At 45.7% G+C, this 144,179-nt stretch overlaps 1 protein-coding gene and 1 long non-coding RNA gene across 2 annotated transcripts; one reads left to right on the top strand and one right to left on the bottom strand.

Annotated features, from left to right (window-relative positions):
- Positions 1-42,014: 42,014 nt before the first annotated feature.
- Positions 42,015-94,045, bottom strand: LOC130890193 (uncharacterized). Its single transcript, XR_009058693.1, has 4 exons — positions 93,971-94,045; positions 84,054-84,154; positions 83,189-83,301; positions 42,015-42,216 (listed from the first exon to the last, which is right to left on the bottom strand). It is a non-coding gene; the product is annotated as an uncharacterized LOC130890193 (long non-coding RNA).
- On the top strand, positions 43,695-43,949 carry LOC130890192 (NADH dehydrogenase [ubiquinone] 1 alpha subcomplex subunit 3-like). Its single transcript, XM_057794212.1, has one exon. The coding sequence runs from the start codon at positions 43,695-43,697 to the stop codon at positions 43,947-43,949; it is 255 nt and encodes an 84-aa protein (XP_057650195.1).
- Positions 94,046-144,179: the final 50,134 nt, after the last annotated feature.

Here is a 144,179-nt window from a genome sequence, read left to right as displayed (position 1 = left end):
GAGATAGATAGATAGATAGATAGATAGATAGATAGATAGATAGATAGATAGATAGATAAGTAAATAGATATAGATATCACACACACACACACACACAATACACACAATGTAAGTGCTATACCAACAAGCTTTCCTCTTCAACTTCCTTTGTTGTATCTCCCTGGTTCTAATAAGTTGTGCTTCAGTTTTTATTTGATTCTAGGAGCTTTTACTTTTCTCCTTCATTTCTTCAATGGAAGACTGTTCATTCTAGAGTATCTGTTTCTCCAAGTATACATACACATGTAATTTCTCTTGCTGTTTTTAATTTTAACCACTGTAGTGTGATAAGATATATGAAATTGTCTTGATCGTTTTATATTTATTAAGGCTCACTATGCGGCCCAAATATCATCTATTTTAGAGAAGGTTCCATAGGCTGTTGAAAACAATGTATAATATTTATCTGTGGGGTAAAATATTCTGTAGATATCTGTTGTCTGACTGATTTATGATATAATTAGGAATAGGAGGAATATATCCAAAAGTATTTCCTTTAAAGTTAGGAATATGACAAGAAGGCCCAATCTTTTGTTCTTATTCAAGATAGTGCTAGTTCTAGCCATTTGCCTGCAAATTAAAAATTTTAAAAAGTAAATTAAAAAGATAGCAATTCTTAGCTAGAGCAATAAGACAAAAGAGGGGAAAGAAACACAAAAAGGAAGTAGAAAGGCCAAAATATTTCTATATGCAAATGAGGGGATCCTATGCTTGGTAGGATCTAAATGCTTCACCAGGAAACATTCAGACCTGATGAACACTTCCAGAAAAACAGAAGGATACAAAATTAACATACAAAAACTGGGCAATAGCTTCCCAGAGAAATAACTCCAAAATCGGAGTCCTCTTTTCAGGAGTCACAGAGCATGGATAGGACCATGTGGGTGGATAGGAGTGACAGTGGCCAACAATAGCAAATAATTCAGAATAGTGGCTGTGCCATCGGTCACTAGAAAATGCCAAGATTTGTAGGCAAGGCATTGCCTCAATAGTAAGGAGTACTTAACCCTTGGCAAAGCACTACTCTATCCCCAGAGCTAAGGTCTGAATAGGAAGGACCCCTCCAAAATGTTCATGCTCTAAAAGCTGGGCTGCAGAGAGTGGATTGACCATGACTAAACCTTTATCAGTACGTTAATCGTCAGGAGGTTCATAATTTGATGTTAGGAGGTTTTGAAGATTGTTGGACGTGGGGCCTAGTTGGAAGAAATAGTTCCTTGGCATGTTCTTGAAGGGCTGTATATTATCCTGGAACCCTTTGTATCTGTTATGCCTCCAAATCGTCATAAAGTAATCAGCTTACCAAGTCTTCCTGTCATGACATTTCTGCTTTGTCTCAAACCTTGGGAACTGAGCCAAAATAAACCTTTCCTGCTTTAACTTGCTGTTCTTAGCTATTTTGTCACAGTGGTAAAAATAAAATGCACCCACCTGACATCATATAGGCAAAGTTCTGAAAGGAGTAATTTCCAACTAACTTAGCAGCATCCTCAAACAAATCCTAAATATGTTTAATTAAATACAAAGTAAATGGACTTTGGAAGCCCAGCCCAACATTCCGCTGTGGTTCTCTGAATCTGCTTCCATCAGTTGCTGGATGTAGGTTCTATGATGACATTCAAGACAAATAGTCATCAATCTGACTACAGGGTAAGGCCAATTCAGGCACCCTCTCAGCTATTGCTTAGGGTCTTAGCTGGGGTCATCCTTGTGAATTTCTGGGAATTTCTGTAGTGCTAGGCTTCTTGATAGCCCCATAATGACTCCTTCAATCAAGATATCTCTTTTCTTGTTCTCCATCTCTGTCCTTCCCCCATCTCAACTATCTCTTTCCCTCTAGGTCTCCCCCTCTCCCATTCTCTCTTCATCTTCCCATTCGGCCTTCCCTCTTCCCCCTTCCCCAGGCTCCTAATTTTCTCAGGAGATCTTGTCTATTTTTCCTTCCCAAGGGAATCTATATATATATTTCTCTTAGTGTTCTTCTTGTTACTTAGCTTCCCTGGGGTCGTGGACTATAGGCTGGCTATCCTTTGCTTCACAGCTAGTATTCACCTATGAGTGGGCACATATCATGCTCATCATTCTGGGTCTGGGTTACCTCACTCAGGATGGTTTTTTCTAGTTCCATCCATTTGCATGCAAATTTTAAGATGTCATTGTTTTACTGTTGAGTAGTGCTCCACTGGGTAAATGTATCACATTTTCTTTATCCACTCTTCAGTTGAGGGGCATCTAGGTTCTTTCCAGGTTTTGGCTACTACAATAATGCTGCTATGGACATAGTTTAACAAATGTCCTTGTTGTATGGTTGAGCATCCTTTGGGTATATGCCCAAGAGTGGTATTGCTGGATCTTACCATTTCAGAGAAACTGCCATACTGATTTCCAAAGTGGTGGTACAAACTTACATTCCCACCAGCAATGGAGGAGTGTTCCCCTTACCCCACATCTTCTCCAGCATAAGCAATTATTGGTGTTTTTGATCTTAGCTGTCTGACAGGTGTGAGATGGTATCTCAGAGTCGTTTGATTTACATTTCCCTAATAGCTAAGGATGTTAAACATTTCCTAAGTGTCTTTCAACCATTTGAGATTCCTCTGCTGGGAAATCTCTGTTTCAATTTGTACGCTATTTTTTAACTGGATTGTTTGGAAATTTGATGTCTAATTTTTTGAGTTCTTTATATATTTTGGAGATCATTTCTCTGTCTGATGTGGGGTTGATGAAGATCTTTTTCTATCCAGTAGGCTGCCTTTTTGTCTTATTGATTGTGACCTTTGCTTTACAGAAGCCTCTAATTTCAGGAGGTCTATTTGTTTCTTGTTGCTCTCAGTGTCTGTGAGACGTGGTCTCCTTTGCTAATGCATTGAAGGCTACTTCCCACTTTCTCTTCTATCAGGTTCAGTGTGGTCGGATTTATATTGAGGTTTTTAATCCATTTGGACTTGAGTTTTGTGCATGGGGATAGATATGAATCTTTCTACATGCCGACATCCAATTACCCCAACACCATTTGTTGAAGATGCTTTCTTTTTTCAGTTTTATATTTTTAGCTTCTTTGTCAAAAATCAGGTGTTCACGGGTATGTGGATTAATATTCAGGTCTTTGATTTGATTCCATTGATCAACCTATCTGTTTTTATGCCAATACCAAGCTGTTTTCATTACTGCAGCACTATTATAGAGCTGATGTCAGGAATGGTGATGCCTCCGGAAGTTCCTTTATTATGCAGGATTATATTTGCTCTCCTGGGTTTTTGTTTTTTCATATGAAATTGACTATTATTCTGTCAAGGTCTTTGAAGAATTGTGTTGGGATTTTGATGAGGATTGCATTGAATCTATAGATTGCCGTTGGTAGGATTGCCATTTTTATTATGTTGATTTTACCTATCCAAGAGCATTGGAGATCTTTCCATTTTCTGTTGTCTTCTTCAGTTTCTTTCTTCAAAGACTTACAGTTCTTGTTGAATGGGTCTTTCACTAGTTTTGTTGGTGTTACCCCAAGATATTTTATGTTATTTGTAGCTACTGTGAATGGTGATGTTTCTCTGATTTCTTTCGCAGCTTATCATTTGTATATATGAGGGCTACTGATTTTTTTTTTTTTTTGAATGAAAGAGTGAACTAATGGAAGCCTTCTAACTCTGGCCTGACAATGGGAGAACCAGCATAGAACCAAACTAGGCCCTCTGAATGTGAGTGACAGTTGTAAGGCTGGGGCAGACTGTGGGGCCATGGGCAGTGAGACCAGGATTTATCCCTACTGCTTGTTCTGGCTTTTTGGAACCCATTCTTCCTGGAGGGATACCTTGCTCAGCCTAGATATAGTGGGGAGGGCCTTGGTCCTACCTCAAAGCAATGTGCTAGACTTTGTTGACTCCCCATGGGAAACCTTAACCTCTCTGAGAAGTGGGTGGGGGTGGCATGGGGATAGCAGAGGGGAAGGTGGAGGGAGCAGGAGAAGTGGGGAGTGGGAAATGGATTTGGCATGTAAAATGAGGAAAAATAATTTTTTAATAAATTAAAGTGGAAATACTAGTAGTATATGTGCAGTTTTGAATAGGAATGGTCACCATAGACTTATGTATTTGAAGACTCGACCCAAAGGCAGTGGTACTATTGGGGGGGTTGGCCTTGCTTGAGGAAGTATGTCACTGTTGGCAGCGGGCTTTGAGGTCTCAGAAGCTCAAGTCAGTCTCTTCTGCTGCTTAAGAATCGAGATGTAGAACTCTCAGGACCATGTCTGCTTGTATGTTGCCATGTCCCACCATGATGATAATAGACTAAACCTCTGAAACTGTAAGCCAGACCCTTCCTCTTTGCCGACAAATCAGGATGCAGCTCTCAGCTACTGCTCCAATGCCTGCCTGCCACCGTGCTCCCCACCACCATGATGATGAGAGACTAAATTCTTTATCTCCAGCTGTATACCCACTGTGAACCCAACAGGCTCCAATGGATACTTTCAAATCCATGGCCACACAGCTGCCCCTGGCTGAATTCAGTGGTGTCAGAAAAGACAGCAAACAAACAAACAAACAAAAATCCATGAAGGTGGGAAGGGAGACAGATGGAGTGGGAGCGAGAGAAGAGAGGAGAGTGTGGTGATAATCAGGCAGCATTATCCACCTGCATGAAAATTTCCAACAGGTTTCATGCAAACAAACAACAAAACGAAATGAAACAAAGCCTCAGACTCTGGAGCTGCAGGATGGCTCAAGCCTCTCCCAATTCCTCACTTTTAATCAATGTAGACATTCACAACTGGAAACTAAAGATGGAGCATATGAGACGAAGATAGGCTGAGCAAGATTAAGAGCAGGTCAGACATCAAACAAGAAAAAAAGCAATAAGCTTCAAGACAGTAACAGAAACTGTAAACCATAAATAGTGAGAAAAAGATAAATTTCAAATCTCAATTGTTGTGATTCTTCCGTCGGTGCATGTATGAAATATTTTGGTTCTCACTGTTTCTGGCGCTTTCAATTAGCGTGCTGATCAAGCATCACTGCGCTATTTTTTCCTCTTCTCTATACATCTAGAGCAGACAGTAGCAGCGTCTTAATGTTTTTGCAAACTATTTTAAATGTCACAGAAAATTATAATATTTCCATGAATTAAAATGCTTTGCATAATACCAGGCTTGGTGGCATATGTCTGTGATCCCATAACTTGGGAACCTGAGGCTATAGAATCTTGAGTTTCATATCATCCTGGAATATACAACTCCACAGTAATCTGGGAAACAGTGTGGGGCTCTGTCTCAAAAAGAATGAAAGGAAAGAAGGAAGGGAGGGAGGGAGGGAGGGAGGGAGGGAGGGAGGGAGGGAGGGAGGGAGGAGCAAGCTTTGGATTCCTTCAGCTCTTCAAAACCTTTGTAGGGTTCTCCATCACCCCATTTGTCTTTAGCAGTCATGACCAAGTTGTGTTTGTTTTGGGAATGTGAGGCTGGATTAACATTAGAACACAAATCTGTTATTTCACTAGACTAACTGGCTCTGGCTAATAGATTTGAAAGTCTGAGCAATAACTCTTTAAAAGAAACTAACAAATTCAGGATGGAAGTGAATACTTCTAGTCAATATCCTATATTCCCATTGGTGGATTTGGAGTTTTTAAAACATAGATGTTTTCACTGACTTACCACTTGAATTGTTCCTAGAGAACAATGCCTACAGGTAGCAATTTTTGAATAATTTAAATTTTTTAACACATTGGCTAAAATATTTAAATTTTTTACTCAAATAAATTTTAAAGCTCATGATAACCTTGCCAAAAGTTATCAAACCTGAATCTGATTAAGCTTCTCTGCCCATCTACCAGATTACCATCTACCAGATTTCCAGGAACATAGGGAAGAAAAATATTATATAATGGGGATAAAGTTATTAAAACCCAGACTATGGGGCTGGTGAGATGGTTTATTGGGTAAGGCACTTGATGCCAAGCCTAACCATTTAAATTTAATCCCCAGAACTAAGGCAGTTACACAAGAAAGGAGACTCCCACACATTGTCCTCTAACCTCCCGCGTGGGTACCACATGTGGGGCGTATGAGCCTATACAAACACACGGGCACTGAATAAACAAATGTTGTTCTAAAAGACAGTGATAAACCATATGGGGGGCAATCAGCTCAGCTTGCTAAGCACATCCGTCTTAGCGAGGAGAGGAGTGAAAAAGAGGAAATAAGAGGAAGTGGAAATGGAATGCCACCAGCTAGAAGCATTGTGTAATTCCATCTGCAAAGGCTGAGGTGGTGAGAAAGGGCCATTCAGAGAAAGGGACATATTCAAACACCCGCTGGATATTGAGTTAATAAGATGCTTGGGGCTCAATTCAAAGATCAAAAGGAATTAGTGGGAAATGTCTCCGTAAAACAGGATAGATTGCTATGAGCTGGTGGTCCCTGGCTGGTGAGAGCATGGGGCCACATGAAGTTATCCTGCTTGTGTGCATCTTAGAAGTTCTCACCGATAAAATCTTGTAAAGAAACTAACAGACTCCCCATGAAAACAAACATCCCTAGACAGTCTTCCTCATTCCTGTTCATGCCAGCTCGTCACTCATCATTTCAACCCACACCTTCCTTTAATACTATGATCTATATACTGGGGCTTGAAGTCTCAAAAAGCACTTTTCCCTTTATTTGCCAACTGAATTTCTTTTTCCTCGATTTTTGTTGTTGTTGTTGTCTATACTAACTGTACAAAATAATAAGCTTCACTGTGATATTTGTGAACACGGGTACAGGGAACTTCATTCGTGTCCATCTTCTCTGTTATCCATTCTTATAACCACATCCTCCCACCGGTCCTCTTCCTATTCCCTAAAGACCTCTAGCTTTCTTTCAGATCCCACTACAGTGGTGTGAAGTTAGCGTTAGAAAAACAGAGGTGGACAGAGAGCATTTGGTTCCATTGATGCAGCATTGCAGGTTGTCATGGTGCCAGGGAAGCTAGGGACATTACACACCCCTGAAGGCTGGGCCAAGGTATTCTTTCCTGTGAGTGCATCCTTGGACCAGACAGCATCTCTTCAATGAGTCCAGAGCAGACTTAGATCATTTCTACAACAGCTCAGCAGCAGCTGCCACTGACAGGGCCCAGCATAGGATATCGATAAGTAGCTTCTAACCTTTAGGGTTCACCTCTTCTTCCTCTCCACTCCCGAATTCCTTTCCTTCTCCATTTTGCTCTTTCAACCCTTCCAAAACATTTTAATTCATTCCTTTTATTGAATTCCTATTCTTTTTTCCCAAAACACCTGTTCTTTATTCCCAACTTGAGTCTGCTTTGGTATCAGGAGTGCTGGCAGAGGAAAGGTGCTGGAAAAGGGGACCTGAGAGTAGATAACCATGGCTGCCTGTTTGAACACGAGTGTGTGATTGTGTGTGTGGGGGGGGGGGGGTAAATGGATGCTCTAAATCTGTGCCTTTTTGTGTGCTTATTTCTCCATCCTACCTAAGACTATTGGGAAGGTGGTGCTTACTAACGGCCCGCTCTGGGAGGCCAAGCAACAGCTACAGCTGACTGCTGGGATAGCGAGTAGATGAGGAAGAGGAGCAGACACTTGCAAACTTCCATCAGCAACAAGAACCCATCTATATTTTTAAGTCCTAACTCAGAAAAACAAACTTTTCTTTGCCCTTCTAACTCTTTTTCATTTGGATATTGGCCCAAAACCTAAACGTACTTCCCCTGACATCCTGGCCTTTCTCACTCTTCCCCTGAAGCCTTCCCACACCCCCACCAACTGTCTGCTTGTGGACCTCTCTTGCCAAAGGCAAGGCTTTCTCTCTTTCACTTCACCGTGCCTGACTCTGAGCAGCTGACAAGGTTTACAAGGTTTATGCCCTGTTGACTGTTTCTATTAAACTTGAGCTTTAAAATCAGAAAAAAAAAATGAAGGGAACGAGATATTTCTGCCTTCTGCCACACAGAGAGAGTTTACACTCATGAAAAATGACAAATTCAAAGACTTAAATTTCCAGGATAAGGCATGGTCGGAGGACTAGGAGAGTCTTTGGCAGCACTGTAATAACCTCTTCATTCTAATTCTGGAGTTGCCAGTGGTCTTTGCATATGGCCCAATTCAACAGCACAATTTAATTCCAGGCAGCAGTTCTTTTACATGAAAATCCAGGTGCAGCTATGAGTAGGAACTCAACAGAGACATTCTGGGAGGTCTGGAACACTCTAAGAAACTAACTTCTATAAGTCTCCTGAGTTCCCTTGCTAAAAGACTTGTTACTTTTTTCCCCTACGCAAAGAGACTTCCCAAACTTTGGTCTAATGACCTCACTTGAGGCCACTTCCTTCAAGACATCTCTGTCCTCCTCAGGGCATACCCCACTCTACCTGTGGCTTCCAGAATCATAACTATAGGCAGGTCTCATTAAAGTGTCTTGTAGGAGGACCTAGGCTCTATCCCTAGAGGAAATGCGTGGCATGTTTCTGTTCATTCATATTATTAGAAATCCAAAAAGCAGATGTAAGACTTAGAAAGAGGACATTCTGTGTGTAATGCCTCAGCTTAGGCACGAGTCTGGAAGGCTTTCACAGCTTGCTTAAGTGACTAGGATTTAGTCGCAGTGATGATCTATAAAAAATGCAATCGAGATGCCAACATTTCTGGGTGTAAGAGAAAAGAATTGAGTTAGAAATCAGAGGACTCCAGCATCGTGAGAACTGCCCCCTGGGAGTCTTCCAGCAGTGCTAGCCTCTGTAAACTGACAGGCCCTGTGGACACAGTCATCCTGACCTTGTCCCAAGTCTGCTCCCGTAGCCTTCCTGTACCAGGCAACATGTATACAGACCTCTCTACAACCATCTTTTCCGAACTTCCCCTTAGAGTTGCCTACAAAAAAGAATCCTAACTTACCCATTAATTTTTTTCCTTCAGCAGATAGTCAAGGTGGTGGTTCCATTGTGTTTCATTGGTTATAATTCTACGTCATGAACAACACCTGTGAAAAACATTGAAAGAAGTGGTGGGGATAGTAAACCAGGAAAACATAACTTGAAACTGAAATGAGATATTAGTTCGGTAGGAGGATGAAGGATAAACTCTGAAAATGCAAAGTATTGTTTAGTCTGTAGACAGTGCTGGGCAGTGACTTAGTACAAGTAGTCTCTAGTCGAATGTGCAGCCCACAGCACTCCTGCGACGCAGAAATCTCTACTTTGAGACAGTGATGAGGAAAACACCGCTGAACACGGGAAGAAAAGTGCAAGAATGTTCATAGAAGTGTTAGAATTTTAAGAGAGGAAGGTGGAAGAAATGCTTGACGGGAAAATGGATACATAGCCTGTGATGTAGTCATGTGATAGAATATTAAACAGCTACGAAAATGATGCAACTATAGGACTTGTCAACATAGATGAATCCCATCCATATAATGTTTGGTAAGAGGGAAAGCAATTCACAAGACTACAAAAAGAAAAATTCTAAACTTATATAGCATTTAAAAGGCATTAAACTAAGCAATACATTGGGTTTGGATAACTAAAGGAGTGAAAAATTCATCCTGGAGTGATCTCTGCAGAAGAGAGAGATGACAGCTGGATGGGACGTGGCGTGATGTAAGGGGATTGATTGGCAACATCCTGTTTCATAAAGTATTCGTGGACTAATATTTGAGAGCCACTTATGTGCATTATAATGCCTTATAATTATGCAATGATCATTTTAAAGCCATCTTATGGCTCAACTAGCAGCCATTTAAGATGCTCATGAAGTTGAGAAAAAAATCATTTCTTAAAAATGTCTTCTGCCTAAACAGTCTCGCTTACATGTAAAGCAGGTATTGCTTTGTTTATAGTTGCAATGCTCAAGACCTTTAATACAGTAATGCGAATCATGAATGCCCAAGAGAGGTTTAGAATCCCATCATTCCCAAACTTAAAAGAAACATAATTGACGGGCGACAATGGTGCTTGCTTCTAAGGTTCAGTGTAGAACTTCAAGCCAGGAATCCAGCGTGTAATGCTCACACGCAGTAATTGGCATATCGTCATCGCAAACACTTATCATTTCTTTGTGTTGGGAACATTCAAACTCTTTGCTAGCTATTTCGAAACATACAATTAATTGTTATCAACCAAGTTATCTGACTGTGTCACAGAACACGAATAATTGCTCCTATTCAACTGCACCCCTGCCCCAAACTTTTAAAATCAGGTAATATTTAGACTCGAAGTGCCTAAAATACAGATATGATTAGAGAAAAGTACATTCCTACCGCTGTGTTCCAGTTCTGTGCCACACCGCCCACCTCAACACTTGGCAATTCATTTCTACACCTTGATCCTGAATCACAGCTGAGTATATAGAACATGGTTTCTCTGGCTGTCACTGAGACTCTCGTTCACCACCAGCTCCCTGGATTCCTAGAGGCAACATAAGACCTACTAGCTTGGCACAGCATGCTGTAGCTAAAGCAGGTTTTTCAGGACATGGTCAACACTGCACTCCCTGGTGTTGTGGGTTGTTTGGGAGGCCTTGGTGTTAGACACAATTGTCCTCACTTCCTAATAAGCATGCTGGAGGCTAAGATAGTCAATTTTGCAAAGTTGGGTAATGGTTTAGATAAAACGTAAAAAAAAAAAAAAAAATAGCCGATGCACTTAGCATAAACAGTGGTTTTATATTTCTGATTGCATTGTCTGTCCCCTGAACTCCTTATGGGCTGAGTTCATCAGGGAGGTACAGTCTTCCCAGTGTCTAGGATTGCTCTCCAGACTCCCCATCCTATTGGTTTAGAACACAGAGTCTTACCAACTTACTCAAGGCTCCCTCCCTCCATTTCTGTTAAATGGTCTCAGCCACATAGATGACTGCTTGTAACTTTTCTTTTTTTTCTTCTTCTTTTTTTTTATTAAGAATTTTATAATGCAATCATTTCTCATTTTACATAACTATCCCCGTTCCGACTCTCTCCCCTCCTCCCACTTCTTCCACCTTACCCCCACCCCACCTCCCCACCCACTTCTCAGAAAGGGTAAGGTTTCCCATGGGGAGTCAACAAAGTCTGACACTTCATTTTGAGGGAAGATCAAGGCCCTCCCACCTATGTATCTAGGCTAAGCAAGGTATCCCTCCAAAAAAACATCATGCTCCTAGATGCCAGTTCGAGCACCAGGGATAAATCCTGGTCCCACTGCCCGTGCCCCACAGACTGCCCCAGTCTCATCACTGTCCCCCACATTCATTGGGCCCTAATTTGGTCCTGTGCAGGTTCATCTGCCTTCTGTCCAGGGTCGGTGAGCTCTTACTAGCTCAGGTCAGCTGTTTCAGGGTATCACCATCATGGTCTTTTTTTTTTTGCTTTTTCTCATGTTATTGTTCCTCCCTCTCTTGGACTGGTCTCAGGTAGCTCAGCTTAGTGCATAGCCTTTACAGGAGAGGATATGGAGTAAGGGGAACACTCCTCCAATGTTTGTGGTAGTGCAAACCTGTACAGTCACTTTGGAAATCAGCATGGCGGTTTCTCAGAAAATTTGGAATCAATCTACCTCAGGACCCAGCTATACCACTCTTGGGCATATACCCAAGGATGCACATTCATACCACAAGGACATTTGATCAGCTGTGCTCATAGCAGTATTATTAATAATAACCAGAACCTGAAAACAACCTAGATGCCCCTCAACTGAAGAATGGGTAAAGAAAATGTGGTATATTTACACAATGGAGTACTACTCAGTGGTTAAGAAAAAAATGGCATCTTGAAATTTGCATGCAAATAGATGGAACCAGAAAAAAAAAATCCCAAGTGAAGTAACTTAGACCCAAATAGACAAAAAGGCATGTACTCGCTCATAAATGGATATTAGACATAGAGCAAAGGATAACCAGCCAATAGTCCACAATCCCAGAGAAGCTAGGTAACAAGGAGAACCCTAAAAGAGACATAAATGGATCCTTCTGGGAAGGGGAAACAGATAAGACCTCCTAAGAAAATTTGGAAGGAGGGAGGGTAAAAGGGGAGAAGAGAAGGGAGGAGGGAAGAAAGAAAGGAGGGAAAGGAGGAGGAGAACATGAGGGAATAGGATGCTCAAGAAGAAAGAAGAACAGTGAGGCAGAGAAAGGAAAGAGATATATTGATTGAGGGAGCCATTAAAGGGCTATCAAGAAACATGGCAGTAGGGAAAATCTCAGAAATCCTCAAGGATGACCCCAGCTAAGACTCTAAGCAACAGTGGAGAGGACGCCTAAATTGGCTTTTCCCTGTAATCAGATTGATAACTACCTTAACTGTCATCATAAACCTCAACCAGCAGCTGATGGAAGCAGATACAGAGATCAACAGCTTGGAACTTCTCAACCCTTCAATAAACCAGAAGTGCACAAGAGGAAGGCAGCAGCTTCCAGCTGGGGAAGACAGGGTCCTAGGGCCCCCTGCTCATCTGTGCTTCTCTGGTAAACTCTGAGTTCATCTCATACTGAAAATGGACCATAATGATTACTTACACTAGCCGCACCTCTGCGTATGTGATGGACCTGCTGGCTAGTCCCTTGCTCCCAAACAGCAGGCAAATGTAGTTCAGGTCATCACCGCCTCCCAGTTTCTTCCTTCCTTACCCTTAGTCACATCATACTGGATGTGACCCATCATGAGATCACGACACTTGAAACACCATTTCCATGGTGATGGGCAGGACTGGAAATGACATAAGAAATGCCTAGGCAGGCAAGCCCTGGCAAAGTGAGGTCACTACTGAGCACATGGTCATTTCTGAAACCAGATTATAGCTGAGTAATAGCAGCAATGGCTGCAATTTACCAATTTGCCTGAATGGTCGGTTAGTGGATATGATTCAAACAATCCAGCTAGCTCATGGACAGATGAGTCGTAGAAGAAAATACCTACAAGAGCAGATCCCCCAGAAGTTTCAGAAGTAGGCTGAATGGGGCTAAATGCCAAGCGGTTAAAAGCACAGAAATGGTACTAGGGAGGTCTCCGAAGCAAAGGCTTGAGTTCCCTCTATTGTAGGCAAGGGGGAGCCCAGGGATTGTGTTATGATTATTTTTTGTCTCTTTCATCCCTCTCCCACTCCCCATTCACATGACCGAGGGAAACAGGTTACAGATTACAACTGGAATTCAAATTATATGGTCTACTCTGCAGTGTTTGAATCTGGAAGACAAAAATCAAATCACATAAATTAGGTTTATTTCCTTAAGCAGTTCTGGCTAGCATGAAGAAAAAGGAGAGCCAGATGTGGCGGCACACACCTGTAATACCAGCAATCAGGAGGCTAAGGTAGAAATACTACAAACCCAAAGAAAATCTGGACTACATAGCAAGACCCTGTCTCGAATAACAATCCCCCATCGCTCACATACATATATGTATACATTTTTGAAGAATATCAAATAATTCATAAAATCAACCATACGTTGGAGAACTGCTCCAAGAAACAGGCCCAATACCCAGGATAGCCGACTGGAATGTCCAAGTTACTCCTGAGGGCCCATCTGGGTAGGACAGCATCTCTGCTGACTTACTCCACTGCAGCCTAGGGATGCCAAAAACAACATGGCTGAGAGCCAAATCTCAGAGGCTCTGAGTCTCCATAAGTAACATTGAAGCTGCTCTTGATTCTTAGTGAGGCTCCTTTGAGCTTCAGAGTGTGAGATGGTCAGACCTGATTGGCTGAACAAGATCACAGACCAGCTTCCTCCTGGGCTGGAAGAGAGAGGCTGCCTTTGGTTTTTACTGTGAGGGAAGAGTAGTCTGAATAGGGAAGTAGAGAATCCTAACCCTAGAGTGGGGGTGTTGCTTTCTAAACGCCCCTCAAAGGCCAACATCCACTATAGTGTAGTAATACTTATGGTGCAATATCTCAGTACCAGCTTTGAAATGGTGTACCAGTGCACCATTAAGGTGTGTTTGAAACAACTGTGTGCATAAATGAATGAATGTGTAAAAGGGCTGCAACACAGATTACAACAGAAAGTAGAATGACCCAACTCCAGGGACTCCAAACTGAAGCCGGTGAGTAGATCCAGCACGAAGCCCAGGCTCATAGGAACTGCCCTGACCTCCAGCAGACAGGGCCAGCGTTCCACATGTGTACAACACCTGCCACAAGACTCATGGAGACCAGAGTCATAGAGGTCTCAAATAAAAGCCTAAACTCAATAGAACCCTCCAGTGATTCCAGAAAATTACATCCATGGCTTGACAGAGGTCACTTCTGAATGATGAGGTTCACAGAAAGGATTTCCTTCTGCCTAGAATCTTCTTTCCCTGTCTTCTCCCCGGTAAGAATGTGTGGCTCTAGTAATCAGAGAAGAAAGGGTGAAAGAACAAGACACACTCTGGTGGGAGCCACCCCTCCTTCTCTCTTCCTGTCAGAGTAAATAAATCATCTTAGGATAACAATTAGGAGTTAAGTGTGCAAGAGGGAATATGTGTCTGGCGTGTGGTTCAAAGAGAGAATAGCACAGTGGAAAAATGTCTGTATGATCCCAGCACTCAGCCCGCACAGTTTGGTCTGGGTTCATTGTCAATTCAGTTGCTCCTAACTGAGCTCTCATGAATGAAAAAGAAAAGGAAAGAGCCAACGAAATGACTTACCGGGTGCAGACAATGAGTTGCTGCCATGTTTGACAATCTGCATTTGATCCCTGGAATCCATATGGTAGAAAGAGAGAACCGACTTGTGCAAGCTGTCCTCTGACCTCCATGTGTCAGGTCCACAAATGCAGAGAGAGGGGGGGGGGAGAGAGAGGAAGAAGAAGAAGAAGAAGAAGAAGAAGAAGAAGAGGAGGAGGAGGAGGAGGAGGAGGAGGAGGAGGAGGAGGAGGAGGAGGAGGAGGAGGAGGAGGAGGAGGAGGAGGAGGAGGAGAGAAGAGAAGAGAAGAGAAGAGAAGAGAAGAGAAGAGAAGAGAAGAGAAAGAGAAGAGAAGAGAAGAAGAGAGAAGAGAAGAGAAGAGAAGAGAAGAGAAGAGAGAGGGGAGACATAGAGAAAGAGGAGAGAAAAAGAGACAGATACAGAGACAGACAGAGAGATAAATGTAATTTTAAACATCAAAAAGGGAGGCTAAAGACTTGGCTAAGTGGTTAAGAGCAATGTCTACTCTTCCCGAGGGCCAGGATTCAATTTCTAGCACCCATATCAACTTACAATCATCTGTGGTATCATTTCAGGTCCAGGGGATCTGATGCCCTCTTCTAACCTCTGTGTGCTCTATGTATATAAAATTCTGTATAGACATACCTGCAGGCAAAACACCCATACACAGAATAAAGTAAACAATCTTTAAAACAAAGTAATATTTTTAAAAATGAAAAAGTAGGGGAGGCTAAGGGAGGGAGAAAGAAAGGTGAATGCCCAAGCCCTACAGAAAGGGGCTTTGACTTAACTCAACAGGACTGGGGTTTGTACCTTCCAGCCCCACCTCACCCCCACTTTCCCAGAGGGCCATTTGTTCTTCTTCAGAGCAGCTCATTCTGCCCCTCCAAAGAATAAGCAGGAACTGTTCTTCTATCAGGAAGTCCCTTCTTGGGGAGCACATAGACACTCTGCCTGCTGTAGGTAACCCCAGGCAGGTGTCCTGAGCACCAAAATGACTTAGCTTGTAATAAAAGGACCTCGATGAAGGGTTTGCATGCCCCCAAAAGATGCAGGCTCATGCTCTCCATACCATGTCCTGTCACAATTGACTCTATCCCCTCAACTTGAGCCAAATAAACCCTTTCTTAAGTTGCTTTCCTCAGAAATAAGAAAAGTAGCTAATACACCACCTTAAAGGGATCCCCTCCCCATGAAGTTAGAAAAGCCATGCATTAGAAGATAGCCCTGAAAAGAACAGGGGCATACAGAGAGCCAGTGTCCTTCATCAGGTGAGGGGAGTATCCACTTCAGGCATTGCTTAGACCTCTCAGTGCAAGGTGGTGATAAAAAGCAGGACTGTCCATGTTGTCATTCTGGTTTTAAAATTCTCTCTCCAGACAATACACCTCCTAAGTCCTTGCACTCAAGAAGGCTCCACACATGCCTCCCTCAGTGCCCACCAGCTCTCTGAATCTTGCTATCTTATAAACAAGCCTGTACCTTTTCTATCTTTCTCATCAATGGTCTTTGATTTCTCTAGCCACAAGAAAACATCCACAAACATCAGACTGTGGGGGTCAGGGGGACAGAGAGCATGCAGTCCAACCTCTGCCTGTCACTAGATGGAAGGGGGTGCACTGGATGCCATGCCTTTCACAAGTTAGTGACAGAGCTAGGTCATGACCTCAAGCCTATGGCACAGAGGACGGCAGAGCTAGTTCTGGATTTTGCAATTATTTATAGATCCCTTTGCCAATTTAAACAACAACTCTCTCTTAACTCTTGAAGGTGCTGAAAGAGTGATAGGTTAGAAGTAACTCAAAGAAATTCATGGGCCGTGACATCTTTCTCAGAGGAAAGAGCAAAAGCTCTCTCCTCACAGTCCCCCAAATTCAGCCTTGACAGCTCCCCTGGATTCTATTCACGGAATGTCCCTGCATTGCTGCAATAAAAAGTGAAGAAAATGATCGCCTCTTGCAGACATGTGGGCTTCAGGGTCAACACTTCCTGAGCTGTTCTGACTTTTATAGCCTTTTCAATTGGCTGTTCCGTGCTGCTTGCAGCATTAATCACTCTGTACCCTTCATCTGAGGCCAGAGCTTCACTAAAACCTCCAAGCTTCTCTCAGCTCCGGCCATCCTAGCAACTTCAGTCCCTGTGGGACAGAGAGCTCCCAGCCACCTTTCTTGGTATCATTGATAACTTAGCGATTCCATAGGTTAACTTTTTTTCCATCCTGCCATCCTTGGCCCTGCAATATAGACTGATGCCACTCAGGAACAGACCACAGGGGCTCAGTGAAAGTTCAAAGTGCTTTCCTTGCCATTGTGAGGTCCTGAATCCAATCCCCAGAACCAATTTTTGTTTTTTTAAAAAAAATCTATATATGCACTTGTAATACCAGTCCTGGAGAGGTAGAAACAGATGGATCATGGGAGCTCACTAGCCAGTCAGTCTAGCCTACTTGATAAGTTCCAAGCTGGAGGCTGGAGAGATGGCTCACAAGTTAAGAGCACTGGCTGCTCTTCAAGAGGACCCAAGTTCCAATCCCAGCACCCATGTGGCAACTAACAACTGTCTGCAACTACAGTTCCAGGGGATATGGCACCCACACAGAGACATATTTGCAGGTAAATACCAACACACATGAAATAAAATAAATAAATCTTAAAAAAAAAAAAGACAAGCTCCAAACCAATGGGAAATTTTGTCCCCAAAAAACTAAGGTAGATGGCACCTGAGGAATGACAACCGAAGTTGCTCTCTGGCCTCCACATACATGCACACACATGTGTAACTGCACATGCATGAACAAGAATTGGCCACAGGTGCACTCACAAAATGCAGCTATAACATGTGCTGAAGTTGAGCACTTAGAATTAACTAGGCAAATAAGCTTCCCCTACAGCAGAAAGCCAAGGCCAGCCACACTCCATGACTGGCCGCACTCCATGGCAGGCTGGCAATGTGTCCAACTGCCCCTTATTTTCAGATCATCAATACCGTTCTCTTCATTATCCCAAGTCACTGAGAGTTCACACTGGGCATGGCTGAGTCATTGCCCAAGTGACTCAGTCTCCTGATTAAAAACAGACCAGAAATGCTGGTGAGCTCATCACTGTTTACGGAACTTATTTTCTTCCCCATATGACCACTTTCCATGCCTAGCCTACTGGACTCCAGGACTCAGCTGATGTCGCCTTTTCCAAATACCTACCGTGACTGTCTCTGAGGCCCCACTTAGCCCCTCTCCCCCTGGGAACAATGCCACCCTGCATGGCCATCATTCTTATCAGACCACGGGCTCCAGGGTCTCCACTGCAGAACAAATACTCAACTGTAGCCAAGCATTCGAACCAAAGCTTATTTCAAGTATGGACAAGAATAAGAATGACGCCCTCTTGTGTGGTTGTTGGGAGGAATAACTGAGCTAATGTATACAGTTGGCATTCAATACAGATTTGCTCTTGCTACGCTCTGTGTGCATGGCAGGGAGAAGGCTCATAATTTTTATTGGGCTCAATATCTGCTACACAGTAATTTCTTGCTGAATAGATTAAGAAATTAATATAGTCCACCCAAAATAGAACCACTTACTGTTACCTAAATACCCCATAGCTCATATGGTTCCTGGTCTCCACAAACTCTGAAATACTGATTTCCCCACCACCACCCCCTTTTCTACCCGGCAAACTCTTATCTTCTTTCAAGACCAAGACCAATGTCAACTCCTCTTTTCACCTTCCCATGTTCCACTGGTGCAGATTTATATGAGCATGCCCAGGACGTCACCTGTGCCTTATTACCACACTCATGCCTTTGCCCTACACTCCTGCCATTGTCTGTGTATGTGCCAGTCTCTGCCACTCAGCAGTGAACGTCTCCGGGGCTGTGGGTGCTTTCCATGCTGTCTGCCCCAGCCCCAGCTCGGTAGCTAGTCTGCTGCTGGCATATGCCAGGTGCTTAATAATCAAATAAAGAGCCTCCTTAGTGAGTTCAGAGGATTCTCTTTAGGACATAGAGATGTTGGGAGGGGGTGTAAAATCCTCTCCTGGGGAGGCCAGGACCTGCCTGTCTGCTTAGTTCAACACTGTGTTTCTGCTACTTAGCAATGCATGAACACCCAAACAACAATTTTCAAAAGTCATTTAAAATGAGAAGTCCCCTGGTCTATCATCTAACATCAACAACTTTCATTTGTCTTTGTTCCTCCCTGGTCTTTTATTTATAGGAATACATAATTTTACATAGTTGCGCTCATGATGTAGATCTAATTTGGCATGCTAAGTATTCTTCTTTTCTTTATTTGAAAAAAAATCAAATCAATATCTCTATCTTCAGAAACAACATTTTTAGCCAGGCAGTGATGGTGCATGCCTTTAATTCCAGCAATTGAGAGACAGAAGCAGGCTGATCTCTGAGTTCGAGGCCAGCCTGGTCTACCAAGAGAGTTCCAGGACAGCCAGAGCTACATAGAAAAACCCAGTCTTGAAAAACCAATAGATAAAAAAATAACATTTTTGCAAGCTACAACACTGTGCACAAACCATTCATTTTGGCTGCATCGCATTCCATGTGGCCATGTCTAATTTACCACTGCTAAACAGAATGCCATGCCAAATTTTGCTTACAACTTTCCCCTTAATTAGTAAGGTTTTTGGTTTTTTTTTTCAAAAAGAGTTTCCTAAGACTTTAGACTCTAACAAAACAGACGGACCGAGAGCTGGTGAACTGCATGTGTTTAGCATACATGTGGAGAGCAGAGGACAACCTTGGACATTCCTTGGAATCTGTTCACCAGAATTTCTGAGCCAGGAGCACCACTGGCCTGGAACTCAACAAGCAGGCTAGGTCAGCCCCACCCCCACCCCACCCCTGACTCCATCTCTCAAGCAGGCGAGGCTCACCCACCAACAAGTCCCACCCGTCTCCAGGCTGAGATGTCAAGGATGCCTGTGCACAGCTTTTCCCACACGGTTCTGGGTCTCAAACTCATGTGCTCACACTTGTATAGCAAACCCTTCACTGCGTTATCTCCCCAGCCCCTCCCCTGCTCTTCCCCGTCCCTGCAAAGAGTGAAGCACAGGGTTAGTTAAGGCAAGAGTTTAGAGTAATAACTTAAACCTCTGGCTGGGCTTTAGGACCCAACGAATTCAAGATTTTCATTTAAAAATCATTTAGAACTGACAGCCTGCAAGCCCTGTCCCAGACTAGCTGAGTCAGAACCGGGAGAACTGAGAAATGCGTGGTTATTAGATGTCTCTGGAATTGCAATACCAGTATGATTCACAGGTCCAGACAGCAGGATTTGAGAATTAGCAAAGGCATCATGACAAAGATGCCTGTTCCTTGTTCTAGAGAAGTCCAACTCCTCTTCTAGGAATGGTCTCTTTAGGCCACAGGGATCAGGGCATGCAGAGGGCCCCGATCAGTCCTACAATTGCCTATTCAACAAGCAAACACAACTGTACCCCTGAATTCCAGTCAGACATATCCAACTCCCTGTTCAACATTTCTGTGGCTAATGGCTGGCAGATGCTCCCAGGACTCCTGGTCTGCCCCACATGCATGTCCTGGCAGCAAAGGAAAAGGAAACTCCCAGGTCTCTGAATTCTGAGTCATCTTTGAAACTATCTCCCTTGGGCAAGAGAGATGGCTCCGTGGTTAAAAAAGCTTGTTTCAGGAAGATGCTAAGAGAGACATGCATGGATTGTCCTACAAAGAAAAAATCGATAAGATTTCCTAGATATGGGGGGTATCGGGAGAGAAGGGAATGAGGAATGAGAACATGAAGGAATGGGATGGCGAGTTGGAGGAGGGACAGAGAAGGAGAGCAAGGGAAGAGATATTTTGATAGAGGGAGCCTTTATGGGGTTAGGGAGAAACCTGGTGCTAGGTAAATTCCCAGGAATCCACAAGGATGACCCCAGCTAAGACTCCTAGCAATAGTTGAGAGGATGCCTGAACTGACCTTCTTCTGTAATCAGATTGATGAGTACCTTAATTGTCATCACAGAACCTTCATCCAGTAACTGGTGGTAGCAGATGCAGAGATCCACAGCTAAGCACTGGGAGAGGGAGGAGGGATGATATGAGTAGGGGGTGGGGTCAAGATCATGATGGGGAAACCCACAGAGACAGCTGACCCAAGCTAGTGGGAGCTCATAGACTCTGGACTAACAGCTGGAGAGCCCATATGGGACCAAACTATGCCCTCTGAATGTGGGTGACAATTCTGTGGCTTGGTCTGTTAGCGGGGCCCTTGGCATTAGGACCAAGATTTAGCCCTGGTGCATAAACTAGCTTTTCGGAGCCCATTCCCTCTGGTGGGATACCTTGCCCAGCCTTGATGCAGGAGGGAGGGGCTTGGTCCTGCCTCAACTTGTTATGCCAGGCTTTGTTGACTCCCCATGGGAAGCCTTACCCTCTCTGAAGAGTTGAGGAGTGGATGAGGGGATGAAGGGTAGGGAAGCAAGAGGAGGGGAAGAAGGGAAACTGTGGCTGGTATGTAAAATGAATAATAATAATGATAACAATAATAATAATAATAAGAGTGCCTGTTGCACAGTCAGTGGGGACAAGAATTTGGATTACAGTCACCTTGTAGTACACTTGTAACTCCAGGCCTGAGCTGGGGCTGGGGTAGAGACAAAAATGTCACTGGCACTGCTACCAACCCTGAAAATGTGAGCCCCAGGTTTAGAGGGAGACCTTGCCTCATAGGAGGACATCTGGAGCTGAAGAGCTGGTTCAGTGGTAAAGACCACTTGTTGCTCCTGCAGAGTACCCAGGTTCAATTCCCACCACCCACATGGTGATTCACAACTGTCTTTAACTCTAGTCCCAGGGGATCCAGCACCCTCTTCTGACCTCCACAGGCACCAGGCATGCACATGGTACACAGGCATACATGAAGGCAAAACACTCATACATGTAAAAATAAGAAAATAAATTTTTAGAAAAGAACAGCAGATGCCTTCTTCTGGCCTCAGTGTCTGCACAGACACACATACACACTGTGCAAATACCATGGCTGCACATTTAAAGATATACACATATGTGTGAGTGTGTGTATGACTGTGTGAGAGTGTGTGTGTGTATGTGTATGAGAGAGAGAGAGAGAGAGAGAGAGAGAGAGAGAGAGAGAGAGAGAGAGAGAGGAGGGGGGGGGAGAGAAAGAGAGGGAGGAAGAGAGAGTGTGTATGTGTCCCAGAGTCCCCGGTGGGCCTGAACCATGTATCCATGTCTGTGTTGTCTTCTTCTCTTCCTCCTGAACTTCTAGGACTTCCAGACAAACATCCGTTGGCCTTACTTCCGCTGAAAGTCCCATTTTTGAATACAGCTTCCTACAGAAAGCTCAGCTGAAGCGCCGAGATACTTCTCAATCCTCACTTCCTATCTGTGAAAATAACACCAGCCTCTGCAGGGGAAGCAGTGTGCAGGGAGGGCTATGGTCACAGGCAGGAGACACTGCTCCTACCCAGGGGGACTGCTTCTGATCCATGCCTTTTATACTGGGCCCCCACAAAATAAAGTGTGATATTCAAATCAGGCTGAGAGGGCCTGGAGGGAGAGGCTGGCTGCACAGGCTTGGTGGTGAATTTACAGAACAGATTAAACCAATCTGCATACTTAAGAGAATGCAAATTATGTTATTTCAACCCATAAGTATAGGCATGTCCACAGGAATAAAGATTCATGCCAGTGGTAAGATGTATGGCTGGTGTGAATGCGCTAGCCCAAGCAAAACACGCTAAAGAGGCTGCAGAAAACTGTCCAAGGGAAGGCAACGGTGGCAGGCTCAGCTTTCAGCGGCATGGCAAGGACACCTGGTCCCAGCTCTTGGGGCAGCTCTCTGCTACCTCCAGTCCCTACAAAGAGGAGAATATAGCACTCGTGCTACAGTTCCTAGAGTGAGCACTGCACCTTTGGGGGTCTGCCCGAGAGGTGGAACAGAAATCACTATAAGGTCCAAAAGTCTTCACAGTCACAGAAGGAGCCAATACTTCTGAGAACTTAGTAGGTACCTAGCTTAGTCCTGAGACCTCTGTCTCCTCATTTGATCCTCCAACCACTCCCTGAGGAAGGGGCTGTTTATTCCGTGTCCCCCTTTAGGATGACAGAACTGAGGCTCAGTGGTTAGACACAACAGCAAGTAGTAGAACTGAATTCAGGTGACCGGCCCGGGGTCTGCACACGGAACCACACAATCCTGCGGCTTCCATTGAGCAGGGTACCGAAAGGAACTTCGAGAGTGATTTATCCCAGCCCCTTTGCAGGGGAGGACACAGTGAGCTGCCCAAGGTCAAGCAGCTGGTAAATGGCAGAGCCTGTGATTTCAGATACACTGTCAGAGATCTTTCAAAGGCCCAGGGATCCGGAAAGGCCCAAGAGGCTAGAACCAGGTGAGATTGCCAGGCCTACTTCTCTTTCTCATGATTCCCGACTCTCAGGTAGAGGTCTGCCTCAGTGGGTCTGCCACACAGGAAAGGGTGAGATGGGGAAACAGGCTCCTGTTCTCAGATCCTCTTAGCAGGAGGCTCTGCTGTGCCTTTCAGGGGTGAGAGTATGCAGCAAAAATGACATGGGGCTCAACTCTGTCCCTTGGCTGATTGATCATCATTCCCAAGAATCGGGTTTTCTCGCCCAGTGCTCATTCCGCTGCAAGCAGGCAACTCAAACTCAAACCAGCTAAGTTGAAGAGGTTTGGGAGGGCTAGGGAACCCAGAGCAGAGCAGGTGGGATCTAGAGATTCTGACGGTGTCTTTAGAACTGGCTGTGTCCTTCCACACGCGGTTCACATACCCAGAGAGCGACTCTGCACTGGTGGGAAAGGGAACGTTTAGCTTGCATTGAAAAGCCGACAGAGCAACCGGGAGAAAGACCACTCTCCCACCTGCTCCCTCCGAAAGGGTTTTAAAAGCATCTATTGTGGTCAGGCACCAGCAACACTGCCATATATGAAACGAGGTCGTGCAGCCGGTAAGTGGCAGAACACGCCACTGGAAACAGTGTGGGGAAGGAATAAAAAGCAAGATGAGTAGGTGAAGGGCATAGTATGCCGTGTCGCGATAATTGGAAGGCAAATAAAGGCAGAAGGCAGCAGGAGTGCCAAGTGGCATGTTATTAAGATGGAAGTGACGGGCAGAGAAGATGACAAGGCGTTTGAGCAGAGCTCAGGAAGCAGAGAGTAAGCCACGCTGAAGGAAGAACAACAGCTCATGCAGGCAGCAGGGAGCATGCGTGCATGGGGGGGGCACAGAAGGAACAGCTGGCTAGAGCAGAATGGGGAAAGGTAACCACAGGACCTCTTAGATCATAGCCTTAGTCTCCAGAACAAACCTCTGAGGTGGATAAACTTATCATCCCCTCTTTATAGACAGCCAAGCAGTTTGATCAAGGTCACGGGGTAAGAGGCAGAAGTGGGATTTGAACTTGCGTGGCCTGAATTCAAAGAGACAATAGGGTACAGAAAATCACAAGTAGACAGGCTGTTTTGTTTGTTTGTTTGTTTGTTTGTTTGTTTGTTTTAGTACAGCCCTGAAAAGAGAGAGCTCGGTTGTCACTGAGGTGTCTGGGAAGAAATGAATGACCCAGTGAGCGTTATCCTTAGCACCCTCAGCATGCTCAGCCCCTCCTTGAAGCCAACAGCTCTTTCCTCAGCCCTTATAGTCTGACACAATGCAATGGCCTCTCTGTTCCAAGCTTCCCTGGTCTTCAGTTTTCCTTGATTTCTGGATAAAGGCAGAGATGAATGAAAGGTAGGCAGAAAGGAGACCGGCTTAGTGCCCCTGTATGGCTTCCATAGCCCTCAACACTCAGCTGGCTCCAGCACCAAGTGAAAGGAGAGTACATTAACAAATGAGTTAGTGCCTCAAGAGCAGAGGTAGAGGAAGATGCGGAGTATATGCATGGGATTGATGAGTAGGCCCAGTAGGCGAAGCCACCAAGCCTGGCAACGTGAGCCCAAGCCCTGTACATGCTGTGGTATATGTACACACACACACACACACACTGAATAAATAAACAAGCAAACAAGCAAGACATTCCCTGATCTTTGCAAGGGAACATATCACACAGAGAAGGAAAAACCAAGGGCATAGCTCCATCACCAAGGTAACAGCTGTCCCCAGACAACAAACCATGACTTAACCAAGCAAGAGGCCTTGACTGAGGATGGCATCCAAGTAAGCATGCCACCAAAGAAGAGCAAAGGTGGGGCCGTGGGGAGCCTAGGAGAGCTTGGTTAAGAGCAGAGACTTCAGTTCTATGTTCAGATCCCATCTGCTTCCTATTTAGTCCAAGACCTTGCCCAAGCTGTTCCCTCTCCCCATCTATAAACTGGGAGAGATGGCAGTTCCTACCTCCGAAGCTTGTTGCAGAGACTGATGTTATGGGAAGCAGAAGAAGCCCTTAGGACAACATCCTCTGCCAAGCAGCAAGCGCCATGCTACCGTGAAAGACAAAAACAAATCCACATGGACAGGATGGCTGAGCGCCAGATGGGTGGGCACACTATTGGGAAGGTCCTCTGTCATGTGACACGCTAGCACCATTTCTCCTTCATATTTTCTAATTTACTCTCCCCACCAAATGTGATGTTTATTGGACCGCTTCAAAACAACCACAGCCCACTCTTGAGAGCCACAGAACCAATCCCATCTTCTTTTGGTACCACTCTGTAAAGTTTCTGATATGATTTTCTTCCTCTCCAGGAAGTTGAGGTCCATCCGCTACCTGCCCCGTGGGACTTGGTGTAAAAGTCCAGTCCAGAAAAGGGGGATGGCAATTCTGCCTGGGGCTGGACCCAGACAGAGACAGGATAGCAGGTGTCAACCAAGTCATAGACCAGGACAGAACATGGGTCAGAGTTCAAATCTCACAAGGGTACTGTGGGACCTTGGGAAAGTGGTAGCTGCCATAGCTTGAGTTTCCCCCTCTGCAGGTGAGGGAGAGGAGAACACGGCTCAATTAAGTGAAAGAACCTCGATCTACAGAGTGGCTAACTCCATCCAGCTCTGTGGCACAGCCTGCTGCACTGTGACCTTCCTGGTTCCCTGGAAAAACACCTTTACGTCACAATGGCTACCAGGTAACAGGAAACAACGGGGCAGGGTGGGAGGAGGCATGTGGTCCTTGACTCCCGGGGTGGTCTCCTGATAGGAAAACTCTTTCCTGGCAGAAGCTTCCAATCCTTTTCCAGTTGCTCCAGGGCTCCTTTGAGCTGGCCCTTTTTCCAGAATCATCCAAAGACTCCTCAAAGTACACCTGCCTTCAGGAGGATGAAAAGCAAGCTCAGCCATAGCTTTGAAGCTGCCACAACGCTGCCCAGCTCCTCCTCCCTGTTCAGGATGTCCCCTGAAGGGGAAGACACAAAGAGAATCTGTGATGAGCGAGCAGGAGACAGCCCGAGGGCCAGGATTGTATCAACAGTTTAATTCTCTGCTTTCTTGTCAGCACCGATGGCTGGCAACGAGGATAATTTGAAATGAAGAATGCTTTTTTATTCAAGGAGGAGCAAGAGTCCCTCGTCTGAAGCTAATTTGTTGTCCAAAATTGTACTGCAGAAGTTGTTAGAAAAGGCAGATTAAGTTGTGTGCACATCAACACAGCCAACTCTTCTGATTAGCCACACTCGTGGATAATCTAAAAACAACAGACACTTCAAAGCGATTTCTATTTGGTTTCATAATGCAGGATTATTTTTCCCCCCTCAACATTTTCTGTTTTTTGTATTTAATTGTCTTCAGGGTATAACTAGAGAACTAGGGGGCCTATAAACTTCTGTTTATTGCAAAACAGCCAAGGTTTGAGTGCCCTGCTATACCACGCATGAGCTTCCTGGATGGTACTGGTTGGGGGAAGGAAGAGGAAGAAGGGAAATCACTACTTCTGCTTTCCACACACTCACCCAGGAGCGCCAGCTACGAACACAGGTTTTACAAACTGATGCCCAAATTCGAATCCCAGCTCAGTCAGCTACAGTTTGGGACAAGTCAAACCTCATGCACCCTCGGTTTCACATCTGTATTTTGGGGGTAAGAAGCCATTATCAAAGTTACTAGGCCATTTTGGGGTGATGAGGTCATCCATGGTCACAAGGGAGGCTTCAGTGTTTGCAAACTCATTCTAGAATGTTTGTCACAGCCAGTTCTTAGCAAGCTGGGTGGCTGATCTCCTGCGGCCTGTGCTGGATTCCATCCTAGGGGATTCAGGAAAGGACCTTGGAGCCTGTTAACCATGAACCGTTCCCTCTAAGGCCCCAGGAAGGGGGATAATGCCAGGTTTCATGGGAAAACGTAACAGTAGCGAAAGACAAGAGCTACAGTTCACTGGACAGGGCAGATATCAGGTCCCGTGTGCTGAGCAAGCAGGCCCACCATCCAGTCTGAATGATCCCGGATAATGGAATAAGGTAATTATGAGCCACAGAAAATGGGCCATTAGCAGCTTGGCCAGAGAAAGCAAACAGCTGCCCCACTCAGCAGAAGTACTGAGTCAAGAGAGAGGTCGAGGTGAACTGAGAAGGAAGCTGATTCCAGGGGCTCCGGCTTCTGAGAGGCAAAGCCATGCATAAAGAGAGATGGGAGCCTCTTGGCCTACTCAGATGAGGCCTGAGAGGTGGGAAAGTAGAATAAGGAAGAAGCTAACAGCCAGAGTAGAGAGCACTTTGCAGGCACTGGTAGAACTATTCAGGGGCCCAAAGGTCCGGAGTGCATCTCAGCTGTCCATCCCCCTGCCTCTGAGAAACTCAAAGCAGCTCAGGACAGAATGGAATTGCATATTAACCCTAACCCTAGAGCAAGCAGACCTGGCTTCCAGATCTGCCTGGACCACACTAACAATCGCAGCTTTTTATTCCAAACCAGGTGCTGTGCTCATGGGTCCCCTTGAGCCCTCACGCCAGGCGGCTTTATGAGGGAAGTCCTATGTTGTCTGTTTCACAGGCTGTGAGATGAGTCTCCAGTTGTAAAGAAATGACCTCAAGTCATCCAAGGAAGTGGATGGATGATCCGATGTTCCAACCAAGGTCCCTCTGTGTGGTGATTAGTTCTAATCAACTTGACACTATCCAGGGTCTGCTGTGGAAATGACCTCAATGAAATATAGTCTAGATCAGATTAGGCTGTGGGTGTGTCTGCAGGAATTGTCTTGATTGTGTTGAGGTGTGAAGATCTTGCCCACTATGGGTGGTACAGTTCCCTAGACAGGAAATCCTAACCTGTGTAAGAGTAGAGAAAACGAACCTAATATAAAGCTGCATACATTTATTCTCTCTCTCTATTCTTGTCTGTGGATTTGACTAAGTTACTGCCACCTTGAATCCCCACTATGATGGACTAACCTTTCTCTGCTAAATTGTTTTTGCGCCATGGGAAACAAAAGTAATTCGCGAGGTGCTTGCCTTTACCTGTAAAGGGAGGAGTGTCCAGCTCAAAACTTGGTTGGAAAATGCAGAGACCTGCCAGAGGTGGAAGCTCTTGCATCCTGACTCCTGGGCGCGCAAATGAATGCGCCAACGGAGAGGTGGGGCTCTAAAGGCTGGACTTCGAGTGGCAGCCAGGCAAGAAGCTGGAGTGAGGCTCCTTCCCTTTGAAGTGTCTCCCGGTGCTTTTGCACACACCCTTTGGGACTTTCCTCCCTCTTTCCACTTCCCAGATCCACAGAGCCTTGAGGCAGATGCTCGCGCCCCTGACACTACTCAGCAGCTGCCTATGGCCCTGTTCCTTTCTCTGCCCAGGCTACCCCGCCACCGGCCATTTAAACATATACATTCAGAAGACTTCTGAACCAACTTGGGGTTGTGCTAGACCCCAGGGGGAAAAGGACAGAGGCAAACGCTTCTGAAAGAGTCTCTCCATCCCTCCTTTCTTCTCCACCCTGCTCCCCTCAGGACACCTTTATCCCCACAGGACCAGCTGGAGGCAGGTGGCACCTGACTCAGCTAAGCCAGTCTGAATGACACCAAGCCTGTCTGTCTAGTCTGGGGAGAAGCCTGGTGCTGGGCTGATCAGTATGCAAATAACAATAGTCATCATTATCATCCCCCACTGTCCTCTCAGCCCTCCAACATCTCAGCTGCTGAGCTAGCCCTACGTGGTCAGCAGACTGAGTGTTAAGTCTGTGCATAGCCCTCAGCTCTCATCCATCACCCCTCCTCCCCGCACCCAGTCCTTTCCCTTTCCCTGGACACAGTCTCTCCCTTTCTCTTTCCCTCACCCTGGCTCCCAACCAACCGACCCATCCTCCCACACAACAGGGAACTAGAAGGAAGTGGTGGCAAGGGCCACATAAGTTTCTTTACGCAACTCTCGGTCTGCAAGTGGGAGACTCGGGGTGGAAGGTCAGCTAATCCAAAGTCATACAGGTGGTTAAAGTCAAGAACTGTAAATGGCAGAAAGACAAGTGAATGGCATATTACCTATCTTTCCCCTAAACTGACCAATTGCTGGCATTCTCCTGCTTGTTTATATAGCTGAACCCTAGAACCCTTTATCCCTGTTCAGCGTTATCTTCTTCCAGAGGGGAAATTGGTCAAAAATCTTCCAATAAGGAGTATGTTCAGGCAGGACCAGGTTCAGGAGCTTTTAAACAAAGGTGGCTGACTAGCAAGCTTTTTGTTTTATGGTATTCTGAGACAGGATGTCACAATGTAGTCTAGGCTGATTTCAAACTTCCAGCCAGCCTCCTGCCTCGCTGTCCTGGGTTCTGGAATTCCAGGCATGGATCGCCACATGCAGCTGGTAAGCTATCTTATCATCTCTCTTGTTCTCTCTCTCGTTGGTGTTGCCAGGAAGACTGTAGATTAAACAATGCCAGATGGGTTAACGGAATTCTGCACCCAGTCCTCGTTCCTTCTCCCTGTCCCTTTGAGGTGGTGGGAAGCCCCTGAGGTTCAAATATAGGTCAGGAGGTGGACGTCATAGCCCATAGAAACCGTCAGACCAAAGAAACAGGTGATGTGTAATTACTCTCAGTCCCTAGGGGCTGCTTCATCACCCCACCCCAGACACCAGCCCTTCGAGCACTTGGACGAAGTTTCTCTCATCAGAGAGTAATTGCCCTTGGCTCCCCTCACTTCTAATCACTAAGCCATGGTATTAGTTCCTAGGAGCATGATTGATTTCCAGGGACTTGGAACTTAATTACATTTTAGTAAAGTCTGTTTGGAAACTATAGGGAAGAGAGACACCTCTTTTTACCATGTAAGAGGGCTTCCAGCATCTCAAATCTTCCATTCCTTCATGCTCCCAGAAGCCACAGGAGGGGCATCCCGTAGCCATCACCTTTACTACTTATTCAAGATCTCTAAGCCCTAGAGTTTGACCAGAAGAGCTTAGGTTTGCCATGCAGAACTTCCCACACCACCTTATAGTCCCCAAACAAGTTCTGCTGGGGTTCCAGGTCTGTGTGCTCCCCAACAGTTACAGCAGATTCAAGCTCCAGAATTATCTGCCATGCCTAGCTGGCCCAGGCTTCTGTTCTAACCTCAACCTCAACCACAACCTTTATCCAGACCACCACTTGGAACTTGTGAAACACTATTCTTTCCATTTAACTACCAGTTCGTTCCGTCCTCTGAATTAAGGCTGTAGTTCAGTGGCAGAACACTTGCTGCATGCACAAAGCTCTGGGTTCGATCCCCAATACTGCAAACAAATAAGGGAATAAAAGCATTCAGGTGCCAGGCTTGATGACTCACACCTTTGACCCCAGCATGTGGGAGGCTGAGGCAGGCAGATCTCTGTGAATTTGAGAATAGCTAGGGCTACACAGGGAAACCCTGTCTCAAAAACGAGCAAAAAAGAATAACCATCCAGGCACTGAACCCTGATCTAAACCTCAGAATGAAACCCTAGCTTACTCACCAGTCAGAAAATGAGAGGGTAGAGGGGGTCAGCTTACAGTCAGCTGTTCTACCAGCCTAGTCACACTCATCTCTTCAGGACCCTGTGATTGCAGACCGGCCTCACGGTTTGGGTACCATTGTCTTTAAGAATACCTGAGCATCACAGAACACATGGGACAAAATGACGGAGTAAATACTAGACTAGAGGTCACCTTGGAATTTCTTATAACTTCTGTAAATGTGGAAGTTATATCCAAATTTAAAACTTAGGAGAACAGGACCTGGAAAGATGGCTCGGCAGCTAAGAGCAGACTCTGCTCTTTTCAGAGGACGCAAGTATAGTTCTCAGCACCCATGTCAAGCAGCTCACAACCACCTTTAACTCTAGATCCAGGAATCTAACACCCTCTTCTAGCCTCCCAGGATACTTGCATGCACGCATACATGCATACACACACGTGTGCGTGCACGTGTGCACACACACACACACACAACTAAAATAAAACAAATTTTTTTTAACTTGGAAAAATCGAGTTCTGGTTCAGTTGACGTGGCTATTAATAGTTGTTTTCCAGCTGTAGTTTGTATCTTACATTGTATATTAATGACTAAAAACTCAAGGATGATTTTAGTAACATCCATATTACAAAGCCATGTGATGCGGCTGTAGAGATGATGGAGAGTTATAAATAAGCAAATGGAAGAAACAGTGTGGGGGACGTGTTTTTAATGGCAACCATATGTTTATTGACCTTCAAGAACCACAGAAGCTGGATTTATTGTCTCTCTGCAAGCCTGCCCGTCAGGATGTCTTCCACAAGACCTGCATCCTCCTCGGCCCCATAGTCTCATGCCTGCTGACCGCTCACCTGCACCGTTGCTCCTGAAAACCCAGTGCTTATTCACCATGGCTATTTACCCAGGTCTGCCCCATCCCAAGGATGAACCCAAGCTAGAGTTTGCCTCGGCCTACAAAATCACACTGCATTCTGCCTTACTTCATGAGCCCAGAGTTTCTTGCGTTATCAGAGAAGATGAGAGCTCATTGGAAGTCCATTCTCACAGACTCTCATAGTCCCAAGACGGACTTCAGTCATGTGTCAGCCCAAGAGCTTCCTACGAAACATGTGTCCCATTAAATCAGGACAGCTTTTGAGGGCACAGCAAGGATGAAGTCCAGTGGTTTTGGGAAGATTTATAACCAACTTTCTTTCTAAAAGGCTGGAGGTGAGCCCAAATCTAATTGCTGAATGTCAGGGTTGGTAAGAATAAGCTGCTTAATAAAAAGGTAGTAAGGACAGCCCTAAGATGCAGATGTATCTCAACAGTGAGGTGTGTAGAGAACCGTGGCCATCTCCATGACAATATCACCAGTCATGACCTCCACATTCTTCAGACAGTGTCAGTGTCGCACCGTGTCTAAAGCTTCTCTCCAACATGTCCAAAGGAACAGTACGCTGACTCCCTAGAGCATGATCAACCATTTTGCAAATGCATTGTTCTTCTCCAGTCATGCCTGAGACACGCTGCCATTTCCCCAAACTCTATCTAGGGCCCAGGCCTTCAAGGTGAAGGTCAGGGATTCTCACAGCTTACTGGTATCTGCAAGGCAACCTCAGAAGAACTCTAGGTCAGACTTCTTAAAAGTATTCCACTCACCCAAGAAGTTTTACACAACTCCAGGTGTACAAATACATAAATAATGTATAATATATAAAAATATATATAAATAAAATATTACCTGATAATAGATCATGAAAATTTTTATCTGTTAAAAAACTTCTTTGGTGGTCAGCAAGATTGTCCAGTGGGTAGAGGCACTTGCCATGATGCCTAATCTCTGAGTTCCATGCTTAGGACCCACAAAATGAAAGGGAATAGCTAAGTCCCAGAAGCTGTCCTCTGACCTCCATAAGCACGCTCCCACTGACAACACACAGACACACACACACACACACACTGACACTCACAGAGCTACCATCACATGGCACTGTGGAGCCTCCTGGTTTTCTGAGTTACTAAGAAAAGCATAACTTTTCTCTCCTTCAATTTCTTTTCTTTAAAATACTAGTCAAAGCCTGGGCACTGTCCCCTGAACACTCAAGGTTTTCTGGTTCTTTTTCTCTGAAGCTCCCAGCCCTGCTTCTACACGACTGCTTGCCCAGCATGCTGCTACTTACAAATGCCATGGCTTTCTCGCTTCCTCTCCTTCCTCTCCTTTCTCCTGGCAGTTGCTGAGACCTTGCCTGCCAGGGTTTTCTTTGAAACTCAAATAAATTTGTGCTTGAGGTTTAAAATAAATAAATAAATAAATAAATAAATAAATAAATAAATAATAAAAACAATTCTTTGGTTGCTTACAATTACACCATTTACTAAAGCCAAAAGAAGGAACTGGAGAGACAGCTCAGCAATTAAGAGTGAGCAGCGTTTTTACAAAGGACAGAAGTTTGGTACCCAGCACCCATGTCAGGTAACTCACAACTTATAACTCTAGTTCCAAGGGATCCAACACTTCTGCCTTCTGAAGGCACCTGCACCTACACACACCTACCCACATACATAAACATATTTTTTTAACTAAATCTTTTTTTAAAAGCCCAAAGCAAATTTGCATATTGCTAGCTGGTTTTATGTTAACTTGACACAAGTTAAAGTCATCTGAAAGAAATGCTTCTCAATTAAGAATATGCTTCCAGGGGCTGGAGAGATGGCTCAGAGGTTAAAGGCCTTGACTGCTCTTCCAGAGGTCTTGAGTTCAATTCCCAGCAACCATACAGTGACTTATAACCATCTATAATGACATATGATGCCCTCTTCTGGCATGCATGGAAACATACAGATAGAACACTGTATACATGATAAATGAATCTTAAAAGAAAGAAAAAGAGCATGCTTTCTTAAGTTCATGCTGCAGCCAAGCCTGCAGAACATTTTCTTAAATAGTAATTGTTGTGAGAGGGCTTGGTCCACTGTGGGAGGGCCAGCCCCTAGGCAGGTGATCCTGGGTTCTATAACAAATCAGGCTGAGCAAGGCATGGGAAGCAAGCCAGTAAGCAGACCCTCCATGGTCTCCGCATCAGTTCCTGCCTCCAGGTTTCTGCCCTGTCTGAGTTCCTGTCCTGACTTCCTTCAGTCATGGACAGTGATGGGGAAGTGTGAGCCAGATAAACCCTTTCCTCTCCAAGCTGCTTTTTGTCATACTGTCTCGTTACAGCAGTGGTAACCCTAACTGAAACAGCATACTAACGAGATGGATGTGCTTGTTAATTTTTACAGAAAATAGAATCTTGGCTGAATTTTTAATACTGCAGAATGTAGAACATCTCTAACATCTTTCAGAGTTGATCAATATTTTTATTTTATAATTGTCAGTGCTAAAAATACTGCTTTGCATAAGGCACACAGTACAAAATAGCAGAAGTTTGTGGAAGGGCATTCAGGATTTACTGAAAAATCCATTCCTAATCCCAGGCCAAAATTCACTTAATGACTTTTTATACAATCTGAAATCAACAACTCAAACTGAAAATTTTGAAATCAAACATTCTAGCATAACACAATCTAAGAATGTATTCATTTGATACTTGTGTGCTGAGGAATGATTTAAAGACAATATTGTCTTTATTTTGATGGGCTTGGTAGCACAAGCCTTTAATTCCAGCACTTGGGAAGCTGAGGCAGGTGGAACTCTATGAGCTGGAATCCAGCCTGGTCTACTTAGTGAGTTTCAGACTCACCAGGGCTACATAGCAAGACCCTGCGTCTAAACAAGTAAATAAATAAAGCCTTTGTTTTCTCATAATTATTCTATTGTTTATATTTTGGTTTAGCGTGGTTTTCCAAGACAGCATTTCTCTGCATAGCCCTGGCTGTCCTGTAATTATCTGTGTAGAATGAATACATTACATAGAGGTTGGCCTAGAACTCAAAGATACCAAGTTCTGGGATTAAAGGCACACACCTCCACACCTGTCTCGTTTCTTTAAGAGCAGTAAAGAAGTGCAGTAAAAAGTAGAGTTAAAACCCTGCAATTTATAATCTAAAATAATCTTAAACGTGAGCAAAGATGTTGCAGGCAGCACGTGTTACAACTAGCGGCATGCTGCATGCATATTTCGGGAGTGTGCACATTGTATTTTCAGAACCAAGGCTGCAGGGCAGCTGCCTGGTGCAACCAGGTGAGCGCTGCCACAAACACGTTGGATTTTGCTGTGTGGTTGGTTCTCTCCACCTTTATATGGGTTTGGTAACCAGACTGAAGCATGCAGGCCTCACTAGCAGGGCAAGCACCTTTATTTACTGAGTCAACTCATCAGCCCTAAACATTTGATTGTGAATTAATTCTCAGTTGCTGCACGCTCAGAAACCTTCTATAGGTGTCCACATTTTGTTTTCCAATGCCACGTTCACAAGGGCTCACAACCCACGGTTTAAGAAGCTGTGCTTTTGCCACAGCCATCCCAGATAATGGGTGAGGAAGGGAACCAACTCAAGGACTTGGTTAGAAAAAAGAAATCTATATCTACAGAAATTTCCAAACCTCTCATTGAAGTCAAGGAGCCCTCTAGCTCGGCTCACCCTCCCCTCCAGCCTACTTGCCACCCACATTTACAGGGACCCATTCATCACGCGGCCTGGAAATGTCGCAGCCAGATCCAATCTCACAAGATAACGGTGAAGGCCAGCCCTGCTCGGCGGCAAATCCCGGTTCTGACTGCCCCTGGAATAAAGGCAAAGAACAGAGGCAGCGCGTGGCACAAAGGATGTGGTTCAGAGAAATGGGCCTCCAAGCCTGAATGTGAGCAGCCGGCTGGGGGGGGGCGGGGGGAATGCATGGTGAGAGGAGAGCCAATCAGAGCCCGCTTGACACCATGCGAGGGGCGAGAACAGCCAAGCACAGGTGTGTGGGATTCTATCAGGAGTCACTCACACTGGGTAGGGGGACCTAGGGCAGTCTGGGAGACTGAGGTAGATCCTACCAGAAGTGAAAGCAGTTCCTGCTGTCACAAACAGACCTGGCTGAAAGGGACCCACATGGAGACCTCCTGCCTAGCTTTCTCACACGGTCAAGACTGAGTCTGCCAGTCTGTTCTCTCCGATCCTCATTCCCTGAGGGTTTTTATCTGAGGCTTCTTGTTGATTTTCTTCATTGCAGTGAAACAAGCTCTTATGTTTACATCTTCGCCGCTCCTACCCAGATGTGCCAGCATTCAGAAGAGTGATCCCTGGGTCTTTTGAATGAGTCAACCCTTAACCATCACTCACCCGGACCCCATAGCCAACAGTCCTGGGCCCCTCCTGAGACCTCCTTTTCCTCCTTGCACCTGGCCACGGGGCACTGAGGGAGAGGGTGGTGTGAGTAAGAGCAGCGGAAGCTCTTGGTTTTCAGGCAGTCCACCACAGTTTGGTCATGCTCCGAGGTTGAGGTCAGAGCCGAGGGCAAGGGCGAGGAGCTGGGATGGTGCAGTCAAAGTCATCCCCACTCCAAATACCCACTGAGTGTCGTGTGCCAGGCACCGGCTGCACACCTATCTCACTTAATACTTAAACAGCCTTCAGGAAGGAATCCAACTGCCATATATCCCGAGTAACTTGTCCATAGCCCCAAAACAGCAAGGCCAGTATTCAAGGAAATCCTGGCTGTTGGTCCAAGGACAATCTGAGTTTTGCTTCTCCTCTTTCATATCTGACCAGTAAACTTGAGAAAGTGGCTGTGAGGGGGGCTACACAGAAACCTCGGAGGGCCCCACCACTTGTTCCATTATTCACTGAGGGAGGAGAGGCTCACCACCCCATGGTTGAGTGCAGGCTCCCACCGCACAGCATCCAGTTTGGGCCCTCTGAACTCTCTGGGGGAAGCATTTAGAGATGGAAAAAGATAGAAATCCCGGCATTCTAAGAGGAAAACGTTACCGACATTAACACTTAACCTGTGCACAAGAGGTTCTTCTCCAGCCCCACTGCTGCCTGCCTTTCCACACTGACTGGATCAATAGAGTCAGAAGCCCATAAACTTGGAGAGAAAACGGATTCCCTGGAAAAGACAACCTGATAGTACTATTTCCCCTGGGCCAATCAGGACCCTAAAGATCTAGGCAAGACCAGGTGTGGGGGTACTCTTACTTGGCGGGGGCGGTGGGGGATAAATTTGGAGTGGTAAGGGAGAAAGGACTCTTTTTCTTTTTCCCCTGCATATAAAACCTCACCTAAATGATCAAGCTTGCCAAGCAGTCTGAGCTATTCCAGCATAAGGAAGCTCTTCCTGGTGGTGCTTGGCCAGGCTGGGCTGAGAAACCACATCTATAAAACATCAAAAGGAAGGCACCATTAGCTGCTCTCAGCTCTCAGTCCCGCTCTCCCAGGAATTTCTGCCTAGCGGGATAATTCTAGAGTCGAAGTGTGGGACAGACAGACTTGGCAATGACCTCAATGGCCCTTACTAGCTGGTAAACATCACCCCAGGGGAGAAGAGAAGACTGCAGTTCTCCAAAGCACCATCAGGACGTCAGCTCAAGGTCTGCTGATGACTGCGTGTTCATTGTGCCACACATCGTGATGAAGACGAGGCCCTGTGCCCCAGGAACTGCTGACGAATGAAGAAAAGCCATGGGTATACTAACATCTACCACACACATCATACCATGCACAGCACCGGAAACCCATGAAATGCCAAAGGACCAGAGGTGGAAGAACAAAGAAGTCTCCACAAAGATGGGACAATAAATCTGGTTGTCCAAAAGAAAAGTGAGGAATCTACACAGAGCAGAGAGGGGTGAGAATCCCTGGGACAGGGGGAGTATTTCCAGCCACTGAGAGGGTGGGGAAGAACATGGTTGACTCGTTTGGCTAGAGTGGGGAATACATGTGACCTGGAGCACTGGGCCAGTGCCCAAGCGTCAGGAACAATCATTTGCTATGTTTACAGTCAACTCAATCATCCCTGCACACAGTCAGATCTTGTATAACACGCCCATGTTGGGAAGAGCACTTAGTCTGTTAGTGGGTCTTAGAGAGTCATTAGGATATTCTACTGAGGTCCCGGTCTTCTTCTGGAGGTTATCCTTAAAACTCAGGCAGATTTAACTAGAGTCCAGGTGAAGGTGATGCTCTTTCTTTCATCCTCATCTAGAGCTGGACTGGAGCTAACTATCATCCTTCAAAGTCATCCTCACCCTTGCTGGGTTCCATTCTCTACTTTAGTATATAGACGAGGAGCCTGGTCCATGAGGCTTGCATCCCCCAGATTTCTGGCTGTATCCAGCCAGTTAGAGGTACTATCGGGAGGGCAGGAGAGACGATGAAGGTCAAGTCCCGTGCCTCCAAACTCCAGTTAAATGCATTTATTCTAGTTCAAATCCCTAGCAAACACAACCACCATGGTTCCCCCTGATGGCCTAGCTCTTGGACTCTGGTAGCATCTCACACCCCCTTTATCCTTCTCTAGCTTAGGGGTGACAGTTTCAGTGCCTTCCAAGTGTTCCCGACTTTTGAGCTGCTGTGCAGTTTCCTGTTTGGCTTCTAGCAGAAACCTTTCTATCGCCACCTCTTATACTAAATTTCCCCTGTTGTAAATACTTAATGTGATCTCTCTCTCTCTCTCTCTCTCTCTCGGCTGGCATTCTGACAAATGCAGAGACTGCGTCTGAGTCATCTTTGGGTCCCCTCATCACCTGATATAGCAACCAATTCTCAGAGTGGGTAAGTGCTAAGTAACCATTTAATAGATGGACAGATGGACAGATAGGTGATTAACTAGATGGAGGGCTAGATGGATCATCGTGATTTAATGAGAACGTTTTAATCTTGTGACAGTCAAGGGGGGAAATTCCAAGAGAAGCTGAAGAAAGCAATCCTGAGACAGGGCCAGGGTTTACAACTGCTGGGAAGCCGCAGTTCCGGCCAGGGAGAACCCAATAGTGTAAGGCAGAGAGGAGAGGAAGCTTATTCCAGCTTCTAAACTGACAGTCGTCCCCCTCCCCACCGGGTCTCTTCTGATCCTGAGGGCATAGGGAGAGCATGTTAGTGGCAATACTTCTTAATTTTCATCCGGCAGACATCTCCACGTTGTTTATTACACCCGAGCCTCTGAAAAGGCAGGAGATATAATGGAAAGAACCTCATCACCATTGATTCCCAGTCATATGTATTTGAAGAAGATGCCAAATGATTGTAGTCCTAGGCTGCAAGGATTGGCCAGACAAATGCCGTCTGCAAGGTTCCTGGGGGTTTTCCACAATTACATTCCCCGAAACTCACATCCTTTTTCTAAGTAGATTGTCTTAAATAATTAAGAACTCAGAGACCAAGACTTTCAGAAGCCTCTTTGCTCGTCCCCCTGGTAATGAGGGTGCTACTAAAAGATGCATAATAGAGATATTTCCACCTTAGCCACTGGTGTACAAGAGCTTTGAACATCCTAATCCTGGCTCTGCCACTTACTTGCTGAGTTCCATAGCTCCCTTCGATGAGTTTAACATTCCTCCAGTCACTGACGATTTTTGCAGAGCCCCAATGAGTGTGAAAGCAAATTGAACATGGGTGGAGCTCAACACCACAATGCCATTCGCTTTCTAAACAGTTTTCTGCATGTAACTAGCATAACACCCTCTAGCTGTTTACCCACAACCCAGGTCATCTTGCCCTGTGCTATAGAATTGATCTGCCTTCTGACAAGCCAGAAGGTACCAGGTCATGACAGAGTCTGAGAGAAGTAAGGTGCAGTAGCACATGTCTATAACCCCAGAACTTGGAAGGTGGGTGTAGGGGATCTGGAACTTAAGATCATCCTCAGCTGTATAACAAGTTTGAAGATGTATTGAGCTACAAGAGATTCTATCTTTAAAAATAAATAAATATAGATAGATAAATAGATAGAAATCAGAGAGAAACCTGGATAAATAGTAAGTCCAGTACCTATAAGACCGAGACGGAAGGATTGAAAGATCAAAGCCAGACTGAGCTCTACTGTAAATTCAAGATCAGTCTAGGTTACATAAGGAGACCTTATCTCAAAAAGAAAATATTCAAGATGTCTACCAAACCTGTATTAATAAAGACTTACTAAGGCAAATGGGGTTTGTCTTCCCCCCACCTTCCTGTATCCCTTTCTCCTTATTCCTTGAAAGAAAAACATAAAAGTCCTTCTGAGATTTTCTCCAAAGATCAGTACATGGAATTTACCAGACTGTGTCCATCTTTCGTCCTTCCCGTTTCCTTACAAAGACTTCTTCCTCTTCCTGTGCTGCCAATCTCCCTCCACATCCCCAACAAATAATGCTGGAAACAGTCACCCCAAGGCATAATAAAGCCTGGTATACCTATAGTCAAAACAGGATGCTATTTTTTCAAAGGTCAGGCATCAGCCGTGATGTCTTCAGCTAGCCTTTCAGACAGGGCAAAAGCGATCAGGGCAGCAAAAGCAGAAGACATCTTCCTAAAAGTCATCAAGATACATGTTGACTGGGGAAAAGCTAAACTCATAGTGAGCATAGTGCTGCCACTGAGAGTCTCCCCTTCAATCTGCTTCTCCTCCTGGCCCCATTCACAGCCGGAAGCCGGAGACAAGCTAGGAGTTTGAGCACCTCCATCTGTCTCTCAAGTTAGGTTTTTGTGTTGCTAGCTGTTGGGATGGGAGAGACTCTCCCAAGACCAGCCTTCAGCCATGAGAAGCGTTCTCATGAGGACTAATTGTTTCCTAAGATTTCTCTGGATTCCTGCCAGGCTGACCTCTCCCGCCACTCCGGTTGTGCCCCTTCCTTCTTCTCTGCACCCTGGGTTGGTAATTGTTCCCATCTCAAATCTACGTCTCAAGTTAGCCTCAACAAAGCCTAAAGAAATCGGGAAGTCTGAGGGCACTGGCTCCCACAATGCATTGCAGAATCAATTTAAAGGATCACGTCCATCAGCCCTCCTCTGTTGAGCATCAAAATCAGCAGCTCTGGCTACACCCGGCTACTCAGAAAGCCCTGTCCCCCCACCTCCACTACCCCTTCACAGCCCTCCCACTGGCCCCACCACCACGGCCATTACAAATTATCGATAATCCAATTGACAGATCCTAGGCGGCTGTCCAGACTGTCAGAATTGTCTGTCAAACCAGGGGGCGCGGGCGGTGGGGGATGGGATTAATCGGCTTCCTTTTCCTCTCTCTGCCAGAAGCAGATGGGGAAGGTGGGAGGAAAGCGATTATTTATTTTCTAGTCTTGCCCAAAGCCATCTCTATTTTGGGGTCAGTTCCCTCCACCCGCATCTCGAGCGAGCCGTTAGCTTGACTGACAGTAGTCCCCATCCAAGCACAGTTCCAAGAGGCCCCAGCCCAGCCTGCTCACACCGCCCGGAAGTGCCTCTGCACTGCAGAACTTTCAGTTTCAAGATTTTGCAAATTTTATGAGAATTTTTCAGGCAAACTGATTTTTTTTTCTTTTGCTCCCTCTTTCCCTTCCAGCTAAAATCAAGATCTTTCATGCAGCTCTGATCTCAGAAGGACTTTTTTTTCCCCTCAGCACTTGGGACATGATTAAATAGCAGGCACACGTGCGGGCACCATCCGCAAACCCTTTTATTTCCCAGTTCTTTCTTCAGTAATGAAGCCTGAAATGGAAAACTACTGTGCAGGGAAGCCATAGCGAAGAGAGGATGAGGAATAGAAGATGCCCCAGCCTGGCTCCTTCTGGGGAAGGAGGTTTGCTCAGAACATGGAACAAATTAAGTCTATGTATCAGATGGAAACCTGTCCGAAGAGAAGTTTCTGGAGTTCAGGGACTACCCGCTGGGGGTCCATTGGTTGTGAATAAAGAGAAGCTGGAAAACATGTATCTTTGTATCCTCTCCAGAGAGCCTTAGAGAGGAAGGGATTGGCTGTGGTGAGTGTTCTTTTCATAGTCCAGTTGACATGATCATTAACTCTACCAATTATGGCAATATAAAGAAATCATTAAAATGCAATTATTACAGCTGTATAAGTTTATAGCTGCATAACTACACCAAAAGCTTGCCTTTGTAGGTCTTTATGTGCTCCATAAACCTGAAAAAATTGCAGCAAAGAGAAAAAGATTGCTTCAATATGAATCAAGAACAAATGTGTGGTTTCTCTTTCTGTCTCTCTCTCTCTCTCTGTGTGTGTGTGTGTGTGTGTGTGTGTGTGTGTGTGTGTGTGTGTGTAGACAGCAGTAATGCAAGCTGGCTCCCTCCCTCCACCCCGTCCTGGGTGCCTGCCACAGTTTTCCCTTTGCTTTGGACCTACATGGACTTGTCACTCACCAGATTGGTCCAAACAAAGAATGATTAGCTAAGTCAACACGCAGGAAACAAAATCAACCTATAATGTTTTGCCAGCAGAGTAACCAAATGCAACCAGAAACTGTTAGAAATATTTTCTAACACCAGCTCTCTGTTGCCACAAAAATCCCAATCAAGCCAAATCAAAACAAGCTGAATTTAAAGATATCCAAGTTTAATAGGACTCCTGTGCTCTCAGGTGGTCCCTCGTTGGGTGGGGGCGGGGGGGGATGTCACATGTTGACTTTCCAGGGAGCGGTTTAAATAGACTGGGGGAATGGTCCTGACCTCCTCTGGGAGGAGTCAAGGTTTGGCAGGCACAGGAGATGGAGGCCAGAGACCAGGATTTACCTGGCAGAAACAACTTAAAGGGCAAATTGTTTATTTTAGCTCGTGTCTTTGGAGCTTTCCATCTGTGGTCCTTGGATCCATGGATTCTGGGCTGGCGAGGCAGGGCTGGTGATCACAGCAGTGAGACTGGAAGAATGTGGGAAAAAAAAAAGGCTGTACGCCTGACTCATGGCAGAGAGAAACAGAAAGAGGCCAGGGTCATGATACCCTGAGGCCCTACCCTCGGGACTATGCTTCCTCTCACTATGTTCTGATTACTAAGGTTTCCGGAGCCTCCCACCCGGTAGTAACACTACCTGGGTACCAAGATCCTGACGTTCATGCCCTTTGGACGCATACTTCATGTCCAAATCACAATACAAGCCCATACATTATGTCTTAAAGTTCTCACATTTAGTAGTCTGCAGTGGCTAGATTGCCACCTTGCCTTACGAAAGAAAAACTGAAAATCCTAAGAAACTTTTATTTAAAAGCACATGGTAGGCTGAGTGATCTTGGTTTGTATCCTTTCTCCAACTCCAGATTGGTGGTCCAAGCTTCTTCGTACTGTTCTATTCCTAGAGGGACTATGGCAGAAGTTCTTTGACCCTCTGACTTTTAGTCAGGTTGAGCTAACTTGAGGTTATAAGCAAGAAGATAGAAGGTAAAAGAAGAGAGAAATTGGGGTTCCCCTGGCCACTATTATCCAGTTATGACAGCATGGGTTTGTAATCCCAGCATCAGTAGGAGTGGGCAGAGACAGGCAGATCCCAGGGACTCAGTGGCCAGCCATTTTAGCCCAAAGATCAAGCTCCAGGTTCAGTAAGAGATTTTCTCAAACAATAAATGTGGAGGGTGATGAGGAAGACACCCACTGTAGACTCTGACTCTCGCATACATTCAATCAAGTAGCAAACATACCCATACACAATATGTATATTTGCATATAAACCAGAGAGAGAGAGAGAGAGAGATAGTCTCCTCTCAGGATCTAGACTGAGATGCACAGCTAATGAGTGCTGGGACCTGAACTAGAACCCAGATCATCATCAAAACCCTAGGAGTCCAGGCTTGAATGATTTAGAAAATTTAATTTGCTCCAGACACAGACATACTAATTGTCATCACTATCAAAGTTTCATGCCTCACTTGGCACTGTGCTGGGATGCCTCCCACATCAAGTACGCTGACATAAACCATGAGGTAGAGTGTGGGGGCTGGCAGGGACATCCCAAAACAACTCCTACATGGTCGGTGATGGGAGGGTGAGGGTCATCCTACAGAATGGAGGTGAATGCACTTAAGAGTTGAGAGCGGGCTGTCTAGAAATCACATGTTCTGGTAAAGAAACACACTGGATCTGATCACAGAAAATTGCAAATGATCTCCAAACGTTTCTGTTTGGCTTTGCCATGCATGATTAGACAATACATCATTGATTTGTTTGGGGATTTCTCCTGTAAATGTGCCTACCTAATTAATGTTCATTCGACTAATAGCGAAGAGGGTTGGAATTCTTGGAATTCACACATATGACTACCACCTGGAAGGTAGAAACGAGCAATCTGTCCTCCTACGTTTCTATGAGCAGGCTAAAAAGCAGATTGCTGGGCTCCAAGACCAAGATGGCCATGAGAATCACCACTTTCCTCAAGAATGTCTGGGCGAAGGAGCCGGTGCTGGTGGTGTCCTTCTCAGTCTGGGGCCTCGCTATAATTATGCCCATAATCAGACCCTACACCAAGTATGCTTCCATGATCAACCAGGCAACACCCTACAACTACCCAGTCCCTGTACGAGATAATGGGAACATGCCCGATGTGCCCAGCCACCCCCAGGACCCTCAGGGCCCAAGCCTGGAGTGGCTAAAGAACCTGTGAATACTCCTGCTGATGAAAGAGGCTCCTTCCCTGTTGCCCCCCAACTAAAAAAAAAAAAAAAGCAGATTGCTGAGACATGGCTCACCATAGTTCCCTGCCCATTTCTGCACCGAAAGAACTGATACTCTGCTTGTATAATGTAGTTCCTAAACAATATGGTGACTGGTTTTGTACAGTTTGATGACATTTATTCCACTGGGGAAGGGTCACTGAACTTCTTTAATCTTAATATTTATAAGCTTTATTTTAGAAAAAAAATATTGGGAAACTCTGAGCTTAAAAGAGAGGGCATTTAGCTTCTAAATGGTACAGCTGGGATTTAAAGTCTGAGTCTGACCTGTAGCACTGCTCCCTACCACCATACTCTCCTGCCTCAGAAAATGCTGGCACGGGGAGCTGTCATCAGCACGACCAATGTTTTCTGGCGAGAGTGACCAGAAGTCATGACCATTAGTGAGGTCCAGGAAGATCTGAAGAACCCGCATATGGACATCCGCTATAAACAGGACCAGGGTGGGAAGTTACGTGGTGCGTTAAAATGACAGCAAGCAGTCCTCAAAGACCATGAGCAATAAGGACAAAAGCTTAAAGATGGGCCAGAATGCTGCATCCAGAATACTAGGCAAAGCGTGCGATTCCTGGAGGGAATAGGGAGTCAGTCGCCAAATGGGTTTGAGCAGGAGTTCAACCGGATCAGGACGGTATCTGAGAGTTAATCAGGGGACAGTTGTGTGTAGGATGGTGTGAGGGGGGAAGACTGCAGACAGGGAGACCATGTGCCCCAGACGTCCAATAGCTGCTCTGCACCCGCTGAGATAAATAAAGACTTGTTGACCAACTGATAGACAAGCTGATTGCCCTCTACACCACAAGCCCCATCGATGTCAGAAGTCCCTTCCCCCATAATCTGCCCACAGCAGGAGCTCTGCCAGCAAAGGGGCCCAGAGCTGAGGCTAAGGCAGTTGTCAATAGAGAGGCATTTGTCAATAGAGAGGAACTGAAAATGAGGAGCCAGCCCACAGCCAAGACAAATCCCTTCTCCAAGGAAGGTGGCCAGCGACCAGAGCAAAAGCCCCAAAGAACTAAAGACAATCCCAACTCTTTCCAGTTCTCTCTTGGATTCCTCAGTAATGGAGGGAGATGCACAGCTGCTGTGTTAAAACAAAAATGATAGTTTTATTTCCACATGTGAGGCTGTCTAGGAATTTAGCTGTAATCTTTTATTAGACGTTAATAATTTAGAAGAGGGAGAAACATTCCCCAGTCAAATCTAATCTCACACAAATAAATACAGGAAATGATTGCGTCACATTCATCCTGGTTCAGTAGGCGACTGTCAGCACTGATGCTGCCAACATCTGTCACCTGAGCCGCTTGCTGTGGTTAATGACAGTTACACTGCCTGCCGTGGGTCTGTCTCAGCAGTTAGATTCATAGTCGTGCGTGTCTGCCTTCTAGACTGACTTCCCAAGGCTTCCCTCGATACCATCTAGAGACTGTTCTGGTGTGTTTCAGTGTGCACACTAACAGATATGGATGGGGAAGTATTCTGTAGTGTCTGATGTTCACCACTAAGCCGATGTCCAACCTTGTCCCCACACCCTGTGTTAAATGTTCAGTTAAAGCCACGGCATTCATCAGAGTGAGGAAGTGTCTTGCTTACCAGCAGGGGCATCCATGTCAAGGAAAAATCGACATTTGGTGATTAGCTTCCCAGGTTTTTGTTATCCTCACCTCAAATCGATACCTGGGTACAAGCTGGCCTTCTGCATCATGGTGCACACTACGAGCTGTTAAATGTGAGTCGAAACATGTTCCATCATATGTATGTTGCGGTTTGGGATTCACAAGCCACCTTTCCCCTCCACGAAAGAAGGAGCAGAAATAAAGCAAAGCTATAGAAGATAAAAATAACCTGAAGAGGGATCCAGGAAGATGGCTCCTGGGATAAGCTCTTGCCCTGTAAGCATGAAGACCAAAGTTCAGGTCCCCAGAACCAATGTGAATGGTACCATGTAATTCCAGTACTCAGAAAGCAAAGACACAGGATCCCTACAGCAAGCTGGCTAGCTAGACTAGCGTGTCTGTGAGCTCTGGGTTCAACTGAGACATCCTGCTGCTATAACTAGGTGGAGAGAAACCCTTAGGAAGCCCCCTGTCTTAGTTAGGGTTTCTTTTTTTTTCTTATTTTTATTATTTTCCCTCCTCCCGCTTCCCTCCCGCTCCCCCCCACACCCTCACCCCCTCCCCTTCCAGTCCTGAAAGAGAGCAATGTACCCTGCCCTGTGGGAAACCCAAGGCCCTCCCCCACACACACATCCAGGCTTAGGAAGGTGTGCATCCAAATAGATTAGGATCCCAAAAAGCCAGTACATGCAGTAGAGACAAATCCTAGTGCCATTATTATTGATCCCTCAGTCTGCCCCAATTGTCAGCCACATTCAGAGGGTCCAGTTTGATCCCATGCTTGTTCAGTCCCAGTCCAGCTGGAGTTGGTGAGCTCCCATTAGCTCGGAACGCTGTCTCAGTGGGTGAACCAACCCGTCATGGTCCTGACTTCCTTGTTCATATTCTCCCTCCTTCTGCTCTTCAACTGGACCTTGGGTGCTCCAATGTGGGTCTCTGTCTCTATCTCCATCCGTCACCGGACGAAGGTTCTATGGTGATATTCAAGATAGTCATCAATGGCCGGGCGGTGGTGGCGCACGCCTTTAATCCCAGCACTCGGGAGGCAGAGGCAAGCGGATCTCTGTGAGTTCGAGACCAGCCTGGTCTACAAGAGCTAGTTCCAGGACAGGCTCCAAAGCCACAGAGAAACCCTGTCTCGAAAAAAAAAAAAAAAAGATAGTCATCAATGTGACTATGGGACAAGGCCAGTTCAGGCACCTTCTCCTCCACTGCCCAGGGTCCTAGCTGGGATCATCGCCGTGGACTCCTGGGAACCCCTCCAGAGCCAAACCTCTTGCCAACCCCAAAATGGCTCCTTCAATTAAGATATCTCCTTCCCTGCTCCCATATCCGTTCTTCCTCCATCTCAACAATACCACTCCCCCAAGTTCTCCCCAACCCTCCCCTTCTCCCTTCTCTCTCCCTCTCTCCCCTTCTCCCCACCCCATCCCCACCCTCATGTTCCCAACTTTTGCCTGGTGATCTTGTCTGCTTCTAATTTCTAGGTGGATCTATATATGTTTTTCTTTGGGTTCACCTTATTACTTAGCTTCTCTAGGATCACGATCTATATATAGGCTCAATGTCCTTTGCTTATGGATAGAATGCACTAATGAGTGAGTACATACCATATTCATATTTTTGGGTCTGGATTATCTCACTCAGGATAGTGTTTTCTATTTCTGTCCATTTGCATGCAAAATTCAAGGTGTCATTGTTTTTTACTGCTGAGTAGCACTCTAATGTGTAGATTGCCACACTTTCTTCATCCATTCTTCCATTGAGGGGCATCTAGGTTGTTTCCAGGTTCTGGTTATTACAAACAATGCTGCTATGAACATAGTTGAGCATATACTTTTGTTGTATTATAGGGCATCTCTTGGATATATTCCCAAGAGTGGTATTGCTGGACCCTGAGGTAGGTTGACTCCCAATTTTCTGAGAAACCGCCACACTGATTTCCAAAGTGGTTACACAAGTTTGCATTCCCACCAGCAATGGATGAGTGTTCCCCTTGCTCCACATCCTCTCCAGCATAGGCTATCATTGGTGTTTTTGATTTTAGCCATTCTGACAGGTGTAAGATGGTATCTCAAAGTTGTTTTGAGGGCTGGAAAGATGGCTCAGCGGTTAAGAGCATTGCCTGCTCTTCCAAAGGTCCTGAGTTCAATTCTAGCAACCACGTGGTGGCTCACAACCATCTATAATGAGGTCTGGTGCCCTCTTCTGGCCTGCATGCTTATACACAAACAGAATATTGTATACGTAATAAATAAATCTTTTTTTAAAAAGTTGTTTTGATTTGCATTTCCATGATAGCTAAGGAAGTTGAACATGTCCTTAAGTATCTTTTGGCCATTTGAAATTATTCTGTTGAGAATTCTCTGTTCAGTTCAGTACCCCATTTTTTAATTGGGTTATTTAGAATTTTAATGTCTAGTTTCTTGAGTTCTTTATATATTTTGGAGATCAGACCTTTGTCTAATGTGGGGTTGGTGAAGATCTTTTCCCATTCAGTAGGTTGCCTTTTTGTCTTAATGAGGGTGTCCTTTGCTTTACAGAAGCTTCTCGGTTTCAGGAGGTCCCATTTATTCATTGTTGCTTATTGTCTGTGCTACTGGGGTTACACGTAGCAAGTGGTCTCCTGTGCCCGTGTATTCCAGGCTACTTCCCACTTTCTCTTCTATCAGGTTCAGTGTGTTAGATTTATATTGAGGTCTTTAATCCATTTGGACTTGAGTTTTGTGCATGGTGACAGATAATGGATCTATTTTCATTCTTCAACAGGTTGGCATCCAGTTATGCCAGCATTTGTTAAAAATGCTTTCTTTCTTCCATTGTATAATTTTAGCTTCTTTGTCAAAAATCAAGTGTTCATAAGTTTGTGGATTAATATCCAGGTCTTCGATTCGATTCCATTGGTCAACGTCTCTTTTTTAATGCAAATACCAAGCTGTTTTCATTACTGTAGCTCTGTAATCGAGTTTAATGTCAGGGATGGTAATGTCTCCAGAAGTTCCTTTATTGAATAGGATTGTTTTGGCTATCCTGGGTTTTTTTGTTTTTCCATATAAAGTTGATTATTAATCTCTCAAGGTTTGTGAAGAATTTTGTTGGGATTTTGATGGGGATTGCATTGAATCTATAGATTGCCTGTGGTAGAACTGCCATTTTTACTATGTTGATCCTACCAATTGAAGAGCCTGGGAGATTCTTCCATTTTCTGGTATCCTCTTCAATTTCTTTCTTCAAAGACTTGAAGTTCTTGTCAAATAGATCTTTCACTTCCTTGGTTAGTATTACCCCAAGATACTTTATGCTATTTGTGCCTATCGTGAAAGATGATGTTTCTCTGGTTTTCCTCTCAGCTTCTTTATCCATTTTAGTTAGGGTTTCTATTGTTGTGAAGAGAAACCATGACCATGGCAGCCCTCATAAAGGAAAATCTTTAATTGTGATGGCTTCCTTACAGTCCAGAGGTTTAGTCCATTACCATTCTGGTAGGACACAGTGGCATGCAGGCAGATGTGGTGCTAGAGTAGGAGCTGAGAGTTCTTACATTTTGATTCGAAGCAACAGGAAGTGACCTAAGACACTGGATATGTCTTAAGAACATTGGAGATCTCAAAACCTGCCTCCACAGCGACACACTTCCTCCAACAAGACCACACCTCCTAGTAGTGCCACTCCCTTTGGGGGCCATTTTCTTTCAAACCACCACAACCCCCAATATCAGCCTCAGTGTGGGAGACCAAGTAAGCAAGAGGGTTATAGAAGAAGTTCCCAAAATATTGGTCCCAGAGTTACATGGGAATCAGACAATGGATGTGTTTGTCTGCGGGTAAATTTGCTTTTAATCCTTGGTGTCTGCGATCAAATTCAAGCCATCACTTTTTAAGGTGTAACATTAATGTAACAGCTTGTAACATTCTTAAACATTTTACAGTCCCCCTGTGTGATCCAGCCTCAGCAGAGCCCTATCAGGTCCCCCTACCCCCACAGTCCCCAAAGGCCTCGTCTCAGAAGGCCTCTGGCTTAGGTGGGTGGTGGGAAACCCTCACCCATAGGCTGGGTCTTCACACTTACTGCGCAGCCTTTGGAGTCTGTGAAACAGAAAGAACTCAACGTGTCCTTAATCAACATCTTGTTCAGAATGTGTCACTTGCCATAAATACAGGCTTTTAACCTGTCTCTGGCAGCTACCTCTGGGAGTGGGGACAGGGAATTCATCATAAATTTCAAGGCTGGTAGATTTCAAGGGAGTAGGAGAGACTCTTTGTCCACAGAAACCACAGAGTGAACACATCTCCCAAGCACCGTCATAGAGCAGGCAGACAACCTCCCATCTCCCAAGCACCGTCATAGAGCAGGCAGACAACCTCCCATCTCTTCAACATCTGGTCCTGCCCTGAGTGTCCAGGCCAGAGCGAAAACCAGCATGGTCTCTGCCGTCATGAGGGTCAGGAGAGAGGCTAAGGGAACGTGGACCTCAGAGTGTACGATTGGGATTCAGAGCTGGAAACCCATCATCAGTTATTAAGAGACTTACAGGGAATGTTTTATAAGCATAGAAGCTGCTGCCAGGGACTGGAGAGAGAAAATAAATAGAGAACTGGAAACTAAGATCTAAGATGGGGTCAGAGGAAGAAATGGGGAGACAGGTGGAAAAAGATAGGGGGCACCAAACCACATCCTGCCAAACCTAAGATGGGGTCAGAGGCAGAAATGGGGGAAACAGGTATACAAAGATGAGGGGGCACCAAACCACATTCTGCTGAACCTAAAAGTTCCAAACAGGTGTATTTCTCCATTGAGTCCAAGCCCCCAGATGAAGTTCAAAACCTGTTCAGCTGCTGCTCTTCCATGCCCTCCTTTCTTTTATGGTTGATGCTCTCATTCTGGCTGACAGCCCAACCTCCATCTTGTTCACAGTCACACAGGCCTAACCACATGCTGTAATCTGACTGTGGCTTTCCTTGGGCTGTATCCCTTGTGGAAACATTCTCTTCCCCTTTAAATTTCTTTTTCCTTTCCTAGCCTCGTTTGAACCCTCACCTCACCCAAGAGACATCCTGACTTAGTTCTAAGCACCTTATTTCTCTGTTACTCCCTTAGTACTTAGATAAACAATTTGAACAAATCTTATTTGTGTGCAGGTATGTATGTGTGCGCATGCGCATATGCTGAGGTATATGCGTGGGGGGTAGGAATGCCTGCACCTGTGCATACATGTTTGGCGGCCACAGATCAGTGTCAGGAGTCTTCCTTCATATCTCTCCACTATACTTTTTGAGACAGGGTCTCTCACTGAACCTGGACCTCACTGTTTCATACAGATTGGTTGTCTAGCAATCCCCACGGATCCTCTTGTCTTTGCTCCCCATCACTGGGATCACAAACACAAGTCAGCATGCCCAGCTTTTACCCAGGTCCTCGTGCTTGCACAGAAAGCAATTTCACCTGGTGTCTTTGGTAAACTTCTACCACTGTGATAAAGCACCAGGACCAAAAGCAACTTGAGGTGTAAAGGATTAATTTCATCCTGCAACTGTCGAGTCACACTGTCACTGAGGGAAGTCAGGACAGGAACTCAAGGCAGAAACCCAGAGGAAGGAGGTGAAGCAGAAGTCAAAGAAGAATACTGCTTACTGGCTTACTCTCTATGACTGCTTTCTTTTGCATTCAGGACCACCTGTCAAGGGGATGACACCACACACAGTGGGCAGGACCCTCCAACATCGATCGTTAACCAAGAAAATGCCCTACACATTTGCCTATAGGCAATCCAATAGAGACAATTCTTTACCTGAGGTTCCTCTTCCCCAAATAACTCTAACTTGTGTCAAGATCACAACAAACAAAAAACCAAGCAGGATACCCACGAGGACATCTCCCTAGTCCCTGAACAAATCTTTATTACAGTGGCTCGTCCCACCACAATGCAGCAGCGTGACAGACCTCAGACAAGTCATGCCCAATCCTTGCAACTACTCAAGGAAAATGCCATACAGAACGTTTCATTCATCAGCTCCAAGCGGTGAGGGCCACCCAGAGAAAGATTAATGGGGGAGAACAAATAGATGGGGTGGCCAGAAGATGGCTGAGAGTGATGGATGGTAGCAGGGTGTCCTGACTTCTAAGTGCCCCAGTAGCCACTCTTCCCCCTTCCTGTGGTTACCACCCCACCCAGAAGAAAGGTTACACATCCCGACAGATGCTTCCAACTTGACTTGACTATATTCTGGCGTATCAGACTCAAGTGAGAGAGATGTGTAAGAAGACAGGGGAGCAGAACACACCTCATCAGCTGCTCCCTTTTCTTCTTTATCTCTTCCTTCACCCTGCCGCTTTGGGTGTGGATGTGATGGCTGGAACCCTGACCTCCCAGTTAGTCTTAGCAAGAAGACTACAGTGATCTGGAAAGAGGCCATCTTGTAAAAGACTTCCCCTCGGGACTTTTCCTGAGAAAGAAGGAAAGCCTCCCTTTAAGATATGGTTACTTTGGGTTCCTTAAAACTGAACTTAATCCTAAATGATTCAAAGAGGGTTCTGAGGTTGAGGGAGAATTACAAGAGGGGCAGACAAACGGGTGGCAGAGCCACTAGTGAAGAAGGGATAAAAGACACTGGGCAGGCGAAGGGAAAAGGGGAATTGGCAGGGGGAAGACAGAGCCACACCCTGGCCTGTCCTCTAGCAGGGGGTCTCAGGTCCATCCCTAACCCTGCTTCCTCCAGGAAACTGCCTCTCCTTTTGTCTAGCCCAACACCCCCAGGGTCTGTGGTCCTCCAGTCTCCTGTCCACTTATTTAGGGCTCCCTTTCCAGGTGATCCCCCTTTCCAGTTAGACCACTGCTGTGGAGCAGTTTCCTTCCCCTCGAAACATTCCATCCTAGAGGAAGGCTCACTAAGACTCAAGGAAGCTCCTAGGCCTGCGGAAGTCAGGGAGTAAAAAAAACTCCACAGCCTCCAAAGGACCTTCAAACTGGCCACATTCTCAAGGCTGCTCCCTCCGAGGTTATATACTGAGGAAGGATGGCTACACACAGGAGACCCTCCAACCTTTTTAGCTGCCGGCACGCTGTGTAGAGAGCTCCAGGGTTCTAGTCTCCATGAATCCTGAAAGCTGACAGTCATTCTGGGGACTCTCATTGATACAGCTGCCTTTGAGTCACCCATATTCCTGTATGACACCCTCAACCATAGTCCTGTGAGTGACCCCAATAAACTCACTGGTTTACCAAGTTGGACTTTGGTGGTATCCTAATTTTGACCTGCCATCAGCTCCCTGTCTGAGGTGAGTAGATGTTTGTCTCCTCAGGATAGAGTTACAGAACAGGATGCATGTCCTCTTACATTCCCCCAGGTACAAATGATGATGTCCCCCATTTTCTGGCAGAGACCAGATTTCAAGAATTCTGCTGGTACCCCTGAATTTAAAAAAAAAAATGCTAGCATTTAAACTGCACCAGCAGTTTAAATTTTGTTTACTGTACACCTCAGGAAGCTAGAAGAAATTATCTGAAATGTGTTCACCATAAAGAAATGGTAAGTGTTTGAAGATATAAATATGTTTACCCTGGCAAACATTATGCATGTATACATGTATCAAAACATCACATGGTAGCACATTACTATGCTAAATTTTATGTACCTGTTAAAAAAATAAATTTAACTTAAAATTTAAAATATTCTAATTGTTAAATCAGCAAAGTAATATTTTAAACATAAGAGCAAAACCTAAGTCCCCATTTAAATTCCAGAAAATCCAATTCCCATGCTCATCAACCTACCTAGGTAGTCGATGTTTTTTTTTCTTTTACTCTATTGATTCTCCTCTCCCCCCATAGCCCCGCCCCTTGATGGATTAAGAGTGTCTTGACAAGGCCCCACAGGCACCGAAGTGGAAAGGATGATGTACAGGTTTAGGAGTGGTGCTGAAGTAGGACAGACAGAGGCAGTGTGACTGACAGGGGTATCATCAGGACCAGGGAGAAGATGCTGGGCCTGGGACAATGACCCAGGCCACCTGGCAGGGACCATAGGGCTTTGCTGACGATGCATGGGAAGTGCCCAGGATCAGACCCTGGCTCAGAGGAAAGCGACAGATGAACGTAAACATCCAGACCTGCTGTAGAGACTGAGAGCAGAGAGTGGGCATGTCATCCCCTCCTCCCCACACCTCACTCAGAGTGCAGCGAAGGGATTGTTTAAAGAGAGACAAACTCACAAGGACAAGACGGAGTAGGAAAGGAGGAAGCAGGGATAAATCTTGAAAGCTGCAAAAGTATACAGGCAAAGGATAATGAACTTGACAGAATCAAGGAATCTTAAGTCAGGCCTGGTAGTCTGGAAAGCCAAAAAGTCAGCTCAGTAATACACCACAGAGCCCTCAGAGCTCCCTGGAGTTGGCAGCACTGGGTATTTCTAGAAGTAAAAGAATAAGGAAAGAGATAAATGCTATTCACACAGCGGTCTCTGCATGCCACCCCTATTTTGACCTGGATCAGGGTCCCTCCCCACTGCATGCATTTTGTCTATAGAGGGAAGATGAATGGAAGGTCCCAGTGCCCTCCTCAAGGTAGCTTACTTTACCTCAACAGGACAACCAATCCCATTTGAGCCCTTCTCCAGCATTACCAAATATCACACACGGGCCAGCTTGAGTAACCATGGCTCTCTCTAGCTATCGGACAGCCTTGTGTGCCCTGCCACTCATCCCACGTAAGCCCCGCCCCAGCTTCTTCCGTCGTCCTCTTGCTGCTGACTACCTAACGTCTCCATCATTTGGTATAAGAAACACTATCTTTTGTTCTATCGCGTTAGCCACTCACTGTCATCACCATGAGACAAAACACTAGAAAATGCCATGTTTTCAAAACATTTATTTAGCTTGTTTAAATTTAAAATCAAATAAGAAGAAAAAGAATGCAAAAAAGGGAAGAATCTGTTCAGACAATTCTCCACCACGAGGCATAGTGATGAGAGACTCGGGTTGCTCTCTGGACCACACAGATGTGTATGATTCACTTTGTGTGGCCTGAGGGGCTAGGAGAGGTTCCACAGGGTATGCGTCAGTGTAGCTGAAAGAAGAGATGCAGAGAGCTACCAGATCATTGCCTATGATAAAGAAGAAAAAATGGCAAGGGGAAGCCAGTGTCCCTTGCTAGTAACAGAGGTCACTATCTCTATATTCCTTCAGGTCCCCTGCAGGTCCCCAAGACCTTTCCGCCTTCTGCCTCACGCAGAATCTTCACAACACTCAGCCTCTTGGCCAACTAGCCAAGGGAACCAAGAATTTGTGGGGATGGTGACAGATTCCAGGGTAGAGGCCACATACGCGGAATCTGAAGATGATTTATGAGAAGGTCTTGGATTCTCTTGCTTCAGCTCCCTCTGAAACTCTCTGGAAGATTCTGGTCATTTTGTTTCATTTAAATCACCAGACTGTCCTTCACCCTAGCACCTGGCCCTGGGACTTAAAGAGAACTGGTCGGGTACAGTCATTAATCACAAACCTGTTGGGCTTTGGGGGAGCATGCTCTCCTCTCCTTCTCTGCCCCTCCAGAGCAAAATGTCCTCTCTCCAGTGCTCTGTGCGCTGACTTGGATTCCACATTGAGAGGTCCAGGCCTCGTGTGGGGAAGCCTCTCAGAAGGAGAAAACACGGCTTGGTCTATTCCTGCTGCTTTAACTAGATACCACTGGATGGGTTGTTCATAAATAATAAAAAAAAAAATGTGTTTTTAACATTTCTGGAAACTGCGAGGTCCAAGATCAAGATGTCAGCATATTTGATGTCTGGCGAAGAATTATTCCTTCTTGTTGCACCTTCACATGGCAGAGGGGTCAGAAAGGGATTACACAGGAGACCATCTTTCCCGAGAAGATGCAGTGATTCAGAAGTGGCCTGTGATCCTTTGCATCTCCCATCCCCTGTGGAGACAGCAGGTTGCCCTCCCCTTTCCCATCTGCCCCATTCTAAGGAAGAAGACTTCTCTAGTCTGTAAATATAAAAGGCCCCGGAAGGAGCCTCACCTTGCAGCTGGACAGCCAACACTCAGATCTCCAGTTATTATTTAGGCAGAGATGTGTTAAGAGTCATCAGCGAAATACACAGGACAGAGACCTCAGATGGAAAGAAATGTATGTAGATTAGAATGCGAAAGACCTCTGAGATAATCTGCCCCTCTTCGTGTTACCTCGCCACCTTTGGAGGATGCTGTACCTTCTTCCATCTATCTCTTCATATAGCCCACATTAACATCATACTTAGTTATCACTTAGAAAGAACATGACAAGGGCACCCTCCCTCACTGCACTTACTCAATACATCCCTGGAAGTACCAGCCAGGGCAAACCAGTCAAGAGAAAGAAATAAAGAACATCAGATATGAAACAAGGAAAACAAACCATCATTGTTTGCAGCTAATACGATCTTATACATAGAAAACTCCATCAAAATAATATATTAGAACTAATAAATGAACCCAGCAAAGCCACAAGATACAAAATCAACATTCCATTTGTAGCATTTCTGTGTTCCAACAGCAAGCTGCCTGAAAAGAAATCAACAAAGCAATCCTACTTATAATAGCTACCAAAAAAAATTTTAATGCCTAGGAATAAATTTAACCAGGGAAAGAGAATGGTTGTACATCGAGGACACACATTTCCTAAGGCCTGTTATGAGCCAGGTGTGAGGAAGAGCCCCTGCCCTCAGAAGGTCCACGGCGAAGGAGGGAGGAGCGTGCCTATAAAGCTCTAACTAAATGCAAGCACACAGCCAACACAGAAAGCTGCAGAGCACAGGGGAAAGACAGATGCATTTTTAATGAACACTCGGGGAACTTCACTGTGAAGATGACATTTGAGCCAAAACTGGGAGGAGGAGAAAGTTATCCAGGACACTAAGGGCTGAGGACAAGCATAGCAGAGGGGCATTCAAAACCCAGATTGGCTTCCTATACAGCTTCAGCACAAATTAGCCCAAGCTGGCGGCTTACCACACCAGAAACGGATTCTTCTGCATTCCAAGAGACCAGAAATCCAAGATCATGGTGTCTGGGGAACTGCGACTCTCTAGAAACTTGGAGGAAGAGCGACCCTGTGCACCTTCTGCCTCCTGCTGGTCACCTGATGGTCTGTGCTGCAGCCTGGTCTGCAGCTCCCTTTATCCCTGTTCATCTCCCCCAGCTCTCTCATCTTCTCACAGAGACACTTCCTGCTAGGTCGGCCCGAAATCCACAAAAATTTTCACCTGATATCTCATGTAGTTATACCTATGAAGGACCTCATTTCGAATAATACATCACATTCTGAGGGTCTCCGTGGGTATGGATTTCGGGGTAGGGATGCATTTAACCTATGGCTGTGGTTTGGCTTCTGAGGTGGTATGTCATAGTCAATATGCAAATATTTCCTCCATCCATTGACGCAAAATGCTAATGTTCCTGCATCCTGGCTGGATATGAGCTCAAAGGTGATAATGACTGAGACTCTGTATACCGATGCCTATCTCCTGGGAAAAGACTTGTGGATGCCACCTTCAGGTGAGGAAGGGACCAATATCAACACTCCCAACAAGCCAGAACTCCGATGACTCCTGTGTCCCTGGGCCTCTGCCCATTCAGAGTTCAGGCTTCCCTTTTAGCATTTCTCCGTTTGCTAAGAAAACAAGCGATGCTCTCTCAGGCCCCTTCCCTCCCTCCTTCTCTCCTTACAGCTGGGTACAGCGTGTTCTGAACAGAGAGGAGCTTCAGTGAGGTATGAAATGAAACAAATCCGCAGGCAAACAGCAAAGGAAGCTGCTGTATTTTTTAATATGCAGATACCACTTCGGGGGATTGTGGAGAAAGTTTTCCCTCTTCGTATTGAAAAAGCAGTGCTGTGGGAAGGGAGCCAGAGGTGGTGGGGGACGAGCACACAGCCCTCTCCTGGCAGCAAAGTGTTTCTTAAGGAAGCAATTGATTAAAGACAGAGGGTAGGGAACTGGCTGTTCACACTCGCCAAATATTTCTAAAGGTTTCAAAATCACTCAAGGTGGTGGATTTTTTCCCATAAAGTGTCTACGGAATCTGTCACCTTGTCACCCAGTGTTCAAACAGGGCAGTGTCTTGAGAAATGACTTTGTTCTCGGGAGCTTTCGCGGCACTGGCCTGACAGGGATTCTATTTTCTGCATCAGTGTGAAACTGCTGTTAAAAAAAAAAAAAAAAAGAAAAAGAAAAAGAAAAAAGAAAGGAAAACATTTGCAGCACACTTTTCAGTCCAACAGCTGACAACGGCCAGGAGAAACAGCCTCCGTCACTCCTGTCCCCAGACTCTTCTGCCATAAGCCTAGGAGCAGCCCAAGGGCTCATCACCTCTCACCCGAAACAAGGGACCAGAGCGGTTGACTCCGGAGTCCAAAGGGAATGGGCGGCCTCGGCACCACAGGCCTGGAAGAAACTTAACCTTCTCTCTAAAGATGAGGATACTCAGAAACAGAGAAGGCAGTGACTTGCCCAATGGGCTGATGGGTGCTTCTCATTTGCTTTGGTATTCTGAAGCTTGGGTCCACCTTTGTTTGGGAGTAGAGATATCTCCCTAATATTAGATAACTCCCAAATATTAGTTCCTTCCCTCAAATACCTGACGCAGGCAGCTTAAGGCAAAAGAGGTTTATTTTAGGTCAGGATTTCGAGGCAGTGTGGCAGGAACGTTACTACAGCAGTGCCAGCTCCTTTCTACGGTGGCAGGGTCATGAGGCACATGAGACAGCCAGTCACATCATGGCAGCAGTCCTGAAGCAAACAGATCTGCCACAAGCAGGAGGCAAGCTGGTATCCTCCAAGTCTTGCTTGCCCCTAGCAACCTCCCTCCATAAGCCATATCCAAATCACGAGAAAAATCAAGATCTTCACGAGAAAGCGTTTGCCTCTAGCGGCACTAAAGGGATCTTTACCTTTCATTAGAAATGAAAAAAACACCAATTCTTAAGTTCTCAACTCCAGGCCTCAAATGAAAATTAAGAATTTGTTTTCCTGCGTATTAGAAGAATGCTTTTTACCTGCTGCAAGAGACACAAATCAAGCTAACGTTTGTTCTTGAAGATGGCTGCATTACAAGACTGGTTTCATTTGCAGCCTCATGCTGCCGCTTAGGTGAAAATTAGGGCATTGATTAGCCGAGAGGTAGAACTAAAGATTGAAACTGTTTTATAGCACACATCGGATGACTCAGAGAACACCAAACTCTTAAACTGCACTGATCCTGATCCCTCTCATCGGCCAAATCAGTCCCTGCGCTCTGTGTTCAGCTGGACCACCTGGATAAAAACCCTGCCCCGATCTAACTTGAGGGCGTGTGTCAGTTAGACTTTGGGTTGCTATGGCAACATACCTGACCAAAGTAACTTAGAGGAGGAAGAATTGATTGTGCTCACATTTACATGTATGGAGGCTTTGGTTCTCCGCAGGGAGCAGTTGGGCAGAGTAAAAGCTTGTATCACTGAGGCCAGAAGAGAGGGAAGAAGGGAGGGGTGGAGCGAGGGAAGAAGAGAGAGTGTGTATACCTGCTGGGCCTAGTATTTCCCCTTTATTCCATCTAGGCCTCAGGCTATGGGATAGCCCCATGCACAGTTAGGCAAATCTTCCCCCCTTTTCCTTAATGCTCTCTGGAAAGGCTTTACTGCTCAGACAGTCTTTGTTCAAGCAGGTTGACAGTCAAGGATTCACCACATCTACCGTCGTCATCCTGACACACTCATCTTACCCGGGCCTCCCGAAGGCTTACGTCCATCGCCTAATGCAAAAAAAAAAAAAAAAAAAAAAAAAAAAAATGCATCCAGTCTACCCGCAAAAGATTCCAAAGTTTCAATAGCGCCTTCGTTGTTCCAAAATCCAAGTTCAAAATGTCCCCTGAGACTTACGGCAAACCCTTAGCTATGCATTTTTCAAACAGAAAATTATATACTTTCAACACACAGTGACACAGAGTAAATATTCCCATTGCAAATAAGAAGAATCAGAAAATAATAAGGAAAGACTCAACTAAAGCAAAACTGAAGCCTGAGAGAGCAAACATAAATCCTGTTGCCCTGGAAGCAGCCTCCAGGGCATGTGGTGTCGGGATGCAAGCGCCAATGCTCTTGCCTCACCGGTTACACACCACATGGACTCTCTCTAGCTAACTCTGTTTACTGACTGCTGCTTTTGATAAGGGCGCCAGGCGAGAAGCAGACCACTACCACAGTTTTCGAGCCAAATTTGAAGCAAGCTTGATTCAATACTGGACGATGGACACTAACCAGGTTCCTACCTGGGATTCCCAGAGAATGGCCCCAAATTACATTAGTATTTGTAATGGCAAAACCCACAAGGCTGCCTGCTTCTGCTCCAATGGGGGCGGGCATGCGTAGATCCTGAAGTACTTCCTCCCTACGCTCCTCCCACCTGTGTGTGATGACATACAGCCATGCAGTTGGGGCAACCAACCTTGTTTACAAAAGTGAAAACACATGGCTTGTTATCTTACATGAACGGGGCCCAGCATTCTAGGCAATTATCTGTCCTCGAGCAAGTGGGACTTACAGGTTAGAGGCCATTTGTTTCACTCCCAAGCACAGTGATTAAAACTTAAAACACACTTTCCTCAGCAGGCAGCTCATGTTCCTGGCATCTCTAACTTCCTATGATTTGACCTCATCTTTGGCTTCATCCACACAGTTTCATGTATAGCCCTTTCAGGGGCTGCCTGAAGGGATCTTAGCCCTGCCACACATTGCTGACCCTCCAGGCTTTTCTCTAAAACCTGGTGGGCACTTCTGTGACCCCATAACTTTTACACTGGCATGCCCGCAAAACTAGTAGCACACGGGTGATGTCAGGCCCTTGGGCCCCTGGACAATGGCTGGAGCAGCTTTAGTTCCTGGATAGTGGAATGTGGTGACACACTTCTGTAGATAGACCTATGCAAGCAGGGTGCTGGTGTGCTCTCTTCTCAAAGCTAAGCCTTTCACATGAGTCAAAATCTTTTGTATTCTTGATGCCATTGTGAGTGGGGTCTGGCTGTTAGCTGAGATTCCCTCAACATTCCTCTCCCACTGTCAAGATACAGCATACTTGGTTTCTTCCTATCAGCCCTGATTTCCTCAACAAGTATGCTCTATCTGTGTCCACAACTCTAAAAGAGTTCCTTTTCCGCCCACACTGTGTAGTTTTAAAACCTTTCCCCTCTATTTTTGCTCCCAGCTCTCACTGTAAATCTGAATAAAAGCATCTCACAATAACTGTGTTATAGCTTAAATGCTGGGTTGCCTTGAAATGTCCCCTACCATGTTAATAGTCTGTCACCATTAAATTCAGCCTCACACAAAGTCCTGAGACAAGGACAAAGTGTAAACAAGGTCTTTGCCAAACTATTCTGGCAAAACAAAAAAATCTAGTCTAATCTCCAATAGCGTTCTTGTTCCCATCTGAACCCCCACAAGTACAGTCTCTGCTGTCTATATTCCCATTTGTGTTCTGGCCTTCCGTTTTCCTATCAAAGATGCCCACTCAATTGTGTTACAGAATTCCAGGGTTCTGTAGTCTGCATCTCCAAAGTCTTCCAAACTCCTTCCGTACACCAGCACCAAAGGCTCTATACGACATGGCCAGGCAGTCACAACACCGGCTCCACTCAAGGTATGAATTCCTGTATTAAACGCTTCATCGTATGACAAAATACCTAGCAGGAAGACTTCAGGGAGGAGGACGTGTTTGCTCAGAAGTTTTGGTCCACGGCGGTGTGGAAAGACTAGCAGAACAGGAGCGTTCGCATCATGTTGACCGGGAAGCCAAGAGAGAACGCCGGATGCTACTGGCTTTTCCCTTTCTCTTCCCATATTCCATCAAGCTCCCCCTCTCTCCACTTACAAGATAGTGCCTGCCACATTCAATTAGAGAGTATTGTCCTTACTTAGTTGATCCTGTCTATAAATGGCCTCACAGATACAGCCAAAGGTATATTTTACTAATCCCCTAGGTAGTTTTCAGTCCAATCAAGTTGACAATCAGGATTCATTATGACATCACATTACCTTGCAAAGAGAAATCAATTCTTTTCATGCCCACCCTCCCTCAATGCTGCGTCTACAACTATTGTTTGATCTCAGCATATCCCGGGACAGGATGGGGTAAGGCGTAAGTATATCTCATGTCCCTACCTAAGGTATGAAAGAAAGAGCTAATGGACAAAAATGTGTGCCTCTGGTAACTGACACTGACGGAGAGCTGGGCAATATATGAACTAGCTAGGTTTACTAATATCTCTGCATTCAATGCACTACTTGAAGAACTAGGAGACACTGTAATTATTTGCTAGTTAAGCTGACAGAAACCTGGACTCATTGGTGCCTTGTACAAAATGCAGCTTTGGTTCTAGAAATTACAAAGCATGATTTAGAAGAAGGAAATTCAAAGGCCTAAGGAGACAGAAGTTTTGGAGCAGAATTATCATTGAGTGATTAGTTACCCCCAACTGCATCTCCCAACTCCCAGGAGTACTCCAAACTTGGGACTTCCATCAAGACAACACTAAATACATCGGTGATAAGAGTCCCTACATTTTCACCAAAAGCCATTGTAACTAGTCCCTGTCAGCAAACGGTACTGGAGAGAAGCTCTGTATGGAAACAGTATGTGTATTTTCAAGCATGTTGAGTATTATAAAATAGTGCAAGCTGGGAAAAACCATGAATGACAGAGACACATGGAGCTTGGCTAGCAGACCAGACAGTGGACAGTCAATCCATATACATCTTGGCATGGCAGTTCATTAAAGTCTCAGAATAAAAGAGATGGGCATATCAGCAAGACCCTTATTTCTATTTGACAGACCTGACATACAGAAGTCTGACCTTTGTCACCATAATTGAGAATGACAAACCTACAGAATAAAGTGGATGACAGACTATATTCATTTACCATCAGTAAGCTCACCAACCCTTCTCTTCCTCCTTTCTAACGACAGTCCTGCTGAGAATTCTGGGCAGTGATTCTTTCCTCCAAGAATCAGATTCTAAAATGCCCTCTTCTGTTGACCATCATCTGACCGCATGTGGAGCCTACATCCAGGATAAAGCTGGGTTGCAACCACAGAGGTAGTAAAACAGAGCTAGGAGGAGCAGAGCAAAGGACAGGAAAGAGCTTGGGTCTTCGGAGATGGAGAGAGGGGGAGGATGGATGGATGGATGGATGGATGGATGGATGGATGGATGGAGAGATAGACATAGATCATATATACATATTGTATTACCTTGCAAAGAAAAATCAATTATTTTCATGTTCATCCTCCCTCCTTGTTGCCTCTACAATTATTGTTTGATCTCAGCATATCCTTACATTCTTATTAAAATCCACACACACACACACACACACACACACACACACACAGACAGACAGACAGATAGATAGATAGATTTATATGTATGTGATGTATGATGACAGTGAAACTAGAAGCAAAGCTAATTTGGAGAGTAAAGGAAGGGGAGAAACGAGACAGCGAAAGATGGGGCAGGGCCATGGAGGAGAATATGCTCAACACATAATATATACTTATACACCAATATCCTTATTTAAAAGTTATACATACAGCAATAAATGCGATAAAATTTTAAAATAAACAATTAAAGTATCTTTTATAAAAAGTTAGAAATAGCCAGGCAGTGGTAGTGCATTCCTTTAATCTCAGCACTAGGGAGGCAGAGGCAGGAGGATCTCTGTGAGTTTGAAGCCAGTCTGGGCTACAGAGTGAGTTCCAGAACAACCGTGGCTACACTGAGAAACCCTATCTCAGGGGGTGGGTAAAAATAGCAACAAAAATAAACAACATAAAAAATCAAGCAGCGACTTTGAGTCTCCTGTACATTCAAACTAACTGGAAATCCTAAAGAACCGCAACACCCAAGCAGCAGCATACACACCGAATAAATCAAACTGCTCAGGATTGTTTTCATATCTCCGGGTTATTCCTGTATGAACCAGCAGGTGTCCATTTTGATCACTTCATCTGACCTTCAGAAAGAAAGAAAGGGAGGGAGGGAAGGGAAGGGAAGGGAAGGGAAGGGAAGGGAAGGGAAGGGAAGGGAAGGGAAGGGAAGGGAAGGGAAGGGAAGGGAAGGGAAGGGAAGGGAAGGGAAGGGAAGGGAAGGGAAGGGAAGAAGGAAGAAGAGAGAAGAGAGAAGGGAGGAAAGGAGGAAGGAAGGAAGGAAGGAAGGAAGGAAGGAAGGAAGGAAGGAAGGAAGGAAGGAAGGAAGGAAGGAAGGAAGGAAACAAATCACTTCTGTGAGAAAATAAAATCACTGTCTTTGGAGTGAGATGAGCATGTCAGGTATTTCTGGAAAAGAAGGGGCAAGCCTGATGGGTCCAGATGCCTCTCCCCCGAAGTGCAGTTGGCTCTCAGGTGCACACAATATGTCTGCTCTCCAGCAGGGTGCACTATCACTGGAGGACCGGAATCTCCAGGAGCTTGGAGCACTGTTATTACCACTGTGTGCAAACACACTGAGCAAGTCTCTACGCTGACAAATGGGTTGATTCCTCCGTGTACTTCTTTATCTCTTCTATTGTTCAGATAGGATGCAGGAGCCTGCACCAACAGGACACTGTCTGCAGTGCCACTCTGGACCCTTAAGCTGGAGACACAGGTCTAAGCAGCCATTTCTTAGAATCAGCTGAGCCTCAATCTGACGCTCAGGCCAGGAAATTCTTACCCAAAGAAAACCACTTCAGGGAAGAGACAGGAGATGCAATAACTTTCCCTACCTTCAAATTTGAAACCAATGCAGACCTTAAAGCAGAGGTTCTTAACCTGTGGGTCATGACCCTTTGGAGGTCACATATCCATCAGCTCTCCTGCATATCATATATTTACATTACAAGTCATAACAGTAGCAAATTGCAGTTATGACGTAGTAACGAAATAATTTTATGGTTGGGGTAACTACACATGTATTAAAGGCTTGCAGCATCAGGAAGGTTGAGAACCACAGCCTTAGAGAGGGCAACAACAGGAGGAAAAGCAGTAGGGGTGTGAGAGACAGCATGAGTGACTCCTTGGCTGAGCTTCCAAAGCTCTTGGGTCCAAAGCCAAGTCTGTCACCAACCACTGATTGGTTTTGACAAGTCTCATCCTCTCTGATGCGCCTGCCTCTCCCATAGAATGAAAGGATAGAGTAGCAAGTATCTGAGATGCCTTCTAGTTTCATCGTCTGGGAGTCTGGGCCTCTGGGGGGAAGGAGAGAGAGGGGGAGAGAGAGAGAGAGAGAGAGAGAGAGAGAGAGAGAGAGAGAGAGAGAGAGAGAGAGGAAGGAGGAGGGGGAAGAGGAGGAAGAGGAGAAAGGGAGGGAGAGAGAGAGAAGAAGAAGAAGAAGAAGAAGAAGAAGAAGAAGAAGAAGAGGAGGAGGAGGAGGAGGAGGAGGAGGAGGAGGAGGAGGAGGAGGAGGGGAGGGAGAGGAGAGAGAGAGAGAGAGAGAGAGAGAGAGAGAAGGGGAGAAAGAAAGAGAGAGACAGAGGGAAAAGGAAGAAGGGAGGGAGGGAGGAGAGAGAGGGGGGAAAGAGAGGGAAGGAGGAAAAGAGGGAGGGAGAGAGGGAAAAAAAGAGGGAGGGAGGGAGGGAGGGAGGGAGGGAGGGAGGGAGGGAGGGAGGGAGGAAAGAGGGGAAAAGAGAGGAAGGGAGGCAGGAAAAGAGGGAGGGAGAGAGGGGAAAGGGAGGGAGGGAGGGAGAGAGGGAGGGAGAGACAGAGAGAGAGAGGAAGGAAGAAGGGAGAAAGAGAGAGAGACAGAGGGGAAAGGAAGAAGGGAGGGAGGGAAAGAGGGAGGGAGAGACAGAGAGAGGGAGGGAGGGAGGAAGGAGAGAGGGAGACAGAGAGAGAGAGAGGGAGGGAGAGAAGACTGAATCTCCATTTAACTGCCCATCCCGGGAGTAAGGAAAAGACTAGAGGATCTGCCCAAAGGGAGTGAGTAGGGGCGTCTTCTGGGGTTAGACTCCTTCACGCTTGCCAGTCCAGGCATATCGAGTCAATTACCAGATGGAAAAAATGAGGAAGGGAGGCTGGTAAAGATACACCTATCCCTGATGGGCATCAGAGAACTCGGCAGAGCCGTGCTGCCGCCGGCCCCTGAGAATTCTGTTCTGGGCCTGGAGACTTGAGAGAGGCAAGGCAAGGACCCTCAAAGGCCCCACAGCTGAGCCTGATTCCAATTTGAAGCTGTCAGAACTGCAGTTTGAATTCTGATCAGCCTTGGTCTCAGGGGGTTAGGGGCTTCTCGTGGCTGCCAGAAGAAATTACTCACTTGGATAAACCCAAATTAAACTTGGGCAAGTGGCACATTTCTCTTTACCCCTGAAGTCCGGAACGTTTCTCCACCAGTGTGCCCCTCCACCTTCCTTCCCTCTCTCCAGCCACTTCCAGTCACAGTCCAGGGAAGTTCTCAGGCCTCTAGGGTCTCTGGTGTTTCACAGACATGTTGGAGGTTATGCTGAAATCCAGCAGCGTGGAGAGCACAGGCAACCCATTCACAGGGATGATGGGCACGGAGAAAAGAAGCCAGTGAGCCCTACCAGGCTGCATTAGACCCCCCCGGGAACTCGGTGGAGACATTAAGAAAGCTTTTTGACTCCCCTGCACCATCTTTCAGGGAAGGACCTCCCGTCCTCAATTCCTTCTTCAGAGCAATAAAATACAAAGCCTAGGAGGGTGAGAGGAAAGTGGATGAGAGGATTCGCAGGGATTTCTCATTAGCCATCCCCACACCTGCTTCCTCCCTTGGTCTGTTTGGACCGAGGGTAGAGTGCTTGGCCCCAGACTCAGTTCATCATCATCTTCTTGAATCTAGGATGCAGACTTGAACACAGTCACACAGAAAGTAACAGGCAGTGGGAGCTACTGGAATCTATTGTCCTGGAGACAAAATCTAAGGTGACCTAGTAAGAGCCTAGAGACACTCTCTTCGTTCAGTTTTCCCTTTTGTTTAATGACAATATCTTCCACCTTGAGCTGGCTGGAGTCAGCTGTGAGAAGCTAAATGATTAAATAAATAAATAAATAAATAAATAAATAAATAAATAAATAGAACCAAGCCTGGGTGAAACACATCCTTTTCCCTTGGGGCAGCTTCATACTATTGCAATAGTAGTCTCTCTTGGCCTTGTCTTTGGTTCCCTAGTTGTGGTGGTTTGAATGGGAATGGCCTCATAGCCTCCCATGTTTGAATACCTGGGCCCCAGTTGGTAGAAGCCTTTGGGAAGGATTAAGAGGTGTGGCCTTGTTGGAGGAGGTGTGTCACTGGAGCAGGCTCTGAACTGTCCCAGTGCCTCTACCTCCTACTTCTGGTTCAAGATGTGAGTTCTCAGCCGTTCCTGCCACTGTGCCTTGACTCACCATCGTAGACTCCAACCCTCTGGAATTCTAAGCCAGGTTAAAGGCTTTCTTAGGGAAGTTATCTTGGTATTTTAGCATAGCAAAAGCAAAGCAACTAGTAGACTAGCCATACTTCCAACTCCACCCTTCCCTCAGATCACAAATGAACAGCCACTAGCCACTGTCTCCTGCACCCCTCACTGGGGACAGGTTCCCCTGGCAACAGGTTCTTTTCCTGTGGGAATGAGCTATGTGCTCACCTGTCTCTTCCCCTGTGCCAATGAACTGACCACTTACAACAAAGCTATAGCTGCTGGAGGCATTTGGGGCGTTCTGTCTCCAGCACATAATGCAATGCCTGAGACATAGGAAGCACACGGTAAATATTTGCTAGATAAACACATGAATGAATGAAGACGTCCACAGTGATCTTTACCCCTCCTTCTCACAGGAAAGTAATAGAAATTAATTACCTGGTCCAAATTATTATTCATCTCAGAATACAACCAGTCAGTCAATAAATTAGGACTAATTGGTATGCCAAAATCTGTATTAAGCTATGCAGCTTGGACAAACAAGCTAAATACCAGGAAGGGGGCGGAGGAGGGGCTTCCTCATGAAATTTGTGTTCAGCAATAGGTCCCTCTAACTTTCTTTTTGCCTGATCTGAAGTCATCTACGCCTCCACTTTCCATATCTTGAGGATGGACAGTTACGAACTCCTGTTAACGGAGGCTGGGGCTGTAGCTTGGTGGAAAAGCACTGGCCTTGCATGCTGAGTTCAGCCCTCGGCACTACAGGAAAAAAATCACCATTAATGATTTATTAGGTTTGCAACTGGCCCTGAATCAATGAGCAGATACTTCTAGAATCTCACTTGATCCAAATAAGGTAGAAACCTTTGGACAAAACTCCACTTTCTGTCTGGCTGATGCTGTGGACTAGTGTTTACTTCACCTCTGCCTGTGTCTGGCTCAAAAGAGTCCCCCACGCTAAAGATCGTGGACTGAGAGGCCCCAGGGCAAGGGACAGGAGTCAGGTCTGAGTTTTTTCTCAGGGAACCTGTTCCTATCATCCTTACTTTATAGAAAGAGAGAGAGAGAGAGAGAGAGAGAGAGAGAGAGAGAGAGAATGGCTAGTCTATGTCTTTCCTGCCCCCAGGCTAACAATTACAAGAACCAAATTGTCTCTTGCAAGAAGCATTGTGGTTCTGGTGTCGTTTCAACATACAATAAATTGGGCTGCCCATCAGGCTGCTGGAGGCCAGCCCTTGTTGGCGGCTCCTATGGCTCCCAGAAAGAGCCTGTGCAGATGTGAAGACAAGTCAGCCAGCTGCAGCTAGAGCCAAGAGTAACCCCCACTGGCTGAGGGGGTGTCATTCTGTCATGCAAGGGCCCAGTACATGCCTGAAAGGGCACAGCTTCAAGCTGGCACCGGCGACAGCTCTGCCAGGCCTGTCTTCTACTTGTTAAATCCCAGCAGAGAGAAGGATAAACAATTCAAAGCAATACAGAGTAAAACCATGCCACAAATGTGATGTCTGTTATTCCGGGGTGAGGGTGAGTGAGTGTGTGTGTGTGTGTGTGTGTGTGTGTGTGTGTGTGTGTGGCTGACACTGCCGAGGCCGCTCATCATCTCCTGCCTGGATGGTTTCAGTGAGTTTTTCGTGGGTCTCATGACTCCGTATTCCCTCTCCTCACCAGTCCTCTCTCTCCTGCCTCAAAACTCCTCTTTCAGGACTAGGGAGATGATTCCCGGGTCAAAGCATGAGACCCTAACAGAACCCACTTAAAACCAGACACATAACTCAGGCCCTTAGTGCTCCTCTTGGGAGATAAGAGACAGAGACAGAAGAACCCCCAGAATCTGTGATCCAGCTAGCCCTGCAGAAGCAGGGGAAGGCAGGGACCAACACTTGAGGCTGTTCTCTAGCTCCCATGCTGTGTATTTACACAAGCACAGTCACACACATGAATGCACACATATATACCAAATTCAGCCTCATTTTTTTTTTAAAAACCCTCAATGTTCATAAAACTTCCCTCTTTGACACCCTGTCTTCCCAGCAAACTGGTCACATCTCTGCTGTGATGTACATCCCATTTAAAGTTTGTATCCTATGGGATCTTGGGGGTCTACCCTAAATATTCCCTCATTTATGACAGTCCCTCTACTCTCACCAAGCAACCCCAAAAGCTCAAAGTTACCTTTCCTCTCTCTAGGAAACAAAACTGTCAGTGTTATCTCTTGCTTTCCAATTTATGTGCATTATACTGACACTATTAGTACGCCCATTTTATAGATGGGAGAGCTGACATTTTGGTAACTTATCCAAGATCACAAAACTCCTACATTACCCAACCAGAACTTGAACCCAGAACTGCTGTCTCCAACATCCACCCATAATGACTGCACGGCCCTCTCTTTCACCTGAAGGCGTGAGTTAGGATAGTGTGATTCCCATCACCAGGTGAATTCATAATCTAAACACTGATCGCAGATGAATTCTGAACCCACAAAGACTTAATCACCAAGGGCCTTCACCCTCGAAACCCTTCCCGAGTTTCCAGAGCTGCCCTGGAAATGTTTCAGCAAAACATTCTTTGGTGCTACATTTTAACCAAATCTTGTCAAAGCAAGTGTCCTTGTAATGGATTAGTGAAAATGCTACACAGAACAATCATTACACCTATCCTAGCATCTTTCTGTCTTCCTGTCACTGGTTGGGTGCAGAGTCGCCTTGAGCATTTAAGGATACAGAGTAAGGGGAACTGAATTGAAGGAGTTTATTGTGGGTTTTTATATCCACACGGTTCCTGGCTGGGACTGGAATTAGCTGGGCCACGCCGCCCTGCAGAAGTGACTCTGGGAGGACGTCTTACCCTTCCTACCAACAAGCCAGCCCACCTGGCTTCACAACACAGCAGTGCAGGAGCAGAGGTACGGATGGTGCCTGGACACAACCGAGACTTCTCCTCCTGGCCTTTGCTAGAACTTCTGTGTCACAGAGCACAAGCCCGTAGCCCTGTCCCCAAAAACAAACGTATCGGTGAGCGGAGTCTCATGCTTTATGGATCTTATCAATAATTCAAAGCAGACTTGATCAATTGTGTTGGAAGAGAAACAGGGTTACCTTTTATATTCTGCCTTGAGGACACAACATGCCAAACTGTTGTCATTTGAGGGAACATCAAAGAGGACGCAACCTAAATTGTAGGAAGAAAGCGCCCGAGAGGCGTGTCAGTCACCCACTTCATCTTTAGCCTTGCTACTTTTCTGTTCCTGCGTTGTCTGTTCACTTTGAGATGTACGGTTTATAGCTATCTATCTGTTTGTTTGTGAGAAGTGTCCAATTTTATACCTAGCTCTGCACTCACAGTCTTCTTTCTTTCTTTCTCTTAAATAACTGTCCTGCTAATTAATCATATTTTGCCCTTCCTCGGAAAAAGCCTGGATCTGCCTCCATAAATCCTGGTTGACTTTCTAAGTCTACCCTTTCCACCTTTACGTTTAGCTGCAACGTTTACTCTGGTTTGTGCAGGAATTCCAAGACCACAGCTGCAGTTACTCAAACCGGGCCTCTCTAATGGTGTCCACCACAGGTATTCCAATGACCACACTCAAGGCCTTACGGATTTGATAGTGTTTCCAAGGAAGAGCCCCATCTTGAGACAAAGGGTTTGGAGTAGACAAGTACCCTTTGGTCTTGGTCTGTATGCTGGGGATGGCAGAATATGGTTCTGATGTTCCTCTTTGTGCATCAAACTGCATGGGCGAGAGCCTTCCTCTTGCCCTGCATCTCAGTTGTTAGTGTGCATTTTTTGTCTCTTTGATCTCCCTCTTCTCCCTTTCCTTCTACCTCCTAGCCGTGCTAATTTAAATTATACTAATATAACAGTTTCTGAAAGGAGTAAGAATGGGAACACAGGAAGTATTCACAGTTCCAGGCTTTTCCATCCTGGGAAGAATCAGGAAAAGACAGGCAGTATTCCAGATGAAAATCAGACCCAGGCTATTTCTGCGTGGCTTGAGCCAGGAACAACCTGATGCACCCACATTCCTTGAAGGCAGGAGTCTGTCTCATCAGTGACCTGTGAGGTGAGAGGCCCCCAGGGAGTAACGATTTCAAAGATCAGAAGGTGTGGTCTCCACCCAGGAAATGAGTCTACCAGCCAACTAGATGGGAAAGAAAAGAAAGAGTATTGGACTCGCACAATTACTGCCTGACTAAATTAATTGTTACATTGGTCTAAATGGATGAGACATTTTAATTAGCAGGGTCTGGTTGTTTACCGAAATTGAATATTTGGCATGTGGGTGTTATGTGCACATGTATGTTTGTGCTAGCAGAGCCCATGCTGGAGCAAATCTACACTGATTCCATTCTCCACGGGTGAAGGGAATGGCAGTGTGGGGAAGCCAGTCTTCTCTCTGCAGATCCTGAGCTGGGTAGAAAACGTGCAGTCCTCACCTGGCCACCACAGAGGACTTTGCAGCTGGAGAACACATCTGTGTGCTTACAGTTGGTTGAGAACAGAAAGGGAGGGTGGAGGGAGAAGTGCCTGATGTTGGAATGTCCTCTTGGTTTATAGGGGTTCAGAAGGGGTTTATGAGCCAGCTGTGAGAATGTGCACCCCCAGGGGGCAGCAGAGAACCAACCCTCGGTTTTCTAGTTGTGACCAGAACCACGGGATTGGTTAAACAGAGGATGGGGGGTGGACCTTGGACTTTCCACAGGGCAGGGAACCCTGACTGCTCTTTGGACTGGAGAGGGAGGGGGAGAGGAGTGGAGGGAGGGGGAGAGGAGGGGGAGGAGGGGGAGGGAAATGGGAGGCTTGGAGGAGGCAGAAATTTTTTTTTCATTAAAAAAAATAAATAAATAGAGGGTTTAGTGACAGAGAAGAGCAATTTGGAGAGAGAGGGTGCAAAAACTCAAACCACCTGGCCCTTTAGGGGATCAGTGCCAGTGGGCAGGAAGAAGAGCCAAATCAGGGGAGGAAGAAATAAGCTGGGGCAATAAGAACTGCAAACGGCCTGGCTTTCTCAGGAGAAAAAATGGAACTGAGGACCCATCGTGAAATTCAAAATTCTGGAGCAAACCCAGTAAGGTTCAGGACCTGGAGCATGAACAGAAAGCAAGGGTAGACCCTACCACCCTAGATGCCATCTGTAAAGAATGGCAAAATATTCCTGAAGATGCAGGAAGCTAGAGAGTTTGCCAAAATCCCCCTGCCGAAAGGACTGTAGGGGTGAGTTGGGTACATAGCTGAGCCTTGGTGAGACCATATGCGTGCATCTAGAGATAGGCTGGAGAATTAAAAAAGGAGTGTTCAGAGAAACCGGAAGCAAAAGCAGGGTGCACCCTTGTTATGTGTGCTAGATGACACGTTTAACTTCGAGGCTTTTATGTCACTGGTGGGATATGCGTGCGTGGTTAGGAATAGCACTGAATGCCTGGGGACAGCCCTGAAGAGGCAAGGCTGGGGACACAAAGCTCTTAACTAGAAAGAAGACAAATCGTGATCCTAACATGTGCTCGGTCTAGATCTGGCTCCGCTTGCAACAGCCTGTGTCACTAACACACTAGAGTGGGGTGGGGGACTTACTCTCCCCCACTCTACCCCACCCCTGCACGTCTAACTTCTTCAGTGCTTGAAGAATTGGAGGTCAAGCGGGACTGGAGCATCTTTTCAAGAAACTGAAGGAAAGTGTTCTTCTGCTTCCCCACACAGGACCAGGGAAAGAGTTTTGATTCTCTTTCACTTCAGTCTGCCACCAGGGCCTGTCTTGCATTTGTTACGAAAAGATGCCGAAATGCGCTCGTGGCTACACAGCCAGTGGAGCAGAGGCAATGAGATTGTCTGTGGACAAGAGGAGATAATCGCATTTTCTCTGTCTTTTTGATCATGGGAGCAAGGGGGAAATGAAATTTCATGCAACTTACTCCTTTCTACTGCAGCTGATGGCAACAGTTATCTAACATTTCTTGAGTGCCGAAGAACCACACAGCACTGCAAGGCATCGGTGAGTGTCTCTTGAGCTGGGAGGCTGAAACAGGCACAGAATCAGCACCACGCAGTTCCAGAGAAGGCTACCAAGATTATCTTACCCAGGCCGCACATCTCTGGACTGGAGTGTGCAGAGAATGCACAGTTAAAGGGAGAAGGATGGCCAGCCTTCACATTTCTCCTACTGGTCACTTGGGAACCTGGCTTGCACTTAGCGAATTCCCACTTCATGGTGCCCTGTAACATGAGGGCCTGCTTTGTTGGGGTTTCTATCCTGCCCAGTTCCCACAGCCAGTAAGTTCCAAAGAAAATCACACAGAGTATACATTAGGTTATAAACTGATTGGCCCATTAGCTCAGGCTTCGTATTAGCTCTTATAACATATATTAACCCATTATTCTTATCTATAGGCAGATCACATCCTGCTTCTTCCGTGGTCTGGGTAGGACTGCGGCAAGAGCTTCCTTCTTCCTATTCTCCTTGCCCCGTCTCTACTTCCTGTCTGGTTGTCCCATCTATACTTCCTGCCTGGCAACTGACCAAGCAGCATTTATTTAAAACATAATTGACAGAATCCAGAATTGTACCACACCAGTGTCCCTACTGCCACAATAGATCACATTCAAACCACTTCTTGCTCTGTGGAAGAGGGTACGTGCTTGACAGCTAAAACAATCAGATCTGCCTTCTAGATGAGAAGAACTTAAAAATATTGTGTCCTGTTATTCCTCTGCCCATTTCCCAACCCAGCACATCCTGCCCGCATCCTCCTACATGGGTAGGGAAGCAACAAATCGAATACACTTGAATGAACTACGCTCTCCTCTGGTTTCAGTTTCTTCATTTAAGAAAAATCACACAGTTGGGCCAGATAACATCTAAACCCAGCCCTGACATCGGACTCATTCGCAAAGAGAAACAGCCCAAAGAGGAAGCTGAAGTGAGGCCCCAAGCTGAGTGGATGTGGGCTCATGAGAGGAAGCCAGAGCGGCCGGAACTGTAGTAAAAGAAGAGCAAGGAAAGAAAGCAGGCAGAGAAGGGGTTAAAAGACAGCGGGTTTTAAGGGTCTTTAGCTTGCTTCTTCTGAGCCTTCAACAGAAAGCCACTTGAAATAGCAAGTCTGAGTGCCTTGGGTAGGGGAGCTAAAGGAGGGAGCTGCCTCTCTAGAAGCTGGAGTTAATGGGAGTGTGTGGGGTGTGGTCCACGAGGCTCCATCAGAACCCTGCCCTAGGATGCTGTTAGCAGCTTTGTGGCAAGGAGGCACCCATGAAAGCATCAGTGGGCCCGTGCACTCAAGCCCTTGGTCCAAGCCACACCAGCAGAGGCCGATCCACACTGAGAGTTGCAACAAGACACAAGGGTCACAAAGAATAAAAGGCCTGCCTTTCCAATGCCGAGATATGGGATTATAACTTGGCAGGCTCTGGAAGCTTTAAAGCTGGAGGCGGCATAGGGAAGGGGATGGGGGAGAGATTTACGGGGCGATGGTAATAATCCTTCCATTTTTACAGAGCTCCAGTGTATGAAGCCCACTCAATACATCACCATTTATCCTGCGGCTCAAACATGCAGCGAGGTGGCTGTCTGTTCTTCCCTGCTGTTTTGTAGGTAAAGAAACTGGAGTGTAAATGAGTTGAGTCGCCTGCCTAAGGTCACACAGACAACTGGATAGATACTCAGGAATGATGCCCACTTGGCAGACACAGACAGACCCAGGCCTCTTTGCTCCTCTGTCTGGACTTCGGCCTTGTCTGAGTTTTGGTTTTTATTTTATAAAATCGAGCAAAAACAATTTGGGCAGTTGAGACAGATCTACTCTTTATTTCCTTCCTAGGACTGAGACCATGGCTCAGTGGTCTAATACTTGGGGAGCATGCTGGTTTATGCCTTAACTCCACCTACTACAGCAGAAATTTTCCTTTGTTTAGAATAGACACTTAAAGGGGGTGGGGTGGGGGTGTCAGGGGACCTGATTTCAAATCCTGTTCACTACCTCTGGCTATGTGATCCTAAACCAAGTTACCTAACTTTCTAGTAATTTTTCTTTCTGGAAATGGAAAACCAGAATGCCCACCTCACAGAAGTACTTGACAGCTAAGAGACCACACAGAGAACAAATTTAACACCGTTCCATCTTAATAAACGAGATGTCTATTCTGTCAACAGCAGATGTGAGCAGTCATCTTTTCAGGAATCCACTAACAAATTCTCAGAATCCCCTTCTATCTTCAAATAAGAATAACTATTACTATCTTTGCTGTTGTTTACCAAGAACTTCTTCTGGCTCAGACACAGTGTTTAGCCTGAATTAGCTTGTTTTGGAGGCTGGGATTAGTTGTTGTTGCTGTTGTTACTTTAGTTTTTTTGAGACAGAGTCTCACGTGACCCTGGCTGGCCTCTAACTCTCTTGGTAGTCGAAGGTTACCTTGAATTCCTGATCCTCCTACATTTACCCCCCAAGCTCTGCAATTATGAATGTGTCCCTGATGGGCTAGCCTACTTAATTCTTACTTAGCTAAGAACTGGTCTAAAACAGAGATAGAAAGAGTTCAGAAGCTCACCCAAGGCCACGCTGTCAATGATGGTAGAGATGAAATAGGCCCTAAAGCTTCTGACCCAACTAGGCTCTACTGACTGCACCTCTTGCCGAAGACCCCACTCTTTCCGTGTATGAGCACCCCACCTTGGAGTCAGAGGGATCTGGCAAGCTGGGAAGCACCCTGGCCAAATTGAAAGTGCAGACCTAATCATTTATGCAAATTCCAGGATTCTGTTTGCTTAAGAGGTTTCAAGTTGAGTTGCCTTTGAGAATCTGGAGGATGCGGATGATCACAGAAAGCCGATTAGTACACAAAGGGATATTATCCCTGGCTGGAAAAGCCAGGCAGGCAGTGAGGATATCAAGAAAACTTACCGTATGCAAAGTATTCAATTAAAGAATCAACCAGCGGGATTAGGAGCCAAAAAATGAACACTAAGAGTGAGTGCCCTCCTTTGACACCTGCAGAGGAGAGTTTGTTGTTAGACCTTCAGGGAAGATGAAGCGTCTCAAGAAGATCTGGATTCCTGGTCTTCAACACAGACCCTGGTGCTGTGTAAGTGTTCATAAAAGATACCTAAATGAATGGATGGATGGATGGATGGATGGATGGATGGATGGATGGATGATGATAATGGTTGGAGGAATGGATGGATGGGTGGATGGACGGATGGATGGATGGAGAGATGGATGGACAGATGGATGGAAAACAATTCTCTTACCAAAGAATGTGGCACATTTCTTAACACCCAATAACTTCAGGAAAGTCAGGAGACTTAAAAAGAACTCTTGGACAGCTGAAAAATAGGAAAGGACAAGTGAAAATGAGAGAAGACATGCCAACCCCAAGAAAATATCAGGACAGGGTCAGATCACTTCTCTAGGGGGCTGAGGATGGGCAGAAGGGCACCAGCCTCCTGAGTCCTAGAGTAACAGGGCCATCAAGCAGAGAAAGGCCAGTCCATGATGGATACGCAGCTGCAACGTGATTATCTTTTAATAGAAATCGATATATTGGGAAACCAAGCTGGCCTCCCCTTCTTGATAGCCTGATCACTTCTCACCCTGCAAGTATGCCCCGAATCCCAGGAGCTTCCCACTAAGTGACAGTTTCTGGAGGATCTAGCATTCTGCGAAGCCCACACTAGATATACTCATAGGACAGTCTTCACGGGGACATAGCTTTGTTCCAGTTCTGTGCCTGTGATTTTAAAAGTCACCTCTGAAAGATGCTGGTCACTTTAGGAAGCAGTGGTAAGAGCTTCAGTTCAGAGGGTCCTAATGCAGGCAGGCAGAGGACTCACACGGACCCTGTTTTAGCTTCAGAATAACCCAATGGCGTTAGTATTTAATTAGTCATTGTTTTACTTAGGGAAACCCTGAAGCTGAAAGAAGTTAATAATTTGACCCAGGGGACTGGAGAGATGATTCTGTGGTTATGAACAGTGGCTGCTTGTCCAGAAGGCCTGGGTTTGATTCCCAGCATCACATGGCAACTCGCAATGGTCTACAACTCTAGTCTCGAGGGATCTAGCACCCTCTTCTGTCCTCACTGGGCACCAGGCATACACATGGTACACAGACATGCAGGCAGGCAAAACACCCATAAGCATTTTTTAAAAAAAAAAATCATGAAATATTTTTCTTAAAAAGAATTTGACCCAGAACACAACTAATAAATGAAAGGACTCAGCATTTGAGACCCAAGACATGGAAAAGAGGATGCCACTCCCTCCAGATAGAAGACAAAGACAGGACATCCAGGGTAAATAGATACAGAGTTCTGCAAAGGCCTTGGTTTCCCCATGACTCTTTTAAATACAAGAGTTTTAAATATAATTGTTTGTCAGTGGCAACTGCTTACAAAGTCTCGCCCATTTTTCTGAACTCTAACTCAAAAACATCATCTTCCCTTTCCCTCTTTCTTTCACTTTTTCCAACACAGCATGAGCCTAAGTGTGCTCTCTGACCCTCTGGGCTTCCTCGCTGTGCGCCTAAGTGTGCTCTCTGACCCTCTGGGCTTCCTCGCTGTGCGCCTAAGTGTGCTCTCTGACCCTCTGGGCTTCCTTGCTGTTTGCTGAAGACCCCATACCTAGCCCCCATGTTACTGCTTTCTGACTTCCATGTCTAACTTTAAAGACATGACCTCTCCTCTTCTTCACCTCCCTCCTTCTGGCAACTGCCAAGATTTACAGCTTGCCTTCCTGTTGTTCTTCTCTCAAACTCAGATAATATGATCCCTGAGCTTTAACAAAAAGAAAAGAAAAACTTTCTTAACTATAAGTAAATCTACCAGGATGAATAAGCCAGGGCTGCCTACTCTGAGTTCTTTTTTGTAAACCTACTTTTATTAAGTATTTGACAATTTCATACATACATATATACAGTACATTTTTACCATATTCACCCCCTACTCCTCCCCAACTCTTCTCAGAGCCACCCACCATTTCCCACACCCCTCTCAATTCCACGCCTTTTTTCTTTGTTTTAATGATCCAAACACAGTTTGTGCTACTCCTGTACTCAAGAGTGTGGGGCTAGAGGTGTGGTTGACTTACCAGGAGCCACACCATGAAAGAAGACTGACTCTCCCTCCCCCAGAAGTCACCAACAATCAATAGCCCCTTAGCTAGAAGTGGGGCCTCATGAGCCCTCCCCTCTGTATAGCCATGAGTTCCTAACCAGAATTTTCCATTTCTAAGTGGGTGCTGTTTATTCCAGCAGTCAGAGCTTCCAGAGCCCTGCCATCCTCCCAGTAACCCTAAGCATCTGTTTCTTTGCAGAAGAGGTCAGAAAGTAGATTTTGCTAGGGGTGGGGTGTGATGAGGAGTTTGACTAAGGTTGTTTGAGCTCAAATCTGAGAGAAGAGATTATAAGCAATCTGCTGGTTCACTAGGAACTTAGACTTCTTATCTGAGCCAAAGTAATCACTTGCAGAAGGGCAAACCCATCCAGTGTGGGAGGATTCTTCTCTATCTTTGCCAGGAGCTGAAGAGCTTTTGCCTTTGTAATCAGCTTCTAAGAAGAGGCTGCCACTCAGGCTTGTCTAGAAAGCCCAGAAAGTGCCTGGATCCAACAGGTCCTGTGAAAGGGAAGGACCTAGGTGTGCCCTGATGCTGTCTCCACACCTTGGACAAGTTGAGCTCAGCAACTTTGTGGCCCTGCTTCCTGGAATGATTCTCAGCTGAGATGCTCAAGGCCAAGATCATCGGAAGACAAGAGTTCAAGCGGCATCCAGTCTCCCAAACATTGCTTTTCCCCTGCACTTACTATGGGAGACAATTTTGGTTGTCTCTGCCTGTCCTCCTGCCCAGAACACATATCACACTTGTAAGGATCACTTCTGTCATGAGAGGAAGCATTCCTGTGACAGTGTTCCATCCGTGGCTGATAGACCAAAGTGGGATGTTGAGCACCATCTGGGTTGGTCATGTCCTTCTCTCTTATGTTTAGACATAAAGACCTGGAAGCATGGTACCCCTGGAGCTCAGAGAGCTGATGACTGACACCAGGGTAAGGTGGCCACGCTTTGCTGTTGGGGCCCATGGAATGGCACCCAAAAGTACAGCCCTATGGAGAAGGCCTGGAAGGCTTCTGAAGGAGCCTGAGAAACAAAGTCTCTGTGAGGCTCTGCAATGCTTTTGTCAACATCCGCTCTTTGTGTATAAAAGTGTGTCAGAGAAATAGCATCCCTCTCCCCAACATGTAGGCAAAGGCCACTTATTCGTTTCCCGGCCACTCAGACCCAAAATAATCACACGGAAACTATATTAATTACAATATTGCTTGGTCAACTAGCTCATGCATATTTCTAGCTAACTCTTACATCTTGAATTAACCCATTTCTACTAATCTATGTATCACCACGAGATTTGTGGTTTACCCGTAAGGTTCTCCAGCATCTGTCTTCCTCGGCAGCTGTATGGTATCTCTCTAACTCCACCTTTTTTCCTCCTCTGTCTGCTTGGAATTCCTGGCCTTGCTCTATTCTGTGCTGCCATAGGTCCAAGCAGCTTCTTTATTAATCAATGGCAATAAAACATATTAACAACGTACAGAGGGGAATCCCACATCACCAAGTTACATCATGGAGGTTAGAACCCTCTTTCTCCCAAATTAGTGATAAAACCTAGAAGGTCACTCTTCCTTTCTCCCGTGATCCAGAGGCCTGGGAAGAAGGAAGACTGCAGCGAGGCTGAAAGGAATCTGCCACAGCCAGGCCTTGCTTCATCCCATTCTGCCGGTGACATCATGGCACACCCTTTTGTCTGATGTCATTTACCACAGCCGTCCTTTCTTCATTGACCCTAAGCATAAACAGTTTCTGCTGGGTCTTCATTACCTTGCTTCTGAAGCCTCTTACATCACAAAATACTAAGACATTCTGCTGGTCTCTGATTGCCTTTTGTTACAAGACTGTCAACTGTGATTCTTAGGATGGATGAGGGAAGGTGCCCTCTGCCCCATTTCCATTTCTATCCCAATTCAACCAAGTACATAGAAAAGAGAAGAATAAAGGGGGACGAGATGAAACCACACAAGGACAGCAGCTATCCCAATGCTTGATAGCATCGCACTTCCTTGCTCCTGACTCTAAAGAAGCCCAAGTTCATCTTCTGCCCTTGAGTGTGCACTAGGCTCCACCCCACTGGGCTTCCTTCCTCCAGAAGTCCCTTTGAGTCGGTTCCCATTATTGGCAATCAAAAAGAGAGTCTTGGAAAGCAATTAGCATTGCCATCCAGATTAAGAGACTACTAATGGTTATTGAATACCTATTTCACTCGGTCCAGAAACTGTCATGATTTATCTCACTTATCGTCATCTCTTCATCAGCAACATCATGCACATTAGCATCAAAAAGTATTTATGAAGAGACTGGTTTCCCATGACAACACTTAGTTAGACTGAAAGGGAGTGACACCAGCCACGTCCAAGTCCCCTGACAATTTTCTAGACAGGCACGCTGACATGAAGACAAATGCACGGGGCATTAGATTAAAACAGGAAGAGACAATGAGCAGCTTCCCTAGTTGTCAGGTAAGAAGAGAGGGAGGGAAGCCAGAGAAAACCTGACAGATAAGCTGAGGGTATGCTAGGTCAGGGCGGAGAGAATGGTCCCAGCTAAGGGGTAACTCCAGGCTTGCTCAATTTGTCCAAGAAAATGCAAAGAAAAGAACACAAAAGAGAATGAAAGAGTAGTCTGGTACCTAGGCCAGTTTCAACAATCAGAATGTATATGTTTAATCTAGGAACTTAGAAAGGATGGAGAATTGAGGGGACATTGAAGCAGCTGGCAGAGGTGGAAGGGCTAAGAGAAGAAAAGTCAAAAGAATTTGTCAGTATTGGTATCGATCCATCTGGCAGATCTCAAAAAAAAAAAAAAAATACCCAGCATGCAAAACTGAATGGGCAGATGACTAATAGGAAAAGAAGGAGAGATGAGAAAACCCTGAAGGGCAACACACCAAGTAGTGATGGAAAGAGAAAAGGCTAGAAAGACCTGAGGGTGAAGGAGAGAAGACGGAAGAAAGGAGAGATCAGAGTGAGCGGCCCGCTGGGATCACAAGTAGGGAACACCAAGGGCTAAGCCAGGTAAAGAGGATACAAGGAATCCCAAGGCAGGGAACCGGAGAGGGTCCAAGAAAAGGGCAGTAAAGCCAGGCTGCAAAGGAGGGTGGGAAGCCTCGTGAGAAGCCTCGTGAGAAGAGAGGCCTGTCCTGCAGGCCTCAACAATTCCTGAGGGTGCTGCCATTCTTGGTCTCCTCCAGTCTCCATATGGACAGTAGGCACACTGCTGTGTCGTTCTTCCAAACACTCAGTCACTCTCCACCCTTCCCCTACCTCCTGCCACTCTGGGTGACTGACAACAAACTTGTCCTTGCCTCTAGTAGACATGCTAAATCAGTGGTTCTCGACCTGTGGGTCGCAACCCCTTTGGCAAACCTCCTTTTCCAAAAACATTTTCCTTATGACTCATAACAGTAGCACAGTTACAGTTATAAAGTAGCAATGAAAATAATTTTATGCCTGAGGGTCACCACAGCATGAGGAACTTTGTTAAAGGGTCGCAGGATTAGCTTGAGAGTCACTGCCCTCCATGGTCTTTATTTCTGCCCGAGCAACAGTGATTGCGCCATTAATCTTTAGCTTTGCAACAATCTTATGAGATGGCCTTACATCCTCCCACCTTCCATGTGAATTAATATCACCATACCCATTTCAAGGTGCGTTCAGTCATTAGGTACACCCTTCCTGGTAACTGGCCCCAACTTCATGCTCCTTGCTGGAGAGTCAACCCTGAATGCCATAGAGCAATAGCTGATCTACGGAACTTGGGGACTCACAGCCAAGTCGGGTATTAATCAACTAACCAATTACGACTATGACAAGTGCCACATGGGAGAAGCAAAGGGAGCTATGAAAAGGTAGGACTGGAGGGACACTTGGCTGAGTTAGAGCATCGGAGTGGTGATAGTTCCACTGAGCTCTGAAGAAATGAGGGAAGTCCTCATTTGACAGTCCAGTGGCATGCACCTGTGATTCCAGCAGCTGAGAGGCGGAAGCAGAAAGAACAAGAGTTCTTAGCCAACCTAGGCTGGGGAGCAAGTTCCAGGCCATCGGTCTGTGCTATAAAACAAGACCCTGTCTGTTATTTTTAACAAAATCTCAATCGTTCAATCTTACCAGTAGAGACTCGGAGCCAGATGCTGGAGGTGAAAGCCTGCGAGATCAGAGAGGCAGAGGAAGCACCTGGCTTGCCTTTCCCTTAGCAGTTGACCCTGAAGCCTCTCATCTTTCCTACTGTCTCAAACAAGAATTCTTCAACTCAATGTCCGTCCCCCTACTTCCTGTTTGTCTCTCTATCCATCCTCCTGACTCCCTCTTACTCTCAATAGTTTCTTTTATTAATAATCTTATGCTCACTTTCTGTCAACTGGCTTCTTGTTCAGCCTCTTGGCCTATGGTTGTCTTTATTTAATCCTGTTAAAAATATTGAAGCCCAAAGCTCTTGAATTGAAGGTGTGGCCTAGGACTGAGCCACACCACAACTAGGAACAGGTTTTTCCAGTAAATTAAGCAGCCTCAGGGTTCACATTGTGATCAAATATCATGCGACACCTATCTCATATTAAGAATAAGAGAAGAAAGAAGAAAAGGAGGAAGCAATTAGAGAGGTTGTTAGACTCGTCCTTCCGTGGGCTCTGGAAACTCAAAGCTCTCTTCATCTGGCAGCATTCTTTTCTTTCTGCATTACCTCTATGTCCCTGAGAACACCATCCGATGGGCATAGCACAGACAAGGCTAGACACAATTGCCATTCCTCCAGAGAAGACTCCATGCCCCGCCCCAACCCGTGTCTCCACCCAACCCAAACTCCTCTGCCTGCACCTGCAGGACCCCTAATCTAGTCACACCCTCCTCTGTAGGACAAGCCCCCTGTACATTAGTTGGAATCCCACTGGCATAGCACAAGGGGCATTCTTGACTTCCTTGGTGTGTTTACTCTTTCATCCAACACTTTTTAGCCTCTACTGTGCCAAGCAGGAGTGCTGCTGCTGCTGCTGCTGCTGTTGCTGCTGCTGCTGCTGCTGCTGCTATTTCTCCACCCTGAAATGTGCTTCCCACCATTCTAAACCCTACTCACCTGGAGTCTCATTTCCTCTTTCTTCAGTCCTTGGCATATTGCAAGAAAAGGGTAAGGAACCCAAAGTCAGAGCCAGTGTTCAGTTATTGCTGAAATTCTCTCAGCCTGTGGTCCTGTCAGCAAAATGGAAACTTAACAGAAATAGTGACAGAGGCATCAAAATATCAGAAAAAGAAAATTTCTATCCAAAAATTTTTCATAAACTGAGAAGCAAATTCAAGGAATGAGAGATTGATTGCCCCAGTCATCAGAGGCCCTCTCTCCACACACCTGCTCATGCAAATAGCAAGACACTTGTGTCCCCACTTGAACCCTGGTCTTAATTTTCTTCCTCCATTAGGTTACAAGCCACCTGAGAGACAGGCACACTTCTCTCCTCTGTGGTAGGTAGGGAAGAGCTCGGTACTCAGTCACCACATCCAGGTAAAACTAGGACAGTTGGAGGTCTGTGGATATGATGTGAAATGTTCTCATCTCAAGCAAGCTTAACTCAAGGGCAAAGGTGCCAGACATTCACGCTCACCACAGCTAATCAGGGGCTCCGGGTCCTCTGTCTCACAAATTCCAAGAAGGAATTTCAAGGACAATGATGGGTGAAGTCAGAAAGTTTTATTAGAAAGAGAACGCAAACAGAGCCTCCACACAGCAGAAGGTTCACAAGAGGGTCACTAGCAAAGTTTAGACTCTGGTTATGATGGGAGGGGGCCGGAGGCAGAGTTGCTGCCAAGAGACTTTTATCTAGGGGTTAAATGGGCTTTTTGCTAAGGAAGTCAACTGGACTTTGAAAGGATTTGGCTGAGATATGGGGTGGTGGTCTGATCAGTCCAGCTGGTCAGGCCACAGAGCCCTGTGAGGTGTCTCTTACCTCTGCATCCTGGTGACTAGACAGGCTTCAGCACACATGTCCAAAGATCAGTGAAATATCTCACCACACATATCTTCTAGGTGGCTCTGCTTGTTCATTTTCTGTGCAAAAGGAGAAAGATTTAAAACCAAGGACACAAACCAATGTCTCTCTAGTCAGAACATTTTTCGACATTTCTGGTGTTGAACTAGCCTGCCTCCATCTTAGGCTTAAAAGTCATCTTATAGTAAAGACAAATTAGGCTCAAGAATCGGACTATGGCCCACCTGTAAGCTTAACTACAAATGGTTCTGCACAGCCTGCTCCTGGAAACGGGAACCATGTCTTTGTTTCAAAACGTTATAACCATCTTACAACCCTACCTTTGCTTCAAAAAGGTTGTCATGGCAACTTTGTGATGCCCAACTTGCGATCATGTCTTTGTGCCTTCGCTTCAGGAGGTGGTTATGACTAACTTGTTATGTTTATGCTTTGTTCCTGTAACCCCGACTACTTTTCCTGCCAAAACCCCCTTTTGGGAACCCCTTGCCCCTGAACTATAAAACAACCTTGTCTTCCTCATATCCAACGCTGACCTCTCAAACCCCACCTTAGAGGAAGGCAACCCAAGTATGCAAATAAAAAAAAAACTTGCTTTAATTAATTTGGCCCAAATGATTTGAGTCTGTGGTCTTTCTCCTTGTACCTTGGGGATTAACACTGGCCTCCAGCCAGGACACAACTGCTCATAGGACCAAGGAGACTCATGACAGGCCTGGCTGATTTAGGGGTCTTCACTTCCTCCCTCCTAGTCTCATCACAGGCTTAAGGTTGGGCTCTCCTGAAGGATCAGTAGACTTGGGGACGATGGTGGTAGCGGAGTTACTGACACCTACAAGACTGTCTGGGAAATGAGCCAGCTCTTCATGCCCCTAACCTCAGGCTACCCACATCCCAGAGATGTCAACACCCCTGATGTCACCAAAACCATCAGCCATTAGATTGATTTAGAGACACTTGGTTTCTGGGTTTTTTTTCCCCCCCCAGAAATTTCTGGAGTTCTGTTCCTATTGCCAACCTAGCTGGAGCCTTTCTATAGCCCTGGGATTATAGCAATAAATTTCCATTTAGCCGTGACAAATGACTCCACGGCTCCCGTCTTCCTGTAGCCCCCACCTCCTTGCTCTGAAGTTTTCCTCTCAGGGGCAGCTCAAGGGCCTTGCCTTTGTGTGGCACTGACCAGAGAGACCACCATGCCCAGCTGCCTATGCAGGTGTTGTTCCAGAGTAGACGGTGCCCGGGGTGGGGGGGGAAGCAGCCAGCCTTCCCTAGGTAAAGTCCCTGGTGATTCGGGGCTCAGGCTAGAAGGATCTGAATAATAAGAGGCTAGTAGCAGAGGGAAAGAGGAAGTGGCAAAAAAAGAAAAAAAAAGTTCATTAGCTGCATTGATTCAAGGGGAAGACAAGTGATTAAATAATTCACCCCCAAGGAAGAGGCTCCCATCCTGGCAGGGTGCAGAGATAAATTTAAATTTGTAGTGAAACAGCTCTTGTTCTGTCTGAGCTGGCGCTAGGGTGAGGGGGTTGTTGGTAAGGCCACCACACCTCCCCCAACCAACTCTTAGCCAGGCGTCTTAGAGGAGGGGGCAGCGCCCTCTGGCTTCTGAAATAGTTACTTGGAGGTCTGCTGAGCCAAATTAGGTCCAGCACCACAAGGAACAGATGTGAAGCCTCTGTTCTCATGACTGAGGGGAGAGGAGAGAAGGTGGACCAAGAACTGGGAAATGCACAAAGTAAGCAGTCTTCATTTGCAGGGTCCGAAGCCAATGGTCACGCCACTTAGAAGAGATGGGAAGGTGGCCTGCTTGGTTCTGAGTACATTCAGCCTGCTGACTAACCTGTTCTTACTGTCCTCTTGTTATCTGCCAGACAGAGGGACAGAACACAGGGGACAGTCCCTCAAGGCTCTCAGTCATTCTAGATAGGAAAAGGAAGTGCCAATAAGTAACTGTCATCAATATAATTTAAGACCTGCGAAAGGTGGGATGATATAAGGTGGGAGAAGGCTGAGGGCTTCTAAAGTTTCCCAGGGGAGGTGGGTGCTGGGCTGGTTAAGATACCCCTGGGTCTGCTGTTCCAATGTTCTAACACAGACTCCTTTGCCAGTTTACAGCTGGTCAGCCCTGGCTAGCATCCCTCCCATTTTCCCCTGCCCAGGATCCCTGTTGTAGGATCACTTGCTAAGAGATGTAGTTCAGCCCCTTCCTTGAACACCTGAGAGAGAGCTTCTTCATACCCATTTCCAAGGCAATCTCAGCCCTGCCAACTTATTGCCATATTTTGGTGAGTCTGAGCAACTCTCAGGGCATCCTCTTTCAATCTACTCCTTAGGTTAAAGTCTTCAAATCAAGTCCAAATTCAGACTGGGAGACAGGGTGACCAGCTACCCTGGGCTGCTCCTTCATTCAGGCAGAAGAGAAAGAAACTCCTTCCTGCCTCCTCCACCCCTACATCCCTACTGCCGCGGCCACTTTCCTTCCCGCGTGTCCCTCTCTTGCCCCTGACCAGGTACCCCCTGAGACAGGAGCCACCGAAAGAGGAGAGAAGGCAGAATAGACTCCTGCGTCCCAGCTTGTTCCCCAACACCTGAAGTCTGTCAGCTTCCACCCACCCTGCACTGCTAAGCACTTGAAGTCCTTCAGGCAAGATTCTGACTTCCATTAGCCCAACCCTGCAATCGATAAGTGCTTTGGTTAAGAGCAGCCTGGCCTCCTCTTTGGCCAGTTGCTGCTCGCGTCTCCCAGGAGCCAAAGCCCCATTAAAACCTTGCCTGTAATGCACACACACTTGGCAGGGGCTCATTTCTCTTACTTTACAGCCAGAAGACACAAGTCCCCAGTAAACACACCCACTTCCTACCTAACCAAGGGCTTCCAGCAACAAATTCACAGAGTAAGAGCAGATCTTTTTCTCTGTAAGAACTCCAGAAAGAAGTAAAATTAGTAACTTTCAGCTAGGCTAAAGGAGAAGCTCGATGGTCACGTAACTGAGCCCAAAATTTCAACTTCATGCTCTCGAATTTCTGTCATGTGACGCTAACTCCTGCTTCCCAGGCAAGCATTGTACCTGGAGGTCTCAGCCATAGTTCTCTCTCTGAAAGCATCCCTGAAGGACAAGCCTCAGCTGTCCACATGAAGAAGATGTCAGAGTGTCCCTTTCTGATCAAAGGCTAATCTGAGCCAGACTGTGTGTCTCCTTTTCTCAGATGCCGTATATGGCGTTCCTTTGGCCTCCCCCTAGCGTATTGCTCACATTTAACAACCTCAGCAATACTGGAATAAGGAGTTCTGAAAGTTTCCAAATTGGTAGGCTCTTCCCTCCCAATAGAAGCCGGGGTACCAGTGACCAAGTAAGAAGTAGGAGTTTTCTCCAAGTATTAACGAAGGCTTTGTGTAGGTGTTCACATGTATGCACGTGTCCATATTTATGGGATTGTCCATTGACCTGAATTCAATAGGGAAAATGGGGACTGCGGAGCAAGCTCACTTAAGCCACAACCATAGTTAAACATAGAGAGATGGGCTAACATATATAACAGAGGAAGGGATGTTTATGTCCGTTGAGTCTGGTTCTCAGCTGAAAACAGTTTATGGCAACTTAGCTCCAGGTACAAAGAGTTGGGGAGCATTTCAAGGTCTCCACTTCTTTGACACTCACTTTCCCTAAGAACTGAAATGTACAATGGACCGAGAGAGCATCTAAGCCAAGTCCTGGAGACCCAAAGCTGGGAGGAACTTAACCTTTGGGTCACCTGGCTCTCAATACTGGGTTTTGGGTGATCATCACACAACCACTGGTTTTTCCAAGAGGGGAAAGATGGATAAAGACAGGCAGGTGGAAACATTCGTAATGACTGCCATCGATCACGAAGCATTGATCGATCAGCTTCTGTGGGCTTAGTGCTTCTCGGGGCACTTTGGTAAGCAAAGAAGGGAAATCTAAACAGAGGAAGCAAATACTCGATGTGAAACCTTGGCCTGAATCACGTCATAGGCGCTCATTAAACATTTGTAGTGTTGCATCCCATTAAACCATGGTAATGCCAACCATCCTTTACTGAGTGCTTAGTGTGTGCCAGGGATCTTGTTCAATGCTCTTTCCGTGCTTTTTTCTCATTTGGTGCTAACCACAACTTCAGAGGTGGACACGTCTACTTACCATTTTCCAGATAATGCAACTGGAGGGCAGAGGGGCCAAGCCCAAAGCCATGCCCTGGGTAAAGGGACAGGGTAAGAACATGCATTTAACCACAAGAGTGCAGAAGCCTCAAGACACGCATATTGTATGTGCAAATGAAGCACTTCTAGCTGAACTACATTTAGAAAATGGGTGAAATACTCATTCTCACTGGGGTTCTGACAGTGAGGACTTGTCAGGCCGTGACTAGGAGAGCCTCTGAACAACAACTGTTACTGTGTAATAAGCCTGTATCCCTTTCCTTCCAAGGGCACAGTGGGGAAAAGCACTAACACACACACACACACACACAAAACCAAAGGCCTTGGGGGAGCGGTCATAAAGAAAGTACTTCTGTACCATCAAGATAGGGATAATCTTGATAATCTTTATCTGCTGGAAAAGGAATTTAGGGATAGACTGAGTTAATAGAAAGAGGAGCTTGAAGAGAACCTGGCAGTGTGTGTGCATGTCACGAATGCCAGCTGCCACCATTAGTATTGTACCCCCATCATCACTGATTACAGACATGCACTACCATGGGGCTGCGGAAGGGCAAGGGCATGTAGAAAATGTTTCTGTAAATAGCAGAGCCTGGGTTAGACCCCAAAGAGTAACTGCGGCCTACTGGAACACTGACAAGAGATACCGTGACTAGCTAACAGGACCAGAAAAGGCGTGCCAACCTCCTAGCAAGCAGAGGAGTGTTTACGTGAGCCTTAAACACTTGCACTGCTTCCTTTCAAATTGTGGGCAGGAGAATTGAAGTAAAGGTCTTGATTTGGGACTACCAGCTCCTTCCTGAGAAGTGGAAGGTCAGCAGGGTCCAGGCTCTTAGAGAACTCCCTGTAATTCGTAAGTATTCCCCAAGAACTCCTATGGCACAGACCTTGGTAGTGCTGTGGGAAGGGGTGAACTTCTAGGAGGCAGAACCCAGTGGGACATCCTTAGGTCATTGGAGACATGCCCTTGAAGAGGATTGGAGGATCCTGAGCCTCTTGCTCTCCCTCTCTTGCTTTCTGGCCACAGGGTGGGCAGTTTCCTCTGCCACATGCCTCTCACTGCCACACATCCCACCAGGGGCTCAAAGTAGTGACTTGTCTAACCCTGGACTAGAACTTGTAAACCCAAGGGCCAAAGTGAGTCTTTTGTCTTTATAAATTCAATATCTCATTTATTTTGTAATAGTGATGAAAAGCTGACTGGTGTGGGAGGCCCTTCTGTCTGTGTGTTGCTTTTATTGGTTAATGAATAAAGAACTGCTTTGAGCCTATGGCAAGAAAGAACAGAACTAGGTGGGGAAAGCTAGGCTGAATGCTGGAAGAAAGAAGGCGGAGTCAGAGAGAAGCCATGAAGCTGCTGGAGATAGATGCTGGAAACTTTACCCAGTTAGCCACAGCCACATGGCGATATACAGATTAATAGAAATAGGTTAAAGTAATATAAGAGTTAGCTAATAAGAAGCTAGTGCTAATGGTTTGAGCAGTGATTTAATACAGTTTCTGTATGATCATTTTGGGTCTAAACTAGCCAGGCAGCCGGGAACCAACAAGCGGCTCTCCTCCTACAACAGCTCACTATGACCAGGACTGCATCCAAGAGCCTGCTGTAAGCCCTGAAAAGGGCTTAATGCAGTCTGGTTCCTCAGCTGAGTACCCAGCAGCCCTTTCCTCTCCCCGCTTCCCTCAGCCTGGCCAAGCTGTACGGGATTGTGTGCTGTCTTCAGTGCTGCCCTTCTATTCCTAAACCTGAAAGCTTTACTGGGCATTAAATTCCAGCATCAGACCACTGTCTGTGCTCCTGAGTGAAAGAAAAGAGGCAGGGCCTTTAACACTTTCCAAAAGCAGAACCTGAATCATTTATGAACGGGCACCATGGGAAGCCCCAAGCTGTCTTAGGACAAGCGCTGCTTGCAGGAGGGAAGAGTTGATCATGGAAGGTGGGGTGCTGTCCTCACTCCCTCAGTCCCTAAGTCTGTATGCAGGATCACATGCACCAGCCCCTTTATCACTAATGAATGTACCTGCAGCATCAGCTATGGGGAAGTAAGTCAGCCCACTACGTCAGGGCAGAGAGGGCTCTGACCCTTGTCTTTCTGTGATAGGAGATTACTCGGTCCTGACTCCCATGGCTTCTTCAGCTTCGGTTTTGTTCTTGTTGAAATGCTTAACCCTTCTTGGGCTTCTCCTGGAGAAGCTGGTGGCAGACGAATTGCCCAGGCTGATGATGCCCGGGAGTTGACAACGGATTCCAGCTATTTTCCCAGGCCCGAGCCCAGGTGGGGAACATGCAATGTCAGAGCTGAATAGCTCCTACTGTTTCTTTTCCTTGAAGCCGGTAGCCCAACCCTTCTACTAGAAAGGCTATAATCAGACAACAGAATGCTCCCTTTGAGCACTGTAGAAAGGACCCGAGACAACAAAACAAGACCAAGCTACACGGACAATTAGAGGAGAGGTCTTTCTCCATACCCAAGTACCCCTCACCTCCCTCATCGCTCAGCAGCTCCACAAATGTTCCAGATATCATGTGGCTGTCATTCCTTCTTACAGCTGAAGGGATCTGGTCCTTTTAGCTGCTGTGGACTACTCACCCTCGAGGTAGTCAAGGCCCTGAAATACAGAATATGGTTGCTTCCAGAGAGATCGTGAAGGTGCTGGTGTTGCCCTAACCAGTGGCTGCCTGGTCCCTCAAAATCCCATGTCAGCTATGAAAATCCCAAAAGAACCAAGAAGTCAGGTTTCAGAGCACCAGGTAGGATTCTGCACAGCTGGGAGGACAGATGTGCTGCCTGCTGTGCTGGCCTCTTGGAGCTGCTAGGCAACTATACTGGTGATGGCCTCTTGCTTTGCTTTTGCCCTGGAAAGTAAAGCCAGCTCTGTTGCTAATAAACTGTGGGGATTGGGTTTGCATCTCCCTGGTCTCCAGCATCCCCATCCTAGACAGGAAGGAATTAGCTGAAGCTCCAACAATCTCCCTAGTTCTGGGAGCCTGGGTAAACTTAGTTGTGAAGACCATCAGAAGTTTCTGTCCTGCCTGGCATGAGAGAAGACGCAGTCCTGGTGCCCAGAGCTGCAAGCTAAGGCAGCTACCCAGACCCCATGCCCTTGGATGAGACAGGATATAGTGGGGAACAAAATATCCTAGCAGAATATCAACAGCTTCCCTCAGGATCTAAGTCAGACTCACAGGGGTCTGGTGAGCAAGGTGCTACCCTCATCTGGGAAGCGGGTTTCCTTCAGAAAAGAACTCCCTCCCAGCCAGGCAGTGGTGGTGTATGCCTGTAATTCCAGCACTCTGGAGACAGAGGTAGGTGGATCTCTGTGAGTTCGAGGCTAGCCTGGTCTACAAAGCAAGTTCCAGGATAGCCAGAGCTGTTACGCAGAGAAACTATGTATCAAAACAGAGAGAGAGAGAGAGAGAGAGAGAGAGAGAGAGAGAGAGAGAGAGAGAGAGAGAGTCCCTCCCCCTCCTCCTCACACTGTCAGTAACAGGGTCCTCCTCTGAGGTCCTAAGGACCTTGGGTTAGTCTGGAGCTCTAGAGGTCAGAGAAGTCCCAGGTAGGTCTAATAGATGCTTCACAAGAACAAGAGTCCCAAGAGCTGGAAGGGCCAGAGCAGAGACCCACCTGTGCGGGGTGCCGAGAGGAGTTGTCTGGCAACACCCAGGATAAAAAGCCCAAAGGGCTCTGCAAGCACACGCAGCTAACACCCAGGAGCACATGGGCAGGAGAAAGCCTGTTAGCTGACAGTGGAGTTGTGCCAGGAAAGCATTATCCTGGGAGCTTGTGCCAATGGCCACCTGCAGCTGGCCCTGCCTTACAGCCTCATCTCATCTGGGATCACATCAACTCAGAACTGTCATGGCATCAGGTCACAAGGCCCAGAGCCCTCTTCTGTGGCATGCACAGGTTCCAGACAAATGACCATCCCTCTGGGAAGGATGGAGGGGGAAAACAAGCTGTTTTGGAATTTGAAGATGTCTGAGAGACTCTTTCCATGATTTTTTCCCATAGCCAAAGAAATATTTGAGGTTGATAATCTTAAAACACCTTCTACTCTGACGTTTTGGGATTCTATTATTATTTAAGAATAAATAAATAAGATAATATGTGGTATTTGTCTTTGTCTACTTTACTTGGTATAACATTTTGTGTTAGGTCATAACTATGTTAACCAGATTTATTTAATCACTTTTCAATGGATATCAATACATCATGTTATACAAATATCAAAACATCATGTTATACACTATAAATAGATGTAACCTTTATTTGTCAATATCTTAAAGCTGAGGGGGAAATACTTTGAAACAATAAATAAGAACAGAGTGGAAAGTGGGCAGAGAAGAAGAGGTGAGAAAGAAGAGTATAAGAGAAGAGAAGAGCAGTTTATGTCCTGGTGACCATCGGGGTAGAGACCCCTAGGTCCAGCCAGGCACAGGCGACAAGGGCTGGCTCTTTTCTGCTTTGCTGCATGCAAGAGAACTCTTGGAGTGGCATGATAGGGATTAATTTATCGAACTCAGCACTTTCCTATAAAGCCTTAGCTAAACTGTAAGAGGCCCTGGGTCATTTGGTGTCCTTCCATTTAAGCCTTCACATTGTACTGGGGACAACGTATACCCTGACTCTTACCGGTCAGCTGACCTAGGACCATGGAACCTCTGATTACATCATCAACAAAGGAAACCAAGCTCTTTGGCCTATAACCATTGCCAAAGCCCTGCCACTCATGCCTAAGTGGGACAGGGCCAGCCCAGGCAGGAGGATTAATGACACTGATTGAATATTTTATACGGGGAATATTGTGTATTTTCCAAAACCAAATGGAATGTCATTTTTCTCCCCAAGAAAGATGGGGAACGTCACTGTCCTCGGTTCCCATTCAGACCACATACTCCATGGCAAACAAGATGAATAAACCAGAGGTTTCCAGGGGAGGGGGAGAAGCAAGAGAGAAAGAGTTCCACAGTTCCTCCTGCTGCCAGTCCCAAATCGCATGGCTGCCTCCGTCATCACCCAATTGCTGAACCCCCATTACCCTGGATTACTCTGGCTGCCTGCTAGGGATGGACCATCTTCCTTGGTCCCAAGGTAGTCTCTGTCTCACGGGGAGGTTACATCAAAATGCTACATAATCTGTCTCTCTTTTTTTTTTTAGGAAATACCGAATATCAGAAATAGAGAACACATCTCCAACTTGTCCTTGTGTTCTTAGTTCAAGCTCTTAATTATTATTATTATGTGTGTGAGTGTGGTGTGTGTGTGTATGTGACAGAGAGTAAGAGAGCGAGAGCAAGAGAGAGGAGGAGGAGAAGAAAGAGGAAGAGAAGGAGGAGGAGGAGGGGGAGGGGGAGGCGGAGGGGGAGGAGGAGGCAGAGGGGGAGGAAGGAGGAGGAGGAGGAGGAGGAGGAGGAGGAGGAGGAGGAGGAGGGAGCATACACATATAGAAGCCGGAGGGCAACTTTGTGAAGTTCCTCTATTTCCACATCGATGTGGATCCTGGGGAATCAAACTTAGGTCCCTAGGCTTGCACTGTAAACACTTTCAACCATCGGGCCATCTCGCCACCCCTGCTGCCGACAAGCCTTCACAGGGGAAGGAATTCCTTCCTTCAGTCTAACTGAGGTCCATACTCTCTGAATGTTGACTCGTGAAGAAAGAAAGGTAAGCAGCCTCCCTCCTGAGGGAGGAAATTCTACCTGTTCTCAACGTGAAAGTCTCCAGAGTGCTCCTGCAGCCCTGGATCTAGCGTGGCCTCCTAAGCCAGGCTCTTGTGCGAACGGTACCGCTTGATTAGCCCTGGGGTGGCGCGAGGCCCTTCTATGCTCAGTGCCCTCTTACACGCTGCAGGGCCACCCACAAGCTCTGCTGCTTTGCATTTGCCCTGCAATCTTTCATGCCAGTTGACTTCTCATCTCCAAATCCCTTCTCACATTAAACACAAACCCACACACTCTGTCCCATTTTCCTTTGAAATAAATCATAAGCCCATGCCAGAAACGACTCAGGGTGTTCTCTGGAATTTGTAAACAGCATTAAAGTCTTGTGGGAAATGTCACAGAGTGTTGGGCTGAATTTATTAAGTAATTTCTCAGCTTAAAATATATCTTCCCAGCCCGCTGTCTGACAACGTTTACCTCTAATGGAATTTTATCCACTCTTGATCACTAAGCACAGTCTCATCCAAGGGTTCAGATGCCCAAGCTCCACTCGTCCTGTTAGGCCCGCAGTGGGAGAGCTTCAGACTCATATCAGGCCGCTTCCGTCCACAAACTGCTTGAAGCTCCGAGTGCCCAACCAGCTTCTGTAGTCAGGATGTCGGTGCGTCTGTCACCAGACAACATACACATGCATGTGACCAAACTGGGAACCAAATACATGGCTTGCAGCTACATTCAGTCCACACCAGTGGCAGAACCAGGGGGAGTCTGGGGTAAGGTCAGACTGGCCCTTGGCTCCAACCTATTCTGAACACAATATTTGAAATGAAAACCACTATTCTCTGTACAAAATAGCTTCCAGACACATCCTTTAAATTGTTTGTCTCTTCTCCAGCCAATTATTGTCTTTGAGTCTTCCTTGGTAGAAAGGTTGACATCATCCTTGGGAGCTTTTGACCTCTGGTCTCAATTAAGTTAGGTTACACACATCTATAAAGAGTAACTGATTTATTAAAATTCATAAAGAAGAGCATGAATGAAGAGGCTGTTCACTTCGGTCCTTCCTACATCACCTCCTGGTTGCTGTCTTCTGTGATCTCTAGCCTGTGTCTTCAGGACCCATCCCAAGCAGGGAAGCTTTGTCAGACCAGACCAGCAACTGTAAGGAAGACTAGTGTTAGTGTTAGGATGCAGGCATTGTGCTGGCCTGCCCTGTCATCTGGTAGGATATACCCAGGCTTTGCCCAGGGTACTAGTTTGTACGCAGGCGCAAAGGCCCCCTTAAGAGACAAGCTCCATCCTCTCACGGTCTCTTTTTCCTACTGCTCCCCTGAAGGGACAGGCAGGACTTTTCCTGTGTCTTCCCTTCTTCTGCTCTCTGTCTCTCTCTGTGTCTCTCTGTGTCTCTCTCTCTCTCTCTGTCTCTCTCTCTCTCTCTCTCTCTCTCTCTCTCTCTCTCCCCTTCCCATTCCTTTTATCTCAAACTCCACACTCAAGTTCTGTCTGCCTGGTGTATTCTGTCACCTGCCATGGGACCCACCAAGGTCCCATTTTATAGCACCATCCAGAGCAGTTAACCCTAAGCCTCTCATGCCTCTGAATGCCAAGCTTCTCTACTGTGCAATACAGCAAAGATAACACACTGGTCAAAATGCATACAGTTTGGTCTGGCAAGATAGCTCCATGGGTGAGAGAGCTTGTCACCAAGCCTCACAACCTGTGTTGGAATCCTGGGTCCCACATGGTAGAAACTGTCCTCTGAAAGTTGTCTTCTAACCTCCACACAGTCACCGTGGTATGGGCACAAACACACACACACACACACGAATTTTAAGTGTCAGGTCTCAGGTAGTACACATGTCCAGAAATGACATTCTTAGCACAGCTCAACCTGGACTGCAGAAGAATTTTTGGCAGCTAGATAAAAGCCAGCATCACCCCCAGGAACTTGTGAAATGGATCCCTATCTCCAAAAGGAGTCATTTCCCTTGCCTCTGGCAGAAGGGACATAGGGCTCTCCATTGGCATATACCTGTGGTTATACATCAAAGCACATGCTGGCCTCCAGGCTCCTTCATCCCTACTCACATGTACTTGTTAGACATCTCAAAGCCCACACTAGCATCTTGACCCTTCACAGTTCACAGGCCCCCTCCTCCCAGATACCCATTTGTTCTCTATATAATGACAAGCCCCCCTCTGCTGTCTCTACTATTACCCTTCTCTTGCAGATATCCCTGGCCATATTCAGTCTGCTTCTTTTTCTGTCTGGTCTAGACTCATTCCAGGCCCCTGAATGTTATCTCTCTCCTATCTACAACAAAACCCTTCCCCTAATCATGGAGCCACCATTTTGGTGTTTTCTTTACTGTGCCCTCACATACAGTAATTAAAATGTTTTTCAAAATGCCTGAAATCTGGAACCCCGTTCTTGGAATCTAGATAGTCTTGGACAGAGTCATGGCTAAGTATGGTTTAAACACACACCCAAAGTTCCATGTGTGGAAACTTGATGCGCAATGTAAAAGTCCTAGAAAGTGCTAAGGCCCCCCAGAGATGGGTATCTAACTGGAGATGACTGGGTTAAACCTTCTTAATTAATGTTGGGTTTGAGGAGTAGTTGGGACTCATGGAAGTGATGTAGGTGGGTCTTCTGTCTATGTGTTACTTTCATTGGTCAAATAAAGAGACTGCCTTGGCCTTTGATAGGACAGCAGCTTAGATAGGCGAAGTAGACAGAACAGAATGCTGGGAGGAAAAAGGCAGTGAGGCAGATGCCATATACCCTTTGCTGCTTTCCTTCTAATCAGTCAGATATCCTATCCCAGGCCCCCAGACTCTCTGAGGTAGTTATTGCTTCCACTGAAGAGAGACATCAAGCTGACTTCTCGTGCTGGGGTGCAGCTCTTCTTATGGTACCCCTGCTTTAAGGATCTGAAGGCAAGTTCATCTCTCAGGGACTTTACACTTCTAAGGAGAAGGTAGAACCTGCCCAGCTTCCTCCCAAGAGACAGTAAGGAGGCCGCTCTTTGCCCAGACCAAACCAGGGGCTCTCCTACGTGTGTGGAAACTGAAAGTTGTTTTATCTTCCAGGGTGGGCTGTCATTTTTCTTTGGGGGTAGCCAAGAAGGGTCCCCATAACCTGATGGATGGCCACACATCCATGCACAATACAGATAGCACTAGTGGTTGAACTCAGTGGTTATTTTTCAAAAGGCAAAAGATAAGAAGTTAGAAGGGAGATGTGTTGTGGGGTGAGGGGGAGTTGGGAGGGAGGGACTGAGGGGTAGATATAATCCAAATACATTATATACATTTATGAAATTTTCAGAGGAGAAATTAAAAATTAATTTTTACAAGCTAAAGCCACAGTTGATTAGAATAACCACAAAATCCCTCCCCAAACCCCCAAAATTTAGTGAGGAACAAGAAATTGAAGACAAATATATAAACATACTAAAATCCATCAGCACAGGATAAGAAACCAATTGTAGAATTTGAAATTTGAAAGTTATGTCCGTTACAAGTTTTTGTTTATTTGTTTGTTTTCCTGGAACATGTTACACTCAAGTATGCCTTTTCTCTGTTCTGAGAATATGTACCTACAGAACAGATACAAAAAGCTAGGCATAGTGGCACACACTTGTAATCCCAGTACTTTGGAGGAGGGGTAAGAGGATCACAAGTTTGGGATGAGACCTTATGAGGGAAAGGGAAAAAAGGAGAAGCAGGTAAATGTATTGAGCAAAGGTTTCATCTGGGGCTCAGTTTTAACTTGACTCAAGGAAGTACCTATTGGAGGAGAGAGCAGCTTGTTGGTTCCCGCTGCCCAGTTCCTGGCTGCCCGGCTAGTTTAGCCCTGAAATGATCACACAGAAACTGTATTAATTAAATCACTGCTTGGCCTATTCACCCTAGCTTCTTATTTGCTAACTCTTACATCTTAATTTAACCCTTTTCTATTAATCCCTGTATCACCATGAGGTCATAGCCTACCAGCAAAGTTTCAGAGCGTCTATCTCCAGTGGTGGCTCCATGACTTCTCTCAGACTCTGCCCTTCTTCCTCCCAGCATTCAGTTTAGTTTTCCCCACCAAGCTAAGTTCTGCCCTATCAGGTCAAGCCAGTTTCTTTATTCATTAACCCATAAAAGCAACACATATACAAAAGGACCTCCCACACCAAGTACCCACCTTCTGTTTGATGACGTCCCCTTAGACATACTTCAGTTAATTATACCATGATTCTCTTTACATTTTAATATAGGAAGATGTGGGTGGAATCTCTTTCTTAAGATTTAGAAATTGGGGGACTGGGGAGATGGCTCAGAGGTTAAGAGCACTGATTGTTCTTCCAGAAGTCCTGAGTTCAATTCCCAAAAACCACATGGTGGCTCACAACCATCTGTAATGAAATCTGGTGCCCTCTTCTGGCCTGCAGGCATACATGCAGACAGGACACTATATATTAAAAAATAAATAATAAAATCTTTAAAAAAAAAAAGATTTAGAAATTGGTCTAAACTCCCTGAAAATGCATTTATAACTCACATTGGGTTAGTTATGTGAATCCTAGTATTTTGGTTTGGTTTTTGATTTCTTTTTTTCCTCAGCCAATGACTTTCTAACCATACAACTGAAGTCTAGAGGATATTTTGAGTCAGCCATCCAAAAGACAAAATAAACCATACATATATTTATTTGATGCATACATTGTGTTTTTAAATAAATGCAAAGAATTATGAGATCGTTTAAAATATTTGCTCTGCCTCTTAAGTCCTAGTTAAAACATCAGAACGAAAGAATGTTCCTACAAGTTACGATGAAGGCTCAGGTTGCTGGGGAGGTGGGACTGCTCAGAACCCAAGAGAGGGGCCTGATCTGGGAAGAGGCTGTAAACTCCAACAGTTAATGAACAAAACTATGGAAACAACAGGGAGAAGGCAGACAGGAAGGAAGGTCAAGAGCAAACAGGCCAGGGCTGAGAATAAACCAGAGATTAATTATAAATGAATTAAAGCTAGCAGCACAAATTAAATAGGCGATTTCAATTTGACATTTACAAGTATTTTTGTTAGTTATCGTTTTGGTGTGTGTGTACTCTCAGAGATGATCTATTTGTGTGTCCTTAAAACTTGTTAAGAAATTCCCAGTTCTAGGACCAGAGAGATTGCTCAGCAGGAAAAAGAGCTAGCCTTGAAAGCCTGGCATCCTGGGTTCAATCTTAGAATGCACATAAAGGTGGAAAGAGAAAACTGACTACACACACACACACACACACTTAAAAAAACTAAATAAATAAACTCACAGATCAAAACAAAAGATAAAAGCATAAACCTTCTTTTTTTGAAATAAACTCTTGTTAGCAACGCATGTGGTGGCTGGGGATGTAGCTTACTTGGTAAAGTTCCTGCCTTGTATTCATGTGATAACACCACCACATAAACTAGGTGTGGTGGCTCACGCCTCTGATGTCATCACTCAAAAGGTGAAGGTGGGAGGTTCAGAAGTTCAAGGTCATCCTCAGCTACTCGGAATTTATGGCCAGCCTAGACTAGAACCCTGTCTTTAAAATAAGTCATGTGAGATTTGGTCTCTGTATAGTGGATTTTGCAAGTCTTGGTCCCAGCAAGTTGTTCTCAAATCATGTTCTATATCCAAGTCCCTGGGAATCCCAGCAATAAAGCCCACGTGAACTGGAGGGTCACTGAAATGTGAGAAATGTAATTCTAGGCAGCAGCTTGCTTCCTTCTGAGACTGTCTGGCCAGTGCTTTCCCTTGTTTTTATCTCAGTTCACACTTGGGAGCCCATGAGCATCTAAGGAAGGACACCAGGTTAATATGGAAACAAAACCTGAAGATGTCGTCCTGACCCTCAAGTACTTACCTGGAGAACCTAACGGGCTGCCGGGCACAGACCAGGAAATCAATTACTCTCCCAAGACAATCAATGCAGGCACGGAGGTGGAAATGTTGTTCGTCAGCAAACATGGCGGCACTTGGACCACTAAAGCCACAGTTGTGGTACCAGAGGAATCTTTGTGATGCAAATAAGTATTGAGCAAGCCCTGAGGGATAGGCACAGACGACTACTTGGAGGTAAGTGGGCAGGGTGAGAGAAGGCAGCAATGGAGGTTGCAGAGTGATGATCTGGGTTCCTCTTTACTGTAGTAAGATGCTAATTAAAATTGCCTTCAGTTCCCACAGGCACTATCTAGTTAAAGCTCAAAGAGGTGGAATTAAAAAAAGAGAGAGAGAGTCCATAAAATTTAGTACCAGCTTAATTTTTATTCCTTGTGAATCAATGTAGAAACCAGAACAGACTTAACACATCATTGTGGAGTGGGGTTTGGAATCACAACACATACTTGGCTGGAATCAGAAAGGTAATAAAACTAAAGAGAAAGTACCAGGTCTTCAATCCCTCTGGTGGTTGTCATTCTGTCCTTGGCATCTCCCTACAGAACAATCTCCAGGAACAAGAAGTCAGAAAAAGGCAGTGTCTGCTGAGGAAATCAAGTCTACATCCTCTACAGCCTCTGTGCACAATACTAGCCTTGGCCAGGGTAGCCAGGACATTAGGGCTTCGGTTTAGAGACCTGTATGGCACCTACCTCCTGACACACTTGTAACCCATCATACATGGCAAGAAGCCACAGGATTAAGAGATAGGCATGTCCATCAGGATCTGGTGCTGTTGCTCATAAATGGTAGTGTAGATAACAGAGACGCTGAAATTGCCTGCCCATCGCAGGCCTCTTCTCCAGGTCTGTCCAACATAGACAGTCTGCACTCTTCAGATCTAAAAGATGCTTTGGGGAGGCTTTGGGAGATGGTGTGGATAGAGCTTAGACAAATGGGGAAATTCATGAGGGAAGAAGGAGGGATGGCATCTGGAATGGAAATGAAAAAGAATTGTCTGGTGGGACTAGAAGGCCTCTATTTGCCTAGACTACAGAAGGCTAGGGGAAAGAACACCGAAGAGCCTCAACTTCTTAGGGGTTTGACCGTCCCTTCCCGACCATGGTGGTTTGAATGAGAAAGACCCTGATGGCTCATATATTTGAATACTTGGTCCCCAGTTGGTGGAACTCTCTGGGGAGGTAAGAAGGTGTGGCATAATTGGAAAAACAGTGTCACTAGGGATGGGCTTTGAGGTTTTAAAAGTCCACACCATTCCCCGTTATCTTTCTCTGCCTCATTCTTGTGGATTAAGATGTGATCTCTCAGCTATTGCTCCAGCACTGTCTGTCTACCTACTGCCATGCTCCCCGCCATGGTAGCCAAGGTCTCTAACCCTCTGGAACAAGGAGCCCCAAATTAGATGCTTTCTTCTATAAGTTGTCTTGCTCGAAGTATCTTAGCACAGCAATCGAAAAGTAATTAAGACACTCTTCCCCACATAACTACTGGACACTGCACATTGAAGTGGGAATTTTATTCTGTCCCAGAAGGAAAAAGAAATGAGCCTCTCTCTATCTAAAGAATGTAGTAACTTGTGTGGTGGGGAAAGTCCGGGAAATGCCCGTAAATGCCTAAGGCAGCCTTTCCCAGCAGCTCACTTGCTGGAATCCCTCACCTTTTCCTCACATGTTAGGAATCACAGATGAAAACCAGAAGCTTTTCTACCCAGTTCTGGCCTACCTGTGGACCCAGTTCTGGAAAGAAAGAATAAAAGGCTGTCTTTGACTCTGGACCGAACCTTGTCTTCCAGCACAGAAGCGGTCATGGGTTCCCCCAGGACGCTCCAGCATCAGCTCAGGTATGGGGAGCTGGACAGGTGGCTCCAGCAGAGCCATGGCTTAAAATGAGCAACGGGGAGCCAGCCCGTGGCTAATAAGGCCGTTGGAAGCACAAAAGAAACCGGAAGCAGTTTTTCACTTAGGAGAGACCGCAGCCAGAGCAAGGAGTGAGACACCGAGGTCAGCAAACTATAAAGAGCCACCTGGACAGGGCTGCCGAGGAAACAGCTGGAAAATGTGCAGGAGGGAACAGACCTGACCGTGACCCAGGAGCTAGAGGTTAAGGACCGTTACTAATGGGACGTCCCCTAGGCCTTGGAGCACAGAGAGAAAACACTCTGAGAACCTAACAGCACCTCCATTGGGGAGACCTAACCTGCTTCAGACAGTGAGTAACAGGAAGCAAGAGGAAGGGCTCAGCAATCCAAAGACCAAGAGTGGCCACGTGGTTTAAAGTCCACCTTGTATGCTAGTCTTGGTTAAAATGCATTTATGACTCCGCCGGGAGCCGTTCCCATCTACGTATGCCTTGAAACCTGGAGCTCCTCCCTGGAGAGCAGTGCTCTCTGTGGACTTGCTGGACTAACGGGTGTGCTTGTGAGTCACAGTTGCTCAGCTGGACCACACAAGCCCAGCGTCTAAAGCCAAGTCTGCGGTTCCTAGATCTTGCAGCTCCTAGTTCCAGAGGCTGCAGAGGTGCCCAGAGGGGACAGGCAGGTGCCGACAGAGGCCTTGTCCTTTTAGGCAGATTTTTATTGATCTAAATTGAGTGACAGTTTGGCAGAGAAGGGATTATTTTGTTTTAGAATTTCCCAACTGTACCTTGGTTTAATTGAAAGCAGCACCTTGGGGGTATGAAAAAAAACCTACACATTGAAATTCATAAAACTATTTATCTGTGCAGTTGTGTGCCCAGAACTAGAGAGATGAGTTCATATTCGTGGGCATGAGGAATGGGGAAACTGGACGGCAGAATGGGAGACTTAGGTGGAGTCTTTCAAGAGGAGACGTGTTTTAGAGAAACAGCCAATGCCATGGCCTGCCCGCAAGCCTGCCAGCCTGAGTTTGACCCCTGGGGCCCACGTGGTGAAAGGAGAGAACAGAATCCCACAGGCTGCTCGTGCAGGCCAGGGCACATATGTGCACACACATACATACACATACAAGTAAATTAGTACCTTTTTTTTAATTAAAGAAGGATCTTAGGAAGACAGCTCAGCAGTTAAGAACACTGGCTGCTCTTCCACGGAACCAGGGTTCAATTCCCAGCATCTACAAGGCAGATCACAACCTTCCACAGCTTCAGTTCCAGGGCATCTAATGCCCTTTTCTGGCCTTTGTAGGCACTGCACACACATGGTGCAAGGCATAAATGCAGGCAAATATTTATACACATAAAATAAAAATAAAATATTTTAGATGCTTTTAGATGAAAAAAGACATAGCTATAGAGACAGGAAGTTTTTTTTTTTAATAGGAGAAAAAGAAGAATGTGGAGGGTGAAAAGAGGAGGAAGGAGGGTTTGAGGGTGTGAGGCAGGGAGGGAGGGAAGACAGGAGAGGGGGAAATAAATGGGCACGGGGAAGAGAGGAAAGAAAAGAAAACCTGGATGTTCTGTAAGTAAAACATCCTCCCTGAAACAAGGATGTTTTCAGCATTTCATTCGACCACTTTGCCGGGTGCTTGGCTCTCGACCAGCAGGCAACGTCAAACAGCTGTTTCAGAGCTCCTGTCGCTCATCAGAACTGGCCTGCACTGTCTGACTGCGGGCACAGCAGACACTGCACTGGGGGCCAGGCATTCTGGGTAGCAGATGGGCAGAATTCGCAGGCACTGCAGCAAGGAACATGACGGATGCCCAGCTCTCCCTCTGGAACGGGAACTTGGAACCAGGACCCCTGGGAACACTGCTGGGAAGAGATAAGCAAACAGTCCTAGCAGGATATCTCTTTCCAATTTTGAAAATATCTAGGAATAATCTTCCCTCAGTGAAAACACTACAAAACACAGACGTGGGCTCCAACTTGATCACAGACCAGTTGGTTCACCTCCAAGCCTCAGTTTCCCCATTTACCGACTGTTGATAATATTCATCGGGGTTTTTATGTGAATTAAATTACATGATAACATGGCACGCAGCCTAAATATAATCTCCCCTAGGTTATTTTTTTTAATATTGTAGGAAAACAAACCTGGATGCACGGATTCATGGATGCATAAATGCATGGATGCATGGGTACATGGATGCGTGGATGCATGGGTGCATGGATGCATGGGTGCATGGATGCATGGGTGCATGGATGCATGGCTGGATATCAGAGATGAGATGGGGACAGAGGTCCAGGAAGCCTTCAAATAATATTTTGCTTCTGATAAATATAAAAAGGGGCTTTTTATGTTCCTTTCTACTCCATGACAGCAAAGCTACTTGGAAATCACAGAAGTAACACTCTTTCCACTTCCCCTCCCACATAAAGTCTCCATCAGTACTGCTCTTAAAACTGCCCCCCATCCAAGCTCAATGTCTATCATGCCATGGGACCCCAAAGCCCAGACTTCCTCCCAGTGGCATATTTCCTCCTGAAAGTTACTGCATAACTTCATGATATATCTACATTGGGGTGGAGTGGGCTGCCTGGGTGAGAAGATCTGGGGATCTCAATAGCAGCACCGTGAAAGAGATGAGGACAGTAAATCTGCCTCTCTCACAAGATGGGCAAGAAAGGGGTCAAAAGTCAAAGAACCAGAGTTCTAGCCCATCCTCACAAGACCACTGTTTTCCAAAAGATACATCATGATGCTTTGACCAGTTCCATCAGTATCCCTAGCCTCAGCTTCAGCATCCTTGTCTTTATCAGCAACATCTTTATCTTCATCATCAGCATCCTTGTCGTCACTGTTCTCGACCCAGAGCAAATCATTCCAGAAGACAAGTGAGTCTTTTCCACAGGGCACAGGGAGACCTGCCATTCCACTCTCCTGACTTCACTTGAGTGCTTTGAGACCATGGCCTGGGGCCAGCCTGCTTCTGGGAGGTCTCAGAGCCTGTTCCCCCTCCATCTGTACCAGGACTACCTCCAACTCCCAGGGCCAAGATCGTGAGAGCTAAAACATATAAAACAAGCCAACAGACTGTTACAACAAATATACTCCCCCCTTGTACCTTGACAAACACACTTTTTATAAGCCTGGAAGGTTTAAATTTAGAATTCTTGGGCTCCTTGGAGTTCTGCACGGGAGTGGGGGAGCTGGGGGGAAGATGACTTCTAGCCTGCAGACCATTCCCACCTGTTCCCACATTGAACTCTCTCACCCTAGAGAGACCACACACACACACAGGCATGCACGCACGCAGGCAGACACCCCAACCTGAATGTCCAAGCTCGGTCCCACCCCATTCACAGAGTCAGCCTCTAAAAGACTGCTGGGAAGAGGCTTATAAGGACATGAGATGCAGGCTTGGGACCACTTAGCAGGGAACTGCCAGTTCTGAGTGTACAAAGTACGTGAGAAGAGGGAGCCATGGCCCTCCTGTGTGCTCTTTTCTTATTGCTGTGAGAAAAGCAATTTGAGGAAGGAAGGGTTCTTTTTGCCTCAAGATTTGAGGGTACAGACCATAGTGGCAATGGAGGCGTGACAGCAGAAGCAGGAGACGGCTGGCCCCATTGAATCCAGAGTAGGGAAGCAGAGAACAAAGAAGCAGGTGCTTAGATCATAGTCTCCTTTTTATCCAGTCCGGTACCCCAGCCCATGGGGCGGTGTTCCTCACATTGGGAGTAGATTTTTCCCTCCTCATTTAAACCTTTCTAGACACATCTAGGTGATTCAAATCCAGACACACTGACCAGGGAGATTAATCATTATAGACCTTAAGGGGGTGTATCTTCTTGAATCTAAGGATTCCTTTCCCTTTGGGGAGAGTAATGGCTCAGAAGGGGACAGCAAGTGTACCCAGAGCAGGGTCTCCCTGGCCACACTGTCCTTGCCGTCAGCACCATTCTCATCAGCTTCTCACCAAAGTATGCCCGTTACCATCCAAGACTGCAGACATCCCTCAGATCTGCTTCCTGCCTGGACCTTGCTGTATACTTCTGGCTGTTTCTGTCTTTTTGGTTTTGTTTGTTTTGTTTTTCAAGACAGGGTTTCTCTGTGAATCTTTGGCTGTCCTGGAACTCACTCCACCAAGTAGACCAGGCTGGCCTTGAACTCAGTGACCTACCTGCCTCTGCTGGGATTAAAGGTGTGTGTCACCACCACCTGGCTTTCACGCTACATCTTTAACAACACCAGAAGCACAGAGACACTCAAGCCTAAAGGCCTTGTGAAAAGAAACTACAATGGACTAACAAGAGGAGACTATGCGAAGCTGAGCAGAGCTAGGATTCCTCAGCTAGGTCCCATTGTTAAGCACACATACACAGACACACACACACACACACACACATCACCACCACCAGATTTAATGGTGCTATTCTGCTGTGCTTTTCACAGTGCTGAGGCTCTTAATAGGCTTCCCTGGTGGGCCACTCAGGGCCCACGCTGCCTTAGAGCAGCTGCTGTGCTGAGCCAAGGAACACTAGAGATCCTTTGCAAGCCACCCTGCCTGTGGCTTTCTCAGGGAACCATCACAGCAGGTCCTGGAACAAGCGTCCAAGGAAGCGGCACGGTTTAGTGTAATTCGTCAACTCCGCAGCTGCTGCTTGGGTGAGAGGAAGCTGCAGAAGCTAGTGCCAAGCCACTCAGGAATCTCAGAGCATCCCCGAGGCTTCAGAGAGAGAGGGACACCCCAACAATATGGGCAGGGGCTCCACATGTGTCTGGCTTTACCTCCAGCCTGGCAGAGGGCAGAAGATGTCCCAAAGGAGGTTAGTCATTTGCTCAGACCTCTGTTGACCTTGAGAGAGAGCTGCCAAATGGAGAATTCAAGGAAAGATTCAGATCATCAGGGTGAGGTGGACTCGAACCCCAACCCCTCCATCAGTCACTGTTGTGTGATTTTCATCACTGTCTCTGTTTGCCCATCTGTAAAAATGGAAAGTATTTCCTACACTCGGGGCTGTGCCAGTTCACAGAATACTAAAGAGTTAGTTACGAGTCATGGGTTCTAGACCAGGATCATCAGCACATCACCTGGGACGTGAGAGAAATTTGTACCCGGGCTTATCTAATCAAGAACTCTGGCTACAGGGCCCAGTGATAGATTTTCGCAAGTTTTTCCAAGTCATTCTGCTATCACGTATGTATGAGAACCCCTGATCAAACAGCACAGCAGTGAGTTCCCTACCCTCCAAGCCAGAACTACCCAGATTGCCTAGTAACCCAGCAGCTAAAGATTCAGCCCCTGGCATAAAAGAGGCCTCCAGGCTCCTTCCCAGCTGCCTCCATTCTGTGTGATCAGGGCCCTGATCATGCCAGTTTAGATGTTTTCACTATAAGCCTTACTGTGGTCAGCATTTGGTGAGTCCAGGCCATAGGCACCAGGCGGAACCCCTGGCTTAAGAAAGACGATGCTCCGGTGTTATTTGAAAGGCTCTTGCTGTTCTTCAAAACCTCTGGGTGCACAGCACTGTTCTGTGGACAACTCTGTCTTCCTTTTGCTGCAGAGACCCAGGCCGCTTTTAAATTCTAATGCTCAACAGACCTTCACTGGCCCTGACCTACCTAGAAACGGCAGAACATCTGTTTCCCGCCCCGCCCACCTTATTCCTAAAGAAAAACCTCAGCGAGCAGCACAGGGAATGGAGGGTTTACTCCAGCTCAGCTCCGGAGGATGCAGTCCATCGTGGCAGAGAACACGTAGCACAGGAGGCAGCGGGCCACACTGCACCCAGTCAGGAAGCAGTGAGAAGAGAATACTTGTGCTCAGTTTGTTTGCTTCTTTCTGTCCAGTCTGAGGGTCTCAGCACCTCAGCTAACCTAATCTAGATAATCCCTCACAGGCATGCCCAGAGAGTTGTTTCCATGCTGATGCTAAGCCCAGGGAGCTGAGGGTGAAGATTAACTCCCAAGGTTGATGTCCTTTTGATTCTGCTGTGCTGCTTGTATCTTGGCTGGCTGTAGTTTTCTTATTTATTTATTTTTTTTTTATTCATTTTACAGACCAACCACAGTTCTCCCTTCCTCCCCCCTTCCTGTTCCCCTCCTCTTCACCTCCCTATCCACTCCTCAGAGAGCATAAGGACTCCCATGGGTGTCAAGTAAGCCTGGCATATAGAATTGAGGCAGGACCAAGTCCCTCACCACTGCATCAAGGCTGAGCAAGGTATCCCACCATAGGAAAGGGGCTCAAAAAGTCAGTTCATGCACCAGAGATAAATCCTGGTCCCACTGCCCGGGGTCCCACAAACAGACCAAGTCAGACAACTGTCACCCATTCAGGGGTCCTAGATGGGTCCCATGCCGGCTCCCCAGAGTCCATAAGCTCCCACTAGCTCGGGTCAAATGTCTCTGTGGGTTTCCCCATCATGGTCTTGATGTCCCCTTGCTCATATATGACCTCTGAACCTGAAACTGCTCTAGAAATCCTGTTTAGAAACCACAGCCAGGCTAGTAGATGTAAAGCAAAGAATAACCTGGCTGTAGTTTGCAAACAGACTTTTAGCACAGTTTCAGGTTCAGAGCAAAACTGAGCAGAAAGTACAGAATGTGCTGTGTGCTCCCTACCTCCGTATAAGCACAGCCTCCCTCTCTATCAGCATCCTTCACTGGAGTAGGAACAGTTCCTTCAACCAGTAATTCTACCCTGCCATGCCATTACCACCCAGACTCCACAGTTGATACCGGGGTTCGCTCTTGGCAAGACAAAACTGTGGGCTTGGGCAAATGTATGGTGGCATATGTCCTGTGTGATAGCAGCACAGCAAAGAGAGCCTAAAGACCCACTAGGCTCTGCGCACTCCCCCGACCACGGATGACCCCGGGTATTTTTCCTGTGTTGTCATTTGAGGAGTGTCATGCGGTTGGAATCATACAGTTACAGCCTTCCAGGTTGACTTCTTTCACTCAGTCATTTGCATCCACATGTCCTCCATATTGCCTCATGGCTCACAGCAGCACTGGACAGCATTCCCCTTGTCTAGGAGTGCCCCAGCTTCTCCATTCCCCTAAGGAAGAGTATTTGCTTGCTTCCAAGTTTGGGCAATTATGAATAAAACTACCATCAACATTCTTGTGTGGACATACATTTTCAACTGATTTGGGTAGAGGCCAGGGGGTACGTAGTGGCTGGATTATACAAGAGTGTGTTTCCTTTCGCAAGTACCTGCCATGTCATCTTTCAGGGGGCCAGACCACACTGTGCTTCCTACTGTGGTGCAGAAGCACTCCTGCTGTCCCATTGCTCCCCAACTTCGCCAGCATTTGCTGCTGTCTGTGTATTAGGCCATGCTAATAATTGTGTGTCACATCCTCTTTAATTTTCAGTTCTCTAGTGATGTATAAAGTTGAGCATTTTCCCCATGTTTGATTGGCATCTGGACGTTTGATGAGGCCTCTATTCAGATCATTAGTCTATTTTTAATCTGTTCATTTCTTGACTGTTGAATTTTAAGAGCTTTTGGTATATGTTAGTAACTATCCTTTATCAGAAATGTCTTTTGCAAATATTTTCTCCTCCTCAGTGAACTGCCTTCTCAGTCTCTTAAAGTTGGTCGCTTTGCATTTATTTCGTTTTGTTTTCTTTATTTTTTCCTCATTAGTAAATGGAGAAGAAGTTCATCCCTCTATCCTCTTGTGGTGGTTGGAATAAAAAATGTCCCCTATAGACCCATAGGGAATGGTACTATTAGGAGGTGTGGCCTCAAGGAGTAGGCGTGGCCTTGTTGGAGGAAGTGTGTCCCTGGGAGCTTTGAGATCTCAGATGCTCGAGCTAGGCCCAGTGTGGCATTCTCTTCCTGTTGCCTGTGATCAGATGCAGAACTCTCAGCTCTTTCTCCAGCACCATGTCTGCCTGCCAGCCACCATGCTTCCTGCCATAATGGCAATGGACTAAACCTTTGAATCTGTAAGCCAGCCCCAACTAAATGTTTTCCTTTACAAGAGTTGCTGTGGTCATGGAGTCTCTTCACAGCAACAGAAATCCTGAGACATCTCCTAAGGTTCACTGAAATAAACTGACAAAGACTAAAAAGAAGGAAAATCATTCAAGGTTAATAATGTACAAAAGGGAGAACCCACAGCACGGGAAATCACAGAAATACATTTACCTCTTCTCTTTATTTAAAAATGTATATGCTCATTTTTCTATAAGGGAAGCTGGAAATTGGAGCGTAGGCAATTTTGAGAGCTTAAAAGTGGTGGTTGGGGGAAGCGAATGGTCTCTGGAGTCTGAATGAGCCCCAGGGACTGACGTCTTGGAGGGAAGTCTGTCCTAGAGTGGCTAAGTTACCTGGCCTCCTTTACAAAGAAAAACCTGAAATGGGTGGAAGGTGTCTGCTCTAAATGCAGACTAGGGAATTCCTGGGTCTCTCCCTATCTTGGGGCCAAAGGAATAAGATAGTTTTAAAGGCCTTTTAATTTTCTCTATATCAGAATGTTCAGCGTTGCAAAAAATGCCATATTTTCAGGGCAGCGTTCTCTGAACCCCAACAGCAAAGATCCAAAGTGGGAAATAGTGAATGTGTAGGAAGAAGCTCTAAAATGTTCTGTTCGAAAGTCTCCAAGCTCCTGTCCTCAGTCCCACCCAGTCCCAGAGACAAGACTCTGCCCTCAGATAGGAATCCCCACAGCAGCAGCAGCAGCAAACAGCCCAAAACAGCCTTCATCTCCAACCAGCAAGTGGTCACACTTTAGGACCAATGGTCTCTCTGAAAATCTGACCAAAGCATAAAGTTCACATATATACACAATGTATGCTTTTACATACTGTCTCAGGGTACTTTCAGACTCCCTGAGGTCCATTCAACATTTGGTGAGCATATTAAGAGGTCTTGCTAGAGGCAGGAAAAAAAAAAGTTGAACTGCTAGAAGACAGCCTGGCAGAGTACCAAAGATTAAAGTGTAAACCATTCTCCTTTAATGAAAATGTCCCAAATTGTCCCAGATTCATAGTCCATATCCTCAAAGCCCCTGAGGCCATTTCCTGGCCCATCTCTTGCTCTTTAGAGATTTGTAGAAGAAAAACACAAAAAAGACTTGGAAAGTCATCTAGCCCCAATGGTACTACCTCATATAACCCCAAACCAGACAGAATCCACGGTCCACCCTCACCACATCTTGTGACATCCACTCCTCCCACCCCACCCTCCAAGGTCTTCCCACAGCTCTCCTTTGCTCCAAAGGTTCCATCTGGTGGGCATGCTACATTAGGCTTTGCTGGTCCACAAAGACAGTTGGGATCTGGGTAAAACAAATGAAGAACTAACACTGCAAACTTTAAGGGGACTCTGCCACGAAGTATAACAGTGGAAACCTCCAGATGACCCCTGACTTTCCTTCCCTTTGCCTAGCATTCTAAATTCCTAAGAAAAAAAATTTCAATTAAGTGATTAAGACATTGCTAAGTAATCTTTCCTTAGTTGGAAAAACAAAGCAAAATAGAACATCTGGTGCCCTTGGAAAATATCAGTGTATGTAGCAACCCATCCCTCCCACAGTCTAGTTCTGTGCATCAGTCAACACAAAACACATAAACTGATGTCAGATTGAACTTGCAGGAAAGTAATATGCTTGTCTACAGAATTACAGTAATGGGGCTGGAGAGGTGGCTCAATGGTGAATGCTCTTGTTGTTCTTACAGAGGATCTGGGTTTGAGTACCTGACCCCATATAGCGGCTCACAACTATCTGTAGTTCTAGTTCTAGGAGACACCACACCCTCTTCTGGCATCCACAGGCACCAGGCATACATGTAATGTAGCAGGCCCCTAGACCTTCGCACAACTGATGCCATCCATGTTAGAGGCACCATTCTAACCTTAAAACCCTAGCACATAGGCCCCAGCACTTACCAACACCTACCAAAATGATGTCATCTCTCAAAGACCTAGTCCACAGTTCCAGGAAAGTTCCTACGTGTACTAACCTTGCTTTTTGGCTTCTGTGTTCTATTTCTTACTAATTGAAGTATGGCATCCAGGATATGGGTTTTGTGCAGACAAGACAGAGGACAGTAAGGTTCAGGGCTGTGTGCTGTGGGCAGGTTCCCTGTGCAGCCCCTGGCCAGCAATAAAGACTTTCTTTTCAGCTTTAAGAGTACCTGTATGGAAACCTCTGGTGGGCTTATCTTACGCCATTTGTTCACATTCATATATACAGGCAAAACACTAACATAAAAAATAAAATAAAACAAATACAATATTTTTAAAGAAAAATTGCAGTAGCTAGTGCTGGATACATACCTCAAGCAGGTAGCCCTTGCTTATATATGCAAGGCCCTGAGTTCAATTCCCAAGACTGCAAAGAAAAAAAATATTATGAAAGAATTATTGGAACTAGAATCAGAAGTCAAGGCTAATTTGCAATGCTCTGCCCAGAAGTAAAATTAAAAACGCAATGCAGGCCGTGAATGCCAAAGATCCCACATGGCACATGGTTGGCCCGTACACCGCCACCTATGCCTTCTCTCCTGATCTACAGAAGGCTATTGGACCTGGTTTCCTGAGAAGGACTTTACAGAAAGGTGACAACAGCTCTTCCCACCTTCTCTGGCTGATCCTTAAGTAAATATGGTTTCCTTCCCACCAACCCTCAGCTCTTGAGTCAAGTTGGCTTTTGAGCAGCAAGCAGATGGACTTCCATCCAGGAGTTATCTAGCTAGCAGTCTTACCAGTTTATGGAACTGGCTGACTATCAAGATGGTGGAAAGACTGTGGCCCAACCAAAACAAATTCATTTATAGCAACTACGGCTACTTCAAGATCAAACTCTCTGTCGTTTCACAAATCCCAAACTCACCTGTGGTGTTCCTGAGAGAGTAAGGAGAATAGATCTTCTCCCATACACCAAAGAGGACACAAAGTTTACCAGCACTTCCCACAGAGCCCTAGAGAAGCTGACGTGGGGCCGAATGTAAGGCTGAGGGTCTTTTCCCACACCATGCTGGGGGAGTGTGCCACCATGTCTTCTTAGCCAGCTCCTTCAATAAGTTGAACTGACAAGAGCTATGTCATAAGAGCCAAATACGGCATAATTCTCGCGCAGAATACTCTTACCAGTTTCTGTCCTGAACTCTCCAGAGCCCTTTCTACAATTCTGCATTCTCACCACGCCTTTCCCATAGAAGTCGGCCAGCAAACTCCAGTTCTTGGCTTCCTTCGGCCCTTCCCACACTCTTGTCTGTCATCTGGCTGAGGCTTCCCGAGTATTTCCAGGTCTAGCAAATACTGGTTCCATAGAAAAGATGCAAAGATCACCCTGCCTGCCTTCTGGCCCAGCCTCTGCCTACTGTGGCAGGGAAGAAGGGAGGGGAACGTGGTGGAGCAGCCAGTGACTGATAATGGCAGGGAGCGGCTCATCAGCAGTTACTCAGGTGTGAAGCCGGTGAGCCCGGGAAGCTAAATAGGGTGTGAAATGCATCCTTAATGTCTTTTCCGATGTGGAAGCCTTTACGTGCTGTCAGTCTAGGCAATCAAGGAGGCAGGAGAGATGGGATCTACGTCTCCAATTTAGGATGTACTATTCCCATCCATGGGCCATACTCCTCTCTGCTCACCTGTTCTTTCTGCCTTTTCCCAGGTGTGATCAACTTGCCTGTGACAGATGCTCCATTAGACCTTGAAAAAGACTCACGCTGAGGCCAGTGAAATAGAAAGGGACAGGGAAGGGGGAGAACTAGAAATTGAAGAAATTTTTTTCCTACTCATTTCTCTTAAGGGAAGGAGTTTTCAGATTTAAAAGACTACAGATAGTCAGTTTACTATGAAAAGAAACTGCCCTACAAAGAATGGAGAGCCTATATAGAATTTAAAATGTTCAAACAAAAGACCATTTGAAGGCCTCAGAAAAGCTGGAAATCTAGAGGTCAGTCACGTACCTTCACGACACAATGCAGCTTCCCCACTCAGAAAGCATCGCACAAAATGGTTTGCCTTTCTGGACCTCAGGAACATGACAGATTCGCTAACCCTCTTCACTGAACCAGCCACTGGGCTAAGAATTGCAGATCCAATTGGTAACGGCCACATTAACTATGTTTCTTATGCATAACCAGGGATGGCCAATGTGTCCTAAAACCTTTATCACACTGAACTCTCAGTGGTCAATCCATCAGGTAGACACTGCTATTATCATGTTAATTAATCTAAAGTTTCACAGTCCACAGCTGGGAAGCAGTGGGACAGGATGTGGTCCTGCAGGTCAAGTCCACACTCTTACCCATGCAGAAGATGAGTCACAGCTCTCTTCAACTGTATTTCCTTGGCCTGTTTTGATTCGGTTGCTCAGAGAAATTGTAGGCCCCTGTAGACCACAGGAATGGCTACGCAAGTCTGCCTCTCTGAAAGAGTGTTCCCTCTATGAAGGAAGTCCGCCTCCATGAAGGAAGCAGCCAGGGAATGTAGTCAGGCTGTTCCACGGGGCCTCTTTCTTTCTGCCTGGAAAGGATCATTTCCCAGGAAGAAAAGAACAGAGTGAGACGTCTGCCCAAGTGAGAACGGCCATGAGCAGCAAGAATGGGACGGCATATAGTGCTTGCTGTGTTCCTCAGCTTGATCTTCTACACTTTGTGTCCCATTCCTTCCCCAAACAAAGCTCATGGCCTGCCCCTGTATCTACACTATATAAACATCAGCTGTCTAGCCTTCATTTGAGTCCTGTGCTTTGTATATGGCTCTTGTGTTTTTCCACATTAACAAACTTGTCATATTTTCCTATTAATACATCAACTGTCCATTTATTTATAGGCAAAAATGATTAAATTCTCAAAGGCAAAGAATAAACTTAACATTTCCCTAAACCAGGCTGGGGAGATGGTTCAGTGGGTAAAGTGCTTGCTGTGCCAACGTGAGGACCTAAGTTCAGATCCACTGGGGTGCACATCTGTGACGCCAGCAACAGGGAGGATCCTGAGGGCTCTCTGGCCCATTAGTCTAGCCTGAACAGCAAGCTCTAAGTTCAGTGAGAGACTCTTTCTCAAAACCCAAATAATGTGGAGAGTACTAGAAGTCACTCAACAGCAAGCCCTTGCCTCCACATGCATACTACACACACATGCAACAGACACACACACACACACACGTGCAGCAGACACACACACATGCAACAGACACAAACACACATACACACACACACACAGTCTTTAGTTTAAATGCTTTCCCTAAACTACTACTATATACTGCTTCTCAAGACAAAGAAAGAGGGCTGGAGAGATGGCTCAGTGTTTAAGAGCATTGCCTGCTCTTCCAAAGGTCCTGAGTTCAATTCCCGGCAACCACATGGTGGCTCACAACCATCTGTAATGAGGTCTGGTGCTCTCTTCTGGCCTGCAGACATACAGGCAGACAGATTATTGTATACATAATAAATAAATAAATATTTTTTTGAGAAAGAAAGAAAGAAAGAAAGAAAGAAAGAAAGAAAGAAAGAAAGAAAGAAAGGAGGGAGGGAGAAAGAGAGAGAGGGGGAAGAGAGAGTGTGTGAAATCTCTGCTTTATGAACTTCACAGTCCAAATTTGACCCAACACCTACTTTTGTAAGTAAAGCTTTATTGAGGGCTGAGGCAATGGCACAGTTAATAAAGTTTTGCCTCACAAGTATAGGGGCCTATGTGTGGATCCCAGAAGCTGCATAAAAAGCCAGGCACATGAGACCATGGTGTTGTCCTGACCAGGACTGCTGCCAAGGGCCATGTCTGGGTCCATGGCTGTACAGTAGCCAGGGTCTCTGTTTATGTCCATGGCTCCTGATACCAGGGGTCTGGGCTGACACCTAGGGCCATGTTGGTCTCTGAGGGCCACTCTGCTATGGGGGCCCTGCCAATCTGAATGGCTGCACTGCCATTTGGGGTCACAGTGACATCTGAGTCTAGGCTACTCCTGGAGACCATGTCTGGGTCTGTGGTTCTACCACAGACAGAGTCTGTAATGTCCGTGACTCGTGGTACCACCAAAGGCTACAGGGATGTCAGGGTCTTGGCCACATCCTGTGGACATGCTGGTGTCCAAGGGCTGTGCCACCACCAGGACCATGCTGATCTGAGAGGCCTGCACTGGCACCTGGGGCCATGATGTCATCCAAGCCAGGACTGTAACCAAGGACCATGTCTAGGTCCATGGTCCTACTACAGCCAGGTTCTGTGTTGATGTCTGTGGCCCATGGTACCATCCAAAGTCACACAGATGCCTAGGGACAGGGCCACAACCTTTGGCCATGTTGGTGTCTGAGGACCTTGCTGCCACCAGGGCCATGATGATCTGGATAGCTTGTGCTACCACACGGGCCACAGTGTCATCTGGGCCAGAGCTGCTGCCGTGGGTCATGTCTAGGTCCCTGGCTCAGCAGCAGCCAGGGTCTGGTTTGATGTCCATGGCTCCTATTGCCACCAGGGGCTGAGTAGATTCCTAAGGTCTAGACAGTCATCTGAGACCATGCTGGTATCCAAGGACCTTGCTGCTGCTGGGGCCATACTGAACTGGGTAGCGAGTGCCACCTCCAGGGCCGTGGTGACATCTGGACCTAAGATGTAACCGAGGGCATGTCTGGGTCTTTGTTCCTGCTGTAGCTGGGGTCTGTGGTGACATCTGTGGCCATCATTTCCACAGGGAGTCATAGGAACCATACGTGTTGAGATTCACCAACATCACAGGCCTTGAGTTGGCCCACCCTAACGTCTATGGCCTGCTGGGGTCTGTGAAGGGACTGGTCCTGTGGAACGGTAACCACATGATTTCCGTGACTCGGGACAATAGCAGGATGTCCGAGAGGAATTTTGGTACATATCCACTGATGATGGTGTGCCCGAGGCCTTGAACCAGACCCATGACTCATTGCAATGGACATTTTGCAGGTGTGGCTGATTGGACAAAGGGTCTATTGCAAGACACACTGCAGCTCCCAATGCCACTAGGATGAATGAAGAGGTGTTAGAAAGAGGGAAGATTGAGGTGGATTTTTTGTTTGTTGTATTTTTAATTAATTGGGGGGGCATGCTGCAGGGGTGAGGGGCAGGTATGGGGGGACTGGGAGGTGAGTGGGATTGGGGTGTCAATATGAAGTTCCCAAAGAATCGATAAAGAATTATGTTTTTCAAAAAAAGCCAGACACAGTGGTACACAACTGTGCAGGGGAAGGACCAATAGGAAGAGTCCTGGGACTCGCTAACTGGCTAGTCTTGCTGATTTGGGGATAACTGAGCTCTAGTTTCAATGAGAGATCTTATCTAAAACAGTAAGTTGGAAGACGATAGAGGAACATATCCAACCTTGACCTCTGATTTCCACAAGAACACACATGCACGCGCAGACATACACACACAAACATATACAGTGCACCACACAAAATAGCAAAATAAAATAAGGCTTTATTGGAACCACACTCATTTACATGTCCAGTATTCATGTCTGTGTTTATACTATGATAGCAGAATTGAATGGCTATTACTGCATGGATCACAAATCTCTTTTTATTGAGAATAACTTTTTCATACAGTATATTCTGATTAGTTTCCCCTTCCTCATCTCAGATCCCTTCCAGATTCCCACTCCCTGCAAAAATAAATAAATAAACAAGACAAAAAAATACAAGTAAGGCAAAAAAAAATAAGCATTATGAGACAAAACATCTCCAAAAGTATCACTGAGCTCATTTAATGTTGGCCATCTACTTGTGGGCATGGGTCCTCCTTTGAGTGTGGTTTGTATGCCCAGTGAGACTCCACTGGAGGAAACTAATTTTTCCTTAGTGAGCAGTTGTCAATTGGAGACAGTTTCTGTGCTAGAGTTGGGTGCTTGTGTCCCCTAACTCATTTTTCCCTTCTCAGTACCAGGACCCCACCTGGCTTGGACCTGTGCAAGCCCTGTGCATGCTGCACAGTCTCCAAGCTTGTATGTGAGCCAGTCCTGCTGTTTCCTTGATGTCCGCCATCCCCACTGGCTCTTACCATCTTTCTTCCCCCTGTTCCCCTTAGTTCCTTGAGTCCCGAGAGGAAGGGTTTGATGAAGACATCCCTGTAACATGAGGGCCAGGCTTGTTGGGGTTTCTGTCCAGCCCTGTTCCCACAGCCGGCAAGGTCCAAAGAAAATCACACAGAGATCTACATTAATGATAAACTGAGTGGACCATTAGCTCAGGCTTCTTGCCAACTCTTATAACTTATATCAACCCATTATTCTTATCTATGTTAGCCACATGGCTCGGTACCTTTTTCAGCAGGGTAGGTCACATCTTGCTTCTTCCATGGTCTGGGCAGGAAGAAGAGAGCTTCCTTCTTCCCAGAATACTCCTGTTCTCCTTGCTCTGCCTCTACTTCCTGTCTGGTTGTCCCACCTATAATTCCTGCCTGGCTCCTGATCAATCAGTGTTTATTTAAAACATAATTGACAGAATACAGAATTGTCCCCACCACATAAGGATTCCAACATCTCTCACTCTGAACATTGTACAGTTGTGATTCTCTGCATGAGTTCTCTTCTGCTGCAGGAGGAAGCTTCTCTGATGACGGCTGAGTCAGACACTCATCTACGGGCATAGCGGAATGTCCTGAGGAGTCGTTTTATTGTTATGTTCCTTTAGCAGAACAGCAGCATTTTGTTTTATGGGCCACAAATCTTAAAGCATTACTATATAGTCCTTCAGTGTGTTATACTTTCATTACTGTGACCAAATACCTAACAGAAATAAGGGAGGAAAGATTTATCTCAGTTCATGGTTTCAGAGGACTTGGGCCATGGTCACATGGGCAGGACATCATGACAGCAGGAACATGTGCCAGTTGCCGTCCTTCACTTCTTGGCATGCAGGAAGCAGGGGAAAGTCACAAACAGGAAGTGGCATAGGCAAGATGCACTCTCAGTGAGTGGCATACTCTTCCAACTAGCTCTTACTGCTACCATTCTCTCCTCCTCCCCAAAATCCCAAATACTGTGACATTCGCTAGTTTGCCACATGTGCAGTATACACGATTTGTATATGTATAGCCAAGATTCTTTGGTTCAGTCTTTATTAAATGACACCTCATGAAAAACTCAAGTAAAGAAGATATTGACACACACACCTTGAAGATGTGAAACCTTAGGTTAGCCTGGGATTTGCATTGACAGGTGGAAAAGGTGAGAAAATATTTACATATCAGAAGCAAAACTTTGGTCAAATCCATACCTCTTCAATCTTGTCATCATACAGTTGAGTTTCCATCTAAGACTGTTTATGAAAAACATTCAAAGAATTTCTCTAGCGTATTGAATAGTTTAAGAGTTCCATAGCTGCCAACTCCTAACCAAGAGACCACTGAGGTTTGCTGTCACAGACAGCATGTGTGAAAACGTTTACAGTAACAAATTGTCACTTAGAGTAGCTAAGCTGTGTTTATCAACGAAGGTTGGATTTGTCTCGCCCTCCTCACTAGAATTAATCCACTGCCTATGACCTCATCGGTCTTGTTATAATTTAGCCAGTGAAAAGAGACTCAGCAGAGCCTCTTAAAACTAGGAGCATGACTAAAGGCATTCCTTCTGTTAAAAGGAAATTTATTTGGAAAGTCAAATAAACAAGCGGTCCTGACAGATGAGCTTCAAAACACCATGCAGAATCTTGATTTTCCAGCACAGCGGAGTTGTTGTGTCAGGAGGTTTGAAGGGACAGACCGCCTGAAGATCTCCTTCTCTTTAAAGCTAGATGTTGGCGAATCTTCAGGTCATCAGGCCTACGGCTACTCATTCCTACTCGCTCCGGGTCTCAGAAAAATATGCAAAGTGCAACCCTTCCCCAAGCCTGTAGCCTGATTCCTCATCACTCCCTGCAGCTTGGCCTGCAAAAAGCCTCTGGAAAAGCTGGTGGTGGCTGAGAGCTGGGAAGTCCCCTGGAGGACTCCAGCTGTCCTCGTCCCCAGCCTGGAGCCTCCCGGAGCTAAAGACCTGTGACTGGAAACGCAATTTGCTTTTCAGTGCATTTTCCCCTCCCAATCGGGGACAGAGAAGTGGCGTTAGCTGCTGCAGAAGAAATTTCCACAAAAATTAATGGAATGTCAGCTGGCAAAAGACAAACAGCACTGTCATACCAGGTGACTTGGGGGAGTTGGCTGGGTGACCCCAGAGGGGCTGCCAGAACCTATGTGGTGTCGTCCAGTGTAGCCTGCCATGCCAGGAACGTTGGAACCAGGGGACAACTTCTCTCACAAGTCCCAATGCAGGCTCCTGATAAGTTGTGGCCCATATGACCCCAGGAAGACTTAGAGGGGGACAAGGTAAGATCTGTTACTCAAGAGTTTTGTTTTGTTTTTCAGACAGGGTCTCTTGTAGCCTTCACTGTTCTCAATAGTGATGATCTTGAATTTCTGGGCCTCTGTCTCTACTTCCACCTCCAAAAGGGCTGAGATTGCAGACACGTGCCCTAGGCTCAGTTTTATGGGGTGCTGGGGATTGAACTCAAGGTTTCCTGCTTACCAGGTCAGCACTCTATCAACAGAATTAATCCCCAGCCCTGCAACTGTGAACAGCTGAAATTCTTGTCAGCTTGCAGACTAAACTGGGAACCATTACTCCTCACCCTCAGGTTTCCAAGTGCTGGAGGACACCTGGACACCCAGAGGCAGTCTGTCACCTCCCTCCCACCAAGAACACCTGTGACTCCAGACAGCTCAGGGAGAGTGGTGTCTCCTCCTCCCGTTTCCTTTTTTTCCTAGGCTTTAACTTCTCAGCTGTTACTTCTTCCTCCTCCTTTTTTACCTCTTCCCTTACTACTTCCCTCTCCTTTGCTGATCAATCCAGACTCAGAAACTGCGAACTAAACGGGGTTCTAACTGGGGTCTTAGTTTGGGAGATGCAGATCTGGAGAACTGTTGGGGTTCAGAGAAGGGCGGGAGAAACGGAAGCGGATGTGAAACTGGGGCTCGCTGGCTGACTCAGAAGAGTACGCCAACAGGGTGGAAATGTGTGCAAGGCAAGAGCCCCAGAACCTCTTAAGAAGCGTCTCGAGCCTCTTGGAACCTCAGTTCTAGATGCCAGCAGTCAAAGGGCAGAGAGGAGAGTTGCCGTTCCTGCCTGCACTGGGAAGTGCTTCAGCTGTTCGCCCAGTTCCCTGATGGCTTCCTGATGCCATCTGCAAAGCTCTTTCAGAATTGCCCTCCTTGTGCTCATTCCTTTAGCAGCACATTTTCTCTCCACACTCACCCTGCCTCTTCCCCACCTCCCTTCTCTCTGTTGATCTGAGGCTTCCTGCTCCCTGGGAAGGAGTTGCTCCCAAACTCAGGAGGACCAAATGCCTCTCCGCAGACAGACCTTCCAGTAAAGGAGCCAGAGCCTTGGAGAACCCCAGCTGAAGGAGTGGCTTCCTTTCCTCAGACCTGGTGAAGGGGGCCTACCTCATAGCTGATGGCAAGGCTGCAAGGTACAGGGCTTCTAAGCCCGAGAGACTGGGTTTGAGTTCCCGGCTCTTCTACTACTTATGAGCTGTAGGAGCTTGGCAAGTTCCTCAAGCTACCTGAGTCTTGGCTTCTCTATCTGTCAAGCAGGAATCAGACCTATCTCAGAGGTGTGAAGATTAAAGAGTTCTTGCAGATAAAATGTCTGGACCAGAACTGGTGAACAATGATGTAAGCCAGGCAGGCCCCTTTCCTTCCCTCTTTTTTCTGTGAGTCGGTAGTGGAATTGGAAAAATGGCTCAGGAGACTGATCCATCCATATTATACTTCACTGTCTGCCCACATCCTAGGACATCAACATCTGCAGTGTTTCCTGTGTCTTTTATCAGTCCCCTTCTGGGTCAGGTTGGAAGGCCCTGGTTAAGAGCAGAATAGGGGCCTGGGGTGGTGGTTCTGCCAATGAAGTGCTTGCTGTACAAGCACGAGGACCTGAGTTCAGATCCCCAGTACTCACATAAAAATCAAGGTATGGCAGTGCCTGCCTATAACCCAACATGAGGGAAGCAGAGACAGGAGAACCCCCTGGGCCTGCTAGGCAGTCAAAACAGTGGACTCCAGGTTAAGTGACAGACTCTGTCTCAAAGAATATAGTGGAGAAATGGAGGAAGGCTTATGATATTAACCTCTGTCTTATGACACATGGGTGCACACAAATACATACACACAAACACAAACACATGTGCACATGCACATGATACACACACACACACACACACACATAAGCAAGTCAACTGGGATCAAACACTGAAGCAATCATGCATGAAGAGAACAGAACTCCGAGTGGTTCAAATGATCAACCAGGTCTCCTGTTGACACTTGCTTCAATTTTATCCCCTTTTCTTTGGCCCTAAGATGCTCAGCCCATGACTAGATAGATAGCTACGGGCCCATCTGATGCCCCCCTGCACACCCCAGACCCTGAATCACATACTGCCACCCACTGCCTGTTCTGAGATAGGCCTGCTCTTCCGCATATGAGGAAACAGCCAATCAGAACTGTTCTTCCTGGAAGCGTGGTCCGTTTTAACCCTTAGACCCCTTCACTTACACAGAGGCATGCTTAGTCAGACCACTGCATAAAGGCCAAGGGTCTCCCTTGGTCCTCTCCATCCCAGAAAAGATTTGAGGACTATATAAAACCTGGGGAAAAAATCCCCAGCTGTGTTCTCAGAAGGTTCTCTAGAATAAAAGTCATAATAATAACCAGTAACACTAGTATAACTCTTTGAAGTTTCTGAAGAATTTTTCCCTGTTTAAACTCTGTCAAAAGTAGGCTAAATGCCACAAAGAGTGACCCCAAAATTTCAGCAGCATGACAGAATCAAAGTATTTTTTTGTTCTCAACCAAAGTCAATGCAGACAGAGATGAGCCGGCAGGAGGGAAAATCTGAAATGGAGAAAGGGGACCTGGGCTCCTTTCAGGTACCACTGTCACCACCGGGAGCCCAAGTCCTTCTCTTCCAGCACTCAGGCATGGACTGAGATAGCATGGAGGGCCACAGCGGAGGTTACTATGGAAATGGGAATATCAGTTCCACCCACGTTCATTGACAGTCGTGGGCCCACCCAACTCCAAGGGAGGCTGGTGCCCAGAAGGGGAAGAGCCAGGATACTGTAAATGCTCTAACACCATGAGACAAGTACTTCTCCCCCACCCCCCGAAGCAGGAAACTAAAACTGAGAAAAGTTGATGTGTCCCATATACCAGTCAGTGAATGCACTTAAATGTATATCTCCTTCCATTCCTTATCTCAGGAAGAACCTTTTTCTCCCAAGGATACAAGCTACCGAGCAACTTATAGAGTCTTAAGCATGACCCGGTCCTGTCGATACCATCTCTTTCTTCCCTGACACCAAGTGTTGGAAAGCAGGAGAGAACCATTACTGTTTACCGCCCCCCCCAGCAATATCCCCCCCGGTCGACTCTAACTTCTTTATCACAGAAGTGGGACGAAGCCCCTCCCTCTGGGTTTCAACTGTGGAAATAAAGATGCTCACCGGCTATTGCATTTCTGACCCTGGGGAGAAAACATGGTCCTCTATTTCTGAGAGTGCACAATCTAATGACAGAAACATAAACTGCTGTAACTTGGCTTGATTAGACATCAGTAGGGTCTCTGCCAAGAGCTCTGAGAACACACGTGAGCAGAAAACTGATTTTCTCCGAATCAGAGAAAGTTGTTGCCAAGAGTGGGTCTTGCTTGCCCTGGGCTATGAGTCAGAAATACCTGGACAGGGGAGATGAAGGAGGCATGGCAAGCAGAAAGGAGCATTTGCTCAGACACAGACATGAAAAATGATGGTCAAGTCCTTGACAGGAAACAGGGAATAATCCTGGAAATCTGCAGAAGCCCCTGTCTGCTCCTTGGCTCTAATGGAGCCCTGGGAAATGGAAGACACAGAAGAATGTCACTGGGTAGAGTTCCCGGGCATTATGCTGCAAGGCTGAAAGGCTGGAAGACCATGGCTTCATCACTTGCACAATACGAAATCTAGAGGCTCTTTACAAATGATCGCCGCCTCTCTTCATTATGCAGCTGAGGGAAGCAAACGTTAGGGGAGTTTAGTCAATGGGGAGCAGCAGGATGAGATCACCCCAGATCCTGTACTCCAAAGGCCATACAGTAGAGAGCTGAGAGCGTGGTCCAAGAGGAACTATTGACTGGGTATTGTATTCCACTGCATTTCTCCTCGTTCTCTGGTTCTTAGAGTTTTCCTGCTCCTTTTTTCACAGTACTCGTTAAGCCTTGTGGAGGGTTGATATAGATAATCCATATAGGACTGAGCACCCAGTACTCACTTATTCTCAATACTTTGACCAGTCTCTGCATTGACATCTGCCCGCTGCAGAAGTTGAAAGCAGCACCAATCTATGAGTATAAACATAAATATTTGGAAGGTAGTTTGACAGCGTGTCCATTTATCAAAACAACAGTTGTAGGTTCCCACTTCGGGCCTATGACCTCCAGAGCATGAGCTTTTGACCAGGTTTGTAGAACCAAGAATGAGTTCTTGTCTGTAGAGCAGGCCTCTAATCCAATCAGAAAGTGATTGGTTGTACCCACAACCTTCATACCACTACTGTACCAAAGGGCACTTCTTGCCTGGCAGGTCAGTTTGTAGCACACAGAATTTACTGCTGGGTAATACGGCTGATGGCTTTTTCCCCAGCAGCCTGCATAGCACCTTCTGGCATGATGAAAACTAACCAACAGGGAGGTAGTTTTCAGGTCAGTTCCAGTTTCTTTTCTCTTCATCCTACAGTCAAAGTGTGTTATGTCTTCAGCAACAGGGTCTTACCATCTAGTGATGGTGGGCAACCAAGAGCATGGTAAAAGCCTATGTGCCTGTAGAGTCTCCCTGACGAGTCACTCATTTTTGCAACACTTTTGGGGATGTACATATTAGGCGTCTGTGAGACCACAGTCATCACTGTCTTCATCTTACTGACACAAAGCCTCACTGGGACCCATTAAAAATTTATAAACTGACCCATCTGTGAACTGGGAGTCTGCAAGCTCTGCCCACCAGGAAATCTATGTCTTAGAAACTTACCAAGAACTCTGCTCTTAAGTTTGTCTTCTTAACTTCAGAGTAAAAATTCTTCTAAAAACAATATACTCTGTTGGTTGCAATCCAATACACTCTGTTGGTTTTTCATGCCAAATCACAATGGTAACAATAAAATTAAGTTCAGGGTTCATTTCAGGGGTAAATGAAGACTATGCATGGAGAAAATTGGTAAGCTTTCTAATTTTTCTTAACTAACACTGAATTAAGAATGTGCAGCTAAACCCCAAGCTATACAGATTCCAAGGATCATTCAACACCAAGGAGTCAAAAAAAAAACTGTTTTAGTATGAGAGAAGATGTTTAAAAATCATCATCATCATAACCATAAAATAATAAATAATTAATTAATTAACTAGATAGTGAAAACAGCCAGGAAGATCTGTTTTTCACCTGCTAAGAAAAACTTCATCAGAAGAAACCTTAGAAACTCAGTACAAAGATGGTTATAGGAGCATCCCATCATACTGTGCTATCTACCTCCAAGTCTCTTACGAGTGATATAATCAATTGATATTGAAGACCATTGCTAGGGTCTCCAACTAATTTTTTTCATTTTTGTTTGTATCATAAAGAATACTGCTTTACAAGTTTGATTACACACACAGGGTGGGGGGGAGGAATTCCATGCGTAATAAGTTTGATGGCCTTAAGGAATTAGGAAAGGCATGCACATTAGCTAGGCAAATAAGGAAAGCAGCTGGTTCTCCTCAATTATTTAATGCAATTCTGCTCTATTTGTAAGGGGAAAAGTTCTTCCTCACCAGGGAGCTCAACAAAACATTTATTGAAGATTCTCTGTATATTACATTGAGTAGATACAGCCAGATAGTAATTAATATAAGCCAAACTTTGGTGACAAATTCCCAAAGTATACTCAGGGTCTTGTACTGTTTGGGGTTTCTTTTTATGGGGTTCTAGAGAAGGGAGAATTAGCTTCTAGGGATATAACTGGGTGATTCTGTTTGGAGTAGCAAATTTGTTTTTGTAAACTTTCCTTTGTTAAGTATGTCTTTCCCCATAATGCATCTGATTGTAATCATTTGTATACCAAATTAATAACCATTAAATGATAAACATAATATTTTCCCTAGTTCATTCAAAAGTCACAGTTTGCTTTATTGCATACATCCAAAATCCCTCCAGACCAGATTGGTACCCTGACATGGGCTGTTTTTCTGTATATGTGTTGCTTTTATTGGTTGATATAAATAAAGCTGTTTCAGCCAATGGCTTAGCAGAATATAGCCAGGCTGGAAAAATATAGGCAGAAAGTAGGCAGAGTCTAAGAGACGCCGTGTAGCTGCTGAAAGAGACAGCAGTAAGCCACCAGTAAGCCACAGCCTCATGACAATACACAGATTAATAGAAATTGGTTAATTTATGATGTAAAAGTTAGTTAATAAGAAGCCTGAGCTAATAGGCCAAACAGTGTTGTAATTAATATAGTTTCTGTGTAATTATTTGGGTCTAAGTAGTCTCCTCTTACAAAATGGCACACAGCATGGGTCAACTATATCCGCATAAAAACTGGGAGAGCTTGGAAAGGAATTCTAGACACAAAGAACGGAGTTAAGCACAGCTTCTTGGTAGCCACGATTTTTTCAGATAGGCTCTGTTTGCTGACAGCGAAAAGAGGTGCAGCTCCGCTAAGAGAAGGCTTCCTGACTCAGCATTAGCAGAAAAAACTGTGCACCTTCTTTTAAAAAATGACAGCTTCCTGGTTTGTGCTGGCAGCATGAACTCTGGTTCTTTCAGGAGGTCCTGCAGTTAAATGGGCTTGTAAGGAGCATGCTCCAAGTTGCTTAATGGCAGCATAGACCTGCTGGGGTCCCTGGAGCTGGGGCAGTGAGCATGGCTTGCAGAGGCGGTGAACATACTTCTGCCATGTTGTACGGAGCAGAGCCAAGAGACAGGGCCACAGAGTTGGTCCTAGTCATGCCCGCTTAGCATTAAAAAAAAGTGTTCCTGGCCAGAAAATGATTAGAGCTATGCAATAAGACAGATTCAGATGAAAAAGACCTCTGAATGGGTCACAATATTGGATAAATGTATGTAGGCTTGGGAGAGATAAGAAAAAAAGTATAGAGAGTTATAAAAAGAAATGGGTTTAAACAATAAAACAAAGTCTTTAAAGAAACAGTAAAAGTAATATAAAAGAGTATAGACAGTCATAGATTAAAGGAGTAAAAAAATAAGCCATGTAAAGATGGAATGTACACAGAAAATCTGGATTATGTATATTATTGTGTTTTCTTTGAATTTTATGACTACAGAGAGACATTTGTTTCTGGGAGAGACTAATCAACCTAAAAGTATCTTGTCTTCAAAATTTGGGTCTAAGGATACGCTGCTTTGGAAAAGACATTCTGCTTTTGTTTCCACAGAAGACGAGAACCTGTGAATTCCTTCCAGACTAATGTGGTTTGATGGAACAAGACCCACTGAAAGGTCTCCATTAACCCCTAAAAACATTCCACTCAACAAATAGCAGGAAACGGTTTGGAGAAAACTCTGCCCAAATTCCCAAACTTTCTAAAAAAGGTGGGGGGGAGGGAGATAAGATATAGAGATATACTTTGCATTGGTATGGATCTTGGACTATTGATACCAATTTAAGGAATTTAAGGTCAATTTTGTTATATGTATTTTTGTTCTTGTTTAAGGTATTATGTTTACATAGCTCATTTAAAAATGTAATGTATAATTAAAAATTGCAGATTAATAGGTAGTCATTTATAATAGTCAAACTTGTAGTCATGATAGTTGAGTTTTCTAGTTGTGCAGAGATATATTACAAATGGATAGGTATTCTTCAGATCTTTCAGAGACCTATAGAATATGGCATTTAGAATGTTTTAAGAACTTAGACTTTTCTTAACAGTGAGATATGTCTGCTCCTGGCAGCACCAATTACTTGAGAGAAGTTTATGGGCATTGAAGAAACTCGTTAATGGAATTTGTCTTCATTGTGACAAGGTTAGTCATTTGGGCAAGAAACTGCTTTTGTCTGGACTGCTTCATGGCATGCTATATGAACTGGACATGCAGAATCCACAGAAAAGTGACTGCTGAACTTTCCAAAAGATGGGATAGTCCTTCAGGGTTCCTTCTTCACAGAAGGAAAATGTCAGACATTCTGCAGGACACAGAAGAAAGCAACTGACGAATGTTGCCAATACAAGGCAGAACAGATCTTCAAATTTCCTGCTTCATGGAAAATCTGCCAGATACTATAGGCCTGTAGGGTGGTGAAGATGGATGCCTTTATGTGACTGTCCAGGCAGCGAGATGTCTCTGTCATTTCTAGAAGTTTGGAAGTTGCTTACAATGCACTTCCTGTTTACTTAGGTAATATTATATCCTTCTGAGGTCTTTGATGGAGTTGAAGACAGATAGTTATAGTTTTCCTTAGTTATAAAAAAATAAATCAATATGAAACTTTAGACTCACAAAGAAATATTGTAACTGTAATTCTTGCTTGATACCTGTTATTTATAATTTTACTATCCTTAAGTGAAAATCTTCCTTTTTAATTAGACAGATATGTTGATGTTATTGGTTGATAAATAAATCTGTTTCAGCCAATGGCTTAGCAGAATATAGCCTGGCTGGAAGAATAGAGAGAGAAAGTAGAGTCAAAGAGATGCCATGTAGCTGTTGAAGGAGACAGATGCCACCAGAACATTTACCAGTAATCCACAGTCTCATGTCAATATACAGATTAATAGAAATGGGTTAATTTAAGATGTAAGAGTTAACTATGAATATGCCTGAGTCATTGGCCAAACAGTGTTATAATTAATATAGATTCTGTGTGATTATTTGGGTCTGAGCAGTTGGGAAAAGAACAAGTAGTCTCTGTTTATAGTACCCTATCTCCTAATCTTTAATATATCCAGTGTAGTGGTTTGAATAAAATTGACCCCCATAGACCCATAGGGAGTGGCACTATTAGGAAGTGTGGCTTTGTTGTTTGTGTCACTAGAGGGAGTGAGCTTTGAGGTCTAAGAAGCTCAAGTCAAGGCTAGTAGCTCACTGTCTCTTCCTGCTCCCTGTGGATCCAGATGTACAACTCTCAGCTACCTCCCTAGCACCAGGTGCCATGCTTCCCACCATGAGGATAATGGGCTAAATCTCTGAACTGTAAGCCAGCTCCAATTAAATGTTTTCCTTTATAAAAGTTGCCATGGTCATGGTCTCTCTTCACAACAATAGAAACCCTAACTAAGACAGAAGTTGGTACCAGGGACTAGGGTACTGCTGTGATAGCCCTGATCATACTTTTGTTTGGAGGAATATGGAATTTGGGAGTTTGGATTAATAAAGCAGTTGAATGCTTTAAGAGGAGCTTAATGGGCCACCCTAGTAGGAAGACAGTGTTAATGAGGGTGATTTGAACTGAGGTGCCCTGGATCAAGAGGTTTCGGAGGAGAAGAATATTAGTATGTGGCCTAGAGACCGGTCTTGTAATATTTTGGTGAAGAATGTAGCTGCTTTTTGCCCTTGTCTGAAAAGTCTTCCTGAGGCTAAAATGAAGAGTTTTGGATTAATTCCATTGGCAGAGGAAATCTCAAAACATCCTAGTATAGACTTTGTCATATGGTTATTAGTGTTCACCCTTATAAAAATCTATAATAAAAAGAAGCAACCTGAGCAAGCAAAAGGGGCACCAGGAAATGGAATGGAGATAAATCCTATGTTCAAGAAGATAAACAGATTTAAGAAGAGCTAGGTGATAAATGAAATAAAGGGAGTTGTGACTTCAGGGAAAGACCCCACCCAGCTATGCTTCCAGCTTATGAAAAGGAATTAAAGAACATCTTAAGTACAGGAGTGGTGGTGCATAACTTTAATCCTAGTAATCAGAAGGCAGAGCCTGGTGGATCTTTGAGTTTGAGGCCAGCCTGGTCTACAGAACAAGTTCCAGGACAGCCAAACTGAGGCAGAGAAGGAAACCATCAAGAACAGAACGATGGTGAAGATGTAACTGAACTAGGGGACCATGTTCCAGACCCAGCAAGCAGCAGAACTTAGTAATTTTGCTCATGTGGTTCAGGATTTAGAGTCGAGGATAGAAGAAAAAGGATATGGAATCTCCCTCCATGACTAAGAAAAGCCACCAAGGCCAGGTGTAAGGCAGGGGTGTCCCTGGGTAGAGGCCTAGAGAGGTTATTGTGTGAAGCTGTGAAGGTGAAGCCTGAATTACCTTGGAGACCGCAAGATGTTGGAGATGCCAGAGCTGTGGGATACCTGCTGAGGAGAGCTGCTAACAGGGAGTGGAGCCAGCCCAAGAGAAAAAAGAGTGTTGCAGTCAGCAAAGACAAAAGGATCTGAAGATCTGAAGTTTTGACATCAGACATGAAGATTCCGAGTTTGGAGTTTGCCCAGCTGGTTTTCAGTATTGCTTTGGTCCAGTATTTCCTACTATTCTCCCTTTCTTCCATTTAGGAATGGTAATATATCTTGGGCCACTATATGTTGGAAGTATGTGATATGTTTTATATTTTGATTTTATATGGGATTACAATTAAAAGATTACATGAATCTCAGAAGAGACTTTGAACTTTTAAAAATTGCTGAGACTATGATAGACTATGGGAACTTTTGAAATTGAACTAAGTGCATAGGTACAAGCTGGGGGGGGGGGTGCAGGGAGTGGAATGTGGTGGTTTGAATAGGTGAGGCCCCCATAGAATCATGTGTTTGAATGCTTGTCACATAGGGAGTGGCACTATTAGGAGGTGTGGCCTTATTGGAGTAGGCGTGGCCTTGTTGGAGAAGATATGTCACTGTGGGGTAGACTTTGAGGTCTCATATGCTCAAGCTAAGCCCAGTGTAACACACAGTCTTCCTCTGCTGCCTAAAGATCAAGACGTAGAACTCTCCACTCCTTCTCCAGCACCATGTTTGCCCTCACACCACCACATCCCACCATGATGATAATGGACTAAACCTCTGAAAGCATAAGCCACTTCCAATTAAAAGTTTTCCTTTATAAGAATTGCTCTGTCGGGGGCTGAAGAGATGGCTCAGCGGTTAAGAGCATTGCCTGCTCTTCCAAAGGTCCTGAGTTCAAATCCCAGCAACCACATGGTGGGTCACAACCATCTGTAATGGGGTCTGGTGCCCTCTTCTGGCTTGCAGACAGAATATTGTATACATAATAAATAAATATTTTTTAAAAAAGAATTGCTATATCATGGTGTCTCTTCACAGCAAGAGAACCCTAACTAACACAAATGCTAAAGAGAATGACTTATTTCCATTGTTTGAAGTGTATACATGCAGCTCTATACAGGAGAGGGTTCCAAGCTGTCAACGGTTTGTTGAGAGCATCATTAGGAAAAAGGTGTTCTCAATTGCCCAAGTCACATCGAGTCCCACATTGCTAAGCTATTCCTATGTTTGCCGGCCTCACTCTCATGAAGTTCCTATGTGTTTGAGGAAACAAAAATTCAATAAATAAATGAGATCAGAAATAATATCAAATCAAGTCATGGTAGGAGATCAGAAGGAGAAAGAGAGAGACAGAGTGGGGTAGTTGGTTGATGGAGCAGCTTCTGCAAGCGGGAACGAATAGCATGTGCTATAGTGAGGTGATCAGAGGCCTGGAGGAAGAGAAGGGGTGCACAGGTGAGTGAGGAGCAGCTTCCCAAGAGCACATGGTCGATGGACAAGTGGGGGTGCCCAGCTAAGTCTGAAAATCGGGTAAATGAGAATGATATGGGGCATGTCTAATCTAAGAATCGTTGTTTATCTGAAATTCTGTTTGAACTGGATGCCCTGGTATTTCCATTTGCTAAACTCACAAGCGTAAGTGAGGGGGAACAGAACATGGGAAGACCCGAATGTGAGAGCCTGTGTTACATAATCAAAGGACACTACAGCAGGTGTCTGGGGCGGGCATGTGGTAGGAGAGGAGGCTGGAAGGGAAGCAGGTGCCGGAGCACATTAGACCATGTGGAACAGAACCATGCCTGAAGATCAGAGGCACACGTGGCCACCCTCCAATAGTGTCTGCTCCGGAAGAGCCATCTGGAAGAAGTTGGTAACCGAGCTTATTCTGGGCCCCACCAGGCCACTGTGAAGTGTAAAGATGGGAATCAGGGAGTTTTGTTGTTACCCATACAAAAGGGGACATCGTCACATGGGCAGGAATCATGTGCACCCTCCCCAACTTCTCTTCTCACTCAGTGAGAAAGCAACGGGTTAACCAGATTCCCCACCACTATTTCCTCATTCTATACAGAAAATCTGGTTAATGCCCCTGCTATCCACAGACCCCTGGGCAGAGCTCTAGGGTCCACGGGCAGCTACCTCCACACCACTTGAGCTGCTTCTCTCCTTCCTAAACAGGGCAAAAGGAGAAGGGGAGGGGAGAGGGAAAGAGTGAACCAGAGAGCAAGGGCAAGGTCAGAATAAGGACAGTTGGGAAGAGGAGGAAGAAAATAAAAAGCAACCTCTCCCCCTCCTTCCTTTGACCTGGCCCTCTTCTGATAAGTCTGGGAGAGAAAGGCCTAGTTTCCTCTCAGTTCTGCGGGCACTATTGATTCTTTTCCCACACTCAGACTGCTGCTCCAGCTGTCTCCTTCAATCAACAACAAGAGTAAATACAGGCAGATGTTGATGACTCCCGGGATGCTTTATAGCGCTTCTCGTGCTCTGCTTGAAAAGGAGTGTTTTCTGGAATTGATTCAGGATGTGTGACCCCACAAGCATCCAGACCGGAGCCCAGGAGACAAGCCAGGAGCTTTGTCACAAAGATGTGAAAGAGGGAGGTTTGTTTTGTGGCTTAAGAAGCTGTAGACTTCAGTTTCCAATAGCAGTATCTGATTCCAATGTCAACAGTTGCCTGAGCTTGTGTGCAGGGTATTGATTCCAGGATTGGTGTGAGAGGCATAGACCTTCCATTGGAGCTGCTGTGACTTGTCTCTGCCCTTGGTTTTGTCCTGTGCAGCATTGTTTTAGGCAGCCTGAACAAAACCACAACATTTCAGCGTGGTGCGATATAGGAGAGACACTGAGCCACCACAGTAACCGGCTGAGCTTTGGTTTATGGTTTATCTGAAATTCCTTTCAAACTGGATGTCCTGTATTTTCATTACTTAACCACAGCAACCACAAGAGAGGAGAAACAGAAAATGTAAAGACCCAAGGTAGGAGCCTGGTAGGGAAGCAGATGCCTGGATGATTTGCTGAACCACTCGGAACTGCCCTTCCCACCCATATACATGTAAATTCAGTTCTGGCTCTTCAGGTCGCACTAAGATTCATTGAGATGATCCATGCAAAAACACTTGGCTCACTGTCAGGCACAAAGAACCTTGTCATCTGTAAAATGGAGACAGTAAAATTATACTTGATATTCGAACCCGAAACCCAACTGACTCCAGAAAAGAGGACTTAATTATTAGAAAGCTACCACGCACTCAACTAATAGATCAGAATTAAGACAATGGACATTAATAAGCCATGCAATTAAAAACCAATAACAGCACGGAGACTAAATATGAGCTTGATAACAATTCCAATGAAAAAGACTCAGGAGTTTCAATTAGCCGCGAGCTCGGCTTGAAACGAGAAGGGAACGAAGAGCCTGTGCAGTGGTAGATTGTGTAATGATAATTCCCACACAGTGAGCACTTACTGTGTCCCAAGTGCTACTTTAAGTACTGTGCTTTAGTTATTCAGCGTCCTCAGCAACCCAATGAGATGCTCCTTTTATCGCTGGTTTATAGATGACAGCACTGGGCAGAGAACACGAAGCAAACTGCCTGTGCTCATAGACCTTGCTACCAGCAGCGCTGGGACGGACTAATTCCCTCTTTGTACAGTTTTTCCAGATTTACTGGCTAAGTGCTGAGTATGCTGCCAAGGCACAGCCAGTTCCCTGCCCCTGGGCCACCCCAACCTTCAGCTGTTCCATGACAACAGGCTGAAGGGGAGTCCAGAGATGGCCCGGCTTCGAGTTAAGCTCCTTCCCCAACACTAGGCTCAAAGATCAAGCCTTGACTTCAAGATGCTTACAGAGCTTTGCACTTCGCTATCTTTTGGGCGAGAGACTCTGGGCCTCAAGGAATGGCTGTGAATACTGTGTTCCTCCTAATTGCCACTTCTCTCTCCTCCAGCTCCCAGCTCTCCTCAGCCTACTCAGCTGAACCCCAGGAACTAATATCTACCTGCCATTAAAAATGTTGAGGGCTCAGCTAGACGGTGGTGGTGTACGCCTTTAATCCCAGCACTCGGGAAGCAGAGGCAGGCGGATCTCTGTGAGTTTGAGGCCAGCCTGGTCTACAAGAGCTAGTTTCAGGACAAGCTACAAAGCTACAAAGAAACCCTGTCTCGAAAAACAAAAACAAAATATTGAGGGCTCACATCCCCTACACACAAAATTTATATGCAGTTAGTGGTCAATGAAAAGTGAGAGACATTTACTTGGGTGGTGGAGCCACTGAGAATGGGCTCATGATTCTGTACTCAAACTCCGATAAAACTCATTAGGTCACAAAGGAAAAATGAAGCCATGAAAGGAGGAAGGGAGTGGTTAAGAACAGAAAGGGGATTATCAGGGGTGGGGAGACGAGAGTGATATAAATATATTGTGTACATGTATGAAAGTGTCACGATGAAGACTGTTGCTATGCACAATTAATTCATTCTAATAAACATCTTTTAAATGATGCTGCCAGAAAAGGAGGCAAACCTGACATCTTTGGTGCCTCAAATCTCCTAAAAATCCATGATTATTCTTTACTCGACTTCATATTACATCTCATTTTGTTTTAGCACAGCAATGGTATTTTAAGCAGTTTAGCACTGGGTACAATTGATGCTCCAAGTGTGATGAACCATCCCTTCTGTTTCATGACTCCAGCACACTGTTAAAATCTCAGGACGACAGATTCGTATTTCATAACATGGAGAGATGTTTAGGGCGTATCACCAAGGGATACCAAGTAGGATACTGAACATCACAATATCTTTTACATTCCTGAAAGGCTGTATTGTCTATATACATACACTAAAAAGCTCACAGAGATTATATATACAGCTTATAAAATGTGGGAGGTTTGTATCTTGCTCTTTTTATCTGATTATGCCATATTATTTTTCTACTATGAGCATATGAAGAGATTATATAATTTGTAGTAAGTTTCGTTGGGAAAGGTGGTTAGTTTTGCTTGGAAATTTGTTGTTGTTCAGAGTTTCAGCTTTTTTAAGATTTCTCTTTGTGTGTGTGTGCATGCACAAACGTGTGTGAGAGTGTGCATTTGCGCATGTGTGCCATATGTGTGTGGGTGCCCATGGAGACTGTTGGATCCCTTGGACCTGGAGGGACAGGTAGTTGTGAGGAACCTGACTGTGAAGCGAAGGTCTTCCAGGCCTCCAGAAGAGTAGCAAATGCTCTCAACTGCTGAGCCATCTTTCTATCCAGTCTTGGTTTTTTTGAGTCAGGATTCCATATTATATCCTAGACTGGCCTAGAACTCATTGTGTAGCCCAAGATAGCCACTAACTAGAACAATCCTCCTGCCAGAGTGCTGGGATTACAGGCATAAGTCACTTTGATGGGCTGTTATGTTTGCTTTTTAAGATTCAAGAGTTAACCGCTGCCTGAATTATTTAGACACCTCTTCAGCAGGCTTATCCTGTAAAAGCCTGAAGTCATTTCCCCCTGATGCAGGGACACCAAAGTGCAGAAACCCACAGTACATGAGAGTGTACATTCTCCCTGGCTGCCCTCTTTGTCACTTCCAGCAGTGACCTAGAATTCCTGGGATGCTTATACAAACTCCTCTCCCCTTCAGAGTGTGCTGTGATTAGCCCAGCCAGCCACCTGTTTGCCAACACTGTTGAGTTTTCCAGCCCAGCTTTCTGTATCCTGCCTACGCCATCCCAGCCGTCCACTCCAGTTTACTCAAAGCTTTGCATTTAACACAAGGGATTCACAGATACCGCTGTAAGCAGAGACATAAGAAGCCCCCCACACTGGACTGATTGTCCTCAAGCTGATGCTGGCTGACACTTGTCATAACCCACTAGATATCTGGAACTTGTGGACTAGCCTGGCCCTCTTCTTACTCTCAGAGATGCCTCTACTGCAAGCTCAGCCTCCTGTCCTTCTGTCTTTACCTCATTCCTAGGTCCCAACCCAGATCCCATTACTGTCCTTCTTATGACATCATTAATCACGTTTGTTCATTGCAGAATCATGGTGTGAAAAGCACAGGTCGAGTGCCTCATGCATATGCTCCTTTGATTTTTCAGATGGAGTCTCATGTGTCCTCAGCTGGTCTCAGTGTGATGACTGAGTTGTACAGCATACAAGAGCGATGATTTACATGATGGCTGTCTCTGTCAACCTCACGCATTGAGATTTAATCTCCCAGGGTAATGGTATTTTACTCTTTAAAAGATAGGACCTGGTGGGAAATGATTAGGCCATGAGGGCATTGTCTTCAGAAGGGATGAATATAGTTTTTAAAAAACCAAATAGGTTCTTGTGAGAATGGGTTATGCAGGAAGGCCTCTCCATTGAGCCTCTTCTGCCCTATAATGGTTGGCTCCCTTCCTCCATCTCCACCATGTGACACAGTCAGATGGCAGCACCATGGTATCAGCCATTCCAGCCACACCAAAACCGTAAGTCAAAGAAGCCTCTTTTTATATAACAGGCATTAGTTATGTCATCGCAGAAACAGTGGGGCGAGCTGGCATCTGAGGGAAACACACTAAGTGCAGGCATTTTTGTGACTTACCCCCAGAAGTCACATGGCACTTCTCAAAGGTCTGCCCAGGCTTCAGCGGAAAGAATCTAGACTGCACCAAATGGTAAATGCAGCATCGTCACACTGCAGGAAGAACACGCTGGATGGGACATATTGTGGTGGCCATCTTTAGAATATACAATCTGCTACAGTTACATGGCGAAAAGCTTGGGCAGAGGCAGCATTCGGACCTAGTTTGCCCTAACTTAACAGGCCTGTCCTTTGTTTGCTAGGGTTTTTCATTATCTAACTAGTTGGATGGGTGTGTTATTTTGGTTTTGTTTTTGTAGTTTATTTGAAACAACATCTCACCATTGAAGCTCAGACCTCCAATTCTCATCGTGACTCAGCCTCCTGGGTGCTGAGATTACCGGCCTCCGCTTTCCTATCAGCTAGCTTATGTTCTTAAATCATGAGAGTATACTGCCAAGTCAGATCCATAACATCCCAAGCACTAGTCTGTGATGAAGAACACAGCACATTCGAGAGACATTAAACAATAAGTGTACCCTGGAAGGGGAAGCTGGGGTATTGAGATGCCCGGGAACAGAACAGTACCATACAATTTAACAAACAGTCGAGAATATTTAGCCTAAGAAAAAAACTTAAAAGTGGTGTTACATCCGTCTTCAAATGTGCTAAGGACAAACGTAGCTGAGAAAGACAAGTCTTATGGGCTCTAACAGATAAAGAACCAGGGGGTGCAGGTCCCAGTCTTGATGCGGTTTGGTGCATGTGGCCTGACGCTGACTTTGGATTCAAGCAAGCCTGGTTCACTGACTAACTGCAGCAAATCACCTATCTTCCCTGAGCCTCATGCTCCGCATCGGTCAGACATTAATAGTTTATCCCACCACTGAGAGAAAGGTCTCAGTACTTTGTATATCCATGTTCACAACAGTGCTGTTCACGGTCATCTAATTGCAGACCCAACTTGGGTGTCTACCAGTGGGCAATTGTGCAAGCACACTGTGTTTGTAAATGTGTGCAGCAGAGTAGAATTCAGCCTTGAAAAGAAAGGGGAGGCTGATGTGTGTGCCCAGGGGTAAACCTTGAAGATGTCATATAAACTGAGATAAACCAGGCTAGTGTTTTGCAATGTGAAGAGAGTTCTAGAGTTGGGCAAATAGTTCCCAACAGTATAACAGTACTTCCTATCATTGAACTGCATGCTGGGAAATGGCTACAATGTGGCTAGTGACATGTGGCTAGTGACATGTGGAGCACATGGGTTCTAGACCCCGTGCCCAGAGATAATGGTTAGGACATTATATTTTACATTGTGTGCATTTATGACATCAAAATGTAAATGCCGGAAGAAACATGTAAGTTGCTTCAGAAAAATGGAGATCGTGCGTGTACAGCGTTCTGCTCGTGGGAGCATCTTAAGAAGAAGACCATCTGCTGGCAAAAGCAAACACACACCAGAGCAGGTAAAATGACTCAATGTCTAAAGCACTTGCTAGATAAACCTGACGAGGTTCAGTTCCTGGAATTCACATAAAGGTGGAAGGAGAGAATCAACTCCAGAGTTGTCTCCTGGTTTCCACAGAAATGCTACAGCGCTTGCTCCCCTTTCCCCATCCCACCACCCCCACACACACATACACACATTATTTTTTTAAAAAAGCAAAGCACCAATGTTTTCAAAACAGGTTGTTATACAAGAGAGAAAAAAATTATACTTGGCAACAGAACTCTCTGGATGAAATGAATGTCGGACTAAACACTTGAGTCTTTGGCCCACTTGGTCCACCCAAGATGAAGTCTGAAGTCCCAGCTTTTAAGGCTGTTCATTGTCTTCTGCTGGGCTTAACCCTAGGGCCTCTCTGGGACCTTGGCAGAACAGGCTAGGGAACAACAGAAGGAGACCAGGGAAGCATGGAACTGCTGCAGGGTCAGCACTGGACCCTTGAGAAGTGTGGCTGAGGCAGCAGGTGTCACCAGCAGTGATTAGAGTCAGAAAGATGTCAAATCAGTTCTAGAAACATCCACCTAGACCGGATTGACCTAGGTGTGACCTCTGCAATCAGGCTCTAATCTCTAAGAGAAGGACATAGTAGGAATTGGGATCCCTATCCCCACACACACACACATACACACACACAAGAAGTACTAATAACAAATCAAGAAGTTAAGTCTCGAATCAGCAGCAAGAAGGAAGGGGAGGTAGGGAAATTTTGACTCCATTTATTTGAATGGTCTGTGCAGCACACACCATGTCCAGGGATGATTTTAAGTGTTTCATGAATTTTAACTAGTTTAAGCATCATGATGCTCTTTTAAAGTATTGCTGCGCACGCACGCACACACACACCTGTTAAGCATAAGGAAACCCACGCAGAAAGACGAATTTAATTGCCTCCATACCCACAGCTACAGAGCTGTAGAGTCCTGGAGGCTGGAGGCGCAGCTCAGTTGGCTGAGTGTTTACCTAACACGCAGGAAGCCCTGGATTTGACTCCCAGAACCACGTTACTAAGCGCAGTGGCTCAGACCTGTAATCCTAGCGCTTGGGAGTTGGATTCAGGAGGACCAGAAGTCCAAGGCCATCCTTGGCTACAAAGAAAGTTTGAGGTCAGCCTGGGTTACATAAGACCCTGTCTCCGCAAAGGGGACAGGAGTGGCGGTGGGCGGCAGGGAGGCTGGTGAAATAGCTCAGCAGTTAAGAGCATTTGCTTCTCTTCCAGAAGACCCAAGTTTGAGTCTCTGTATGAACCTCAGGCAGAGGCCTGTAACTCAGATTCCACCATGGGATTCAACAGCCTCTTTGAGCACCTGCACAAATATGACATGCACTCACACACACACACACACACACACACACACACTCATAAATTTAAAAAATATATATATTTTTTTCATTTGTCAAAATCAGGCTTGAGCCCAGGAAGCCTAGCTCCAGATACACAGTCTTTACTGTTTCACCTTCCACCTCACGGGAGCCAGGCAAATGTACACACACACCATGTAATTCAGCTCGGCAGAGAGGCAGTTATTATGGTCTCCTACCCAGGGAAAGAAAGCTGAGGTACCAAGGAACAGAGACGCTCGCCGACATCATTCAGCCAATAGAGAACTGAGATAGGGCGCTAACACAGCTCATCAGCTCTTCACGGGGCAAGTTCAATAGGCTCAAGGACACATGCCCGCCAGGTGCCAGGCACCAGCTCAGAGTTACAGGACCCGTTGGACTCCTTCACTATACCTAGAGGCTGGGGAGCAGATCAAGTCTCAGGGTCAAGGCAGAGTCTCAGCACCATCCCCTAACCTGCCACTTCTCCCTTATGAATGCAGCCCTGTTTGGGCTTGATGTCACAGTGATAAATGTCTTCTCTAATGGCAGCTCTCTCAGGCCCCATCCCTGACTGCCTGTTAGGCTGCAAGACCTTTTCCTGGCTCAACAGGGAATACCTTGGAGAAGAAGGTAAGAGACAGTGGCTTTCCAGAACATTAAACTTCCATCACCATTGCTGCCTGCCAATCTCTGTGTTAATCACTTGGAGAAAAGCAAGCCAATGCCCCTCAGAAGGAGCCTAAGCAGGGCCCACTCTCAACAACACTGCCTGCTGAGAAACCCTTGTCTTTCTTTCCAGCAGGAAGGACCTTGGAAGGTCAATGTGTCCCTTCCTCTACCCTGGCTCCAATGCACTTCATGCAGAAGAAGAGGTCTGGCGTGGCCAAAGAGATGTCTCTCTCCCCATATTTGGTGACAAAATACCAACCAGAGTCTATTCAAAAGCCAGCAGATGCTCAGAGAGTACTTCCTACATGCCAGACTGATTAGTCAGGCCTTCATTTCGCCACCGCAGTTGATAATCAGAAGCTTAAGCAGCAAAGCCCAAGGACAGCAACTCCTCAGATCTGAGGGTGTAGATGCTGATCCTCTCCTCTCCAGCACCCCTAGCAAGGCCCCAGGATGGCTGCTCCTCAGATCTGAGGGTGTAGATGCTGATCCTCTCCTCTCCAGCACCTCCACCCCACTCTGCCTTTTCTCCTGGCTTGACTGACCTAGGGATGATTTTTGTCTGGAGTTCAACCAGCAGTGGGTATAGTAAAATAACCATGGATTTCTGACTGGGCTGTTTGTTTCTTAAAAAAAAAAAAAAAAAAAAAAAAAAAAAAAAAAAAAAAAAAAAAAACTGCATTGAATTTAGGGTCAATAACATGGCTCAGCAGATAAAAGTGCTTACCATACACCTAGCAACCAAGTTAAATCTCCAGAACCGAATAAAAGTAGGAGAGAAATAATTCCCCCAAGTTGTCCTCTGGCCTCCCCAAATGTGCCATGACATATACACAAACACATACACACATACACCACCACCAACAACAACAACATCAACAACAACAATAATAGTTTTTAAACTACATTTGGTGAGTCAATTATATTTGTTTTGTTTTTGATATAGGGTCTCTAGCTCAGGATGACCTGGAATGCACAAGCCTCCTGCTTCCGCCTCACAACTGCTAGGGTTATATGTGTGTGTTACCACACATGGCACTGGATTGGGTCTTTGGTGGGTGGGGTAGAGAATCCAAACTAAAGATCTCACACTGGTGTAGCAAGTCCTTTACCCACTGACACATCTTCCCAGCTCTGGATGGGTTCTTAATAAGAGCCTGGGGAGTCACTCAAACTCCGTGAGTCCCGATTTCCTTATAAAGCGGGACTCATTAGACCATGTACTTTATGAATGAACATTCCATCCCAGTCTCTTCACCATGTTGCTGTATTCAACAAAAACACGTTTTCTTTAAAAACCCATGAAAAGGTGTGAAGAGTGGGTCCTCTTTTGCACTGCTTGGAAGGTTGTAAGTTGGTGTGCCCTTTTGGGGGTGTGAACAGGCTTACCCTCATACTTTCTTCCACAGTCTTTCCAGGTATTTACCACAAGGGTCATCATAAGTCACAGAATTTCCCATTGTTTATCATATCAGAAACATAAACCGCATATATGATAGATACCTGCACTTTGAAGAATGGCCATAACAAAACTAATCAGCCGAGGACCCAACCTCTTCTTACAGGTCAGATCTGTGGCTGCATGCCTCCCACCCCAGCTACTCAGAAAGCTAAAGCAGGAAGACTACAAGTTCAAGGCTAGTCTGGGAAAAGCTAGTGAGATCATGTCTCAAAATGGCTATATCTCAAAGATAGGATGTTTGTTTAGTTTGTAAAGAGCCAAAGATTTCATCTCAAGTGTGCTGGCTAGTTTTATGTCAACTTGACACAGCTAGAGTCATTCAGGAGGGAACTCAATTGAAAAAAAAAAAGTTTGTGTTTTGTATCTCACAAAAAATTAGATAAAAGCATTTAAAAATTAATGATTTTTAATTTAACAACAAATTCATTTAATATCACTTTAGACAACCAGTATTTAAACACCTGCCATTTACTCTCTTCACTGTTTATCCTTGTCCTTTAAATCTTCTGGGGACAGTTTCCTCCTTCCTGGTGTGCATTTTAATAAGTTCCTTTAGTAAGTGCTCTTAGTAGCCAATTGTTTAATATTTTAAAACATTTTTTAATATTTATTTATATTTATTTATTATGTATACAATATTCTGTCTGTGAGTATGTCTGCAGGCCAGAAGAGAGCACCAGACCTCATTACAGATGGTTGTGAGTCACCATGTGGTTGCTGGGAATTGAACTCAGAACCTTTGGAAGAGCAGGCAATGCTCTTAACCACTGAGCCATCTCTCCAGCCCCCATTTTAAAACATTTTTAATGTCTTTATTTTACACATTGCACATACTTTTGAGGGGTGAGAGCAGGGTTTCTCAACCTATGAGTCACGATCCCATTTGGGGTCGCATATTAGGTATCCTGCTTACCAGATATTTGCATTAAGATTTATAAGAGTAGGGCTGGAGAGATGGCTCAGTGGTTAAGAGCATTGCCTGCTCTTCCAAAGGTCCTGAGTTCAATTCCCGGCAACCACATGGTGGCTCACAACCATCTGTAATGAGGTCTGGTGCCCTCTTCTGGCCTGCAGACATACACACAGACAGAATATTGTATACATAATAAATAAATAAATATTTTTAAAAAAAAGATTTATAAGAGTAGCAAAATTGCAATCATGAAGTAGCAACAAAAACAATGTTATGGTTGGGGGTCACCAAACGTGAGGAACTGTTTTAAAGGAACTGTATTGCAGCATTAGGAAGGTGGAGAACCACTGACTGACAGTTTAGCATGACAGACATTTTCATATTGCGGTACAAAGCTGCAATCCCGTAGTTTTCTTGGCTTCCCCTGTTTCTGTTGCAAAACTGTTGTTCTAATTCCCATCATTGTGTGGGCAATCTTTTTGGTTACTTCTGCCGTCCTCTCTTTGCCTTCAGTGTTTCCAGTTTTCTATACAACATGAAATTCAAGAATCTGGGGCTGGAGAGATGGCTCAGAGGTTAAGAGCATTGCCTGCTCTTCCAAAGGTCCTGAGTTCAATTCCCAGCAACCACATGGTGGCTCACAACCATCTGTAATGAGGTCTGGTGCCCTGTTCTGGCCTGCAGGCATACACGGAGGCTGAACACTGTGTACATAATAAATAAATAAATATTTTTTAAAAAATTCAAAAATCTGGGAACAACACAACTGGGTTCCCTAGCCCAGGGGTCTTTCTGGAGATGGCTGTCCATATGTTAACAGGAACTACAATCACCTGAGATCTGATGGGCCAGACAACCCCCTCCAGGATGGCTGGCATGGGGCGTTTCCCAGGATCTTTGATCTTACCATGTAGTCTTGTCCGTCGGCTGCTTTGGTGCCCTCACAGTGTGGAAGCTGGCTTCTCCCAGAGCAGGCAAGGTAAGAGTAGACAAGAGGACAGACACGGTTTCTTCTGTGGTTTAATCTCTGAAATCACACAGCATCACTATCCCTTGGAAGTAATCACCAAAACTGTTGAAAGTCCATAAGACCAATCTTCTCAGATGTAGAGGGACTGGGTTCCACTTCTTGGAAAAAGGATCATGAAGGCACTTGTGAGTTACTGTAGGGGTCATGACAGAGGCACGGGGTGTCTTTGGTCTCCCTAAAAGAGCCCTGTCAGAACACGGTTCAGTCAATTTAACATACCCTGGGTAACTATTGGTCATTAAAAGTCAAGAAAAAAAAAAAAGAAAACAAGAGGAAGAGGTAGGGAGAGATTAAAGTGTGGTGATTTCTCATGGCCCATGTGGAAGATATACCGTGTGGTTGGACAACTCGGAGGGTATTCTCATCAGGCTGTGGCTCCCTGTTCTTGTTTTGTTTTGTTTTTTGGTGTGTGGTTTTTGTTGTTGTTGTTGTTTGGTTTTGGTTTTTCGAGACAGGGTTTCTCTGTAGCTTTGGAGCCTATCCTGGAGCTAGCTCTTGTAGACCAGGCTGGCCTCAAACTCACAGAGATCCGCCTTCCTCTACCTCCTGAGTGCTGGGATTAAAGACATGCACCACTACCGCCCGACTATTTTCTTTATTCTTGGTACCCTCATATTGTACCACAGAAACATTTTAACACATTCTCTTCTCAAGCTCACGCTCAGAAACTTGACATGAGAGAAGACTTGTATGTTATCTTTGAGAGAAAATCTTTTGCATCCCAGGCTAGCCTACAACTCACTATATATCCCAGGCTAGCCTCAAACACTAAGCAGTCCTCCAATC

The sequence above is a fragment of the Chionomys nivalis genome, chromosome 18 (genome assembly GCF_950005125.1).
Source record: "Chionomys nivalis chromosome 18, mChiNiv1.1, whole genome shotgun sequence".
NCBI lineage: Eukaryota > Metazoa > Chordata > Mammalia > Rodentia > Cricetidae > Chionomys > Chionomys nivalis.
This window is presented reverse-complemented; position numbering and strand designations above follow the sequence as displayed.

Excerpts from the sequence above, each read along its gene's own strand:
- LOC130890192 (XM_057794212.1), top strand. The coding sequence starts at position 43,695 with ATGGCCATGAGAATCACCACTTTCCTCAAGAATGTCTGGGCGAAGGAG.